At 39.9% G+C, this 126,198-nt stretch overlaps 2 protein-coding genes across 2 annotated transcripts in view; both read left to right on the forward strand.

Annotated features, from left to right (window-relative positions):
• The first annotated feature begins 24,349 nt into the window (after positions 1-24,349).
• Positions 24,350-116,754, forward strand: CATSPERE (catsper channel auxiliary subunit epsilon). The gene is made up of 16 exons (XM_077779906.1): positions 24,350-24,363; positions 47,116-47,222; positions 53,394-53,886; positions 64,038-64,512; positions 69,541-69,983; positions 77,090-77,148; positions 79,312-79,387; positions 82,360-82,412; positions 84,515-84,565; positions 85,202-85,235; positions 85,304-85,383; positions 93,016-93,115; positions 99,614-99,700; positions 100,623-100,780; positions 105,271-105,324; positions 116,146-116,754. The coding sequence occupies exons 1-16, from the start codon at positions 24,361-24,363 to the stop codon at positions 116,222-116,224; spliced, it is 2,352 nt and encodes a 783-aa protein (XP_077636032.1). The 5' UTR covers positions 24,350-24,360; the 3' UTR covers positions 116,225-116,754.
• An 8,851-nt stretch (positions 116,755-125,605) lies between these two features.
• The window catches only part of DESI2 (desumoylating isopeptidase 2), a gene marked incomplete at its 3' end in the record, with an annotated part of 40,848 nt that continues 40,255 nt past the window's right edge, over positions 125,606-126,198 (forward strand). Inside the window, exon 1 of the mRNA XM_077779907.1 lies at positions 125,606-125,713. Coding sequence (XP_077636033.1) covers positions 125,627-125,713 — 87 coding nt within the window. The remainder of the gene's footprint in view (positions 125,714-126,198) is intronic.

Below are 126,198 nucleotides of genomic sequence, written 5' to 3' on the forward strand. Positions count from 1 at the left end.
AAACTGCGAGATCATGACCTGAGCCAAAGTTGGACACTTAACAGAGTGAGCCACCTCATCCTCATTTATTTCTTTTTTTAAAGTTTATTTATTTATTTTGAGAGAGAGCAGGAGAGGGCCAGAGAGAGGGGGAGAGAGAGAATCCAAAGCAGGCTCTGCACTGCCAGTGCAGAGTCCAGTGCAGAGCTCAAGTCCATGAACCGTGAGAGCATGGCCTGAGCCAAAACCAAGAGTCAGACACTCAACTGATTGAGCCATCCAAGCACCCCTCTTCTCCTTTATTTGATTTTATGTCAATGCTTTCTCTCTTTGTCTTTTATTTTAGGTTTATCAATTTGATTGATCTTTTCAAAGAACCAGCTCCTGATTTTATTGATCTAGTCTATTATTTTTTAGTCTTAATTTATTTCTCCTCTAATTTTTATTATTATTTTCTTCTACTGGTTTTGGGCTTTCTTCTTCTTTTTCTAACTTTAAGGTTAGGTGTAAAGTTAGCTTGTTTATTTGAGATCTCTCTTATTTTTTGAGTTAGGCATGTATTGCTATAAAGTTCCCTCTTAGAGCACATTTTGCTGCTTCCCAAAGATTTTGGACTATTATAATTTCATTTTTATTTGTCTCTTTGTATTTTTTGATTTCCTCTGATTTCTCAGTTGACCCATTTGTTGTTTAGTAACATGTTAGTTAGACTCCATGTATTTATGTTGTGTCCTTTCCAGATCTTTTTTCTCATGATTCATTTCTAGCTTAATACATGGGAAAAATGCATGATATCATTTCAATCCTTTTTAATTTATTGAGACTTGTTTTGCTATATAACAAATGATCTATTTTGGAGAATGTTCTTTGTGCTCTTGAAAAGAATATGTATTCCACTGTTTGAGGATGGAAATGTTCTGAATATCTGTTAGATCCAACTGGTTTAATTTTTTTTAATGTTTTATTTATTTCTGAGACAGAGAGATAGCGTGNAGAAGTAAAAATTCCACAGGCAGGGCTCTGCCTCAGGGAGTTCCCCTTCTTCTTCTTCTTTTTTTTTTTTTTTTTTTTTATTTTTTTTTTTNTTATTTATTTCTGAGACAGAGAGATAGCGTGAGCAGGGAAGGGTCAGAGAGAGAGGGAGACACAGAATCTGAAGCAGGCTCCAGGCCCTGAGCTGGCTGTCAGCACTATTATTGTCTTATTGTCCATTTCTTCCTGTATGTCTATTCATGGTTGCTTTATGTATGTAGGTGCCTCCATATTGGGTGCATAAATATTTATGAGTGTTACGTCCTCTTATCACATTGTTCCTTCTATCATTATGTCATCCTTTTTCTCTTGCTAGTCTTTGTTTTAACATCTGTTTTGCTTGGGGTGCCTGGATGGTTCAGTTGGTTAAGCATCTGACTTTGGCTCAGGTCATGATCTTGTAGTTAGTGAGTTCAGACTCTGCGTCAGGCTTTGGATACTCTGTGCCTCTCTCCCTGCTCCTACCCCGCTTGTGTGCACACACGCTCTCCCTCTCTCTCTCTCTCTGCTTCACACAAAACATACAAATAAACATTTTTAACAATAAATAAAGTCCATTTTGTTTGCTATAAGTATTGTCACCCCAGCTTTCTTCTCACGGCCATTTGCATGATAAATGATCTTCCGTCCCTTCACTTTCAATCTGCATGTGTCTAGAAGTCTGAAGTGAGCCTACTGTAGGCAGCATATAGATGCATCTTTTTGATAATCTATCCAGTCATCCTAGTTTTTGGACACAAATGATTGGATCAGGTTTTTTTACATTGAAAGCAGTTATTGATAGGTGTGTACTTACCACCATCTTGTTACTTGTTTTATGGTTGTTTGTAGTTCCTCTTGGTTCCGTTCTTCTTCTCTTGCTCAGTGCCCCTGTGGCGTGATGGGGGTTTTTAGTGATATGCTTGGATTCCTTTCTCTTTATTTATTGTGTATCTATTCAAGGTTTTTGATCCGTGGTTACCATTAGGTTCACTAGAACCAGGCGCTTCAGGGATGTCTTCCATGTGGGTCACATATGCCCTGCTGTTGTGGCTGAGCCACATTTGCCTTCAGTCCAGTCAGCCACATTGGTCCAATTTTGCCTTTTTTGCCCCACACTGGGTGGAGTTTGGTCCCTGTGTTATTAAGGGACTGGTCCGGGGGCACCTATGGGCTTGGAATTGGGCAGTGTCAGAAGCCAGAGCAGATGCCCGCCCTCAGCTGCAGTCTCTCCAACCTACAGGGCCCTCTCCCTGCCTTGTCCCAAAAGGCCTTCATGGGTGTGTGCATCTGCCAGTTAGACCAGATGCCTTGCCCCTTTCCGTCTGCTGGGGCTGCGCCTGCACCAGCCTACAGCGTGCTCGCCTGTCCCTGGGGAGGCTTTTGCTGGTAGGTGGAGTTGGCAGGGAGACTCCAATGTTGCCCCCTGTCGGTCTGCAGGGGCTGCAGTCACGCTGAACTGTGGGGCTTTCTTCCAGTGCTGCCCCTGGGAGCTTTTTGTTGGTGAGTGGGGCCACCGTCAGACCCCACGCCTGCTTCCCACACACGTGCTGGAGCTGCAGCCACCCCGGCCAGCAGGGCACTCTGCACCTCCAGCTATGAGCTTCAGCCCCTGGGGCTAGGGGGACACTGGTGCGCGTGTGTGGCTGGTTGTCCTTCCCTCTCCCCAGGGCGGGAGTCATTTCGGAGTTCCACCGGTCCCTGCCCAGGCTGCTTGCAAGATGTGTGGGGGCAGGAGCCACTTTAAAGAGACACCCGCCACCGCGTGGGGCGGGTTGGATGGGGGGATGCACAGGAGAACGTGGGGGCGGGTCATGCAGTGTTAGCAAGATACGTGGATCGTGTTCATGCTGGTTCCCACAAGCATCAGCTGTCTAGGCTGGTGGGGGGCAGGGAGACAGTGCCTGCCAGCTCTTCCTTTCTGGAGAAGCCTCCTAGAGGCCCCTGTCCCTCCAGGGCACGTTCTGAGATGCATAAATAAATCTATACCTCGGTAAATAAATCTGCCATATGCCTTGGGCGCTTTCCAGACTGCTGCTTCTATGCGTATCTTGGCCGGGTTGTTTATTGTGCTGGCCCTTTATTGTGCGGGCGGGGCCTCGGGCTCCCGGTGCACTCTGGCTCTCCTGGAGCTCAGCCCACTGATTTTTAAAGTATTCAGGAGTAAGTCCTGCTGATTGTAAAAGCTCATGAAATTGAGCCTCACTGGTTTTCAGATCCAAATACTTCGGGTACTCATCTTCCCAGTTTGGGTTCCCCGTGCCTGGGGTGCCTGGTATAGAGTCTGATGCTCTCGCTTCTCCATGCTTGTGCTGTCCCTTCCGTTTGTGGGTGACTCACCAGCGTGCTGGGGTCCCAGCCATGTTCCTGCCCTTCCTATCCTTTTCGGCGTGGCCTCCTCTGTATGAGTAACTGTGGGAAGTCTGTTCTGCCGGTCTTCAGGTCATTTTCTGTGTGAGCTGCACTCCCGTGGCTGTTATCTCCGTGTGTCTGTGGGATGCGGTGAGCTTCGAATCCTCCAACTCTGCCATCTTCCGAGAATTCTACATCTCTTTATGTTGTCTTTCCATTACAGTTTTTAACACTTTGGTCCTTTAACCTGTATACTAAAGATAAGTGGCTAACACACCACCTTGTTACAATATTAACATGTTCAGAATCGCATTATATACTTACCTTTACTAGTGTGTTATATATTTTCATGTTTTCTTTTTACACTAATTAGAGAACTTTTATTTCAGCTTGAAGAACTCCTTGTAGCATTTCTTGTAAGGCAAGTCTAGTGGTGATAAACCCCCTCAACTTTTAATTGGTTGGGAAAGTCTGTCTTGCCTTCATTTCTAAAAGACAGATTTACTGATAAAGTGTTCCTGGTTGGCAGTTTTTTCTTACAGCACCTTGAATATCTCACTCCCTCCTGACCTCTGAGGTTTCTGCTGAGAAATCCACTGTCCACCTAAGGGTGATCCTTTGTATGAGAGGTTTGTTTTCTCTCCTCCTGCTTTTAAAATTATCTTCTTTGTCTTCGATTTTAGATAGTTTTATTATAATGGCTGCCGAGAAGATCATTTTAGATTGAAAGTTTGGGGTGACTTAGCTTTGTGAACTCAAATATCCAAATCTTTCCCTAGGTTTGAGGAGTTCTCAGCCATGTAGTCTTTTTTAAGATTTTCCTTCTCTTCTCTTCCCGGGACTCCAGCAATGCATCAGTTGTTTCTCCTAATGGTGCCCCAGGCTGTGGCCATTCCTTTTTATTCTTTTTTTTCTTCTTGCTTTTTTGACCTGGGTAATTTCAAATGACTTGCCTTTGAGTTCATTGACTCTTTCTTCTGTTTTGTCCAGTCTACTGTTAGAGCTCTTTTGTAAATTCTTCAGTGTAGTCATTGTATTCCTCAGCTCCAAATTTTCTCTCTCTGTGTGTGGGAGCGCACACACATGGGGCGGGGGGGTAGTGTGAGTGTGGGTATGTTTTAATGGTTTCTATCTATCGAACTTCTTGCTTTACTCTTCTTTTGTTTTTCTGATTTCATTCAGTTGTTGACCTTTGTTCTCTTACAGCTCTCTGGTCCTCTTTAGAAACATTATTTTGAATTCCTTTTTACGGTATTTATGTGTCTCCATTTTGGGGGGACCCATTACTGGAATTTGCTGTGTTCTTTTGGTGGTGTCATGATTCCTTGGTGTCCATGGAACATTTCATGTTCCCTTTGGCCTCACATAAGTGTCTGCGTATTTGAAGAAGCAGTCACCTCTTCCAAACTTGGGAAGACTGACTTTGCTCAGGAAAACCTTCACCCGTGGGTGGAGCTTGCAGTGTCCCCCAGGTCTAGTGACGTAGGGCACCTCAGGGACATGTGGCATCTTTGGGTTCGGGGGGCATGACGTCTCATTAGGTCAGGCCCCTGGGGTCCAGAACATCAACAACTGTGTGATACTTGGCAGGTGCTATGTAGTGTTCACAGCGGCCACAAGGGCTGTTAGCATTCCCTGCAGCTTCTCCAGGTCTAATGGCTAGGGACCAGAGCAGGAAGGGGTAGTGGCCCGAGCCAGGTGTGTGCACATATTTAGCTGTGGGGGCTGCTATAGATTTCCGTGTGCTGGTAGGGGACAGTTTTAGGCACACACAGAGTGTTGAGGGCCAGGGCCAGTAGCAAGGGCCAGGCTAAATGTGGGCGTGCAAGCAATTGTAGGAGTCCTGGCCATCTGTCTGTATCCCTGTGGCTGTGGTGCTTCACCACAGATAGGGGCACAGCAGCAGAGGCAGTAACAGTAGACAGGGCCAGATTGGCACTTACAAACAGCTTTGACCTTTGGGATGACTTCCCAAAGCTGCAGGTTCTTGCCACAGACATGCCCAAGGTAATGGAGCAGGTAATTGGAGTGCATAGGTGCCTCGAGGTGCACCTACGGAGGAGCCAGCCCTAAGCACGTGCAAAGGGGTGGAGTAAGCTGTGGGGCTCTAGGCTGCATCTTGCACTTTCACAGCCGCAGAGGCCGAAGCCAGCTGCTGGTACGGATGCCATTCCCTGCCAGCGGTGAGGACGGGGGTGGGAGGGGCCTCAGGCATCTGGGACCTGCAGATGCAGACACCTGTGGGGTAAAACCTCGGGAAATCTGCAGGGTCCTTGATGGCCACGCTGACCATTGGTTTCTTCTGCGGTGAAAGCTTCTAGGTCCCTGTAGAACCAGGTCACTGAGGAGCTTGATTGCTCCCACTGTGTGGTCGATACTGGTGGTGCTTGCCTTTCTTCCGTGTTTCTGGCCATCTCTATGCATCTCAGCTTTGACAGCGTCGGGGTGGGGTGAAACCTAAACAGGCCTTTTGTGCAGTACCCCAAAAAGTTGCGGAAGCTGGTCAGTTGCCCTGCTCTCCCTTTTCCAGGGAGGGGAACTCTACAGCTGGTGAGTTCTCTCTGGGCATGGAGCAGTGCCAGCCTGGCAGATGGGATGATTAGGATGAAATGAAGGATTCTTCCTTCCCTTTTTGTACAGTTGCTCTCAAGTTTTTGTTCTACTTCCTCGAAGTTTCTTAAGTGGACTCTCGAGCTCTCCCAGAACTGTTTCTGTTTGTAGATAGCTGTCTGTTGATCTTCGTTGGGAGATGGAGGCTGGCTGCTTCTCCTGTACCATCTTGGTGACATCAGCCTCTTCTGTTCCTATAATGATCCCCTCCCAGTCTTTTTGTTTGGCTTTTATGATCTTTCCTTACCTTAAATGGCAGCTCCATTCAGCTTTCTTTCCTTGGCTCTCTTCTCATTCTTCAGTCTGTGCACCAACTTAAGAGAGGCAAGCACTGATGAAGATCCAACAGAATGCTGCTAATATCATCTTCCATGGAAATCAAGGTTGTTACTTTAACACAACTGACACTGTTTCTCTGCACGTTTACTTTTAATAAGCTTTTTAGTATTAATACTTAAGCCTTTCTCATATTATCAGTACATTTCTCCTTTTGCCTTTAAATTTTCCTTTCCAGACAGACAGGTAACTGACTCAGCGACCCACTTCTGTTCTTATTTCCTGTACCTCTGACAAATAGCATAACACAGGGCAGGCATACCAGCCCTGGAGCTAGGTATCTTTTTTATCAACCTATTTCTTTGTGAACACTTAGCACATTTGCCTATCAGGATTTATAGTACTTATTTTCATTTGCTTTCTAAAATCAGATTGATCGTATGGGGGTATCTGGGTGGCTCAGTCAGTTGAGCATCCAACTCTTGATTTCAACTCAGGTCATGATCCCCGGGTTGTGGGATCGAGACCTATACTGGGCTCCATACTGAGCATGGAGTCTGCTTAAGATTCTTTCTCTCTCTCTCTGCCCCTCCTCCCAGCTTCTACTCCCTCTGTCTCTAAAAGCACATTTTATTTATTTTTATTTCATTTTATTTATTTTTATTTTTTATTTTTTTCTTTCATAGTTTATTGTCAAGTTGATTTTCATAGAACACCCAGTGCTCATCCCAACAAGTGCCCTCCTCCATGCCCATCACCCTCTTTCCCCTCTCCCCTACCTCCATCAGCCATCAGTTTGTTCTCAGTATTCAAGAGTCTCTCATGGTAAAAACACATTTTGAAAAACTAGAATTAAATCAGGTTGAACATATGAAATATTGTTTTCATTGTATGGTCTCAGAAACTCACTGCATACATATTTATTGATTCCCAAAATATCTTCTTTTTGTTTCATACATAATAATGTACTACGCACTGTGCAGCAATCAGCAAATAAAAGAACTTAGTCTTGAGGCATTGACATTGAGAGATTATCTGATAAAGAAAATACAGAACTCGTTAAATGAAAACATCACTTTCTAAAAAACATGCAACTTAACATACAAATAAATGTCCCTTTTGGAAATTTTACATTGAAAGGCAGCTAATAAAGAATTTGCACTGCTAGTTGATGAATTTGTTTTTGACATAAATTACAGCATGTAAGTACTCTAGCCTTTCTTAGGCAGAATGATCGTATCACATTTTTAAAGATTGCTCATGCAATTTTGGCTATGTGAACTTGTAATATTATTAAGGCAGCATGCAGATTCAAGCTTCTCAGCCTTTTGACATGTGAGAATCAGTCATTATATTTAATTATAGACTTAAGTAGCTTCTTAAACATTTAGCATTTAATTGTTTATGTATTTATAATGGAAGATAAGAATATTGAAAAACTTAGAAACATGTACATTGAAAGTGAAATATTCAAACTAATATTTAGCATGCTGTTTACTAACGTATGATTCCACTTTCTCCCAACAGAAGTTTGTTTCACAATTACACCCAGGTAAAACATGTTTTAAAATGTTATATATCCTTCATATATCACTAACTGTATTATTTTCCTCTAATCCTTCATGTTACCCAGAAGGAGAATTTTCCAAGGTAATTTTTCAACAAAACCTGCTTAGAGCAGGGGTACTCTCCAGGATGTCCATGAGCTGTGCCCTTTCCCAACCACATATCTGTGTGAGGATAGATTTCCCCCACATACTTGCACCAAACAACATATGCCAACAGCTTGAATGTAGGAGCACAGATGATAATTCAGCTGTCTTCTATTAAGACAGGTAGTACAGACCTTTTGTAATGTAAAATGTCTGCTTTTCTTTGTTTTGGAAAATAGTTCTTTTTTATTATAATATATGTCCTGGGGACACCTGGAGTGGCTCAGTGGTTGGGCATCCGACTTCAGCTCAGGTCATGATCTCACGGTTCATGGGTTCGAGCCCCACATTGGGCCCTGTGCTGACAGCTCGGAGCCTGGAGCCTGTTTCAGATTCTGTATCTCCGTCTCTCTCTGATCCTCCCCTGCTCATGCTGTCTCTCTCTCTCTCTCAGAAATAATAAAACATTTAAAAAATTAAAAAAAAAATATATATATATATGTATATATAATTTTCCTGTTAACCTTTTATGGGTTTATCGTAGTTTTAAAAATAAATTGATAAATGTCTTTAAATCTTTTTCAGTTTTGTTACATGGTAAATATTGATAGATCTGACCCACATAAAACAAAAGCTCTGTGATATTCTCAATAATTTTTAAGGCTATGAAGGGGTCTTGCGATCAAAGGGTTTTAACATCTGACCTGAGGATGGAAGGTGACAGTAGACTAGAAGGGCCCTAGGCTCACCTTCTGCCATGAATGTAAGTAGATAGCTATCAAATCATCCTAAATACACCAGAAATTGATCTGAATACTGACAGAATAAACTCCACACCAAACAGTAGAGAAGAAGCCACATCAAAGAGGGTAGGAAGTGTGAAGATGTACTTTGGGAGAGAGACAGATTGTGGCCACTGTGGTAAGGAGGGAGCCATGGTCATAGTCAAGGACAAGAGATAGACTGGCACACAGGGGAGCACATGGGGAAAATGAATCCCTATAGCAGTTGGCTTGGAAAGTAAGAGGGGCCGCATTTCACAAGTTCTTGCAACCAGGGGGGCTTAAATGTCAGTGGGCTTGGCTGGGGTAGAGCCTGGACGGTACCGCACTGCTCTTGCAGAGAAGGGAGGCAAACACCCCACAGAAATACCGTGTGGAAATAGCAATCGAAAGAATACCCGTGCACACAGTGGGGAGTTTATTCAGTCATCTCAGAGTGAGTCCTAGAGAGGTAGCATTCACAGAGAGAAACCTCAGGGAACAAAGGAATTGGCCAGTGTTGTTTCCTTCCCCTGACCCTCAGCATAAGCACAGGACCACTGTGGGAAGCAGAGCAGTACTGCCACTCACTACCTACCTTGTTTACGCCAAGCCTGTCCCCCCACACTCCAGTAGAACTGCCCATCTGAACCATGCTTGTCTCGGCACGGCCGACCCCTTCCCCCAAAAGACCAGCCTAAACCCCTGCTCACACTGTGTTACTCATCATGGGAATTTTGCAGCGCCTCAGTTCTGCCAAATAGTGTCAACAGATCTCATTTCTCAAACACACCAAAGCACACCTAGTTAAAACATGCCATGTTCAGGCCAGGGACCAAACAGCACCTACAACAGGCAGAGACTCTGCAGATGACTGGCCTGAACGATAAAGCAAGCAGGACAAAGCGGCAGAGCACATGTAGCGCACATTGGAGATATTTCCAGAAACCCACAGGCCCTGGGGAACAGTTGATATTACATGGCAGGGCACTGCAGGACCTCTTCTTCATAAGACCTTTACCCTCAAGAACAGGAGACATAGCTGACTTTCCTGACACAGAAATAGGCACAGAGACGTAGACAAAATGAGAAGACAGATTTATCCCAAATGAAAGAACAGGACAAGACCATGCCAGAGATCTAAGTGAAACAGATATAAGTAACATGCCTGAAAGAGAATTTAAAGCATTGGATCGTAAGGATACTCACTGGACTCAAAAAGAGTAGAAGACATGAGTGAAACCCTTACACAGAGATGGGGAACAACACAGCAGACATAAAGGGCAAAATAAACAAAATGAGAAATATGCCTCGTGAAATGAACAACAGACTGGAAGGAGAGGAACAAATTGAAAGCCCAAAAGACTGAGTAATAGGAAGTAATCACGCTGAACATAATAGGAAAAAAAGAATCATGCAAAACAAGAATAGAGTTAGGGAACTTAACGATTCCATTAAATGTAATAAAATTTGTTTTACAGAAGTCCCACATCAAGTAGAGAGACAAAGCGGTCAGAAAATTTATTTGAAGAAATAATAGCTGAAAACTTCCCTAATTTGGGGAAGAAAACAGATATCTATATCCAGGAGACATGGAGAACCCCCATCAAAATCAACAAAAGCAGACCCACACCAACACACACTATAATTAAGTTAGCAAAATATGGTGATAAAGAAAAAAATGTTAAAGCAGCAAGACAAAAGAAGACTAACTTACCAGGGAAAACCCATAAGGCTGACAGAAGATTTTTCATCAGAAACATTTCAAGCCAGAAGGGAGAGGTATGATATATTCAAAGTGCTGAATGGGAAAAATCTGCAACTGAGAATATTCTATCCAGCAAGGCTATCATTTAGAATAGAAGGAGAAATAAAAGAATTTCCCAGACAAAAACTAAAGGAGTTCCTGACCACTAAACCAGCCCTGCAAGAAATATTAAAGGGGACACTTTGAGTGGAAAAACCAAAAGTGACAGTATAAAGGTAGGAAACACAAATCAATAACAATATTTCTGTAAAAAAAAAAAAAGTCAAGGAACTCACAAAATAAAAAAAATGTGAAATATAACAATATAGTCCTAAAACGTGGGGAGGAGAAGAGTAAAGAATGTGTTCAAACTTTAACAACCATAGACTTAATATAGACTGCTGTATGCAGAAGAGGTTATATACACACCTAATGGTTACCACAAATCAAAAACCACTAATAAATATGTAAAGAATAAAGAGAAATCCAAACACATCACTAAGGAAAATCAGCAAACCATGAAAAAGAGAGACAGGAAAAGATCAGAGAAAATCTTCAGAAACAATCACAAAACAGATGATAAAATGACAATAAATAAATATCTATCAATAATTACTTTGAATGCAAATGGACTAAATGCTCCAATCAAAGATGAAGGGTGACAATGTTTTAAAAAACCAACACTCATCTACATGTTGCCTACAAAAGAATCATTTCAGACCTAAATATAAGGATCAATACTTATATCGGACAAAAGATTTTTTTTTAATATTTTACATATTTTTGAGAGAGAGAGATAGAGACAGCATGAGCAGGGGAGGGTCAGAGAGAGAGGGAGACACAGAATTGAAGCAGGCTCCAGGCTCTGAGCTAGCTGTCAGCACAGAGCCCGATGCGGGACTTGAACCCACAAACCGTGAGATCATGACCTGAGCTGAAGTCGGACGTTTAATCGACTGAGCCACCCAGGCGTCCCCAGACAAAAGATTTTTTAAAATGACTGAGCCAGGGACCAAGAAGGACACTCTGTAATCATAAAGAGGACAATCCAACAAGAAAATACAATAATTGTAAGTATATGTACACCCAACACAGAACACTGAAATACATAAAACAGTTAATAACAAACACAAAGGAACTAATTGATAATAATATATTAATAGTAAGGGACTTTAACACCTCACTTACATCAGCGGGCAAATCATGTAAACAGAGAATCAACTAGGAAACAATGGCTTTAAATGGCATATTGGGTCAGATAGACTTAACAGATATATTGGGAATGTTCCACCCTAAAACAGCACAATACATATTCTTTTCAAGTGCAAGCAGAACATTCTCCAAAATAGTTCACAAAACCTCAACAAATTCAAGAAGATCAAAGTCAGAACATGCATCTTTTCTGATGACAACTCTTATGAAACTAGAAGTCAACCACAAGGAAAAATCTGGAAAAAGCACATATACATGGAGGTTAAATAACATGCTACTAAACAATGAGTGGGTCGACCAGGAAACTAAAGAAGAAATTTAAAAATACATGGAAATGGAAATGAAAAATAATCTGTAAAACCTCTGGGAGTCAGCAAAAGTGGTTCTAAGAGGGAAGAGTACAGTAATACAGGCCTACCTCAATAAGCAAGAAAAATCTCAAATAAACAATATAACTTTACACCTAAAGGAGCTAGCAAAAGCACAACAAACAAAACCTAAAGCCAGCAGAAAGAAGGAAAAAATAAAACTTAGAGCAGAAATAAATGTTATAGAAACTAAAAAAAAAAAAAGAATAGAAGAATGAGGAGAAATAACCACTAACACCACAGAAATACAAAAATTATGAGAGAATATTCTGAAACACTGCATGCCAACAAAATGTAAAACCTAGAAGAAATGTATAAATTCCTAGAAACATATAAATACCAAAACTGAAGCAGGAAGAAATAGAACATTTGAGCACACTGATAACCAGCAAAGAAATTAACTCAGTAATCAAAAACTCCCCCAAAACAAAAGTCCAGGACCAGATAGCTTCACAAGTGAATTCCACCAAACATTTAAATGGCCACTCTTCTCAAACTATTCATAAAAATAAAAAAGAAGGAGAACTTCCAAATTCATTCTATGAAGTCAGCGTTACCCTGATACCAAAACCAGAAAAAGATACCATAAATAAAAGAAAACTACATGCAAAAACGTTTCACAAAATATTAGCAAACCAAATCTGACAATACATTTTTTAAAAATTTATTCACTAAGGGGCACCTGGGTGGCTCAGTCAATGAAGCATCTGACTTTGGCTCAGGTCATAATCTCACATTTGTGAGTTTCAGACCCACATCAGGCTCTGTGCTGACAGCTCAGAGCCTGGAGCCTGCTTCTGATTCTGTGTGTGTGTCTCTCTGCCTCTCACCTGCTTGTGCTCTGTCTCTCTGTCTCTCTGTCTCTCTCAAAACATAGATAAACATAAACATTTTTTAAAATAAAAATAAAAAAAATTAGTCCCTATAATCAAGTGTGGTTTGTTCCTGGGTTACAAGTATGGTTAAATATTTGCAAATGAATCAGTGTGCTACATCACATCAATAAGAGAAATAATAAGAAACATCATTTCAATAGATGCAGAAGAAGCATTTGACAAAGTACAACATCAGTTCTTAGTAAACATCCTCAACAAGGGGCACCTGGGTGGCTCAGGTGGTTGAGCATCCAACACTTGATTTTGGTTCAGGTCATGATCCTAGAGTTGTGAGATGCAGCCCCACATCAGGCTCTGTGCTAAGCATGGAGCCTACTTGAGATTCTCTCTCTTCCCCCCACCCCCCTGTCCTTCTTTCCCTCTCTCCCNCCATTTATGAAAACCCCACTGCTGACCTCATCCTTAATGGGGAAATAATGAGAGCTTTTCCCTTAAGATCAGAAGCAAGACAAGAATGTCCACTCTCACCACTTGTATACAACATCATACTCCGAAATCCTAGCCTCAGCAATCAAACAACAAAAAGAAATAAAAAGCATCCAAATCAGCAAGGAAGAAGTAAAATTTTTCACTATTTGCAGATGATATGACATTATATATTTAAAAAAACCCTGAAAGACTCCACCAAAAAAGCTAGAACTGATAAAAGAATTCAGTAAAGTCATAGGATACAAAATCAATGTATAGGAATCTGTTGCATTTTTATGGCAGCATAAAAAGAAATTAAGAAAACAATCCCATTTACAACTGCACCAGAAATAATAAGATATATAGGAATAAACTTAACCAAAGAGGTGAAATATCTGTACTCTGAAAAGTATAAAACACTGATGAAAAGAATTGAAGATGGCATAAAGAAATGGAAAAAAAAATTCCATGCTCATGGATTGGAAGAACAAATACTGTTAAAACAATCTACAGATTTAATGTAATCTGTATCAAAATACCAACACCCAGATCCACCTGATATTAATAAAAAAATATTGACTTCTCAACAAACAATATTATTATAAATATGAAATACTTCTGATTCAACTAAAATCAGGAACTGGACAAATGTGCTCATCTGTCAATAAATACCATCATTATTATTTAACATTGTCTTGAATATAGTAGTGTAAGTAATAAGACAAGAAAAAATGTACAATATTACAAGTTTATAATAGCAATAAAGACTGTAAAATACTGATGAGTAAATTTAACAGAAAAGGCACAGAAATTGTAGCAAGAATCACTCTCAAATGTTGTTGATCTTTTAATATATTTTTAAATGTGTTTTTATTTAGAGAGAGAGAGCAAGTGCATGCATGAGTGGGGAAGGGGGGTGGGGGACACTGAATCTGAAGCAGGCCTGACCTGAGGCTCAAACTCACACACTGTGAGATCATGACCTGAGCTGAAGTCAGAAGCTCAACCGACTGAGCCACCCAGGTGCCCCTAAACGATCTAGTTTTTAAAGTATTGAACTGGATCTAATGTCAGTTTTTTTGACTGAAAAAATATCTGTTTTCCAATTCATTATTCTTTTTTAAATTTTTATTTTTTTAATTCCAGTATAATTAACATAAAGTGTTATATTTCAGGTGTACAATATAGTGACCCAACCATTCTATTCATTACTCAGTGCTCATCATGATAAGTGTGCTCTAAATCCCCTTCACCTATTTCACCCATCCCCCACCCAACTAACCCCTGGCAACCACCAGTTTGTTCCCTGTATTTAAAAGTCTGGGTAGTTGGTTGTTGTTGTTGTTGTTGTTGTTTTTTGTCTCTAGCTAAAAAAATATTTCACCAATTATGTGTAGTAATACGGTAAAATATGTTATACTCCTGGAAGAAAATGAAAGTGTAAACCTCTCTTACACCATATAAAAAATAAATTCCAGTTGGCATACAAGGAAGAGTTTAATGTAAAACCAGATCTGGGGAGAACTTGAAGCTGTACCATATAAACTGAAGGGAAATCTTATCCAAGACTGGAAACCAGAATCTATAAATTAAAGACAGTCATAATTGAAAATGTGAAAATAAAAACTTTAATATCACAAAAGTACCATAAGCATAGTTCAGACAACAAATAATTATGAAAACATTTTACAACATAGATGACACTAACCACCTAATATCCCTAAGTATTCAAAGAGATGGTCGAGGTGTAAACTGGTGTGACCATTTTGTGAAATCATTCTGCATTATCTTACACATATTCTGCAACACAGCATGTCCACTCCTAAGTATATACCCAGGAGTTTTTTCAACCATCAAGAGACGTTTTCAAAAATGCTCATAGCAGAAAATGCTCATAAAATCCATCCCTCCCAAACAGAAAGAACCCAAATGGCCATCAGCAAGAGAATGGAAGAGTTGTGGTACATTCACACAATGGAATTTTAAATAGCAGTAAAAATGAATGAGCTCAGGGCAATAACACAAATCCTAGTTACACAACATTGAAAGAAAAAAAAAGCAGGTCCTAGGGAACTATGTGTGGGATGACTAAGTTCAAAATAGCCAAAAACTAAATGTTATATTAATGTTTAAAATTTAAAAAAATAAACAGTTCAGGAAGTGAGTACCTCTGGGCAGAAACCGAGAACCAGAAAAGGAACAATATGTAGATAAATGAAAGATATTTGTAAGTTTCTTGTTCTTGAGTTTGGTGGTGGGTTCTTGGTTTTTATTTTACTATTTTAAAATTCAAATAATTACATAAAAGGTGGTCATACCAGTAATAATAATGTGTTATGAGCCAAGGACTGATTATTCTGATTCTGTATATGTGCATCTGAAGTCCAAACAAAACTCTTACAAAGATTAAGAAAATGATTAAGTGGCAATAAAACATGTAAAAGGGCAACGTACACAAGAGCAAATCTAGCAAACTTGTGTGAATGATGAAATTGTGGATTTTCTCAGGAAAATCCAAGTTAAATTAACATGAAATGTCATGGTTGTCNATAATAATGTGTTATGAGCCAAGGACTGATTATTCTGATTCTGTATATGTGCATCTGAAGTCCAAACAAAACTCTTACAAAGATTAAGAAAATGGTTAAGTGGCAATAAAACATGTAAAAGGGCAACGTACACAAGAGCAAATCTAGCAAACTTGTGTGAATGCTGAAACTCACATAATCTCAGGAAAATCCAAGTTAAATTAACATGAAATGTCATGGTTGTCAAACAAACAAGAGAAAAAACTGTGAGAGGGAAACTGGGCCATAGGGCACAACCCAAACTTTGTTGGTGTAAAATGTGTAGAGAGAGTAATTGGGAAGCACCTAGTAAGAGTATGTATACCCTTTGGATCAGCAGCTTACTTCTGGGAATCTACTCCACAGAAGTAAGACCTCCAGTACGGAAAGCTATATGAAAAAGGTTCTACATTTTGCAGCATTGTATTAGTGGTAAAACAAAACAAAATAAAACTGGAGCCACAGTAAAGCTCCGTTAGAAAAATTGATCTATAAATTATAGTCTAACCACATTGTAGAACATTATTCAGGCCTCATGAGAATTGACACTGGGGAATTTCAATGGGGTACACTTGCGTGAGAAAAAGAATATGGGGGTGTGTATAATGTGATCCCATTTTGTTTTTAAAACTCTTAAAATGCCTCTTTTTAAAAATACATGTAAATATGTATTTATGTACATGTCTGTAGACCCTTACATCGTGTGGAGAAAAATAGGGGAGAGTGCATACTAGATGTTTAAATCAAGTTTTATAGGTTGAGAGAGGCTTAATAGGTGAAGGGAATATAAAGGATAAATAAAGCCCTGCTATAAAAAGCAAGGAAGGAAGGAAAGAAAGAAGGGCAGCCATATAGAAGGACAATATAGAATTAAGGCAAACAGATGAAAGAGGATAAATAGGAATATCATACAGTTATATAGGCAATAAAATTTCCATGTATGTGTATATAGGTGTGTGTGTGTGTGTGTGTGTGTGTGTGTGTATCCATATAACCAAAACACAGAGCAGGATATAGAACATATAGATGTCAAAGTTATTAACATAAAGAACTTCTACAAATGAATAAATAAAAGACTAACAACCCAGTAGAAAATGGAAAATAGGCAAAGGAAATGAACAGATAGTTCACAGGACAGGAGGTACAAGTGGACCTTGAACATATGGAAAGATGCTCAAACTTTCTATAATAAAAGAGAGGTTAAAATTGTATCACAGTACCTTTTTTCACCCACCAGACTGGCAAATTCCAAATGTGTGACAACACATAATGAGGAAAGAAGAAATCCCATACATTGTAGTATCTGTGAAAATTACAAATGCATATACTGTATGACTCAACAATTGCACTTTTAGTTATACTCCAAAGTACAAAATAATATATGCACAAAATTGCTCATTATAGCAATGATTATAATGGCAAAGGATTGAGAACAAATGTTTATTAGTAGGTTACTAGTTAGGTAAATTATGATTCCTCCATAATTTGGAATAATATTAGTGGAAAAGTTAATGAAAATATGTAAAGATCTCTAAGATATAGCTTTAAATGAATATGTTTGAAAAAGTGTGTTTAGGATACTTGCATTTATATAAAAAGAAAAAATAACATCTTAGTTATACACAGAAATTTTACAGAAATATAAACAAATAATAGTAGATACTTGGGGGTACAGTGGGCTTATGAGAACTGAGTGATGGAGTACAGGGCTGGGAGAGACAATTTTCACTTTATTTTGAATTTAATTTGTTTTTAAGTATGTGAATAAATTGTTCAAGGAAAAAATCAACAAGACAGAAAAAATGAGATTTACATCTATTGAAATGATAATGATGTAGATCAAGTGATGTATCAAATGACAAAAGCAAGTGTTGAACTGTGATTATAGAGAAAGAGATAGAAACATACGTGCAAAGCTTTAACATTGGTTGCCCCAGGAGTGTAGAGGGAAATTAACTCTTCCTTCGGAGGTCTTTGGTTTGTTTCACTTGTTAAAAGCAACACATACCACCTTTGAATTTTTTAATGAAAATTCAATCAAAATTGGTTAAATAAATAAAAACATTTTTATTGTCATAAAGATGATATTTGTCCAAAATGTAAAGAAATGCAAACACTTTTTATTTTGTAGATTATTGTTGTGTGGATATATGATCCAGAAAATGCAGATCCTGATGAGCTGCTATTGAATGCAAATGAACCTTCACTGGTAGGTGGAAACATTAGTGTTTTCACAGAGAAAATAATATGCTATGGGTCCTTTTTAAGGGCTTTGAATAATTTTAAGCATTCCAGAACTAACTAAACATGCCTTAATTATCCATTACCTTTAGCCACTGTAGTGGTTTGGAGCCAGTGCTCAATCTCCCCAATTATAAATCTTTCTCCTCAATTTATATTGAGCATTTTCCCTACTTTCTGTGAACCACATTGTTCATAAAGACGCTAACCTTTAAAGTGCTTTAAAGATATTCCTGAGCATGCCTTGAGATCATCCTTCAGAAATCTGCCCAGTCCCTTACTGAATCCTTTACCACTTGGAGATTAGTGAATTTCCTGAAGGGGCAGTACTGTGGATAAATACAGATGGTCTTTAACTTATGTAGTTTGACTTACGGTTTTTCTACTTCACTATAGTGCGAAAGTGATACACATTCAATAGAAATTGTACTTTGATCTTGGATCTTTTCCCAGACTAGTGGACTACTGAGGTGGTATGAGACCTTCGCGCAATGCTGGGTGCCGGCAGTGATCACAAGAGTAAACAACTAGTGCTCTTAAACTATTCTGAACCCGTACAACCATTGTTTTTTCATTTTCAGTCCAGTATTCAGTGATTTACATGAGGTATTTAACACCTTATTATAAAACAGCCCCGGTGTTAGATGATTTTGCCCAACTGTAGGCTAATGTAAGTGTTTGGAGCACATTTAAGGTAAGCTCGGCTAAGCTATGATGTTTGGTAGGTTAAACGCATTAAATGCATTTTCCACTTATATTTTCAATTTATAGTCCATCGTAATTCAAGGAAGATCTATACGTCCTTAATTTCATTTGTTACAAATTTATCTCTTTCAAGATGTAGGTTCTGTCTTCCGTTACAATTAAAACCTGTTGAAGAGAAACATAAAATGAGAAGTTTTAGTTTCATATGAGACTGTGTCCTAATGAGTCAAGATCTGTTTTTTGAACAGTATGTTACATGCCTCTTGGTAGTCAAATTCACAAGAGATGGACTGATAAATCAGAATGGCAACCTATCAATTAATCATTTTATTTGGCAAGTGACTTCAGAGGGAATAAAATGAACCAATCGTAATTAAACACTTTTAGCATGACTGTTACCTAATTTCTCATCTTTTAAAGGTAAAATAGGTACACTTTAACATTACTTAGCCCATGCATACATAATACTTCACCTTTTTAAAATTTCGCGTTTATTCATGACCATGTCGTTTCCGTAAAACCGTTCTGTGGCTCTCCATCACCAACAGCAGACTCTTAAGACTCTTGACAATGACACACAAAGCCCGGATACTCTGTCCCTGTCTGTCTTTGGCCCGAGCACTCCACACACCCTGCCTCAGCGCCAGAGGCCCGCTGTCCCCTGCACACACCTGCTGCTCCAGGACTCATTCCCTTCATCTTCTTATGCTGTCTCAAGTCAGGTATCGCTGCCTCTAAGATGTCCACCTTGACCAAATCAGGATTTTTTCACCTGAGTCGTTCGAGGGCACTCTCATAATGCTCCAGTTTTGATACGTCATCGGCAAAACAGCTCTGACAAAATGTAAATTGTTTGGATTTTTATCAGCCAATATGTAATGTGACTGACAGATGCTCAAATCATAACTCCACCCTTTACTCTTCATGCTCTCCCTGGACCATCTCTGACTTTGAATGCTTTCCTGTATTTTATTACATATCTGAACTTCAAGCCATCCCCATCTCTCATTAACTTCCTCTACGAGGCTTACTTTGTGCCCGACACTCACACTTAAGAAACAGAGGACCAGCAGTGGGGGTGCCCCTCAGGGGTGGGGTACAGGATAACTTATTCGTACAGTTTGGTTAAAAAAAAAAACCTTGAAATTTCAGGGGTTTATTCTGAGGGGGTTTTCTTACCATTTTAACTGTGAATTCTATCAGAAAGAAAAAAACCATAAAAGTGTATTATACAGTTTAATAATAATAATTAGCCCTCTAACCACTATCAAGAGGTAAAACACTAATAGTACAGAAGGTCCCCATATGTGCCCCATGCATGAATATAATTTCTCCCTCCACCTTAGAAGTACTTGTATGGATATAATTATTTTGTTCCCTCTAAAAGTATTATTCTGAATTTTGTGGTAATAACTGCTCCACTTTTTTTTTTTTTTTTTTTTTTAGCTTGCTACATGATTCCTAAGCAATGCAGTGTAGTGGGTTTTGGTTTTGTGTTTATTTTTCTACTTTATATAAATTGAATCATGTTTTCTATACATTGTACATATTGCTTTTGGGAGGAGTCAACTTTATATGATTTATTCATGTACTGTATGTATAGTTTATTCATTTTTTATCTTGTACGATATTTCTCCGTTCTACTGTTGATAAACTTTGGACTGGTTTGTTTTCTTTGTTTGTAATGAGTGCTACTTTCTTTCTTTTTGTTCAGCTTTACTGAGATTTAAGTGATATATAACATTGTGTGAGCTTAGGTGCACACTATTTATACTATACACTTATATGTTGTGACGTGATTACAATAGTAGCATTTTTAACACCTTTATCACCTCACATAATTACCACTTCTTTTTTGTAAGATTATTCAAGATCTACTCTCTTATCAACTTTCAAGTATTTAATACTGTGTTGTTAACTCTACTCATCATGCTATACCTTCGATTCCCAGAATTTATTCATCTTATTACTGGAAGTTTGTACCCTTTGACCACCAGGTCCCCATTTTGCCCACCCCCTGCAATCACCATTCTACTCTGTTTCTATGAGCTCAGCATTTTTTAGGTTCCATATAAAAGTATATCATACAGTTTTTGTCTTTCTCTGTCTTATTTCACTTAGCATAATGCCCTTGAGGTCCATCCATGTCATTGCAAATGGAGACATTTCCTTCTTTTTTGTGGTTGAGTAATATTCCAGTGTATATACACCATATCTTCTTTATCCATTAATCTATCTATGGACACTTGGGCTGCTTCCATATCTTGGCTATTGTAAATAATGCTGCAATAAACATAGGGGTGAATATATCTTTTTGGATTAGTGTTTTCCTGGGAGTGGGTGAATACTCAGCAGTGGAATTACTGCATCATATGGTATTTCTATTTTTAATTTTTTGAGTAACCTTCATACTGTTTTCCACAGTGGCTATACCAATTTATATTCCCACCAGCAGTGCACAAGACTTTCTTCTTCACCACATCCTTGCCAACACTTGTTATTTCTTATCTTTTTGATTTTAGCCATTCTGACTGGTGTAAGGTGAGCATCTTTTCATGTGCCTGTTGGCCATCTGTATGTCTTTTTTCTTTGGAAAAAAGTCTATTCAGATTTTCTGCTCACATTCTAATTGGATTGTTCATTTTGGTTTTTTTGGGGTTTTTTTGCTATTGAGTTGTATGAGTTTTGATATATTTTGAGTATCAGCTCCTTAATAAACATATGATTTGTAAATATTTTCTCTCACTCAGTAGGTTGTCCTCTCGGTTGTTGATTTCCTTTGCTGTGCACATATGATTTTTACCCTTTGCCCTGTTGTAGTGGATTACACTGGCTGATTTTTGGAATGTTGAACGAGCCTCACATGCCTAAAATAAATCCCATTTGGCCACCATATATAATTCTTTTTATATATTGTTGGATTCTATTGGCCACTATTTCCATATAGTTCAAATATTTTTAATTTTTGCATGTCTCTTGAGACTTCTTCTCTGACCCATGTGTTATTTAAAAGTGTGTCAATTTCCAAGTATTTGGGGATTTTTCAGTTACCTTTCTGTACTAACTTCTAATCTAATTCTGTTATACTCTGACAACATACTTTCTATATTTCTATTTTTAAAAAATACTTATTGATTTGTTTTCTTAATTCTACTATAATTGATGTACAATGTCATATTAATTTCCGGTATACAATCTAGTGATTCAATAATTCTATACATCACTTAGTGCTCATCATGACAAGTGTGCTCCTTAATCCCCATCACCTGTTTTACCCATTCCCCCCACGCCTTCCCTCAGGTGACCGCTAATTTGTTCTCTGTGGTTAAGAATCTGATTTTTTGTGTGTCCTTTTTTATTCTTAGATCATTTGTTTTCTTAAATTTCACATAGGAGTGAAATCATATGGTATTTGTCTTTCTCTGAATGACTTATTTTACTTAGCATTATATTCTCTAGGTCCATTTATGTTGTTACAAAAGGCAATATCTCACTCCATTTTACAATGGAATGATATTCCATCATGTGTGTGTGTGTGTGTGTGTGTGTGTGTGTGTGTGTTCCACATCTTCTTTATGCATACATCCATCCATCAATGGACACTGGGCTGCTTCCATATCTTGGCTATTGTAAATAATGTTGCAATAAATATAGAGGTGGATACATCTTTTCACATTAGTATTTTTGTTGTCTTTGAGCAAATACACGGTAGTGGAATTACTGGGTCATACAGTACTTCTATTTTTAACTTTTTGAGGAACCTCCATACTGTTTTCCACAGTGGCTACACTACTTTGCATTCCCACCAACCATGGACAAGTGTTTCTTTTTCTTCACATCCACATCAACGTTTGTTGTTTCTTTGATTTTAGCCATTTGGACTGATGTGAGATGATATTTCATTGTGGTTTTGATTTTCATTTCTATGGTGACTACTGATGTTGAGGATCTTCCCTTATGTCTGTTGGCCATCCTCTTTGCAGAAATATCCATTCCTATTTTCTTCCTATTCTTTAACTTGATTATTTGGGGTTTTTTGGCATTGACTTGTATAGGTTCTTTATATATTTTGGATACTAAACCTTTATCAGATATATCATTTGCAAATACTTTCTCCCATTCAGAAGGTTGGATTTTTGTTTTGTTTTGTTTTGTTTTGTTCATTGTTTCCTGTATTCTGGAGAAGGTTTTAGTTTTGATGTAGTCCCAATAGTTTATTTTTGTTTTTCTTTCCCTTGTCTCAGGAGACATGTCTAGAAAAAAAAATTGCTATTGTTGATGACAAAGATATTACTGCCTGTATTCTCTTCTAGGATTTTTATAGTGTCAAGGTCTCACATTTGGGTCCTTAATTCATTTTGAGTTTATTTTTGTGTGTGGTGTGAGAAAGTGGTCCGGTTTCATTGTTTTTGCAGGTAGCTGTCCAGTTTTCCAACACAATTTGTTGAAGAGACTATCTTTTTCCTGTTGTATATTCCTGCCTCCTTTGTCATAGATTAATTGACCATATAATTGTGGATTTGTTTCTGGGCTCTCTATTCTATCGAACTATATGTCAATTTTTTTTTTTTTTTTTGCCTATCATCNTTGTAATGTAACTTGAAATCTGGAATTGTGATATGTCCAGCTTTGTTCTTCTTTCTCCAGATTGCTTTAGTTCTGTGGGGTTCTTTTGTGGCTGCATACAAATTTCAGAATTATTTGTTTTAGTTCTGTGAAAAATGCTGTTGGTATTTTGATAGAGGTTGCATTAAATCTGTATATTGCTTTGGGTAGTATGAACAGTTTAACAATATTTTTCTCCCAATCCATCAGCATGGAATATCTTTCCAATTATTTGTGTCATTTTCAATTTCTTTCATCAGTGTATTATAGTTTCCAGAGTACAGGTCATTCACCTCCTTGGTTAAGTTTATTCCTAGGTTATTTTATTCTTTTTGGTGCAATCATAAATGGGATTGTCTTCTTAGTTTCTCTTTCTGCTACTTTATTATTAGTGTACAGAAATGCAACAGATTTCTGTATATTAATTTTGTATCCTGAAAAGTGTACAGAAATGCAGCAGGTTTCTGTATATTAATTTTGTATCCTGAAACTTTGAATTAACTTATCAGGTTTAGTAGATTTTGATAGAAGTCTTTAGGATTTTCATGTCATCTACAAATAGTGAAAGTTGTACTTCTTATCAGTTTGGATACATTTTATTTCTTTTTCTTGTCTGATCACTGTGGCAAGACCACCAGTACTATGTTCAATAAAAGCGGTGGGAAAGGACATCCTTGCCTTGTTCCTGGTCTTAGGGGAAAAGCTTTCAGTTTTTCACCATTGAGTATAATGTTACCTGTTGATTTTTTCCTGTATCGCCTTTGTTATATTGAGATATGTTCCCTCTAAATCTATTTTGTTGAAAGTTTTTACCATGAATTGCTGTTGTTCTTTGTGAAATGCTTTTTTTGCATTTATTGAGATGATCATATAGTTTTTATCTTTTTTTTCTATTGATGTGATGTTTCGCATCAGTTGATTTATGAATATGGAAGCACTCTTGTATCCCAGGAATGAATCCCACTTGATAATGGTGAGTGATTTTTTTAATGCATAATTGGATTCTGTTTGCTAATATTTCAAGGATTTTTGCATCTGTGTTCATCAGAGATATTGGCCTGTAATTCACTTCTCTAATAGTGTCTTTATCTGGTTTTGGTATCATGGTAATTCTGTCTTCGTAGAATGAATTTGGAAGCTTTCCTTACTTTATATTTTTTGAATAGTTTCAGAAGAAAGCATATTAACTCTTCTATAAATGTTCTCTAGAATTCAGCTGTGAAGCCATCTGTTCCTGGACCTGTTTGTTGGGAGTTTTTTGATTATTGATTCAATTTCATTGCTGGTAATTAGTCTGTTCAAATTTTCTATTTCTTCCTGATTCCATTTTGGGAGGTTACATGTTCTAGGAATTTATGCTTTCCTTCTAGGTTGTCAAATTTGTTGGCATATAATTTTTCATAATATTCTTTTATGATCCTTCATATTTTTGAGGCATTGGTTGTTATTATTCTCTTTCATTTCTGATTTTGTTTCTTTGTGTCCTCTTTTTTTATGAGTTCTGCTAATAGTTTATCTATTTTGTCTATCTTTTCAAAGAACATTGATCTATTGTTTAAGTTTCTATTTCATTTATTTCTGCTGTAATCTTTACTATTTCCTTCCTTGTACTGGTTTGGGTTTTGTTTTGTTCTTTCTTTTTATTCTAGTTTGTTTAGATGTAAGGTTAGCTTGTTTATTTGAGATGTTTTCTTGTCACTTGAGGTAGGCCTCTGTTGCTATAAACTTCCCTCTCAGAATTACTTTTCCTGCATCCCAAAGGTGTTAGACTGTTGTATTTTTATTTTATTTGTCTCTATGTATTTTTCTGATTTCTTCTTTGATTTCTTGGCTGACGTATTTATTATTGAGTCGCACGTTGTTTAACCTCCATTTATTTGTGTTCTTTCCAGACATTTTCTTGCTATTGATTTCTAGCTTTATAGGGCTGTGGATGGAAAAGATGAATGGTATGACTTCAGTCTTTTTAAATTTGTTGAGACTTCTTTTGTGGCCTGACATGTGATCTGTCCTGGAGAATGTTCCATGTGTTCTTGAAAATAATGTGTTTTCTACTGTTTTAGGATAGAATGTTCTGAATATATCTGTTAGGTCCATCTGGTTTAACGTGTCACTCAAAGCCACCATTTCCTTGTTGATTTTCTCTCCCAATGATATATCCACTGATATAAGCAGGGTGGTAAAGTCCCTACTCTTATTGTGTTAAGGTCAATTTCTTCCTTTATGTCCATTAATAGTTGCTTTATGTAACTAGGTGCTCCCCTGTCACTGCATAAATTATTTCAATGATTATATCCTCCTGTTGGATTATTTCTTTCATCATTATGTCATGTCCGTCTTTGTCTCTTGTTTTAAAGCCTTTGTTTTAAAGCCTATTTTGTCCAATATAAATATTGCTACCCAAGCTTTCTTTTCACTTCCATTTGCATGATAAATGTTCTTTCATCCCTTCACTTTCAATCTGCATGTGTCTTTAAGTCTGGTGTGAGTCTCTTGTAGTCAGCAATGAATACCATGCAGCTTCAGTCTCTACAACCTAGAACTTCCGTATATGGTTGTACAGCTTGAACAAAATAGCCATTGTAGTGACTCTGCTTTTAATCCACTGAATTGTGTGATCAAAGTTCAACCCCCATGTCACGAAATCTAATGGACACATCTCAAGATTTGGCAGCATTTAACATGTTTAACCATTTCTTTTTTCCTGAAACACTCTCCTCTTATGGCTTCGTGAGCACCAAAACATCTTAGTTTCCCCTCCTACTTTACTTGCTACCCTTTGCCATCTCCTTTACTTACTCCTCTTCCTTCACTAATCTTTAAATGATTCTTTGCATCTACTCCCCAGGTGATCTCACTTAGACCCAATGGTTTTAGATATCAATTATATGAAAACGGCTTACAAATTTATATCTCCAGCAAGAACTTTCCTCTTTCCTTTTCAAATAATAAATTCAACTGACTACTGCCATCCCTGTTTAGATATCTTATAAACAAGTTATATGAAGTGTGGATAAAATGGTCTCTCCAGTTTCCCTGTAAATCTGTTCTTCCCACAGGCTCCACCATCACAGTACATGACACCACCATCTTCATACTTTCTCAAGGAAGAGCTCCCTAACTAATCTCAGTGCTCCCACTCTGCCCCCACCCTACCATCCATTTTCCATTTGATAATGACAATTTTAAAATATATTATGTCAAGATTTCCGGTTCCAGACTAGATGGAGTAAATGCTTTCATTTTATTTCTGCCACTACTTGTAACGGAAAGAAATCCTAGACAAAACACATTTCACTCACAAAAAGATTGAAAGAGACTGAAAGGAAAGTAGAGGTGACTAGGGACCTTGAGATTCTAACAGCACCCCACCAGTGAGTTCCCTGAAGTTTTTCCTTGCTTCCTCTGTACTCTGGCCTGGGCATTAGAGATGCCTGAACTTCATTAATTCCAGCAAGCACAGAAGAAAACAGTCCCCAAGAAAGGCCTGCATTCTTTGTCCAAAAGACCAGAAAGGCCATTGGTGGCCCAGAAGGGCAGAAATCTTTTAACATACCTGCCTGTTCTTAAACCAACCACTGGAAAAAAGAGCTATTCCCATTTCCTACCACAATGGGTGCTGCAATAGGTGTTCCACTAGCCAGAACCCTGTTTTTCTTCCCACCTCCTGCAGTAATGAGGAACTTCCCCTCCCTTGTGGAGCCTACAGGTAGAAATCTGACTCTCACCCCTCTACGATAATGAGGCCGGGTCCTTCTCTCGTGGTGCTTCTAGACAGAACTCTTGACTTCCATCCCCACACTGCAACAACAAGGCAAAGCTAATTACCACTTCTGTTCATGTCACACACACACACACACACACACACACACACACACACAAACACACACACACAAATGAGGCCGGGCCTCATCCTGGAGCACCTGTACGTGGAACTCTGACTTCTACCTCTACCTTCTAGTAAGGTGGGACCCCTCTTCTGCAGACCCTGTGGACGGAATCCCAAAGTCAACCCCATCCCATAGTAAGGAAGTAATGAAGCAGCAAGGCAGTACCCCTTCCCTGCGGTGCTTGTGGGCAGGATTCTGACTAACCTCTGCCCTGCAATAACAAGCAAACACAGCTTCCCCTCCCGAACTAGTGCTGGGGGACTAGTTGGTGGAGTCCTCTATTCCTGTTAACACAAAAGTGTAAAAGAACAAAATGGCACTGCGGTAGCTTTATAAACTAACATTTGAACCACAGTCCACAAAAGTGATCTAGGACATGCATTCTGATTCTAAACAGATTGACTACCTGATAACATGAAAGATTTAAATAGGAATTAGAGTCTTATTGTATAATACTAAAATGTTCAGGGGATACGGTCCAAAAGTTACTCATCAGGCCAGGACAAATGAAACTCTTAACTTTAAAAAGAAAAGACAATCAACAGAGGTGCTTGGGTGGCTCAGCTAGTTATGTACCTGACTCTTCACTTCAGCTCAGGACATAACCTCATGGTTTGTGAGATTGAACCTTTCTGTGCTGTCAGCACAGAGCCTTCTTGGGATTCTCTTTCTCCAGCTCTCTCTCTGTCTCTGCCCCTCTTCTGCTTGCTTGTGTGCTCTCTCTCTCAAAATAAATAAATAAACATTTTTTTAAAAAGAAAAGGCAATAGATACCATATGATAAAGATGTTGGAATTAGTAAACAAAGGGATGAATCGAGAAACTTAAGATAGAACAATAGAAATCACCCAATTTGAACAACATACAGATAGCAAATAGAAATAAAATGAAAAGAGACTCAGGGACCTGTGGAACTATGACAAAAGATCTGGCATGTGTGTCATTGAAGTTCTAGGAAAGAAAAAGAGGGTGGGACTGAAAAAGGAGAGAAAGAAAATATGGCTGAAGGTTTCAAAAGTTGACAAAAGAAACAAATCTTAAAACAAATTAAAGAAGCACAACATGGGCGCCTGGGTGGCTCAGTTGGTTAAGTGTCCAACTTCAGCTCAGGCCATGATTTCATGATTCATGAGAGACCTCATGGTTCAAGCCCTGTGTAGGGGTTTGTGCTGACAGCTCAGAGCCTGGAGCCTGCTTCAGATTCTGTCTCCCTCTGTCTTTGCCCTCCCCCACTAACACTCTGTCTCTCTCTGTCTCTCAAAAATGAATAAATGTTAAAAAAAAAAAAGAAATTTAAAGAATCACAACAAATCCCAAGTAAGATAAGCACCCAAAAGCTCACATTAAGACATCACAATCAAACTTCTGAAAACTAAATATAAAAGGAAAGCCTTTAAAATAACCAGAAAGAGGGGTGCCTGGGTGGCTTAGTCGGTTAAGTGTCCGACTTTCGCTTAGGTCATGATCTCGCGGTTTGTGGGTTCGAGCCCGACGTCGGGCTCTGTGCTGACTGCCGGCTCAGAGCCTGGAGCCTGTTTCAATCTGTGACTCCCTCTCTCTCTGACCCTCCCCTGCTCATGCTGTCTCTCTCTCTCTCCTAGAAATAAATAAAACATTAAAAAAAATTTTTTAAATAATAAATAAATAAAATAAAATAAAATAACCAGAAAGGAACAATGCATTGCCTATAGAGCATGACACTTTGAACAATGGATTTCTTCCCCATCAAAAACCATGGAAGCCAATAGGAATTTGTACAACTCTTTTCAAAACTCAAAAGGAAAGAACCATCAGCCCAGGATTCTATATCCTTCAATCAAGAATGAAGATAAAACAATGACACTTATAAATGAAGGAAAACTATGAAAAATTGCAGTCAGAAGACATACATTAAAAGGATGGATACAGAAAATGCTTAAAACATAAGAGAGATAGAAAATGAAATCTTTGAACATCAGATATAAGAAAGCACAAGAGAAAGAGTAAAAGCATGGGAGGATACAATTGTCTGTCCTTACTCTTGAACCTTCTAACACATGTTTGATGATTGAAGCAAAATATTATAACATTGTCACGTGTGGTTCTCAATGTATGTAGAGGAAATATTTGAGACAGCTGTATTATAAATGGGGGGGTAAAGGGATATCAATATGCTTTGGATATTGTACCCAACCATTACATAAGAACATAACCTCTAGGAGAAAACTTGGTGAGGGGTCATTGACATCTTTGCAACATGCTGTGAATCTATAACTCTTTCAAAATAAGAAGTTACAGAAATTTTTTGAAAAGCTAAAAGAATTGAAAAAATAGACAAATCTGCAATTATAGTTGGATGCTTCAATACTTCCAATAATTGAAGGAATTACTAGACATAGTAAGGATACAGAAGAACTGAATAGTGCCATAAAAAAATGAGATCTGACAATCATGGAATACTCTACCAAACAACAGTAATATACATGTTATTATTTTTCATGTTTGTTTATTTTTAAGAGAGAGAAAGCTCGAGTGGGGGAGGGGCAGAGAGAGAGAGTGATAGAGGATCCAAGGCTGGCTCTGCAACGATAGCAACAAGCCCAATACAAGGCTTGAACTCACTAATGCAAGAACCATGACCTGAGCTGAGGTTAGATGCTCAACTGACTAAGCCACCCAGGTGCCCCTACATGTTATTCTTAAGCATGCACAGTACAGTAACCAAGAAAGACTATATCTTTGGTCATAAAATGAGCCTTAAAATTTTTAAGAGAATTTAAATCACAAAAAAATGTGTTTCTGACTATAAAGGAATCAAACCAGAAATCAGTAACACAAGTAACAGCCAGAAATCTCCAAACACTTGGGAATTAAACACATTGCAAAATAATTTATTTGTCAAAGAAGTCTCAAGAGAAATAAAAAATACTGAGCTGATGGAAAATGAATATATAACATGACATAATATGTGAGACACAGCTGAAACAATGCTGAAAGGGAAATTTACATGGATGATGGAAAAGCAGGAAATAGAGAACTTCCAAAACTACTCTATCCAGGAAGGGAGATGAAAACTTTATCCACTGAATTGTATTAACTTTACTTTAGACCACTGATTTTTAGCAAAGATTACAAAAGCAGTTTGATGGAGGAAGGGTTGTCTTTCACCAAATTGTGTTAGAATAATTGAACATTTGTAGGCACACACACAAAGAAATTCTTTATACAAAAATTAATTTAAAATGTTAAATAGATCTAACCATAAAACATAAAACTATAAACTTTTTAGAGTAGAAAATTTTCATGACTTAGGGCTAAGCAAAGCATTAGAAATGATACTAAAAGCATAATCTATAAAAGAATGAATTATTCAATTGGTCTTCATCAAACTTTAACTTTTGCTCTACAGAGACCTTTTAAGAAGATGAAAATACAACAAGCCACAGACTAGGAGTACATCATTTGCCAATCACATATTCAACAAAGAACTTGTAGTCAGAATATATAAAGAATGCTCTAAACAAATTATGCAGTTAGGAAATGGTCAAACGACTTGAACAGAAGCTTTGTGATAAAGGATATATGGATGGCAAATAAGCTCATGAGAAGGTGTTCAACATTATTAACTATTAGGTAAATACAAATTAACGCTACAAGATAATGTTACATGCCTATCAGAGTATCTAAAATTTAAAAATACTGGTAATTCCAGATGCTAACAAGGATACAGAGAAATTGTATCTCACACATTGCTCGAGAGGATGTAAAATCTACAGCCACTCTGGAACACTGAGTGGCAGTTTCTTATAACTTAAAACATGTATTTTGCCATATATCCCAGGAATCTGACTTCTCATTATTTATTCTAGACCTAGACATGGGGAAATGAAAGCTTATCAAACAAAAAGCTGTGCAAAAACTTTCATAGCAGCGCTTTATTTTGTTTGTTTGTAATAGCCCCAAACTAGAAACAATTTGTATCCTTCATTGTGAATGGGTAAAATGAGAAATGTGATACAGCAAGAAAAAGAAATGAGCTTTTTTTTATCCCAAAAAAAAAAAAAAGGTTGCAAAGATTTTGAGTAGCTCACAGAATTGCCAGGAAGGCTTGGAAAATGGGTCGGAACTGAGAAAGACCAGCTGTAATGCCACAGCCAAGATCATACCACAGGAGCCAACTAGTATGCATCTCCACTGCCTTTGCTTGGAATTGCAGCTGGCGTCCTGACCTCTAGCACAGGCCATGGGATGCCACATGCTGGCGCTGCTGCCCCCAGAATCTGGAAGTTGTTGTCACCACCATTGTCCTCTGAGGAGGCAGGGAATTCTCCAAACATCCAGGAGGCTTAAGTGCTCATCAGATAAACAAAAGGCAATGCCCACTAAATGACTTGTCTGTCTGGCAAAACCAAGTTCCACCATGTGTTCCAGCAAAATAAAAAATGAACCCAACAAAGAGGAAGTCATAGGCTTTAAGGGATGGTAAAATGAACTTAGGTGTTTGATAAGAAATCCTGACTTTGGTAGGGGGCAGTCAGGCCTAGAAGGCATATCTTTATTGAGGAAGTTAAATTGTCCTTGAAGAATGTCAACAAGATGAAGTAGTTGCCATGAAACAAACTGTATGAATATGGAAGTGCAAATGCATAAAGATATAAATGAAACAAAGATATGCATTTCTTTTTTAGTTAATAAGAAAAAAGCCCACAGAAATTATTGGAAAAACAAAAATGTATGATCTATGTGTGAGTCAAATAATAAGCAAATTAAAACATCACGTGATTAGAACAGTGAAATAAAAGAAACATTTTATTTTGTGTTCTTAATGTTTATTGTGTATTTTTGAGAGAGAGAGAAAGGGAGAGAGAGAGAGTACAAGCAGCAGAGAGACAGCAAGAGAGGGAGACACAGAATCTGAAGCAGGCTCCAGGCCCTGAGCTGTCAGCACAGAGCCTGATGCGGGGCTCGAACCCACGGACCGCGCGATCATGACCTGGGCTAAAGTTGAATGCTTAACAAGCTGAGCCACCTAGGTGCCCCAAGAAACATTTTAAACTGTCACCAAACCTTACAAGATATAAGCTATTTTAGTAGCTTGTAGATATCATGTACATTTGTGTTTAATCTCTTTAGGTTTTTAATAGTTTCCAGTTTTAATTACTGTCTCAAAAATTTTTTCTAATAGTGACTTGTTGCTGTAAATATTTGCTTATAGATCCATTTTCTTTCTATTGATTTCTTGTGGCAAATCACTCTAAAAGTAAACATAAGTTTTAAATATTTTTAATAAAAAATTTTATTGTGAGAACTCTTGGAAGGAGCAGCCAAGATAGCAGAGCAGCATGGAAGTTCTCTGCTTCTCTTGTCCCTGAAATGCAGCTAGATCAGCATTGGACCATTTTGCACACCTAGAAAATTGACCTGGGGATTAACACAACAATATTCATAACTTGAGCCACAGAACTCACTGCGGAGAGGTGAACAGGAGAGAGAGAAGCCACAGAGGGTAGGGAGTGGTATTTTTGGAGAGAAAACAGAGAAAGGGGGGGAAGAGGAAAAGCACTCCCCCCGAAAGTAGCTGGAGATTTAGAGAAAGAGTGGAAGCACCCACAGTTGCCTGAACAAGAGAGGGAGAAAGGAGAAAGGAGAGGACTTCAGTATCATTAGGACTCTATAAACAGGGCAGAACAACATCGGAAATTCCACAGCCCAATACCTTGCAGTGCTCTGATGGGAAGGACGAATCCCCAGGAGATGATAGTGAGGTCCAAGGGGTCCATGGGCCACACGGAGAGAAGCAGTTCCCCTGCTACCGTGCTAGGAGGGAATTTGGTGGAGGCTGTACAGCTTCTCCACAGGCAAAGGTCCCAGCAGACCCCAGAGAATGTGATTGCTGGTATTGGAACAAAAATGCCAGGGTGTGGTAAACCTGACTCGGATTGTGTGTTGTGATTTACCATAATCCCGGAAATGCTGATGCCGTGAGAGCACACGAACTTATTCTGGGACAAGCCAGCATCCCAGTCACAACCTCTGAGCCTCTGCAGCAGTGTGATCACAGGAACGTTCCTAGGGCAAGCCAGAATCTGGCCATTGCTCTGGGAGACCCTCCCCCAGAGGATCGGAGCAGGTCCAAGCCGCAGGGCCCTCAGAAGTGAGGGGTTTGGAAACACAGCACCATCTGAGATAAAATTCGGGAGGAAGGTACCCACTGGAAGGCTGATGGCTTGGACTCTGACGGTGTAGAGGTGGTAAGTGAAAGGAAGCCAGAGACAAAGGAGGGGTACTTGATTGCTGGTGAGGTAGACCACAGAGCTCTGATGCTAGAGACTGAAAAGCTGGTTGATGCCATTTTCACCCCTCCTGCACGTGTGCACACACCCATACATGCTCTACAACAGTCCACCCCAGCAAGCTAAGCAGTGCCGCCTAGCAGAGAATGAGCCATTACACCCAGCTCCATCCAACTGCACCAACCAAGCCCTAGAGGATGACCACAAGTCTCAGCCTGTGTGGTGTATGGAATATAAAGTGTCTCAAAGTTTGACTTCTAGAGGAAACTAGATGTAATTTAATTTGGATTTCATTCTAATCACTGGTCCATCTATTCGGGGTTTTTTGTTGGTTTTGTGTTTTCTTTTTTTCTTTTTTTAATTTTTTAGTGTGTATTTATTTTTGAGAGAGAGAACAGGGAAGGGACAGAGATAGAGGGAGCACAGAATCTGAAGCAGGCTCCAGGCTCTGAGCTGTCAGCACAAACCCCGATGTGAGGCTCAAATTTATGGACCACAAGATCATGACCTAAGCCCAAGTCAGGTGTTCAACTGACTAAGCCACCCAGGTGCCCCCTTTTTTTTCTTCCCTGGATACAGAAAGGGTATCTGTTTTTATATAAAAAATTTTAATTTTTTACTATGTTAAATTTTATATAAATTTTTATATTTTTAATATAATTAAAAATGTTTTACTATATAAATTATTTTTGAAACTTATTTTATTCTACTTTACCTTCTCTAATTCATTTGATTCTATTTCACTGTATACATTTTCTTAGTTTTTAAACATTTTCTTAACTTTTTTCTTTTTCTTTTCGTTTCCCTTTTTTTCCTCTATTCAATCAAGCTTCTTTCAACAACAGGACCAAAACATACTTAAGATCTAGCTTCCTTTATTTGATTTTTTGTGTTGTTTTTAATCTTTTTCATTTTCTTTTTCTTCCTCCAAAATGGCAAAATGAAGGAATTCATCCCAAAAGAAAGAAAAGGAAGAAATGACAGCCAGGGACTTACTCAACACAGATATAACCAAGATGTCTGAACTATAACTTAGAATCATGATTATAAGAACACTAGCTGGGGTTGGAAAAAAATTTAGAATCCCTTTCTGTGGGGATAAAGATGTAAAATCAAGTCAGGACTAAATTAAAAATGCGATAATTGGGATGCAATCTTGAATTGATACCATGTGGCAAGGATGGATGAAGCAGAGCAGTGAATCAGCAATATAAAGGACAAACTTAGGGAGAATAATGGAGCAGAAAAAAGAGGAAAACTAAGTCAAAAGCACATAATATAAGAATTAGAGAACTCAGTGACTCACTAAAAAGGAGTAATATCAGAATCACAGGAGTCCCAGAAGATGAAGAGAGAAAAAGGGGTAGAAGATTTATGTGAGCAAATCATAGCAGACAATTTTCCTAACCTAGGGAAAGACACAGACATCAAAATACAAGAAGTACAGAGAACTCCCAGGAGATTTAACAAAAACTGATCATCAACAAGGCAGAAGTCAAATTCACAAAACACACAGACAAGGAAAAAATTATGAAAGCAGCAAGGGAAAAGAAGTCCCTCACTTATAAGGGAAGACAGATGAGGTTTGCAGCAGACCTATCCACAGAAACTTGGCAGGCCAGAAAGGAATGACAAGGTATATTCAACATGCTGAATCAGAAAGATATGCAGCCAAGAATTCTTTATTCAGCAAGGCTGTCATTCAAAATAGAAGAAATAAAGAGTTTACCAGACAAAAAAAACTAAAGGAATTCATGACCACTAAACCAGCCCTGCAAGAATGTCTAAGGGGGACTCTCTGAGGGGAGAAAGACCAAAAAAAAAAAAAAAAAAAAAAAAAAAAACAAGACCAGAAAGGACCAGAGAACACTACCAGAAACTCCCAACTCTACAGGTGACATAATGACAATAAATTCATACCTTTCAGTACTCACTCTAAATGTCAGTGTGTCTAAACACTCCAATCAAAAGATATGGGGTAACAACATGGATAAGAAAACAATATACATCTATATGCTGTTTTCAAGAGACCCATTTTAGACCTAAAGTCACCTTCAGATTGAAAATAAGGGGATGGAGAACCATCTATCATGCCAAAGATTGGCAAAAGAAAGCCAGAGTAGCCATACTTAAAACAGACAATCTAGATTTTAAAAGAAGCACTGTAACAAGAGATGAAGAAGGTCATTATAATTAAGGGGTCTATACACCAAGATTTAACAATCATAAACATTTATGGTCCAAATGTGATAGCACCCAAATATATAAATCAGTTAATCACAAACGTAAAGAAACTCATTGATAATACTACCATAAGAGTAGGGTGCCGCAACACCTCACTTACAGCAATGGATAGATCATGTAAGCAGAAAATCAACAAGGAAACCATGGCTTTGAATGACACACTGGACCAGATGGACTAAACAGATACATTCAAAACATTTCATCCTAAAGCATTCTTCTCAAGTGCACATTGAACATTCTCCAGAATAGATCACATATTGGGTCACAAATCAGCCCTCAACAAGTTAAAAAAAAAAAAATTGAGATCATACCATGCATATTTTCAGACCATAATGCTATGAAACTCAAAATCAACCACAAGAAAAAATTTAGAAAGACCACAAATACTTTGAGAATAAAGAACAGCCTACTAAAGAATGAATGGGTTAATCAAGAAATTAAAGATAAATAAATAAGTAGTACATGGAAGCCATTGGAAATGAGAATACGGCAGCCCAAAACCTCTGGGATGCAGCAAAGGTGGTCATAAGAAGGAAGTGTATAGCAAATATAGGCCTTCCTTAAAAGGAAGAGACATCTCAGATACACAATCTAACCTTACACCTTAAAGATCTGGGAAAAGAACACCAAATAAAAGCCAAAAACAACAGAAGACAGGAAATAATAAAGATTAGAGCAGAAATCAATGCTTTCGGGAGAAAAAAGCAGATCAATAAAGCCAGGAGCTGGTTCTTTGAAAGAATTAACAAAATTGATAAATCCCTAGCCAGTTTGATCAAAAAGAAAAAGGAAAGGACCCAAATAAGTAAAGCAAAAAATGAAAGAGGAGAGATAACAACCAACACTGCAGAATACAAACAATAATAAGAGAATATGAGCAATTATATGCCAATAAATTTGGCAATCTGGAAGAAATGGAGAAATTCCTAGAAACATATAAACTACCAAAACTTAAACAGGAAGAAATAGAGAATTCGAACAGACTAATAACTAGTAAAGAAATTGAATTGGTTATCAAAAACCTCCCAGAAAACCAGAGACCAGGGCTGGATGGCTTTCCAGAGGAATTCTACCAAACATTTAAAGAAGAGTTAACTCCTATTCTTTTGAAGTTATTCCAAAAAATAGAAATGGAAGGAAAACTTCCAAACTCCTTCTATGAGGCCAACATTACCTTGATCCCAAAACCAGACAAAGACCCCATTAAAAAGAACTATAGACCAGTTTCCCTGATGAACATGGATGCAAAAATTCTCAACAAGATAGTAGCCAACTGAATCCAAAAATGTATTAAAAGAATTATTCACCATGATCAAGTGGGATTTATACCTGGGATGCAGGGCTGGTTCATTATCCACAAATCAATCAATGTGATACATCACATTAATAAAAGGAAGGAAAAGAACCACATGATCCTTTCAATAGACACAGAGAAAGCATTTGACAAAACACAGTATCCTTTCTTCGTAAAAACCCTCAAAAAGGAGAGAAGGATCATACCTCAAGATCATGAAAGCCATTTATGAAAGACCCACTGCAATATCATCCTATATGGAGAAAAACTGAGAACTTTCCCCTTAAGGTCAGAAACACAATAGAGATTATCCACTCCCACCACTGTTTTTCACCATAGTATTTGAAGTCCTAACCTCAGCAATCAACACAAGGAAATAAAAGGCATCCAAATCGGCAAGGAGGAAGTCAAATTTTCACTCCTCACAGACAACACGATATTCTATATGGAAAACCCAAAAGATTCCACCAAAAATTTGCTAGAACTAATTCATGAATTCAGCAAAGTTGTAGGATATAAAATTAATGCACAGAAATCAGTGGCATTTCTATACACCAATAATGAAGCAGCAGAAAGGGAAATCAAGGAATCAATACCATTTACAATTGCACTAAAATTCATAAAATACCTAGGAATAAACCTACCAAAGAACTGAAAAACCTATACACTGAAAACTATAGAAAGTTTATGAAATATATTGAAGAAGTCACACCAAAAAATGGAAAAATATTCTATGCTCATGGACTGGAGGAACAAATATTGTTAAAATGTCTATATTGCCCAAAGCAATCTACATATTCAATGCGATCCCTATCAAAATAACACCAGCATTCTTTTTTTTTTTTTCCCCCTTTTTTTTTGGACTTTACTTTTTATTTATTTTTTTTTTTTTATAGTTTATTGTCAAGGTGGTTTCCATATAACACCCAGTGCTATCAGGATTCTTCACAGTACTAGAACAAACAATCCTAAAATTTGTATGGAGCCACAAAAGACCTCAAATTACCAACGCAATTCTGAAAAAAACCAAAGCTGGAGGCATTACAATTCAAGACTTCAAGATGTACTACAAAGCTGTCATCATCAAGACAATATGGTAGTGGCATAAGAACAGACACATAGATCAATGGAACAGAATAGAAAACCCAGAGGTGGACCCACAAACATATGCCAACTAATCTTTGACAAAGCATAAAAGACTATCCAATGGAATAAAGATGGTCTCTTCAGTAAATGGTGTTGGGAAAACTGGACACCAACATGCAGAGGAATGAACCTGGACCACATTCTTATACCATACACAAAAATAAACTCAAAATGGATGAAAGACCTAAATGTAAGACAGAAAGCCATCAAAATCCTAAAGGAGAAAACAAGCAAAAACCTCTTTGATCTTTCCCACAGCATTCTTACTCAATATATCTCCAGATGTTTCCAGAGGCAAGGGAAACCAAAGGAAAAATGAACTATTGGGGGGCCCCTGGGTGGCTTAGTCGGTTAAGCGTCCGACTTTTGCTTAGGTCATGATCTCGTGGTTCATGGGTTCAGGCCCCGCATCAGGCTCTGTGCTGACTGCCAGCTCAGAGCCTGGAGCCTGTTTCAGTCTGTGACTCCCTCTCTCTCTCTGACCCTCCCCTGCTCATACTGTCTGTCTCTCTCTCTCTCCTAGAAATAAATAAAACATTTTTTAAAAAAAAGAACTATTGGGACCTCATCAAGATAAAAAGCTTCTGCACAGGGGAGGAAATAATCAGCAAAACTAAAAGGCAACCAAAGGAATGGGAGAAGACATTTGCAAATGACATATCAGGTAAAAGGATGGTAGCCAAAATCTGTAAAAAACTTATCAAACTCAATACCCAAAAAAACCCACAAATAATCCAGTGAAGAAATGGGCAAAAGAAATGAACAGACACTTTTCTAAAGACACCAGATGGCTAACACAAACGTGAAAAAAATGCTCAACACCACTCATCATCAGAGAAACACAAATCAAAACCACAATGAGATACCACTTCACATCAGTCAAAATGGCTAAAATTAACAACTCAGGCAACAAGAGATATTGGAGAGAATGCAGAGAAAGAGGAACCATTTTGCATTGCTGATGGGAATGCAAACTAGTGCAGCCACTCTGGAAAACAGTGTGGAGGTTCCTCAGAAAATTAGAAGTAGAACTAACCTATGACCCAGCAATTGCGCTACTAGGTATTTATCCAAAGGATACAGGTGTGCTGTTTCAAAGGGGCACATTCACCCCAATGTTTACAGCACCGCTATCGACAACGATCAAAATATGGAAAGAGCTCAAATGTCCACTGATAGATGAATAGATAAAGAAGATGTGGTATATTTATATAATGGAGTATTACTCAGCAATCAAAAAGAATGAAATCTTACCATTTTCAACAACATGGATGGAAGTAAAGTGTATTATGCTAAGCAAAATTAGTCAGAGAAAAACAAATATCATATGATTTCACTCATGTGGAATTTAATATACAAAACAAATGAACATAAGGGAAAGGAAGCAAAAATAATATAAAAACAGGGAGGGGGACAGGGGCGCCTGGGTGGCTCAGTTAAGTGTCCAACTTTAGCTCAGGTCATAATCTCACAGCCCATGAGTTTGAGCCCTGCATCAGGCTCTGTGCTGACAACTTGGAGCCTGGAGCCTGTTTCCGATTCTGTGTCTCCCTCAAAAATTAGTCTCAAAAAATTTAGTCTCTCTCAAAAATTAATGAACATTAAAAAAATTTCTAAAGCAGGGAGAGGGACAAAACATAAGAGACTCTTAAATATGGAGAACAAGCTGAGGGTTGCTGGAGGGATTGCAGGTGGAGGGATGGGCTAAATGGGCAAGGGGCATTAAGGAGAACACTTGTTCTTATGAGCACTGGATGTTCTATGTAGGCAATGAATCACTGGATTCTACTCCTGAAATCATTATTGCACAATGCTAACTAACTTAGATGAAAATTTTTTAAAAACTTCTAAAAAAATATTTTGTTTTTGTTTAGAATTCAGTGCTGTCTTCTGAATTTTGAGTTAGTTGATCAACATTTTCTAGTTATATATAACTAAATACATATCTAATGCTTTATAACTTAGATATGTATTTAGTTATATACATTTGATTATAAAAATAAATTAATATGAATTTATAAATATAAATATAAAATCAAAGAAATCTAATTAAATACATATTTAAATGCTTTTATAAACACATATGTAGAATTTATATTAATTGCAGTCTTTGGTGTTTTCCCTAGTGTCTTTGACATTAAGGTAAAATCTCTTAGGAACTTATTTTAGGATTTTCTGTATACAACATACTCTCATCAGCAAACAGACAATTTTACTTTTCCCTTTCCAATTTGGATGCCTTTTTTTTCTTGCCTAATTTCTCTGGTTAGGACTTCCAATACTGTGTTGGATAAGAGGGATGAGGATAGAAATCCTTGTCTTGTTCCTGATATTAGAGGAAAAGCTTTCACCACTGAGTATGATGTTAGCTATCTTTTCATATATTGCATTTGTTATGTTTCTTCTATACATAATTTGTAAAAGAGTTTTTATCATAAATGGATGTTAAATTTTGTCAAATGTTTTTTTCTGTGTCTACTGAGATAATCATATGATTTTTGTCTTTCATTCTATTAATGTGATGTAACTCATTTATTGATTAGCATATATTGAACCATCCTTGCTTCTGAGGGATAAATCCCACTTGATCATTATGTGTGATCTTCTGAATATGCTGTTGAATTTGCTGGCATGTTATTGAGAATTTTTGCACCTATATTCATCAGGGATATCGAGCTGTAATTTTTTCTGGCTTTGTAAAATGAATTTGGGACCGTTCCCTTCTCTTTGATTTTTTGGAAGAGTTTAAGAAGTATAGGCATTACTTCTTCTGTAAATGTTGGCACGTTTATCAGTAAAGCCTTTATTTTTAATAATAGTCATCTGCTGGATTTGACCAACAAAGCCTGGGGCAGCGGATGACAGATTACTCCAGACGCCTGAATCAGAGGAGAGGACACGGGGCCAAGCGCTCTCTCTAGTGGCGATGGCCCTGAGCAAAGCTCTTCTCCAGTTTTTATTGAGAATCTTATCAGTACATTTCAAGAGGTGCAGGGGAAGGGGATGGGTAGTTTCAAAAATAGGAACAAAGCATACTAAAAAATTATTGGAGGAACAGTACAATCAGGGTGACATGCAAGCAGGCAATGGGAACATGACGGGCAGTATATGTGTCGTAGGAAGGAGGTTGTTTTACTACTTTAGATTAAGCATTTACAGAGTGGGGAAACATGTTGATCCACAGGCAAGGTCAGGCTGTCTTCAGCCTTGATGTTTCAAAGGGGACCCCATTTTCCTGGTCTGCTTTGCTGCTTCTCAACCAGCCATTTCCCAAGCTGCAAACACTCCTTACTTACATTTTAGCCAGCCAGGCACTGTGGGCTTCCACAGCCATCCTAATGGATATGAAGTTGTATCCCACCACGGTTTTGACTTACATTTCCCTAATGATTAATGATGTTGAGTATCTTTTCACATGCTTATTGGCTATTTGTGTAATCTTCTCTGGATAAATGCTATCCAAGTCCTTTGCCTATTTTTAAATTGTTTTTGTTCTGTTGTTGTTGAGTTTTAGACAATCACTATATATGCTGTATATTAATCCCTTGTGTTATATGTGATATGCAAATATTTTCTTCCATTCTATGTGTTGCCATTTTACTCTATTGATAGTGTCTTTTGATGCAAATAGTTTTAAATTTCGATGACATCAAATTTGTCTATTTTTCCTTTAGTTGCCTATGCCTTTGGAGCCATACCCAAAAAATCAATGTCAAATCTAATGCCTTGAAAGTTTCTGTCTGCTTTCTTCTAAGAATTTTATAGTTTCAGCTTTTATGTTTAAAGAATGCACTATTGATATACCTAACAACTTGGATGGATGCTGAGTTAAAAAGCCAATTTCAAGTGTTGCATATTGTATGATTCCACTTATAGAATATTTTTTAATGTTTATTTATTTTTTGAGAGAGAAAGAGCATGATCAGGGAGAAGGGGCAGAGAGAGCTAGGGAGAGAATCCCAATCAGGTTCCATGCTGTCAGCACAGAACCCAATGTGGGGCTCGATTCCACAAACCATGATTTCGTGACCAGAGCTGAAATCAAGAGTTAGATGCTTAACCAACTGAGCCACCCCAGTGCCCCCATTAATAGAAGATTTTAGAGGTGACAAAATTATAGTAATTGAAAACAGTGGTTGCTGGAAGTTTAAGTCAGCAGGCAGTTGTGACTTTTTTTTTTTTAGTTTATTGTCAAGTTGGTTTCCATATAACACCCAGTGCTCATCCCCACAAATGCCCTCCTCTATGCCCATCATCCCCCTTTCCCTATCCCAACCCCCATCAGCCCTCAGTTTGTTCTTGGCATTCAAGAGTCTCTCATGGTTTGCCTCCCTCCCTCTCCNTAGAGGTTTCATGGTTTCCTGTCTCACTTTCAGGTCCTTTATCCATTTTGAGTTTATTTTTGTGTATGGTGTGATAAAATGATCTAGTTTCATTCTTCTGCATGTTGCTGTCCAGTTCTCCCAGCACAATCTGTTAAAGAGGCTGTCTTTTATCACTGGATACTCTTTCCTGCTTTGTCAAAGATTAGTTGGCATATGTTTGTGGGACCACTTCTGGGTTTTCTATTCTGTTCCATTGGTCTATGTGTCTGTTTTTGTGCCAATACCATACTGTCTTGATGATGACAGCTTTGTAGTAGAGGCTAAAGTCTGGGATGGTGATGCCTCCCGTTTTGNTCAGTTTATTTCTGTTGCTTCATTTTTGGTGTATAAAAATGCAACCGATTTCTGTACACTGACTTTGTACCCTGCGACTTTGCTGAATTCATGGATCAGTTCTAGTAGGCTTCTGGTGGAGTCTGTTGTTTTCCACATAGAATATCATGTCATCTGCGAAAAGTGAAAGTTTGACTTTTTCTTCGCCAATTCTGATGCCTTTGATTTCCTTTTGTTGTCTGATGGCTGATGCTAGGACTTCCAGCACTATGTTAAACAGCAGTGGTGAGAGTGGACATCCCTGTCGTGTTCCTGATCTCAGGGGGAAAGCTCTCAGTNTATTGTTTTGAGCAGTTCTTTAGCTATCAATTCTTCCTGGAATTTCTTTGGAGGAGAGTTCTTCCGTTTCATCATTTTGGTTAGCTTTCTATCTCTTGTTAGTAAAAGCTTGTTATGTACTCTCCTGTGAGTGCTGCTGTACCAAAGAAGGCTCTGACTGTCCAGGGCCTGTCTGTTCAGAAAGTGTTCTTTGAATGGTGTCTCTTGGTCTCTCTTGTTGAGACCTTGGTTATTTTATTTTCCTACTCATAATGGTATTTGGGACTCTCTACCATGTGTTCTTTGGCTTGTTTCTTGAGGTAGCTGCTATAAAGTTTTCTCAGCGGACTCTGTCTCCTTTTCCTCCCAAACTCCTGGGTTCTGTAAGGGTTCCTACGACTACAGGCCTTCTCTGTTTGAGAGATGGGGGTGAGTGAAATGTACAGAACTCCCTACTTCTCCGCCATCTTGCCTCCTCCCCAGTTGTGACTCTTAAGAGTTAACCTTATGGACTTTCTTCTTTCTGATGGAACATTTCTTTCTTTTTTTTTTTTTAGAAATTTAAAAAAAAATTTTATGTTTTATTTATTTCTGAGAGAGGGAGAGAGGCAGCATGAACAGGGGAAGGTCAGAGAGAGAGGGAGACACAGAATCTGAAACAGGCTCCAGGCTCTGAGCTGCCAACACAGAGCTCGACACGGGGCTCAAACCCACGAACCGTGAGATCATGACCCGAGCCGAAGTTGGACGCCCAACTGACTGAGCCACCCAGTTGCCCCTGATGGAACATTTCTACAATCTATATTCTATAACATTTCTATATTGTGGTGATGTTTACATAAATCTAGACATGTGATACAATTTCACAGAACTATATAAGAAAAGGAGAAATCTGTAAAACAGAATTGAAAAATCCTAATAATCTTAATACCCCAGTGAATAGTGCTGCCTCATCAATTTCCTGGGTTTGACAATTGATGCACTAAGATTACATAAAACTGTTGTTATTGGGGAAAGCTAAACTCACTTCTTGTGAGTCAAACTATTTCAAAAAATTCTTTTTAAGATATAATTATAACTATTTTTTTGAAATAGCACTGCATATTATTTGGAAACCAACTTGACAATAAACTGTTTATAAAAAGAAAAAATTCTTTAACATTTTCCCATTGTACTAAGAGTAAAATCCAAAATATTTTCCATACCTACAATGCTTAGCACGATGTAGCCTCTATCTTTTATCTAACTTTTTCCTGTACTATTTTCTCTCTTACTACTTTCTAGCCCTTGTATCTCTTTCAATTCTTCAAACATAGTAATCCCTCCCCTACCTCAGAGCCTTTGTAACTCGTGTTCATTCTATCTGGAATGCTCCTCTCACAGTCGCATTGTGAAAGAACTATACTCTCTTCTGAGTTGTGAGATTTTTTTCTTCCTTATTTGTTCAACAAATACTTACAAATACAGGTTTAGGAGGCAGAGCCTCAAGGCAGCACTGCAGTTTTAGACATATTGGCTTGAAATGTTTGTAAGACAAACAAAATCATTGTTAAGAATCAAGTTAGATACATTGATATTGAACTAGATATAAAATTTGGGATCGGGACCATACAATTTGAGCAGTTTTATGGGAACAGAATGATACTTGAAGTCATGTGATTGAATGAGATTACCTAGGAAGAGAATGTAGTATGAGAAGTGTGCTGAAAGGAAGAGACCAAGCTCTGGGGATCTACAACGGAGCAAGGAGCAAATGGTATCATGGAAGCCAAGTAAGAGGGTGTTTCAAATAGTCCAATGTATCAAATGCTGCTGAAAACTCAGATGAAATGAACAAAACCTATTTTAAGTTTCAAAATGTGTAAAGCCATATACTGATGTTATAACTAGAAAAGTACTTTAAAAAACAATAATACTAAGCTTGAGATCACCATAGGGAAATTTGTCATAGATTCCTCATAGTAAAATAAACTGGCATGGTCCTTTTAGAAATAGTTTCAATAATATGTATCAAGAATGTTTAAAGTATTCATAGCTTGTGACCCAGTAATCTCGTTTCCCAGAATCTCATCAAAAGAAATAGTCCTAACTGTGGAAAAGACTGTACATCTGATGATATCCGTGGTAATAATATTTATAATAGTGAAAGAATAAAGTTACCAAATGTCCAAAGGGGAGTGTTAAATCAATGTGGACAATTCACTCAGTGGAATATCGTGCTATCATTAAAAAAGATGATTATAGGGGCGCCTGGGTAGCTTAGTCGGTTAAGCGTCTGACCGCAGCTCAGGTCATGATCTCACGGTTGGTGGGTTCCAGCCCGGTGTCGGGCTCTGTGCTGATAGCCAGCTCAGAGCCTGGAGCCTGTTTCAGATTCTGTGTCACCCTCTCTCTCTGTCCCTCCCCTGCTCACACTGCCTCTCTCTCTCTCTCTCAGAAATAAATAAAAACATAAAAAAAATTTTTTAATGTTTATATAGACTTCCAGTTAAACAACATGGATACATAATAGTAGACCTCATTTGGTAAATTCTAGGAAATATAATAAAAATTTTTAATATTTTTATAATTGCTGTGTGTTAATTTTTGCCATATTTATAAAATAATCCTTAATGACCATGAATTATATATTCTTAATGAAAAAAATGTTTTAAGCTTGTTTGCGTGATTGTCTTAACTTTTTCTTCACCTATCCTTTTTTATATTATTTTTTATTTTTAATCCTATCTTATTCTATGCTACGTTTATTTATTCCCTTTGCAGTTATATGAAAGACAGTTGTATTTAAAAGTCTGAAGAGTGAATATAATTTTCAGGAATAAAATTTAAAATATCCATTATTTATTATTTACCAAGCAACCTATATTTCTCCATCAAAAATCAATAAATGTGTATGCTTCAGAGGTTCTTACCTAACCACATTCACTCTGAAAATTAGATTAAATCCTATTATATAATCCCATAGTCCCAATGAATACACCCTGACACTCATCATAGCAATCTCAAAGGCTCCTTTGCTGGTGGTTGACATTTCTAGGAAGTTAACTGAAGCATTATTGAAGGATTAGGGCAGAAGGAAGCCATGGAATATTTGGACTGGCTCTCATCTGACATTTTATTTTAGGGATTCCCCATAATGAAAACATCACCTCTATTCCAAAAATACCTATTAGGAAAAATTCCAGGCTGTTCAGCTTCTCCTTAAATCTCATTAGAAAAAGAGGAAGCATATCAGATCTATTGTTATACTAAGAGAAGTTTGGTTAAAGCCTCCAGATATCATTTGAAACCTACCTTGAAAGAAGATGTTGTTTTGAAGTCAGATTCATATAGAAATAATTCTGACAGATCAGTTTTAGAAACTCCATTATGGATTTCATTAAGATTAAGACATAATTTGGGGAGCTTGGGTGGCTCAGTCAGTTAAGCATTTGTCTTCACTCAGGTCATGATCTCACAGTTCATGGGTTCGAGCCCTCCATCGGGCTCTGTGCTGACAGCTCAGAGCCTGGAGCCTGCTTCCTATTCTGTGTCTCCCTCTCTCTCTGCCCCTCCCCTTCTTGTGCTCTGTCTCTCTCTCTCTCAAAAATGAATAGACATTTTTAAAAAATTAAGATGTAATTTATTTAAAGGTCCCCATAATGTCAATTCATTCAAGAATCTGATTATGTATATTATTTTCAACATGTTGGAAAAGGTATTATAACTTCTTTTTAATTCATAAAGTTCAATGGGGGAGGAAGTCCTACGGTAGAAAAAACCTGATCTTGAAAATGTGGTAAATCTATAAATACAAATAATGTCTTAGCTAAGACAACAAATTCAATACATCATGATATAATTTCAGAATAATTTTGTCTATGGAAAGTAAAAAGAGGATTTTTTGTTTTTGTTTTTTTACAGAATTCCAAAATACTTAGCAAGGAGCTGGCCACTTTAGGACAGAAGCCTGTCATATTTACAAGTCTGAAGAAAAGATTTTATTATCCAGATAGTAAAATGAAGAATGGGTATTTAATTTTAAACTTCATATATAAATTTCATTTTTTTAATTTTGTAAAATAACTATCAGAAATTCAAAGCAAAAGAAATTATAAAAACCTAGTGAAATTCCATGGAATATCTTATATGTAGTTGCCAAGTGGCTTCTTTCATGATACACACAAAAAATTGCAATAATCAGAGCTGGGTACCAACTTAGAAAATGCTAGTCACACTTCTTGATTATAGTTTTATCATTTCATATTAATAGCTAAACTTCAGTCCAAATGCCTTATTCAGGATGTTGGCAAATCCATGCAATATCTCAAAACATTTCCTGGCAGTTCAGAAAAGTGAACCACAGTGTTTTAACTGATGCTGAAATTATTACCAGCATCAGTACCCATATCCACAACAATTGTTCCTTGGTTCAGGAGACAAGGAAGGAAATAGACATTATGATAGAGGTGAACCCAGGTGAAATAGAAAAGAGGGTGCACAAAACAAGGCTTGGATAAAAGGGAATCAAGGAGGACTTCCCTAAAGAGATAAAACCCACATTATTGAAAAGAAATAAAAGTTAGTCAATTGGGAGAACATTCCAGAGAGGCGACGTACACAAGGGCCTCTGAGCAGAGACCTGAGAAAGCAGAAAGCAATGCATTTCAGGAGATGCAAAGAAGTTGAACTCATGAGTAAAGTCAAGGGTGACATTCAGAGAAGATACTTTTTTAAACATCTTAATAGCTTGGGGCTAAAATTCCTGCTGATTTTATAAAACTCTGGGAGTTGGGAGAACTCTGGGAGTCATTATAAAACCAATTAAAGGGTTGTCTGATTTAGCAGGTAGGTAGGAAATTATAGGTACGGTTTGTTTCTGTTAAGAGGAGACATAGTTGCCTTCTTCTTAGGAGGAATGGATCTAGTTCTCACCATTAAGTGTTTTGCATGGTTTTTTGTAGATGCTCCTTTATCAAGATGAGGAAGTTCCCCTCCATTGCTTGCTTAGCTGAGCATGTTCATCATCAGTGGGTGTGAGATTTTTGTCAAATGCTTTTTCTGCATCTACTGATGTGATTATATACTTTTTCATTTTTAACCTATTGATGTGATGGATTACATTAATTGATTTTTAATGTTGAACCAGACTTGCATAAGCGGAATAAATCCCATTTGGTCGTGGTATATAATTCTTTTTACACATTGTTGAATTCAAAGGATCTGTAACTTTTCCTGTAATGTCTTTATCTGATATTGGTATTAGGGTATCTGGCTTTCTCTATTGTTCTTCTGTTTTCAATTTACTGATTTCCATTGCAATGTTTTTCTTCTGGTTCCTCTAGGTTTATATTGCTTTTTTCCCCTCTAGTTTTCTAAGGTGGAAGCTTAGAGTATTGAGTTTAGGTCTTTCTTCTTTTCTAAATATGCATTTAATACCATACATTTCCCTCTAAGCCTTTCTTTCCCTGAAGCCCCCAAAGTTTGGTAAGTTGTATTTTTTCATTTGTTCAAAACATTTTTTCATTTTCATTTTGTTCAAAATATTTTTAAATTTCCATTCAGATTTCTTCCTTGACTTATGTGTTATTTAGAAGTGTTTAATCTCCAAACATCAGGGATTTTTTTCCAGCTATCTTTCTGTTATTTAATTCTAGCTTAATTATGTAGTATTTTGAGAGCATACTTTGTATAATTTCTATTTTTTTAAATTTCTTAAGGTGTGTTTTGTGACCCAAGATATGGTGTGTTATGGTGAATGTTCTATGAGAGCTTGAGAAGAATGTATATTCTTCTGTTGTTGGATGAGACATTCTTTATACGTCAATTAGATCCACTTGATTGATGATGCTGTTCGGTTTAATTATGTCCTTACTAATTTCCTGCCTGCTGCATCTATCAATTACTGAAAGAGGAGGATTTTTTAAAGTATTTATTTATTTTTGAGAAGAAGAGACAGAGTGTGAGTGGAGGAGGGGCAGAGAAAGATGGAGACACAAAATCGGAAGCAGGCTCTGAGCTGTTAGCACAGAGCTCAAGGTGGGGGCTCAAAACTAATTTTTAAAAAGCACGGGAATGTAAACACAAACGCAAACACAAAATCAGGCAAGTGATTACGTGTAAGCAGGTAAGGGTGGAGGAAGGAGAGACATAGGGCATTTCTAAAATATGGGTAATGTTCTGATTCTTGATCTAGGTGATTAATATACAGATGTTCACCTTAGTATTATTCTTTAAATGTATGTGTATCATATATTCTTTTGTATATATGATACATTCATAATAAAATTATCAAATAAGTGGTGTTTTTTAAAAACTTTCTTAACGTTTATTCATTTTTGAGAGACAGAGACACAGCATGAATGGGGGAGGGGCAGAAAGAGAGGGAGACACAGAATCTGAAGCCAGCTTCTAGGCTCTGAGCTAGCTGTCAGCACAGAGCCCGAGTAGGGCTCCAACTCAGGAACCCTGAGATCATGACCTCAGCTGAAGTCGAATGCTTAACTGACTGAGCCACCCAGGAGCTCCCTAAGTAAGTGGTGTTTTTAAAGAAACATAAAGAAAATACGTATAAAGAGAGAATATCAGAGGTTCATTTAAAAAAAATTGCCTTGGATGCCATAAAATACCATCCACATGATTGACTAATCAGGGTTTAGAAAAGTTAACCTTATAAAATATACATCTTGTAGTAAAACAAGAAAGCAAAATGGAAGAGATAGTTTTGTGCAGTAAAAGACAGTAGGACATAAAGACAGGAAGATGGAAGAAGCACTCCCAATGGAGATTAAGAGCATAAACAGTTCTGATAGGCAAACAGGAAGAACATACCCGAAATTTAATATGGCAAGTGAAATCGAATAGGAAAAAATATGGAGATTCTCTGAAAATCATTTGGAGTAGCTTGAATTTTTTCCTGGATATAATTAAGGGGCCACTGATGTTTCTAAGCAGAACATCACTTAATGAAATTCAGTTTAAAGGAGATAAATTACAACATAGCAGATTAAATGCATTTGTTTATCTCCACTCTCTCCCATAATCTCGCTAAAAAAGTTGGCAAGCCTCTCAGGAGAAGCAATAGGAAGGGAAGCAAGAAGGTAGAAAGCAGAGAGAGAAATGGTAACTGACTTAGTAGAGCATGAATTGTAGTCGTTAAGAGCTCGCAGAGGGAATTCTAAAGTGATGGGGACCCCCCCCCCCGCCAGCCCAGCATTCCTTCAGTTCTTTCCTCCTGCTCTGCTCCCTAAATATGGAAACCTAGCAAATATCCTGGCAAAACAGAAGAGCATTTTTCTTTGAACTGACCAGACCTACTTAAAATAAGTTAAATTGGAGTCAGAAGGGAAAAAGCACAATAGAGCACATGGTGAGCAAGAAGTATCCCTCAGAGCTGACCCACACACAACTTGTTATGACTTCTCTTTAAATATTAGACAACCAAAGACTACCAGAGAATAACAGATTCCAACATGAATGTCAGACACCTGAATCAATAAAAAGAACAGTAGAACTCAGAGGAAACAACACATAGAGGGAGCCAAAGAAAAGCTCACAAAAAAGTATAAAATCTTCAGAGAAATAGAAAATATTATATACATAAAAGAAAATTAAGGTGTTATAAAATGGGAAAGAAGTAACAAAAGAATTTTGAAAAGTGTATAATCACCATTCAGAATTCAAACATTGGAAAACAAAATGGTAGACACGGAAAGTTGAAGCTGTGGTTTATATATACAATGGAATACTACTTGGCAATGAGAAAGAATGAAATGCTGCCATTTGCAGCAATGTGGATGGAACTGGAGGGTATTATGCTGAGTGAAATAAGTCAGTCAGAGAAAGACAGGTATCATATGTTTTCATTCATATGTGGAACTTGAGAAATTTAATGGAGAACCATGAGGGAAGGAAAGGAGAAAAAGTAGTTTCAAACAGAGAGGGAGGCAAACTATAAGAGATTCTTGAGGAGAACAAACTGAGGGTTGATGAAGGGGATGGGGGAGGGTGGGTAACGGGCATTGAGGAGGGCACTTGTTGGGATAAGCACTGGGTGTTATATGGAAGACATACATAATATATATAAGGGAATCTACCCCCAAAACACCGTGAGCACACTGTATACACTGTATGTTAGCAAACTTGACAATAAATTATATATAAAGGAAAGAAAGAAAGAAAATAGTTAGGAAAAAAAATTGAAATGCTCAGTATGCTTTAGCCAGGCCTTGAGTGCTGGCTCCTTTCCAGGCCTTGTAGATAAGAAGTTATCCATTCAAACAAAATAGTCATTGATACCTAGTTATAAGGGGGCTATACCCATATGAGATTATTATATAGCCAGTGGACAATGTAACAAAATGGTACTGATGGCTTTTTTTATATTTGTTTATTTATTTTGAGAGACAGAAAAAGCGGGGAAGGGGCAAAGAGAGAGGGAGAGAGAATCCCAAGCAGGCTCTGCACTGTTAGCGCAGAGCCCGAGGTAGGACTTGAACTCACAAACCATGAGATCACAACCTGAACTGAAATCAAGAGTCAGATACTTAACTAACTGAGCCACCCATGCACCCCATGATGATTTTAGAGATTGTACTTACGGGGCACCTGGGTGGCTCAGTCGGTTTAAGCAGCAACTTGGGCTCAGGTCATGATCTCACAGTTCGTGGGTTCAAGCCCCACGTCAGGCTCCGTGCTGACAGCTCCTGTGTCTTCCGATCCTGTGTCTCCTCTCTCTGCCCCTCCCCCACTCGCGCTCTGTCTCTATCAAAAATAAAATAAACATTAAAAATTTAAAAAAAGAAATTGTACTTGACACTGATGTTACGGTGTCAGTAGTGTGGCTTGCAAAAAACAATAATTGCATCGAATGTCATGGCAGCATAGTGATTTGCTGATGACCCTACAAGTGCCCCAACATGGGCTGCCTTGACCTGCCAGGATCACATTCCTAGTGGGCAGAATGCCATCACCCAGGTATATAGTCACTGAGGAAATAGAAAACTTAAGAGGTGCTCACTGAACATCTATAACCTGATGTATCCTGGATTGCCCTGCTAAGAAACTCTCCTTGGAATTTTTCATAACTTCCAAGATACATGGTAGAATGTTTGTTTCCCCAAATTCCTCTGTATGTCCACTCAAAAGATAGCCCTGTCAAATCTTAGAATACTAAGAAAAAAAAAAAGGGAAGTACCTAAAAACATAAAGGCAACCCATTTAAATAATTGTGGGAATCAATGTTTCATCTGGCTTTTTCATTAGTAAACTTTCGTACAAAAAGATTGGAGAAGATGCCCTCAGAGTTCTGAAGTCTCCACCTAGCTAATTTATCCAGCAGGTGTGTAAACTTTAATTTTCAGATACTCGGGGTCTCAAAAATTTATGTTCATGTATACTTTCACAGAGAGGTACTGAAGAATGTGCTTTAGCCAAACCAGAAAGATTGAAGCTCTGGACTGAGTACATGGTGGCTTCAGCCCAGAGAGTAATGACTACTACTTAGTAGATGACCTCTGTCTTTACCACATAGAAAATATTATGAAGCAGCATTTCACCTACTGGCACACTTAGGAAACAACAAATTTTTAAAAACCAAATTATTAACTCTAGGAGAAGGATTATGAATATATATGTATGTAGGTGAAAATGTAATTTTGGTACAATAACTGGGTCAGTAGTAAACAATATTTGCATAGTAAAACAACGTAAACCCTATAGATTTAGCTAAACACTGTGATGTTGGGGAAGAAGAGATGTATGGGTAGTTATATTTTATGAGCAATGCATCTTCATCTGTCATATAAGAAGCCAATAGATAATGTGTAAAAAGTACATATTAAGAGAGAAGCATAAGAACATTTGAGAATTTGGAGACACAATGCAAATGAAAGAGCTGTAAGAGTCCAGATTGTTTTCCTTTGGGAACAAGAGTGAAGAATGTGGAAAAATGGGGTGGAGGTAGCATTTTAGTGCGATTTGATTTGTTTAACTCCGATTTATTTTGATAAAAATAAAATTTTTTTCAAGATGATATATGTCAGTAATGTACAAACTGGATGAGAAGAGAGAGGCCATTAAATGTTTATATTTTCTACATTTATAATTTCTATATTTAAGTTTTATATTATATGTGTATAGTATCTTTTCTAATTCATTTTTATATTATCATATTATTAATTTTCATATTTTTTTCTTCTTAGGACCTGGCATATTGCATTACCAATGTCAGTAGACGATGTGCTAAAGGAAGTTAAAGGAAATCAAGTGGCTTTTCAAGACTGCTTTATTGCAGATGTTATTTTCCTGCTGTCCTTCCCTTTGTTGACCATGCCCGATATTCCTGGCTTTTTGCCAATCACTACACCACAAGGTAGTCCGTTAATAGCATCCCAGATGTCTTGTGTTCCTTCATCGGTTGTGGTGGTAGCTGATATGGAGACCTTTCAAACAAATGATTCATTCCGCACTTGGACCAGAATCAGAGTGCCTCCAAACATTTTGACTGACGATGAGAGACACAACGTTTCTGATGTGTACCTATCATGGGATGGAATATTTTTTCTCATAAACAGTGTTCTTTACATCAGAACTTTTATTGCATTCAGAAGACTGGGAAGAGATGAAAATCTTCCCGATAATGGAATTAGTGGCGCTACAATAAGAAAATGGTGTTGGGTCAAATATCTAATAAAGGTTAGTAAAAGATTTATATACGTATATTAGACTTACACATTTAGACAAATTTACTCTATCATTTAATTCCATGATAGAAAAGAGACTATACTATACAGATTTTGCAAAGCTGTTTTATTTTGGGTGGTAAATAAATCCATCTTTGTAACCTTAGAGATGCATTTCCAACAACAAAGAATTAAATAAATCTTGGTTGTTATTATTATGCAGTCATTTAGTCATATTATAAGAGTTTTGTTTTGCCCTGAAATGGGCAAAAGATCCCAAAAATTATTTTACCCAAAGATACTATGTGCTCTCAAAAATGGATTAACTTTTCCTTTTGACAATATAGTGAATAAAATATTTCAGCCATTCTGACACGTGTGAGGTGATATCTCATTGTAGTTTTGATTTGCATTCCCCCAATGATGAGTGACATTGAGCATCTTTTCATGTGTCTGTTGGCCATCTGGATGCTTTTCATGTGTCTGTTGGCCATCTGGATGTCTTCTTTGGAGAAGTGTTCATTTCTTCTGCCCATCTCTTAAGTGGGTTATTTGATTTTTGGGTGTTGAGTTGCATAAGTTCTTTATAGATTTTGGATACTAACAATTTATGAGATGTGTCGTTTCCAAGTATCCTCTCCCATTCCATAGGTTGTCTTCTACTTTTCTTGATGGTTTCCTTTGCTGTGTAGAGGTTTTTATTTTAATGAAGTCTCAGTAGGTTATTTTTGCTTTTGTTTCTTTTGCCTTAAGAGACCAATCTAGTAAGAAGTTGCTACGGCGATATAAAAGAGGTTACTGCCTGTGTTCTCCTCTAAGATTTTAGTGGTTTCCTGTTTCACATTTGGGTCCTTAATCCATTTTGAATTTATTTTTGTGTATGGTGTAAGAAAGTGGTCCAGGTTCATTCTTCTGCATATCACTCTCCAGTTTTCTCAACACCATTTGATGAAGAGACTGTGTTTTTTCCATTGGATATTCTTTCCTGCTTTGTCAAAGTTTAATAGTCCGTATCATTTTGGATTAATTTCTGAATTTTCTATTCTGTTCCACTGATGTATGTCTGTTTTTGTGCTTGTACCATACTGTCTTGATTACTATAGTTTTGTAATATATTTTGAAGAAAGGACAAATTTTAAAAACTAATAAGAAAGTGTTTTGAACTATGGGCATCTGGGTTACTCAGTTAGTTAAGCATCAGTCTCTTGATTTCAGCACAGGTCATGATCTCAGGGTTCGTGAGACAGAGCCCCATGTTGGGCTCTGTGCTGATAGCATGGAGCCTGCTTGGGATTCTCTCTGTCCCCGCCCCCCCTTCTCTGCTCCTCCCCTGCTCACCCTTTCTCTCTCTCAAAATAAATAAACATTTTTAAAAAAGTGTTTTGAACTGAAAGAAAATAGAAACAGAACATGTCAAAATTTATGGGATGCTACTAAAGAGATACTTAAAGAGAAATTTATAATATTAATCCTCTATATTACAAAAGAGGAAATATCTCAAATCCATAGTCTCCACTTCCACTTTAACAAACTGGAAACGATTTAAACCAAAATATACAGAAGAAAGGAATTTTTTTAAAAACCCACCAGGTACATTGCATTACAAAAGCAAAAACAAAACAAAAAAAACAGAAAACTTGTAGAGAAAATCAACAGAACCAAAAAGCTGGTTCATTGAGAAGATGCATAAAATTGGCAACTCTTTAGCCAGACTGACTGAGGATAAAACAAAAAAGAAAAGACACAAATTACGAATATTGAGACTGAAAGAAGTGGAATCGCGCAAATTCGACTGCTACTAAAAAAATAAAAATAAAACAATGTTACAAACAACTGTAAATACAAAGTTAAAAAGAACCTAAAACACATTCAAAAACCATAAAATGGACAAATGGTTGAAAGACACAAACTAGCTAAGCCTCCTTAAGAAGAAACAGATGACAGGGCACCTGGGTGGCTCAGTCGGTTAAGCATCCGATTTCGGCTCAGGTCATGATCTCATGGTTCGTGGGTTTGAGCCCCGCGTCAGGTTCTGTGCTGGCAGCCAGCTCAGAGCCTGTAGCCTGCTTCAGATTCTGTGTCTCCCTCTCTCTCTGCCCCTCCCCCACTCATGCTCTGTTTCTCTCTCTCTCTTAAAAATAAATGTTTTTTTTTTAATTTTAAAAAGAACAGATGACATGAATACTTTTACATCAGTCAAAGAAATTGAATTTGTTATTTAAAAATTTTCCCACAAAGAAAACTCCAAGTCAAGAGAATTTCATCAGTGTCCTGCTGTATATTTTAAAAATAAATCATGCCAATTCTAAACTTCAGGAAGTTGAAGCAGGAGTAATGCTTTTCAATTGAGTCCATGGGGCAGCTGTCTGATACTACAACCAAGAATAATATATTAGAAAAATATAAGACTACAGAGCAATATCTCTCATAAACAAAATCTTAAACTTCTAAGCAAAATTTTAGCAAATCAGATCCAACAATATATAGAAAAGAAAATATATCATGGCCAGGTAGGGTTTTAGCTCAGGAATGAGAGAGTGGTTTACATTAGAAAATCGATCAACATTGGGGCGCCTGGGTGGCTTAATCGGTTAAGCGTCCGACTTTCGCTTAGGTCATGATCTCACGGTTCGTGGGTTCGAGCCCCGCGTGGGGCTCTGTGCTGACTGCCAGCTCAGAGCCTGGAGCCTGTTTCAGTCTGTGACTCCCTCTCTCTCTGACCCTCCCCTGCTCATGCTGTCTCTCTCCTAGAAATAAATAAAACATTAAAAAAAAAAGAAAAGAAAATCGATCAACACGATTTACCATATTAGAAAACAACAAAAGAAAAAAACCATATGATCATTTCAACAGACACAGAAAAGCACTTGACAATAGCCAATATACATAATTGATTTTAACAATCAGCAAAATAGAAATAAGAGGGAACTTTTTCAACTTAACACAGGACATTCATAAAATCAGTGGCTAACATTGTGCATGATGATAAAAGACTAGTCCACTTAGATTTAATGTAATTATTGCTGTGGTTGGGTTTAAGTCTACCATTTTGGTGTCCATTTTCTATTAACAGTATACTTTGTTTCTTGTCTTTTCTTGCCTTCTTTGCTTAAAATAAAAAACAAGGCAAGAATGTGTGCTCAGACCACTTCTATTCAACATTGTACCGGCCAGTCTAGTAGATGCAATGAGTCAAGAAACATAGGTATCTATATTGGAAAGGAAGAGTGAAACTGTCTTTATTAACAAACAGCATCATTAGATGTAGAAAAGAATCTACAAAAAACTATCAGGGCTAATAAATATGTTTATTAAGATTGTAGTTTACAAGATCAGTGTAAAAAAGCAATTTTATTTCCATATGAACTATGCAAACAATTCAATTTTGTATATGAAATATACAAACATAAAAATGAACCATCGTAATTTGAAATTTTAAAAACTACTATTTATCATACATTATAAAATATTAAGTGCTTAGTGATTATTCTGACAAAAGATGTACAAGTGTATACACACTTAAAGACTACAGAACACAAATAACCATGTGATCTCACTCAGATGAGATGCAAACCAAGACACAGAGTCTTAACTACAGAGAACACACAATGGTCACCAGAAAGGAGATGCGAGGGGTGGGGGGGCGGATGGAGGAGAGGGAATGGGGGAAATAGGTGATGGGGATTAAGGAGTGCACTTGTGGTGAGCACTGGGTGATGTACAGAAATGTTGAATCACTATATTGTACACCTGAAACTAATATTACACTGTATGTTAACTCACTGGAATTTAACTAAAAGCTTAAAAAAATGATACTACACATAACACACACACACACACACACACACACACTACAAAATATTACTGATGAAATAAAAGAAATGAAGAAATCTGTTCATGGGTAAGAAGACTCTATTGTTAAGACATCAATGCTTGAGAAGTTCAGCACACATCAATTAAAATACCAGTAGGCTTCTAATAGAAATTGAGAAGCTGATTCTAAAAGTCATATGGAAATTCAAGGGAGAACAAAAAATATTACAGATATCCCAAAATTAATGCCACTAAAAATGTACAAGATCTTGGCTGAGACAAAAATAAAATATTATCAAAAATATTAATAAAGATATGAAGAAATAGCTATATCATGTTCATGGAGTAGAATACAGAATATTGTAAGCTTTTCACTTCTATCCAGATTTATCTATAGATCCGATACAGTTCCAGTCACAATACCAATGTTACTTTGTGGAGCTCAATACACTGATTCTAAAATATACATCAAAGAGTAAAGAGCTGAAGGCTGGAATGGGTTGGGGTAGCAAAGTATTTCTTCTCTCATATATCAAAAGTTATTATAAAGCTACAGTAATTAAGACATAAAATATTTATAGCAGCTTTTTTTCATTTCGTTCCACATCTCACCACCTTTGGGTGCGTCCAATCTTTTATTATTATCTAAACTCTTCTGGAGGATATGCACTAACTTCCTTATGTTTTGTGCTTATATGGTGCACTATTTTTATTCTTTTACTATCAATCTGGCTGTGACTTCATACTTCTTATAACCTGTATCTTGTTTCTTCTCCAGTGTGACAACATGTGCTTTAGAGTTATAGTATTCAGGGATGTCTGGGTGGCTCAGTCGGTTAAGCGTCCGACATCGGCTCAGGTAATGATCTCGTGAATTCACCAGTTTGAGCCCAACATCAGGCTCTGTGCTGACAGCTCAGAGCCTGGAGCTGCTTCAGATCTGCATCTCCCTCTCTCTCTGCCCCTCCTCTGCTTGCGCTCTGTCTTTCTCTGTCTCTCAAAAGTAAATAAACATTAAAAAAAGTTTACAAAATTATAGTATTCAGTCCACTTAGATTTAACATAACTACTGCTATGGTTGGAGTTAAGTCTAACATCTTGGTATTCGTTGTCTAGTAACCCTGCATGCTCTTTGTTCCTTTGTCTCTCTTCTTCTAAATGAATCATGTATTTTTCAGTATCTCTGTTTTCAACTGTGTTGGGGTTTTTTTTCCAAGACCTTCCTTTTAGTGACTGCATTGGCTGTACAATAATCTTTTTGTTAAGTCTATTTATTTATTTTTAGAGTGCATGCATGCACACATGCATGCGTCAGGGAGGGGCAGAGAGGGAGGGAGAGAGAGAGAACCCCAAGCAGGCTCCCTGCTGTCAGCACAGAGCCCAATGCAGAGTTCAGTCTCACAGACCGAGGGATCATGACCTGAGCCAAAACCAAGAGTCTGACGCATAACTGACTGAGCCCCCCCAGACACCCCTACAATAATCATCTTTAATTTATCAGAGTCTAATTTCAAGTAATATATACTTCACAACAGTGTAAGAAATTTATGACTGTATGATTCCATTTATAGCCTACCCACCTTTTATACTCTTAGGTCGTATTTTACTTCTAAATATGCTATAAATCTCAAAATATATTGTTAATATTTTTCCTTTAAAAAGGTCGATTGTCAGGTTGCCTGCATGGCTCAGTCGATTAAGTGACTGACTCTGCTTTTGGCTCAGGTCATGATCTCATGGTTTTGTGAGTTTGAGCCCCACATCAGGCTCTGTGCTGACAGCACGGGGATTCTTCTCTCAGAAAGAGAGAGAGAGAGGAAGAGAAAGAAAGAAAGAAAGTCAATTGTCATAAAGGTATATAGACATAAACTGATGACAAAATAAGTCTTTATGTATATATTCTCCCAGGGATGCTTTATTTCTGTTTGCATATCCAGAGTTGCTCCTGAATTCATTACCCTTCTGTCTTTGCATTTTCCTGCACAACAAGTTCTCTCAGCACTCATCTGTATAAAGGTGTCTTTACTTTTGGCCTTCATTTTTGAAGGGCATTTTTCACTGACTACAGAATTATAGGATGACAGCTGGGTTTTGTTGTTTTTAAAGCAATTTATGATGACATCGTTCCATCATCTTATGGCCTATGTCTGAGGAAGCAGTCAGCCATCATTCATGCCATTGTTTTCATATATACAATGTGTCTTTTGGGGGCACCTGGGTGGCTCAGTCAGTTAAGTGTCCGACTTCAGCTCAGGTCATGATCTCACAGTTTGTGGGTTCGAGCCCCACATCAGGCTCTGTGCTGACAGCTCAGAGCCTGGAGGCTGCTTCGGATTCTGTGTCTCCCTCTCTCTCTGCCCCTCCCCTGCTCACGCTGTCTCTCTCTCTCTCAGAAATAAATAAAACATTAAAAAAATTTTTTTAGAAACCAGTGTGTCTTTTTATCTGTAGCTTTTAGAATTTGCTCTTTATCTTTGTTCTTCAGCTCTTTTATTATGTATTATTTATTCATGATTAGGTGTGATTTTCTTTGTGTGCTGTTTGTGGTTCCACTGAGCTTCGTGGGTTTCTGGGATTATGTCGTTCGTTAATTCGGGGTTGTTCTTGGACATTATCTCCTCAAATATTTCTTCTGCACTATTCTGTTTTTCCTCTCCTTCTAGGAGTTTAAAAATGCACAGATGACGCCATTTAATATTGCCCCACAGATCTGGATCTGTTCATTTTGTGTTTATTCTACTTCTTTCTTTGTATTTCAGGTTGTCTGTTAACCTGTCTTCAAGTTCACTGCCCCTCAGCTTTTCCCACTTTACTCTCGAATGCATCTAATAATTTTTTTATTCCTGATGTCATATTTTTTATTTCTAACATTTTTCACTTTGTTCTTTTTTTTATACATATGTCATTTACATGTCTCAGCTGAAATTCCCCGTCTCTGTCCTCACGTTGCCCATCTTTTCCAGTAGGTCCTTCCCATTTTTATCAGTTATTACCTCTTTAGCCATATTTGGGCTCTTAGCACTGGCAAGATTCCAGAGATCTCTTCATACTGTACAACGGGCCCACCACCTTTCCAAACCCGAGGACAGCTGTCTTGCTTTATAGCCTAGCTGCCAGCTTTTTGATCACTCAGGAATTCTCTTTCCTTTCTCATCTGCCCTTGGATTCTTCATGCATTGAGCTCTCTCTCTCTCTCTATCTCTCTATCTATCTGTCTCATGCTTCCATCCCCAGTTGTGGCAGAGAGGCTGCCTTACACTTTGTCAAGGCCAAGCATGTCTCAGAGGGAGAGCTTCTCTCAGCTCCCTTCTCCCACTCCTGGCTCATGGTAGCCAAGAATCTCGAGTACAAATGATGTCTCTCAACCTTGCTCACTTGCTGCCTGCCCCCTCTGTCTTCAGAGGATTACTGCTTCCTATTTGGGAGAGGCTCTGAATAGCTCAGAGAGATCTCTCAGCTCCCTGGCTTTGTCCCACAGCCTTTGGCTTACTGTACCTATGCACTCGGTGACAATCTATGGGAAAGTTTGTGGGTGGATAAAAACTCATTCCACGGCTGGGGCTCCTTGGGGTTCTTATCTGTCATATTTATGATGGATTCCTCTTCCCATCCCTCTGCCAAGAATGAGCACAACTATGGGTCTTTTCTGTGAGGGGCCCATCACTTTGTTTCTGATATATTTACTCTTGGAGGATTGTCTCGCACTCATTTAAACAGCACAAGCTCTAGACTTTTTTTTTTTTAAGTTTTTATTTTTTTCCTATTTAAAAAAATTTTTAATTTAAATCCAAGTTAATTAACACAGGAATAGAATTCAGCGATTCATCACTTACGTATAACAACCCAGTGCTCATCCCAACAGGTGCCCTCCTTAATGCCCCTCACCCCTTTAGCCCCTTCCCCCCACCCAAACTCTGCTGGCAACCCTCTGTTCTTTGTATTTAGGAGTCTCTTATGATTTGTCTCCTTCTCTGTTTTTATATTGTTTTTGCTTCCCTTCCCTTATGTTCATCTGTTTTGATCTTAAATTCCACATATGAGTGAAATCATATATTTGTCTTTGACTGACTTATTTTGCTTATCATAGTACAGTCTAGTTCTATCCATGTTGTTGCAAATGGCAAGACTTCATTCTTTTTGAGTAACTTTACACTGTATATATATATACCACATCTTCTTTATCTATTCATCAGTCCTTGGACATTTGGGCTTTTTCCATACTTTAGCTATTGTCGATGGTGCTTCTATAAACACTGGGGTGCATGTCCCCCTTCAAATTAGCACACCTGTATCCTTTGGATAGGATTGGATAGTGCAGTTGCTGGGTCATAGGGTAGTTCTATTTTTAACTTTCTTGAGGAACCACCATACTGTTTCCCAGAGTGGCTGCACCAGTTTGCATTCCCAGCAGTACTGCAAGTGTTCCTCTTTCTCCGCATCCTCACCAACATCTATTGTTTCCTGAGCTGTTAATTTTAGCCATTCTGACAGGTGTGAGGTGGTATCTCATTGTGGTTTTGATTTGTATTTCCCCGACAATGAGTGATGTTGAATTTTTTTTTTCATGTATCTGTTAGCCATCTGGATGTCTTCCTTGGAAAAATGTCTGTTCATGTCTTTTGCCCATTTCTTCGCTGTATTATTCGCTTTTTGGGTGTTGAGTTTGATAAGTTCTTTATAGATTTCAGATGCTAATCCTTTATCTGATATGTCATTTGCAAATTTCTTCTCCCATTCCTTTGGCTTCCATTTAGTTTTGCTGATTGTTTCCTTCACTGTGCAGAAGCTTTTTTATCTTGATGAGGTCCCAATAGTTCATTTTTGCTTTTGATTACACCCTTGCCTTTGGAGAAATGTCAGCTAAGAAGTTGCTGCAGCTGAGGTCAAAGGGGTTGTTGCCTGTTTTCTCCTCTAGGATTTTGATGGCTTTCTGTCTTACATTTAGATCTTTCACCCATTTTGAGTTTATTTTTGTATATGGTGTAAGAGAGTGGTGCAGGTTCATTGTTCGGCATGTCGCTGTCCAATTTTCCCAACACCATTTGCTGAAGAGACTGGTTTTTTCCCATTGGGTATTCTTTCCTGCTTTGTCAAAGATTAGTTGGCATATGTTTGTGGGCCCATTTCTGGGTACTATGTTCTGTTCCATTGATCTATGTGTCTGTTCTTGTACCAGTCAGTACCAGACTGTCTTGATGATGACAGCTTTGTAACACAGCTTGAAGTCTTGAGTTGTGATGCCTCCAGCTTTGGTTTTCTTTTTCAGGATTGCTTTGGCTATTCGGGGTCTTTTCTGGTTCCATACAAATTTTAGGATTGTTTGCTGTAGCTCTATGAAGAATGCTGGTGTTTTTTATATAGGGCTTGCATTGAATATGTAGATTGCTTGGGTAGTATTGACATTTTAGCAATATGTGCCCAAGACACTCCTTTTGATTGTCATGAAAATAAAAGTTACATAGTAAGTAAAAATCTCTAAGAATTAGAAACAATTGGGAAGAAGAGATAGGGAAGAAGAGGGATCTTGGCTTTCTAAATGAAATTAGGCCCAATGAGTTGCAGACACAGTAGTCTCTCTAACAGCCTGTGTTCATGAAAGCGTAATATTGATCTAAGGTTTTCAAGTTCTCTCTTCTCTTGATAGCATATCCAAGGAAGCTATAATTCCAAAAATAACTTAATGTTTGAAGGGTCTTTATATCTTGACCATAGTAAACATCAAAGGGGCACTCCTAGCCAGAGTGGGTAAATTCATAAGAAAAGAGAAGGCTGATACTCTCTGGGGATTTAAAAGGTAATGAAAATTAGTAATTTCTAGAGATAAAGAATAAAATTACTGAAATAACTTATATTCATGAATATACATAAAATGATATATTTCCATGTAACATATTTCAATGCCTGGAGTATTATTCAGAAATACACTAGAAGTCCAACCTTAGTGGTTACTACATTTTGCTTTTAAATATAGCAAATTAGAGGCAAAGAAGGACAAATATCATATGTTTGCACGTATAGGAGGATTAGGAGGAACTTAACTGAGGACCATGGGGGAGAAGAAGGGGGGAAATGGTGGGGGAAAGGGAGAGAGGCAAACCATGAGAGACTCTTGAATGCTGAGAAACAAACTGAGGTCTGATGGATGTGGGGGGGATGGGGGAGATGGGCATGGAGGAGGGCACTTGTGGGGATGAGCACTGGGTGTTATATGGAAACCAATTTGACAATAAACTATTTGTAAAAAATAAAATAAAATAATAAAATAAATAAATATAGCAAATTAGAAGACCAGAATTGTTAGGACCAATCCTAAAACCAAAGATTTTTAAACTATTTTCCATTTTGTTACAGAATAAAGAAAGAAGTGCGATGGCAGTCTGGACCAAAAATGAAGTTTACTTAGGATATCTTTCTCTTATCTTTGTGAAACTAACAACCACTGAAAAACTGAAAAGCCTTCTAAATATATCACCAGCTGATACACTGACTATACAAAATGTTGCATTTCTAGCACACCCTTTGGAACTTGCCATAATATTAAATTACTGCACCACATGTTCAATCAACAAAAAGATTTATCTGGTAATATATAATGAAGATACAGAGCAGTGGATGAAACAAGACTTTGCGTTAGATGTCACTAGCGACACTGTTTTAAGTGCATATTTTATATATTCAGCAATGCCAGACTTATTACTATGGGACAAACATAGGCTCTACTATTGCTATCACAATTTCACCGACACGGGAATTATCCAAACACCTACAGAATTTGGAAATTTATCAAGGTTATCACAGAACAGCACTATTCATAATGTTTTCATAGGTGAGTCATTCTCATTCTGCAAAAAATTATTCTATATGTTAGAGTAGATATCTTCCTTATGAAGATGTAACAATTATAAACGGACTAAAATATGGATATATGGGTACAGAAAGATGTACTTTTTACCACCTACAAAGGGATATATTTGAAGCTCCACGAAAGTCAGCTATGATCTCACGTAGCGAAATGGCAAACTCAAGTTCTGGGTTTTTCCTTGTAGATTCATTTTGGTTAATCAGCAGATACCTACGCATTTTCGTGTAGGAAGTGATACGGTGTTGTATTCATTTCCTAGGGCTCCTTAGGGCTACCACTAGCTGGGTGGCTTAAAACCAGAGGAATTTATTGTCTCAATTTTGGAGGCTAGAAGTCCACATTCAGGGTGTCAGCAATGCTATGTTCCCTCTGAAACCCAAAGGGGGATCTTTCATGGCTTCTTCCCAGCCTCTGGGGGCTTGCTGGTAAGCCTTGCCATTCCTTGGCTTGCAGTGGCATCATTCCAACCTCCGCCTTCATCACAACGTAGCTTTCGCCCCGTGTCTTCGCCAGGTTCTTGTAAGGACACCAGGGCCCATCATGCTCCAGTAGGACCTCATCTTAACTGATTACCTCTGTCATGACCCTGTTTCCAAATAAGGTCACATTCTGGAGGAGTACTGGGAATTAGAATGTCAACATATCTTTTCTGAGGGGACACAACCAAGCTATGGCAGGTGTTGCAAAGTTAAGAGGACCCATATTCACATCCATGAGCAAGTTTTTGAACCTTTCCAATCCTCAGTATTCTAATCTAGAAGGTAGGGTGGCTGTGTCAACCGGATAAGGGGTTGCATGTAAAATGCTTAAGATAAAACTGGACGCTTGGTAAACCTTCAGCTGATAGTAGTTATTCTTGATCTTATTATTCCTGAGGTAGCATACCAAACATTATAGGCCATGCCAAGAAATAGGAAGTTCAATCTTCAAAAAGCCTAGTTGGGAGATAACCCTAACCATGGGATTTAAAGGAAAGGTCACTGTCATTCCTAATCAGTCTTTCCTGGTCTCTATCACCTTTCAACTCCCAGCCATTTGATTTTTATGTACCCCTTTACAACAAAACCCTAAAAAAGATTGCCTAGTTTCATTTTTTCCTCTTTCCTCCCTTTCTCTTGAAGGCACTCTAATCAAATATTCCACGGAAACTGCTCTTGTTAAGCTTCTCGATGACCGCCACTGTGCTAACCCAGTGGCCAATTCCCAACCATCTTCCAGGATCTGGCAGCAGCATGGGAAACCACTCAGCAGGGCCTTATTCTCAAAACACCTTTTCTTTTTGAAGTTTATTTTTTAAAGCTTTTATTGAAATTTTAGTTAACATACAGTGCAACCCTGGTTTCAGGAATAGAATTCAGTGATTCATCACTTACATACAACACCCAATGCTCATCACAAGTGCCCTCCTTAGTGCCCATCCCCCATCTAGCCCCTCCCCCACCCGCCTCCCTCCATCAACCCCATTTGTTCTCTGTCGTTAAGAATCACTTGTGATTTATTTCCCTCTCCTCTTTTTTTTTTAGCTATTTTTTTATGTTTTTTATTTATTTCTAGGAGAGAGAGAGAGAGACAGACAGCGTGAGCAGGGGAGGGTCAGAGAGAGAGGGAGACACAGACTGAAACAGGCTCCAGGCTCTGAGCTGGCAGTCAGCACAGAGCCCGACGCGGGGCTCGAACCCACGAACCGCGAGATCATGACCTAAGCGAAAGTCGGACGCTCAACCGACTGAGCCACTCGGGCGCCCCTCCCTCTCCTCTTTTTACCCCTTTCAACAAGTTCATGTTTTGTTTCTTAGCTTCCACATATGAGTGAAATCATATGGTGCTCGTCTTTATCTGGCTGACTTACTTCGCTTAGTGTAATACACCCTAGCCCATCCATGTCATTGCAAATGACAAGATTTGCCATTTGCCTTTATCCTTTTTAATGGCTAAGTATTATTTCTTTGAATATATATACCACATCTTCTTTATCCATTCATTAGTTGATGGACATTTGAGCTCCCTCCTTAGTTTGGCTATTGTTGATAATAGAAATGCTAGATGCTAGAAACACTGGGGTGCACGTATCCCTTGAATCTGTATTTTTGATCCTTTGGATAAACACCTAGTCGTGTAATTGCTGGATCGTAGGGCAGTTCTAGTATTAGTTTTTTGAGGAACCAGAGTGGCTGCGCCAGTTTGCATGTCCACCAACAGCACCAAGAGTGTTCCCCTTCAAAACACTTTTTTTCACGTAACTTCTGGGGTATCACTTTTTCACTTTTTCTGCTACCTCATTCAGCTACTCCTCCCCAGCCTCTTTTCCATTTTCATCTTCCTGATTCCCAAATGGAGAAGCACCTCAAGGTTTGGTTTTCAGGCATCTTCTGAGTTCTGTTTACATTTGCTCTGCCCTCTGGCCAATGACCCCTCACCCGAGTAACAAGCCCTATTCGCAGCTGCCTTCTGTATACCTTCACTTGGATGATGAGTAGGCGTCTTAGATTTGACATCCAGGAATGAATCCCTATCTCACTCAGCCTGCTCTAAATTGGAGATAGATTTTACTTTTTACTTTTTTTTAATAGAAAATAGTTTTTTAATGTTACCTTCATCTCAACACAACATTCCACTAACATATCTGCATGGGTATATGCATTTTACACAAATGTATAAAAAAGCATATGTACACTTTTTAATTTAAATTTTAGTTAGGGGGCACCTGGGTGGCTCAGTTGGATAAGCATCCAGCTTTGGCTCAGGTCATAATCTCACCCTTCGTGAGTTCAAGCCCCACATTGGGTTCTGTGCTGACTGCTCAGAGCCTGGATCCTGCTTCAGATTCTGTGACTCCCTCTCTCTCTGTCCTCCCCTGCTCATGCTCTGTCTCTCTCACTCTCAAAAATAAATAAACATCAAAAATATTTTTTTCATTTAAATTTTAGTTAGTTAACATACAGTGCGATATTAGTTTCAGGAGTAGAATTCAGTGATTCATCACCTGTATACAACATCCAGTGCTCATCCCAATACTTGGGGATAGATTTTAGAGGGACTTTACAGTCTGAATGTTGTACTGAGGGCCATTTGGAAACACGGAAATAAAAAGTTGAAACAATTCCTAAGTGTATGAAATATGAAGTCGAAAGCCTTCCGCCTTCGCCATTTTCATTTCTCAAATAACCCACTATTCAAAAGTTCCTGTGAATTTATTCAGACTTTGGAAAGAGAAAATTCAAAATATAATAAGCTATATTTTCAAAACATCTAATACATATAAAAATCACTGCCATAGAGTATTCCATGGTTTACTTGTACTATTATTTAAACCAATAGGAGTATAAATGGATATTTAGAGAGATATCACGCTTCATTTCTTTTGCTACTACAAATAATGCTGCAGAAAATGTGCTTCTGGATAGATTTTTTTGTACACTTGTACAGGTATTCTTTGATATAAGTTATTAGCTGTAGAATTAATGATCAAAGCCCTAAATATTTTTAAAAAAGCAATAAATCTTTCCAGTTTGCCCTCCAGCAAAAGTTGCCACAGTCTGTTTCCCCAAATGTATTAGAAAATGTGTGTTTTCATAGAATGTATTTCGTATATACTCACAGTACAGAAAAAGATGGGTAATTCTCATTTTATGACTCATTTCATAATTAGAAGTTATCTCTAGTTTCATGTGTTTATTGGCCATATTGTTCTATGGTTTGCCCATTCTTACTCATGAGATATTTTTGCATGGGGTTATCTCTTTTCTTATTGATACGTTCTTTACTCAGAGTGTATATCAGCCATTTATCTTTGACATGTATTGCAAATATGGTCTCTTATGTGTGATTTCTTATACTTTTTTGGAGGGATTTGGTATTTAGAATTTGTGTTTTTGTGTAGCTAAATTTGTTAATATTTTTACCTGTGACTTTGGGTGTAATGTCATAATTTGAAAGGCCTTTCCAATTACAAGAATATTACCAAATATTTTATCGTTTTTATTTTTCTAGTTTGCATATTTCAATCTTTAATTCATCTAGAATTGCATTTGCTATAAGTTAAGAATTTGGTTTTGTTTTTTATTTGTATGTCTTCCACTGAAAGCTGATATTGCCTTCAAATGACTGTTTTAAAAACCAGCCCTTACCCCACTTATTTGAAATACCACTTTCATTATCTATTTATTACTCGTGTCAAGCAGGTTCATTTTCTAGCCTATTTTGCTCTGCTCCTACCTGCATGAGCTCTCTGTCGTTTTGATTACCAGAGCCCTAATCTCCTGACACACCACATAACTCACTTATTTTCATGTCCTGTTGACTGCCTTCCGTGCAGGAATGTTAAGTTACACAAGAAGGAGGACTTGCTGGCTTTTTTAAGGTATCCCTCTCAAGTTTCTAGAACAGTGTGTAGCTATAACAGGCATTCAATAAATATTTATTGAAGACATGATGATATGTGTGCAATAATAGGTCTTCCCAAGCAGGAATGTTGTATGCTTCATTATTTGTATTTTCTCTAACTGGTCTGTTCAAATCTTCCATCTCTTCTTTAGTCAATTTGAGAAGTTTGTATTTCCTTAGGAAATCGTTCACTTTATCTGGATTTTCTACTTTATTGGCAAAGGTTTCCCATTTTAATTTTTAGATTGCTTATTATCTGTAATAGTATTCTCTCTCTCATTTATTATTTTTTAATTTTTTGTGTGTTTATTATTAAGAGACAGAGACAGACAGAGCATGAGCATGGAAGGGGCAGAAAGAGATGGAAACACAGAATCTAAAGGAGGCTCTTGGCTCTGAGCTGTCAGCACAGAGCCAGATGTGGAGCTCAAACTCACAGACCATGAGATCATGATCTTCTGCATCATGTAAATTTGTTTTCTGTCTGCACACTCAAACTTTCTCAGAACAGATAAATCCTTCCTTACTACAAAAGAAAATTACTTTGCTTAGAAGTGCATGGATTCACGGTTACTTAGAATAACACAAACTTTTCTCTTCCTTTTCCAGATTATTACGGAAATGTGGTGGTGAAAATGAAAAATAATATAATGTTCTATTTCAAGGCCAATATTAGAGACGCAGTGAAACTACACGTATGGATTAACAGTACAATGAAGTCATTGACTGCAATGAGTTCCTTTGGTGTAGTGTTTCTCATACATGTTTTTGAAAATGGCACAGTGTATCCGCAGGAATATCCTTTAAGACTAGAAGCAGAAAGTGTAGCTTTCACTATCAAAGAGAAATGCCCCTACGTGGCATTTCTTAATAATATTTTTACTGTTTTCTACTTTTTGGACAAGGGACAGAACATATCCATCTGGACTCAGATAGTCTATCCAGAAAATGTTGGTCTGTATATTATGGTGGAATCATATGGCCCAAAAATATTACAAGAGAAACATCACATTCACTATGAAATTGCCCTAGGATACTGCACCAAAACCATGGTAAGTTAATAATTTTAAAATGCATTCATGTGATTGTAATAAAGGTAAAATTACAATATTGACTTTTTGTAATCCGATCAAAAAAATAGTATCTAGCATTGTTGGCCACATTAAATGAGGTTTTCCCATAACAACCTTCATCCTTTATTTTAGGTCATCTTGACCAATGTTGCAGTGATTTCTATTAACTGATTGTGGTAAACAATGCTTGATGTGAAAGGAAATTAGGACTCTCTTCATCTGGTGTGTGTGTGTGTGTGTGTGTGTGTGTGTGTGTGTGTGTTTAAAAAAAGGTTTTTCTTCTAAGGTTAGCTTGGAAAATGTTGAGAAATATGTAAGTTTTTAATAAATAATAAATGATAAGCCGTTAGCTCCTGAGCTATCCATTTCACTTTTATTATCCAAGGCCTCTTTGCTGCCTAAAAGCACATTCCTGCAGAACTCTTTGACTATCCATTGTATTATCTGCTTGCTTTTTTTTTTTTTTAATGTGTGGCTTTGTGTAGACTTCTATCTGCCATCTCTTATGCTATTAACAGCATCCCAAAACCCAACGGCTTCAAACAGTACCCAATTCTATTTGTCAACATTTGGGTTGTGAGAGGCTGGACCATTCTGCTGGTTTCATCTGGGTTGCTTCATGAGGTGGTCATCTGGTGGCTTGTCTGGGACAAGGTGATCCAAGATGGCCTCAAGCACACCTCAGGTGGCTGGTGCTCACATTGGCTTCTTTGTAGAAAGGACATCAGCTGAGCACTCGTGTCTGATCCATGTGGCCTCTACTGTCCAGGCCAGACCTGGCTTTTCTCCAAGGTGGTCTCAGGGCAGTATTCCAAGACCGTGTCAGCAGAAGCCATAAGGCCTCTTGAGGCCTACGCTTGGCCACATTCCATTTGTCAAAGCAATTCATGAGGCCAGCCTAGGTTAACAGGATGGAGAATTAGAGCCCAGTTCTTAATGGGAGAGCAACGGCAAACTTACGCTGTAAAGGGAGGTGCCTACAGGAAGAAGAAGAATTATTGCAGCAGGTAGCTGTTTACTGTTTACAAATGAACTGTATATATTAGTTTGCATACTACTTTCCAATGAACATTATAGCATAAGCATTTTACGTGTTACTACAATTTTTTCCCAAACACTGTATATTCTATTTCCCACCTTCTCTTTCTAGGCTAAGCTTTCTTTAGCATATATAAGAGTGGGCCTCTTAACCGATGCAATGGAATGGAGTGTTCAGTTAATTCCAAAGTCAGTTAAAGCAGAGAATCCTAAAACATGAACCTGATACATGTGAAACATTGTACTTTAAAAATAAATGAACGTGCATTCGTTAGTCAATCTTTTAATATAGGACCACAGGCTTTTCTTTGAAATAAGTCAACTTATTGGAGCACCTCGTGTCCTTTCTTGAATAACCTAATTTGTAATGCATTATTTATGAGTTCCTATTTCCATTTCTTTAAAGTAGAGGAGGGGGAAAATTAATGACCCTGGGAAAACAGCACAAAAGTTTTAGATTTTTTATTTTTTACCAGCTTTTTACTGTAAGCTTGCTCATCCCTAATTCTGCAATTTCTTTATTAAAACTTTCCAAAGCAATCAATTTAGTTCTCAGAGAAGCAGTAAATCTCATTTCACCAGTTCATAATATTTCATTCCACAACTACAATAGTAATGCAGTCNAAAAAAAAAATGAATCTTTGAAAAAAAAAAAAAAAAAAAAAAAAAAAAAAAAAAAAAAAAAAACAGGTTTAGAAACAAAGAAAGCTGATTCAGGTTTGCATACAGTTATAGGGATAGATCTTCAAACAGTGTTGAGCAGAAGACAGTGTTAAGTGAGAAACTGAGATCGATCATATGGTAACATTTATGAAAATTGGAAACAAATCACACATACAGATCACAAGCAACAAAACGAAAAGCATTATTCATTTTACGTGGGTACAAAGCTACCCAAGGATATGTGACACCACCATGATGATGTCATGCTTGTTTGATACACATTATGGTGGTCTACCGTGGGGAAGAAAATGAGGGAAGAAGGTACAGGGGAAAAGTAAAACATAATAAATAAAATGAGACTCGATTGATCATGTTTCAAGAAGCAAGGAGTATCTTTAACTAGCTTTTCTGAAACTGAATTACCCCCCTCTTCCAGGAAAAAAAACAAAAACAAAAAAACAAAAGATTTACACTTTCTTTCAGCCCAGGAAAATTTTCTTTCATGATTTCACCCCAATATCTGCAGATGCTCTCATAAATTTTCGTTCTAAGAATGGGCTGTCTAGTGTGCATTTGCCCATTTGCAGTTCAGAACTTCAGAATAATAGTTACCAATCAAAATATACAGATGGCCAAGGATGTAAAATTTACCTATTTTAATAAAATATTATTTATTAGCTGATGACATTAAGCAAGGTTTTTAAAAATTTAATTCCATAAAATTCCTCTTAAGACTGCTTTTACATCTAATTTTTTATTAAATTGTTTTAATTCCAGTATAGTTAACATATAGTGTTATATTAGTTTTAGGTACACCGTATAGTGGTGCTTCAACACTTCCCTACATCAACCAGTGCTCATCACAAGTGCACTCCTTAATCTCCATCACCTATTTCCCCCGCCCTTCCCCTCCCCTCTGGTGACCAAGAGTCTATTTCTTGGTTTGTCTCTCTTTTTTTTCTCCCTTTGCTCATTTATTTGGTTTCTTAAGTTCCACATCTGAGTGAAATCATATTTGTCTGTCTCTGACTTATTCTTAGCATTATACTCTCTAGTTCCAAAAATGTCATTGCAAATGGCGAGGTTCATTCTTTTTTATGGCTGAGTAATATCCCATTGCATATATACCAACTCTTCTTTATCCAGTCATCAATCAGTAGACACTTGGGCTGCTCCCATAATTGGCTCTTGTAGATAATGCTGCTATAAACATAGGGGTGCATGGATCATACCTGTCACAATGGCTAAAATAAAAAACATAAGCAAAAACACAAGGTGTTGGCAATGATGTGGAGAAAGGGGAACCTTTTTGCTCTGTCAGTGGGAACGCACACTGGTGCAGCCACTCTGGAAAACAGTACAGAGCCTCCTCTAAAAGTTAAAAATGGAACTACCCTTTGATCCAGCAATCACCCTACTGGGTGTTTACCCAAAAAACACAAAAACACCAATTCAAAGGGAGAAGCAAATTTTTTAACCTTTCTATGCCTTCGTACCTTCATCTAAGTAATGATGATGATAATAATATATGTAATAAAATATATGAATACATAATTATGTTAACATGCTAATATAATTTCGTTATATTATTATATAAAATACAAGGATATAATTATTATCATGCTATTTACTTCGTAAGGTTATTAGGATGAGATGAGGTTTTTTATTTTTTTAAGTGTTTTATTTATTTTTGAGAGAGATATAGAGACAGCGTGAGCAGGGGAAGGTCAGAGAGAGAGGGAGTCACAGAATCTGAAAACAGGCTCCAGGCTCTGAGCTGGCTGTCAGCACAGAGCCCGACACGGGGCTCGAACCCACAAGCTGTGAGATCATGACCTGAGCTGAAGTCGGATGCTTAACTGACTGAGCCCTCCAGGTGCCCTAGGATGAGATGAATTTATGTATGTAAAGCACTTGGAGCTGCATCTGGCACCTGGCAAGAACTCTATTTATTTATGAGTTACTACCGCTACAATCACCACCATACCTACTGCTGCTACTACCACCACCCATTTCATCAGTTCTAAGGCATAGTTGTTTTTTTTAACCATCTATGACATCAGGATGAGTCTTACACCTGTGGCATCCTAGATTTGATGAATTATGATTTTATTCTTTGCATTCTATACTTTCACTATGACACATCTAGATGTTTACGTTTATCCTTCTTGGGATTTCTTGGGCCTCTTGAATCTGTGGATCACTGTCTTTATCAGGTATCGTGTCAAATATCATCTTTGCCTCTGTCCCTGTCTTTCCTCCTGAAACACTGATGAAACAAAAGCTAAACTTCTATCTATTCCCCATGAGTCTTTCACTTTCTTCTTTATTGCCCATCCTTTATCTTTTATACATTGTTATAATTTCTTCCAATCTGTCTTCCACTTCACTCCCTTTTACCATGACTAATCTGATGCCAAAATCATACACTGTGTGTTTATTTTGACTCTTGTAGTTTTCATCTCTAGAAGTTTTTTTTTCCCCTTAAAAACACACGGACATGTTTATAGTTTCTTTTCTATTTTAAAAAATACTCATTTTTGAGGGAGACAGAGAGGGAGAGATGTAGCACAAGCAGGGAAGGGGCAGAGAAAGAGGGAGACGTAGAGTCTTTTTTTTTTTTTTTTTTTTTTTTAAAAGAACCCGTTNCTGAGTTAGGGCTTTTAATTCTGTTAGAAAAAGACGTTAGCTGCAGTTTAAGAACTTACTCTTTGCAAGACACAGTAATAAGCATTTTATATCTATGGCATTATGGAGAGAAAGGAAATGGTATCAGAGCCAGTAAGTGGCAAAATTGGGACAAGATCCACACACATCATTTGTTGGCTCAGATATAACTGGCTTTGCTCACTCAGCCCAATACTTCCTGAGTAGAATCCCAGTGGGGCAAGAGTGAGATTTTTGGAACAAACTGCTTCCCAGATAAGTTGGCCCTCGTAGCGGGCTCTGACATTTTTAGAATAGTTGGGATGGAGGGAAAGGAGTATACATTGGGAGATGGAATCAATTTATACTCCTAGGCTAATCATTTTAGTGCTCAAGTAAGTGGGGAGACACAGAATCTGAAGCAGGCTCCAGGCTCTGAGCTGTCAGCACGGAGCCCGATGTGGGGCTCGAACTCACAAACCGTGAAATCATGACCTGAGCCAAAGTCTGATGCTTAACTGGTTGAGCCACCCAGGGATCCCTATAGTTTCTTTTACACAACAGATATTTTCAAATTGTCATTTATCTCCACACCACTAGTAAACATATCTGTTTTATAATCTGCACCTATTACCTCCATATCTGCAGTCTGTTTTCCCTCATCATTGTTTATTCTGCTTATTCCTCATGCATGCCTTATTTCCTTGTGTGCTTGCTTATTCTCAACTATGTGCAACTACCTTTGTAAAACTGTAAGAATCCCCTGAAGCTGAGTAAGAATATGCCTTGATCTTAAGAGGTTCTGTGTTTGCTAGTATGTAGGGGCACCACTCCCTTGAAACTTCTTTAAATCCCGAGTCTTCTGGGCAAACAATTCTCCGATATAAAGCCATACAAGAACCTACCCATAGGTAGGCTAGCAATTGTTAGGAGAAACTTTTTTTCCTTTTCTTGCTTTTTCTGATCACATAGTTACTAAAATCACTGGAAGGCTAAGGAGGGCAGAAATTTAATCCTGACTTACTGTTACCCTGGGAATACAGTGTTCTGATAACACAGGTTAATGTAGAGAGAATATCCAATTTTATTCTCTGTCCTGAATTCTCCCTCTCCTGACAAATTTGAAAAATGCCTTTAGAGGAAGAATAGATTATGGCCTCTAGTGTTCTGCTCTCTTCTCTAGATTCCTAATTGCCCTCAGTCTTTGGGCTAAGAGTTCTCTACTTTGTCGTCAGTTATTTGATGCTTCTAAAGGTGACTTCTCAAAGGTTGATATTCACAGGTTTTGTGATGTTTGTTTTTAAGAGCAAAAATATGTCCATATGACCTTATCCACCACTCCTGGAAATCAAAGTCTCCAAATCATTTCTAATTATTTATGATGAAATGGTTTTTAAACAGATTATCACATTCACAAAATATATATATTTTAAATAGTTTCACTGGGCGAATATTTTCAGTGATTATGATCCAAAATAATATACATATATGCTGGTTGAGCTACAGACCCAAGTTCAAGCACCACTTAAGTGTAAATTTGACAACTAGTTCCTTTCCTTGAACATGAACTAGATTTATTTTTAATGTGATGACGTCCACAGCCTCCAACTTTATCACAAGAGATTGTGTATTTCATTTAATGCCATTTGGCATCCAAGATATTAATAAATAAGCTTTGTCTCAGAAGTAAGATTTTTTGCAGAGGTTATTTTAGAGGTACAACGTCTGTGTTCTAGTCACACCAGATTAGCCAGAGCCAAGTTGATATCTCTGAAGATAGGTATAAATATATATAACACAAAGACATACCACCAAAAAAACAATCTTGAGATATACTGATTATAGTTATCATGCTTTAAAGCTACACAGCTTATGGGACACCTGGGTGGCTCAGTCGGTTGAGCGTCCAACTTCTGATCAAGTCATGAGCTTACAGTTCGTGAATTCGAGCCCCGCAACGGGCTCTGTGCTGACAGCTCAGAGCCTGGAGCCTGTTTCAGATTCTGTATCTCCCTCTCTCTCTCTCTCTCTCTGCCCCTACTCTGCTCGCCCTCTCTCTCGCAAAAATAAATAAATGTTTAAAAAAAGTTAAAATAAAAATATAGAGCTTATAATTTTTTTGCCTCTAAATTCATACATACTCTATAACTGGATTTATTCTGAAAAGATAGAAACCTTCTGGAAGACCGAACACTGAGATGAATCGTGCCCCAGGTGGAAGAAAATAGCAAGGACATATATACAAGGCAAACAGATTTTTTTTAATTACTCATAAACAAGAGGAAGAAGGTTCAGGCAAATAACTCCTCATAGTCTCAAAAATTATGGACAACATTACATTCGTAATTATTTTAAAAACCTCAAAGAAGAAATAAAAAGGTGCAGAGACAAGGTTATTAGGAACAGGAGAAGGCTGGTCGCACATCAGGAATGAAATGAAAAATTAAAAAATTAAAATGGGAATATTACAATGACGAAAATAAATGAAGAGGGAAAGAGAAGCATTAGAAAGAAAAGGACTGTGTTAAAAAGCAATTAGAAGAGAAAATAAGAAAAATGTAACAAAGGAAATCTAATATATACATAATTGGAGTTTCTAAGTTAGAAAAGAAAATAAATTGGAAAAATGCTAAATATATTTTTCTCACCTAAAGAAAGTTTCAAATCTGTCTTGAAAGTGTTCATTGTCCCCATTCCCAGTTTTCCTGTTTTAAATAAACTCTCATTTTCTTTCCCAGACAATAACATTTTTTCAAACTAAGAATTATGAAGCAGTAGATGATTACTTCAAGTTGCAGTAAGTATGACTTTTAAAAGAACCTATTTGGTACGAAATATGCTATCGAGGTTATTGATTTCTAGGTATTCTTTTACTTCAGTGGCCTCATATCACTTTAAATATCCAGATTTCAAATTCCTTTAAATGTCTGGATACATGTGAAATTACTATTCTGTATAAAAATGTAAAATACTCCTTGTAATGAAATGAAACCTATCAAAGTTTTCATTCATCCAACTGAAGATGAAAAAAAACGAGCCATTTCTTAATTCAGTAATTTTTGAGCGTGTTTTATCGTTCATTCCCATCCCAAAGTCTTTACATACTATCCTTGGGTAGACTGGAACTAATATCGGAAAGTCTTTGAGTAGAATCAGAGAAAACACCATCATTGACTCTTCTTGGAATTGGTAGGACCTGAGCACATAATTTCTGGAGGAAGCAACTAATCTGGAATTGTGTCTTAAGGCATTTCTAGGGTCATCATTATGTCCTGACTCGATACATTCTCTGGAAAAACAGCACTGCTACTCTAAGTGAGTTTGAGTACCTACTCTACACCAAGCACTTTCTAGGTTTGAGTACCTACTCTACACCAAGCACTTTCTAGGTGTTCAAAATACACGGTGAACAAGAAAGGAGGTACTCCTGCCATGGGACATATCTCTTGTGGGAAAAGACAAATGAGTCATCAAATAAATGAGCAAGATGATTTCAAATAGTTTTAACTGTTATTAAGGAAAGAAAACAGAATGAAGAGGGAGCGGGAGACCAGGAAGGGGAGGGAGAAAAGGCTACTTTAGAAACAGTACTCAGGGAGGCTCAATTCATCCCTCGCCCCCTCACCCGCCAACTTTTCTCTTGATTCTTCTACTGTTGTGTGTTCCTTGGGGTATTTTTGGTTTTCTGGATATTTACTCAGAATTCTGTTGCTATAGAATGCAAATCAGACTGTCCAGAACACTTGAGGTCAGTCCAAGACTTGAGAAAAAAATACCAAAAGCTTTGAAATCAGCTGTGGCAAGAAAATAAAATCTATAAGAAAAATTATATAGAAAATTATAAATGCAGGGGTGTCTGGGTGCCTCAGTTGGTTAAGTGTCTGACTCTGGATTCTGGTTCCGGTCATGATCTCATGGGTCATGGGATCGAGCCCCGTATCAGGCTCTGCACTGACAGCATGGAGCCTGCTTGGGATTCTCTCTGCCCCTCCCCCACTCACATTTTTTCTCTCACAAAAAAAAAAAAACTTAGAAAATTATAGATGCAGCATTTATTATAGCGTCCTTCACAGATTTATGGTATATTACTGTATTTATCAAATCAAATATATTAGGAAACAAATCATAAATGACATAGTTAAGATTATAAGATGCTTCCTGATTTCAAAGGTGTTAAATGAGGAAAAAAAGTACATATATTAAATTGATGAAATATGGTACAGTGATTTAAAAATATAAAAATGTGCCGTTTATATCCAAACTTATTTATTTACCTAATTATGATTTTAAAAATAAATATTAAAATGTGATGGATATTGGAAGAAAAAGGACCTTTGTGTATGGCTAGTTTGTTTTACTCTAGTTGTTTTGAAACAAACTGGAGTTTGTTCCCATTCTCTCCAAACACAAAATAATTCTCGTGCACTTCATCACCTAGAAGTTTGATCTCACTTTTGCTGCCAATCAGATCATATTATGTGGCCTAATGTGGTTCAGGAAACTAATTTCATACCTCACTCTTTATTGTTCCCAAAGTGTTGGGAGGAACAGATCTGTCGAGGCTAGAGAAAGAACAAACAGAGCGGCTGTGACCTTCCGATCCCATCAGAGAGCAGGACAAAATGTCGCCAGCACAGCCTCCTTCTCTAGGGCCTGGGGATGTTTATAAAACAGGGGTTGAAATGTTGATAGCTGCTCATTTCTGTTTCCCATCGGGCCGACCCAACACCAGCCCACCGTGAGGCGCCAAGAGCTTTACGGAGTGACCACGGTGCAGAGCTGCCTTAGCAGAAGCAGCGAGTGGCCACCACCACCACCACCCCCTTCTAGGCCTCTAGAATTCCTCGTGGGGCTCAGTCACCTCGTGTACATGGGATGTTTCATGGGCTCTACAGAAAGGCAGGATCGTGCCTGCCTCCCCTGTGATTCTATAATCACCTGCATGTGCTGTTTCTCCTAGAAACGAGAACATGGGTCTTCAGCTTATTCATGTCAGGCCTAGCGCCTCAGCAAGAACATGTCCGATAGCCCAGAAGGTGAGTGACATGGGTAGATCAAAACCTCTACCTCCGTGATGGTGATAACGGTAGTGAGCTGAATAACCCATAGAGTATACTACTCCCCTCCTACGTTTGCGCTGTTTCTCTGTAGGGAAGAGATCAGGGAACAGGACTCTGGGAATGGACCACAGCTCTGCCTTCCATGGGTTTAGCATCAAAAAAAAGTAAGATACATAAACACATACAAAACTGTAAAATTATTAATTTAGGAAGACAAATAAAACTGTATAAAGGAAAACTGACGTTAATGAGAACAACAGAAGTTGGGTGCTTTGTCAGAGACTGCCAATCAAGTCTACATTGATCCTGCATTTATTTCTTTATTCAAAAAAGTCGATCATTTCTTCATTCGAAAAATAATGTATCAGGTACTTTGTTTCTTTGTCTCAGTCTGGGCGCTAGGTCCAAAGACGACCCTTCCCTAGGGGTAAACAAGAGCAAGCGTGAGGGGATGCGAAATACATAGTTATCAAATAGCCAGAAGAGCTGGACTGTTGAAGAATCAGTAGAGGCTGAGCAGGCTGGTGCAAAGGGGATCCGACGCATACACCACAGCACAGCGCCCTGAAATCCCATCAGGGTGTTCAGGTGACCGGAAGCACAAAGAAATTGAACACGAATTCTTCACCACCACCACCTCTTCTGAGTCCGTTCTAACTCCAAGGGATGCCTCCTCTCTTTATCCCCTCCCAGCCTAATTAACAATCAAGAGACATATATTGAGTAACTACTATATACCAGGCATAACACAGTGAGGAATCCCTACAAGAAGAATTCAAAGGTACATGAGATAACAGTCCCTGCACGTCAAGATCCTGGCACAAGGAACCTGTTCCTAGCAGGCGAGCTTCCTGAATGAATTTGGAGGAATGTGATCCAAGCTTGAGTGTGGCTGGCTGACACATACATCGCTTCCCTGGGCAGGTGCACGCCGGCCACTCCCCGGCCTGCCTCCTCTGCCGCCTTCCTGGCTTCATCGTCACAGGAGGCAGGAAACCGCAACCTAGGCAGTCCTTCCCCAGCCTACGTCTGTGTTTTCCACCTCCGGGTGCTTGTCCCATACAAGCTGCCTTCCCGAAGCATCTTGTGTGCCTCCGTCCCTTTTCCTGCCTCATCACTAGATTTGTTAGGGATCCCAACCACCGGATGCTGCCTAGCACAGCCATTCCAAAAGCAGGTTAATCTAACCCGAGTTCAGATCCAAGCCCTGCCGCCTACCGGCTGGGACAAGCTGCTCAACGGGAATTCACCACTGCCTTGTTTGCAAAAGGGAAATGGGTCTTCCGGTATTTATCCACTCTAGAGAGTATTAAGTGTGACCCATTTGTGTAAAGTGCCCAGAACAGTGCCCATCACAGAGCAGCCATCCAAGATTACCAGTTTGTTTCTTGTCTCTCCTCCTCCACACACCCCAAGACACCGACAGTTCAAATCTAGCTGCCCTCGGAGCCCCACTAGGGGTACTTTGTATTGACTGCAGTGAAGCCACCCTGGTGAGCCAGTCCCCAGAAAGCCTTGGCGATTCCTCCCAGGATCAGTTTTCCCAGGGAGAGGTGGTGACACTACTGAATGCATTATCCAACATTTCTGTGTTGACAGCCTTCGATATTCCTGTCTCCGTTCAGTTGTTCTGTCCAGTTACAGGGCATGTGCTCTGTCCGATTCTGAGCTAAGTGAAGAGCAGTCCTACCCCGTCTCTGCACTTTAGGGAGTGATGTTGAGTGTTTGCTTAGACAGAACAGACACTAAAATTGGAGAGTAATATTAAAGAAAGAAAACCATTCAGCTCATGGTTTTCATTTGGGCTATATGCCAGAATCCCTCTAATTAGGTATCCAGTCCTGAGAACACTGTCAGCCCCGTAGCAGTGGGCGCGTGGGGGCCCCAGAAAACAGCCTTATTTGTGTGACCCAAACTCTGTACAGACGCCCCCGTTGGAATTCCACCTGTAGGTCAAGTTAGATTTTTAACCCCAGGCATAGTTTTTGATTTTTGTGAACTGGTCCCCAGGGGAGAGGGATGTTAAGACTAAGACATCAAGTGATGGAGGGTCCTGGCTGAAAGATTTGAGGACCTCGGTCAGTCACGTGTGTCAAATGGATACTTTAGTCAAGATAAAGGGCAGGCCCATGCTTCTGTGATTGGAAAACAAAGCTGTGATGATGACGGACGGCAAGGACTGTAGGTAGAGTTGCTGAGAGAACAAATCAGGACCTGTGACCGAGATCAGGTGGTACAGGCAATAAAATCCAAGAACCCCTGCTGCGATGCCTGCCTTTCAAACGAAGGCAGAAGGGCCTTGGTTTCGCAGGTGTAACTCTTTTAAATCCATCAGGCTCAGCTGGACATTGGTCTCTATCCCCATCCTCTGATCCCCAAGTCCTGCTCTGGGGTAGGGAGTATTAGAGCTTTTTCCAGATTTGCCTTGTGGAAATATACAACATACGGAACATGTGTAAGACAGAAAGCGAGTGTCTAGATCACACCTAGGAAGCCTGGGGTTGGGGGGACAAGGTAGACAGCAATGAGGAAGGTATCTGGGAGCCAGGTTGAAATTGGAATAGGCATCCTGGTCAGGGAAGAACCAGGTCGTTAAAAGAAGTAAAATGAATAACTAGATATGTTATAGAAACCTACCAGCTGAGCCAGGTACAAGCTGGAAGAACAGAGTTGATGATCATGGTCATAGAGGTGCTGGTAAAGGTGAGATTGGGTCAGTTTTCTGAGATACTGAAGTCAAAAAGCAGAGCACTAACCTTTGGGCCACAGTATGGGCAACAGGAAACAAAGACAGAAGAAAGAAATGTGATCAGAAAGGAGTAAACAGCACAGAACAGTATAATAAGCCCTACATTTAAAAGGTTATTATTTCAAATCTTAGATATAATTGGTTTTAGCTCATGAGAATTAGAACCGCTGATCTCACCACTTAAATTGCTTCATTTTAGGCGTTCCAAATATACGCTGGCTGTGATCCTACTAAACGCATTGCTGTGAAAGGGCAAGTATATTTGCATTTGACCCGTCTTACTCTTTACATTTTAAAACAAATGGTGAACTACACGGTAATTACTGGTGGTGCTATTAGCCTAATGACTGATACGTTCTTGATAAAATCCAAAGTTGAATTGACACTGGTGTCCAAAAGTTGGATTGACAGTTTGTTCGAACTAAATTTGTTTGAACTGTTTGCCGAGTCAAATCTCACATCTGAATCATCCAAACAGATAAAAAGAATGAACCTCTTTCCCTCTCACCAGCATTTTCCTCTGCCTTCCCTTTGAATAATCCAGTTCCCAGCTTCCTCCATTAGCTCTCTCAGCTCTTCAACCTCCACCTCATCCCCAGAAAGTGAGAGGCAGCGACACTTACGTCTACTTCCCGTCCTACTCAAATCAGTCATAATCTCATCTCTGTCAGAGAATCGCTTGCATCCGCATCAGAGAAGCCTCACTTTCCTGCACCATTTCCCGTGGGAAATTTTTTTTCAGAGCAAACCTCTGAGAACCATCAGTGCTCCCTCCAGAGAACCCCAAGGTGGTGTGACTTCAACTGATCTTACTGTGATTCACGATGAAACACGCTGGATTTTGTCATCTACTTGCCAAAACTCTCTTCTGTAGTGTGACTCGGGGTCAGCATGCACAGTCCGTTCAGCTGAGAGAAACGGTGTACTTGACACAAGATGGTACTGCAACTCTTCTCCTGTGGTTGGGAGTAGGGTGAGCCGGGCTGCAGTGGCTCTTACCTGAGTCTATTTATGAAACGACTTGCTGTCATCCAAACAATTGTCTCTTCACCTGCTGTTCCAGTAATCTTTGGAGGATGGAATTGTAGTAATTGGTTGCTGGATTGGTGATAAGTTTTCTTATTTCATTCAGCAAGGAATTTGCAATTCCCATAATTCCTGTTCCAGGAAACACGAAGGCTAACTGATTTATACAGCATAGAGCACCCTGCTTCTGGGATGGTCCATGTCCTTGCTCCTTAGAGAATGGTCAGGGGGCCAGCTCGGGCATCACTGGGAATTTATCAGAAATGCAGAATCTCTGGGCTTGTCCCACACCTGCTGAGACAGAACCTTTATTTTAAGTAAATTTCCAGGAGGTTAGCAAGAGCATTAAAATTTGAGAATAACTGCTCTAAGTAATGTTACCAAAATCAATTCCCAGTACTAATGCACACAGAACCACCCCCGCCCCCCCATGCAGATTTCCTTCATCAGTGAAATGCAGCTTGAATCAGTCTGTTTCTGGGAGCGTCTACATAGCAATTGTCAGATAGCTGGTTGTTCTCCAGACCTACCTGAAAAGCATGGTTGAAAAACATAGATTTCAGAGCCTTATTCCAGGCCTCTTAGTCAATGACCCACTGCTTTGGAACCCAAAAAATGACCCTCAGATCTTGAGTTCAGGTTGTGAGGGGCCTAAGGTTTTCACAGTTGTGAAAGGAGACCTATGGAGTTCAAGGTGCCCACGACAGGAGAGATGTCCGTGACAGAGGGCATCTCATGGGGTCTATTTGGAGTTTCAGGGCGGGAGATGGTGTAGACTTCCAATACCTCTCTAAACACATTGATGGCCAAGGTTCCTTCTGAGTTTCTCCCTTGCTGGAAGGACCCAGCAAAAATGGTCAAATGAATAATTTGACTTACTGAAAATTTTATCATTTTATAGACCATGATAGCCTTGTGTCTGTATGAATCCGAACTGGAAATTATGTGAGCCCTTAAACTAGCTCCTTACCTGTACAACTGAGTCTCCAGTAACAATTAGGAATCTGTGTTTTTAAAAATATATGAGGAATAAAATAGTCGAAAGAAATGTACCTTATTTTGATAGATTTCCAATGAATTATTCCCACGTATCAAATATAGATAAAGCAATATATTTCAAATTCTGATGTCCTCAGAAACAGTTCTGAAGCTGAGTTTTTAAAATAGAAATGCGAGGGCCACACACCAATCCCAGGATTCTAATTCAGTAAGTGATAATTTTGTGATACTTTCAAGTATGAGAATCACTGAGTTAAATGATTAAATGTTTGTTCAAGTATATAAAGAATGATGATATTACAACTTCATTATGTTTTACTTTTTTGTAGATTTAATAAAAAAGAATGTCTTCAGCATGATTTCTTTTACAATATTGAAAAGTAAGAAATAGTTTTAACATAAGCACTGAGTTTTATATTAATATAAAACCAATAATTTAGAATCAAGTAGTATTTATTCCTATTAACATCAGTCTTTTCTAAAATATGCAGGGGCGCCTGGGTGGCTCAATTGGTTAAGCATCCGACTTTGGCTCAGGTCAGGATCTCACTGTTCGTGGGTTTGAGCCCTGCATTGGGCTCTGTGCTGATAGCTAGCTCAGAGCCTGGAACCTGTTTCTGATTCTGTGTCTCCCTCTCTCTCTGATCCTCCCCTGCTCACGGTGTCAATCTGTCTCAGAAATAAATAAAACATTAAAAAAAATTAAAATATGCATTAATTACTATGAATTTACCTCTAGGCACTGCTTTTGCTGCAACTCACAAATTTTTGATAAGTTGTGTTTTCATTTTCATTTAGTTCAAAATGTTTTACAATTTCTCTTAAGATTTCCTTTTTGACCCATGATCTATTTAGAAGTGTGTTGTTTAATCGCCACACATTTGGGGAGTATTTTGTAATTATGTTTCTTTATTTAACTTTTGTAATAGCTCCTTACCTAAACAAAGTAATGGTTTTAATTTTTAAGTTTGAAAAGAGGAAAGAAAGATAAGTAATGAAAAATTATTTTTTTACAGGTCATATTTGAGGAATAAGCCATCTAAAAACTTGGTAAGAAAACTATAATTTTATCAATCAGACAAATCTAGAAAGTAACTAAATCATTTTTCCTTTTCTAGCGAGTAAAATATGATTGGAATGAATATGGCTGCCCATTAAGACTTGATTTTGGAGAAAAGTTTCACCCTGTGCTTCAACTGTAAGTACATTCTTACTAAAATTTTTAACTTACTTTGAACATTTCACAATGAAAGTATGAAAACAAAGCTAGTTAATCGTGCAGGTAATAATAAATATCTTTGAGCATCCAATATATGCAACTCTAGGTTTTCAATACCAGCTGTACAAAGTTGGACTACCCATGGTGCCCGCCTGTTGAGGGAGCTTATAATTTCACCGCTGAGACATAGTGGATAACTGAGGCTTTTCTCAGGCATGCAGGTGATCTTTTCACCCTTGCTGTACTCTCTCTCTCCCCAAGCTCTTACCAGCACCCCTGACTGTTTGATAGGGACCACCTTCCCGAGGTGACATATGACTTCTCTTTCCATGGACCAACAATAACTGAAAGCTTGCAAGGAAACAAGCTACATTACCGATAAGGGATGGTATCTTGGGGAGATTTGAAAAATATTATCTCTCACTTAATTCTTAACAATGTTATTTTATAATAAGAATAAAATGCTTAAGCTTTTGCACATAGTTTTATATTACTTTGCTTGTGTCTTTGATTTTATTCTTGATTTATGATTATAAGTAGGCTCCACACACAACATGGCGCTCAAATTCATGACACTCAGATCAAGACCTGAGCTAAATCAAGAGTCTGACTCTTGGGGCGCCTGGGTGGCTTAGTCAGTTAAGCGTCCAACTTTCGCTTAGGTCATGATCTCGCGTTTCGTGGGTTCGAACCCCGCGTCGGGCTCTGTGCTGACTGCCAGCTCAGAGCCTGGAGCCTGTTTCAGAGTCTGTGTCTCCCTCTCTCTCTGACCCTCCCCTGCTCATGCTGTCTCTCTCTCTCTCCTAGAAATAAATAAAAATATTAAAAAAAAAAAAAAAGAGTCTGACTCTTAACTGACTGAGCCACCCAGGGACCCCAGGATTATAAAAGCTATGGAGCTTGTTGCAAAACTTAAAATATAGAAAAATATAAGAGCTAAGTGACCCATTTTCTAAATTTTTCTTTTGCTATTATAAACAAAATGGTGGTGAATATCTGCTTACATACATGTTTGGACACCAGTCCGGATATGCCATTAGGAAAAATTACTGGAAATGAAACTCCTATGTGTAAAATATCAAAATTTTAGTTAAGGCTTCCGGCTTTAGGGTTTGGGGGACCCCTTAGGCTAGAGACAACTTCTGAGGTCTCTGAGGGTGGGTAGGTGTGGCGTAGTGAATCAGGTGCTCCAATGTAGTTTTGCTATGGGAATTTCCTTATTGGGACCCAGAAGTGCTGTGTCGTCATGTCCTGCCCACCACTCCTCACCCATGGCAGCTGTAAGATTCTGTGCTGTGCTCTCCTCATCATTGTCCTACATTCCCTCTGTCCTGGGTCCTCCGAGCTATCAGGCCATTTTGCTATCTTCTTGAGGTCTGTTCTTCTTCTAGACATCTAACGATGCCACTGCTTCTCCTGAGAACGCTTGAAACTCCTTCCACCACTGAGGCCTCATTTTTCTCTTTATTTATGTGGCTTTGTTTTTTAAGTTTTTATTTTAATTCCTGTCAGTTAACATACGGTGTTACATTAGTTTCAGATGTACAATGTGGTGATCCAATAGTTCCACACATCACCCTGTGCTCATTATGACACATGCACCCCTTAATCCCCATCACCTATCTTTCCCATTCTCCCCACCTCCATACCGTCTGGTGGCCATCAGATTGTACTCTATAATTAAGAATCTGTTTATTGATTTGTCTTTCTTTTTTTCCCTTTCTTGTTTGTTTTGTTTTTTTTTTAACTCCACATATGAGTGAAATCAGATGGTATCCATATTTCTCTGACTGACCGACTTCACTTAGTGTTATATCTCTTGTTCCATCCATGTCATTGCAAATGGCGAGACTTCATTCTTTTTTATGGCTGAATAATATTCAATCATATACACACACACACATAGATGATAGATAGATAGATAGATAGATAGATAGATAGATAGATAGATAGATAGATAGATAGATAGTCTTTATTCGTTCTTGATTCATTCACCAATCAATGGACACTTGGGCTGTTTCCATATTTTGGCTATTGTAAATAACGCTGATATAAACATAGGCTTGCATGTATCTCTTTGAATTAATGTTCTTGTATTCTCTGAGTCTATACCCAGTGGTGAAATTGCTGGATCGTAAGGTTCTTCTATTTTTAATTTTTTGCATTTCAGTTTTTCCAGATGCCCCAAAAATGGGTCTTGTTTCTTTATCCATTCTATCACCCTATGTCTTTTGATTGGGGTGTTTAATCCACTTACATTCAAAGTAATTATTGGTGGGTATAAACTTACTGCAATGTTATCACTTTGTTTATTACTTGGTTATTTCTGAAGATTTTTCTCTGATCCTTTCTTGTCTTTCCCTCACGTTTTGTTGATTTTCTTTAGTGATATATTTGGATTTCTTTCTCTTTATTCTTTACGTACTTATTAGCAGTTCTTGATATATGGTTAGCATCAGGTTTGTATATAACCTTTTCTGTGTAGCAGTCTATATTAAGTTCATGGCCATTTAAGTTTGAAACCATTCTCTTCGCCTCCCCTACCCATGTTTTAAGTATATGTTTTATATCCTTTTTTGTGCAAGCTCCTTGACTGATTTTTTTTTTTTACAGAACTATTCATTTCTTTTGTGTTCCTTACCTCTCTTCTTTTCTATATGTAGTAGTGGAGTCTGTTCTACCAGTCCTCAGATGACTCTCTGGTTTATTGATTTGGATGTGGGTGATATCTAGTTGAAGATGTGGGATGGGGTAAGCTCAGGGTCCTCCTATTCTTCCATCTTCCTAGGCCCCTTGTTTGTTTCGTTTTTGTTTAATGCAGTGCCTAATCCCCCAGGGGTACATAATCTTAATGTTCTCTCCCAGAGAAGTGTACTCTTCAATTCATTATTATTAAACACCTTTGAACCTTTTGCTCTGCTAGGCCCTGGGAATTCAAAGAGAAATAAGATAGGATTTCTGTTCCCAGAGCTCAAGAGCTTGATGAGTTAGATAAACATATGAACTGATATGGAATAATTTAAAAAAAAAAAGGAAACTCAAAAGAAAAGAATCCAACCCAGCTGTGGAAGCGAGATGAGTTTTGAGCAATATTTCCAGAATAACTTGCATTTGAGCTGAGTCACTGAGTCTTAAAGGATAATGAATCTTTAGCTGAAGGCGGGGAGGGAAGAAAAGTGGGAAAAGTGATAGCGAACTCCACTGGGTGAGCCTTTCAAGCAAAAATGATGGTGAGGAATAAACTCACTCATCATGAGTAAAATAAATATTTTACTGTTGCACAGTTCAACAGTAAAATGCTGTTGGGGCATTAAGTGAGGCATGAGGTGTCAGGCCACGAGGCTGGGAAACTAGACAGGTGGAGTCCAGCTCATGGGAGATTTTCTGTCCATTCTGTGGTAGAGTGGCATGATCAGATATTTGCCTTAACTAGTTCTCTCTGGGAAAAATGTAGAAGATGAATTTCAGGAAAACAGGTCCAAGTAGGGAGACCAGGTAGTAAACTATGTTGGTAGTCCATGGAGGTTAAAAAAAAAAAAAAAAGAAGCAAGGACAAAGAAGAGGAATTATTTATGAGAAAAATGAGTGATTATAATAGGCCGGGCTTGACAACTGATTGATAACGATAACTGACAGAAGACAAGAGAGAATGAGGAAGACGAGTGAGTCTCAGTGACATCAATCAGAAGAGAGCTCCACAAACTTCCACCACTTATCTACTCATCTGCAAACACCTGTACCCTTGAACTCTGTCTATCTTCCTATCATCATAGGTGAACTACATGTACATGTAAGGCCCCCATCTCCATCTGGACCCCCACCTGCTTTCCGAATTAAGAGCATTGCTCCTGAAACTGGCCCCTCCTCCTCCCACATCATCGTTTGCCTCCTGACTGTATCATCACAGAAATCTGCAGTTCTTCCCTCATTAAAAACAAAACACACACACAAAACCCCTCTCTTGACCCCACTACCTCTTTAGCTACCATACTCACTGGGACTCACTCTTCTCCCCTCCCCCAGCCCCTCTCAGTGGCCTCCATATTGCTACGCCCAGTGGTCAGTCCAAGGACTCACCCTATGTGACCTCGTTAACAAGAATTGCATAGCTGGTCACTCTCTCCTACTTGAAATGTCTTCTTCACCTGGCCTCCTGGACATCACATTTCTCCTACTTTTCCCGCTACTTCGTGGTACCGTACCATAAACCAAGTGCAAAAGACAGGGTGGCTGAAAGGTTTGCTTACGGTGTCTTTAACTACAGATTTTTTTAAATTGTGGTAAAATATGCACAACAATACATAGTGAGCATTTGGATGTATATATTGTATAGTTAGCCAATGCAATACTGCACAGCAGGTTAAAATGGATGAACTAAGATGGTTATAAGAGGGAATCAGATGGTCAGTCACAAAGTTCAGGTTGGATATGGAAGGAAGAGTTGCCGCGAGAGATCAAAAGACTGGAAACTTCTATGGATCCATCTTGAAACCTAATACTGAGTGTGGGGGGATTACCAAAATATACATACAGTGTAATATCATGTATGTCTATTTACAAACCCACAAAGAAATACTGTGTATGATTTCTGGATATATTTATGTATGAGTAAAGTTTAAAACCTAGATGGGAATGATGTATAACAACTTTCACATATTTGAAATGTGAAATTTCTGCATATTTGAAATATTTCCTAACTAAAATGAAATAAGCTACAGGAGCCAGGTCCATGAAGAAAACTGGAGAAGTAGCAAAGTCCCAGATGGCAATGTTTTTTGTTTTTTTTTTTAAATATTTTTATTTATTTCTAGGAGAGAGAGAGAGACAGCGTGAGCAGGGGAGGGTCAGAGAGAGAGGGAGTCACAGACTGAAACAGGCTCCAGGCTCTGAGCTAGCTGTCAGCACAGAGCCCGACGTGGGGCTCGAACCCACAAACCGCCCCACAAACCGCGAGATCATGACCTAAGCGAGAGTAGAACGCTTAACCGACTAAGCCACCCAGGCGCCCCCTAGGTGGCAATGTTGAAAGAAGAACCAATTCATCCTCTGAGACTTCGGGGGAAGGAGTCAAATTAAATGTAGAAAAGACTGCTTTGGAAAGAGGAGTGTGGGAGTGGAGAGAGGTCATGTCTGACAGCCTCAACCTACTTACATGAAACAGAAGGGACCTCTTGTAAACTGGGAGCCCCCAGGGGTTGGGGAGGGGCTTTCGGAGGGTGTCAGGGGTCACCGAGGGTAATGTGAGAAGGTCTGGCTAAAGGGACCAGTAGAAAGGTGATCAGACAACACCGAAGGCACAACTGAGTTCAGACACCACGAGTGCGTTCAGTCCCACATCTTTGAATTCTCAGGTAGCATGGGCATGAAGGCAGAAGGCACAGCGTGGCAGCCAAGGCGGGGGTGAGATGTTGTTGGCAGGGCCAGAGCAAGTGAATGAAGCCAGGATGCTGGGCCGGGAGGAAATTGCCTATAGGAGGAAAGCCGAGAGGGGTCGGGACTGGACGTCTGGGGAGGTCAAGGGGCAGATGAGAGGCTGTGAGGGCTGAAGAAGGCGGGGCCAGAGAGCAGACAGCAGCAGCAGCCCTACTTTGGACCACGTGGGGTTACTTACTTACATCTCTGGTACCAGGACTCACTTGATAAAGCATGTTGCTTCCGATTCATTCTCCTGGGATACTTAACCCAGCTGTTAAAGCATCACAAACAAAGAGGAAAAGACTTGGTTAATGCCGTGGGCTACCTGAGTGGCCATGCAGGACTGAAAACATATGCATCCAGGGGATCGACAGAGAGGTCTCGCCTTCTGAATTCCAAAAGGGAAACTCACAGGGGAGAAGTTACAAGTTGAGGGAAGTTACTTGCCAAGTAGTGACATTTCAGAATTTCTCAGGTTTCACTGGTATCATATCATTTTAATGAACAGTAATGAAAATAAGCCATGCTTACATGGGCAAGTACTTTTGTCCTATATGCTCGGTGAAATAAATAAAACATCATCAAAGAGCACTCATTCTAAACCCAGGAAATATGGGATCATGTAATTTATCCTTATTGCCACTAGATGGCACTATAGCTCATTGCTTTTGTGAGTGTCAAACGCTGTCTGCTCCCAGTTGAACCAAGATCTTTTTTTGAATTTAAATAAAAGGTATGGCTTTACAACTAGTTCTTAATAATTCAGGAATGGGACGGCTTTCAGAAGATGCAGTCGAGCATGCTGCACCTTCCAAATCTGGAATGAGAGCTTCGCTAAAGCCCGCCCCAAATCTCGGAAACTGCCTACAACGTTGTGTGTCACACACGTGTGTGCATTTTCCTGTGGGAGGAACTTTAGAGTTCCTCCAGTGCTGGGAAGAAGGAAGCTAACCCCTAGCTCGTCACACCTGAGTTCACGCCTTTATGATTCCTAAAAACGAATTAAGATGAACATAAAATAGCTTCCTCAGATACCACTTCCTGATGTGGAAAAATTCCCTGGCCAGCTGGTTTTTACAAGCAAGAGGGGATGGCGTCGGGCTGTAGGAGACGTGGAGCGGGTGGAGCGACCCGAGACGCAGGCGGTGGGTAAAGAAACGGTGTCAAGGACCCATGACCTTTTACGGAGGAACACAAACGTGGGAAGCAGAACGTATCAGACCTGTGGCAGTATTCCTAGAGTCAGAGCCCAGAAGCAAGTACCTGAGACCAAAGTCCTAAGTGAAATTTCCATCGGGGGGGACATTCTCTTTCAGAAAAATAGGCAGAGTGACCATGTTTAAAAACAAGGCAGCAAGGTCTGGTATGCACAGCTGTAACTTCACCAGTAACTGAACCTGAACTTTGGCCTCAGGCCCGTTTCCATCTGGTCGCAAGAAAACAATAATGACCTTAACGATGTGAAGGAACATCCCTTTGGAAACTCACTGAATTGGGGGTGAATACTCTAAGCTCAATGGGGCCGATGTCTCCAGTAGCTGGCATCTGGGGAGTGGGTTCCCTGTCTGCTGGGGTCTGCGGGGGGTGGAAGCCATCACGAGTTCTCTGGGCACGAGCTGCACACGGCTCTGGCTCCCGGGGGCTGGCGAGCACTCCGGCTTCTCGGCCCCTTGTCAGGTCTCACTGCTGCTGCCTGTCCCCTGACACTCAGCCCTGAACCCCAGCCGGGTCCTCCCGGGAGATCCAGAGCATTAGCTCTCATAGTGACTTTGTGCTTTAATTCACTGGCACAGAATAATCACCCAAAGAATGTGTGTGGGTTCAATGACACCAGGGGCCCTTGCTGTGCCCTTCCTCTGTCATCCCTTCGGTCTTTCTCCCTGTACGTAGTTCCTGTCAAACTGAAGAGCTCTTCTGGCTCCAGCTGTTACAACGGTGACATTGGTCTGGTTTGTTACTATGAGGTGGATTTTGAGAGCTGAAGGAAACCTGTGCCGAAGGCACAGTTGTTATTTTACAGATAAGTGAGGATATCGAGGCTTCCAGAACATAAGTCACCTCCCCGGGGCCGCATGGCTGGCTGTTCAGGGATAAAGACAGGACTGAAAAGGAAGCCCACCAGGCGGGAAAGCCGCCGCTCCTAACCCCTGTCCTTTACCCCTCAACTACTATTGTTGTGCTTGCTGTCTCGCGCAGATTCAATGAAAATGGCTATATTGAAGACGTGGAAGTCAATTTCATCGTGTGGGAAATCCACGGCAGGAATGACTACAGCTTTAATAACACTATGAAGAAGGTATGTGTCGTCCCATGTTTAAATCTATATATAAATTATCTAAGGAAAATAGAAACGGCTACACATGGGTAGAAAACAAATACGACCTATGTATTAAATTTTGTGACTACTGAAATTCATTTGCCCTGAAAGAAGCTCTGGTCATATACACAGACGTGGGGGCACCCAGGTGGCTCAGTTGGCTGAGTGTCCAACTTGTAATTTCGGTTCCAGGGCACAATCCGAAGGTTGTGAGATCAACCCCACATCGGGCTCCACGCTGGGTGTGGAGCCTTCTTGAGATTCTCAGTCTCCCTCCTGTCCCTCTCACCCACCCACCCAAGCCCTCATTCTCTCTCTCAAAAGTAAAATAATAAAATAAAATAATTTACAAACAGACTTAAAGAGGTCAGAAAATAAAAGATGTTTATCTCAGGAGGATGCAATTATAGGTGAATATTTTCCCCTCGCTCCACACTATATTTAGTGTTTGATAAATTGTGGGTCTGCCTCTGCCCCTCATGCATTCACCACGCTGGTGCTAAATGAAAGGCACACTCTCTAGGTTTCATGTCACTTGACTTCTTTGATCATTTGACTCGCTGACTTTGGCTTTACTGTCCCCACACTCTCCCGGTTTCCCTCCACCCTCGGACTGGTCGATCTCAGCCTCCCTGGTGACAACTTTGCAGGTCTTGTCAGGAAGGCCTCACCCCTCCTGGCCACCACACTTCACTCCCCTGTGCGGTCTTCTGCCTTGAGGACCTCCCATCGCGATGGAGCCTCTCCAGAAGTCACCAGCATCGAGTCCTGCTTTTCCCCAGAGATCTCAAGCTCAAACAAAGGCAGGCATGACTCCTCCCAAAGGAACTTCCTCATCTGTCAGAGACCTTAATTCTCCAAGGAGAACCGACCCAGATAGCAGCCAAGAGACAATGAGTTGCACCTGCTACCCCTCCAGAATGTTGCAAGAACTAAGCGTCTTTTAATTACGTGGCCCAACAAATCCATCCCACCATGTTCCTCCTGCACTTGTCCAGTACCCAACATGTGAGTCCTTCCCAACTACCCTCTCCCCACAGTCTCATCCCCAAACTCTTGTGTTCTTCTTACACCTGGGCCCATATTCCCTGGCCCCCATTCCTCTCCACCTTCTCAAACCTTTCTAATATACCCTGGGGTTCAATGCCCTTGACCCTTCTTCAGTAGACCTTCCTCAGACAATACAGTTCCCCCTGTTTTCCTCTCAAACCAACGGTTCTCTTTCTCTCCCCACCCCCCCCCACCCCAGTGTATTTCAAGATGAGCTGCAGAACGAAAGTGCTCCCTAATCCACAGTTCTCATTGCCAGATCAATAATCCCATCACCCTAACTCAAGTGTGATTTGTTTGAGGCCCCTGTCACCCACGTGTCATGTACCCACCCCTGGGCTGTTGCTGTCACTCACGCAGAACTTGCTGAGTGCTCCTCATGGCCTGAAAGCAGTCACAGTTGACCCCTGACTTCAGCCAGCCATCACATACGGCTGTTGCTAGGAAGAGGCTTTCTCAACAGGGATGACGCTTCCCAGCCCTGTTTGCATCTGGGTGGGGCCAGGTGACTGGTTCTCACCACCCTGGAATGAGCAGAAGGGATATGTGTCACGTGCAGGGTGAAGGGCTAAAGAAGAGATCACATGAACTTCCGTGCTTCCTGCCTTCCTCCACATGTCAGTCTATTACAGCAACAATTAAAGACGGAGTAGATGCAGGCTGGGTAAGAAGGATCCCATGAGGGCTCTTCACGGGGCCACTAGACAGAAAAGCCACTCCACTGCTTGAGGAGAGCCATCCATAGGAACCATCTCACCAGGACCATGTGTGATCAGGAATTGAACTTGAATTCATAAAAACCGTGAGGGTGGGGGTTTATAGCAGCACAGCAAAGCCTGCCTTGACCGAGGCCAGTGCCCCTGTTATAATTACATTTAAATTCAAACGCTCCGGGGGCACCTGGGTGGCTCAGTCGGTTAAGCCTCCAACTCATGATTTCAGCTCAGGTCATGATCTCATAGTTTCATGAGATCAAGCCCCACGTCGGGCTCTGGGCTGACAGTGTGGAGCCTGCTTGGGATTCTCCTTCCCTCTCTGCCCCTTACCTCCTTGCACTCTCCCTATTTTTCTCAAAAATAAATAATATGTAAAAAAATTTTTTAAAAATTGTAAATGCTAACACTCCAGTCTCTGACCTCAACCCCCAATTCTCTAGCCCTGTGGTTTTTATTCCCACTACTCCTCTGCCTCTTTTCCGTGCACACATCTGGACATCCACCATAGTGAGCCCCCTACTCTCTCCATCTCTGCCACCCCCACACTTCCTCTTTTCCTGCCTAACTTGAGCTCCATGGTTTAGTCCTTCAGCCACCATCTTGCCAATATCTGCAAGTCACCTTCCCCACTGCTGTTCCCGTGCACCATACGGCAACTTTCAACATCAATCTTTCTGCCTTCTCCATGCCTCTGAGCTGCTGATCGCTTCTAGANAAAAAAAAAAAATCAAAACTGCAATAACTGAAGAATTCGACTATTAGGAGTGATGGCTGAAAACAGAATTAACCAACTGGAAGAGAGGTCAGAAGGAAATGCCCAGAACTATGGACAGGGAGATAAGCTGATTGAAACTATAGACAAGAACATGGTGGAGATTCACTGTCTACATCTAAGGACTGGAGTCCTAAAAAGAGAGGAGAGAGAGTGTTGGGCAGAAGCAATATTTTCCCAAACTGGTGAAAGACATCAACGCACAGAAAAAGTAATCTGCATCCAGAAACACTATGGTAAAATTTCTGAAATCCAAAAGAAAGAGAACCTTAAAAGTAGTCAAAGCAAAAAAGATAAGGTGCCCTCAAAAGAGTAGCTATAAGTCTTAAAGCTCATTTCTTTATAGAAATAATGCGAACCAGAAAACTTCGAACAAAAATATCTTTAAACTGCTGAACGAAAATAAATTCCAAATCTAAAATTCTACATGCAATGAAAATCACCATTAAAAATGAAAGTGAACAACAGATAACGCTTTAAGACATGGGATATTAACGGGGAAATCTTTAAAGTCAAAAGAAATGAACAATGGGATAAAAAGGGTTTCAGAGCAAGTGACAAATACCGAAGTTAGGCAAAGGAGATCGAAAAGATGGGTCAATGGAATCCCTAAAAAAGAAACCAGAACAAAGGAACAAAACCAATGCTAATCATTCAGGAAAACATCTCTCCCACCCACCCCTCCCCCCCAACCCTGGCCAAGAAAAAAAGACTTGAAGCTTCATATGGAAAGAGCAAAGAATATCAGAACAGGAGCGCCTGGGTGGCTCAGTCATTTGGGCATCTGACTTCAGGCTCAGGTCATGATCTTGCAGTTCATGGGTTCGAACCCCACATCGGGCTCTGTGCTGACAGCTCAGAGCCTGGAGCCCACTTTGGATTCTCTGTGTGTGTGTCTCTCTCTGCCCCTCCCCCACTCACGCTCGCTCTCTGTCTCTCTCTCTGTCAAAAACAAACATTAAGAAACAAAAAGAATCTCAAAACAGCCAACCCAAGTGAGCATGTAGGCAAAAAAGCAAGCAATTCACATGTAAGGAAAATAAAGTTATCATTTTTGTAGCAATGCTTTATGCCAGCAAAAAATGGAGTAAAATATTTAAGATACTAAAGGAAAATAAACACTGAGCCAAAGATTTTATATTCAGCAAAACTGAGGACTCTAGAAAAGGCACAAACTGCTATTAACATGTAAAAAGCTCCAATGATATTGTTCCCATGAGCCCTTCCTGAGTAACTTACTAAACAATAACCTTCAAACAATGACAATTGCTACTAAAGAGACAGCAACATAAGAACTAGAGGAAGGCATAAGATAGAGTTACTTACAAAGCTGAAGCAAAGCAAAGGTTGAAAGGGAAAGAGAATAGTGTATAATGGATATATTCTGACAACATAGGTATAATACAATTATAAAATATACTATGAGAATGTTAAGATCATATCCCGGGGGAAAATATAACTGTTTTCAATAATCACGATAGCATTGGTAATATTAGTTATTCTGATGCTGTGAGATATGTAATGTGAGATATTCTAATACTGTCATTCTCCATCAAGTTTTTTGGCATAAAAGCAAGGAGACACATATGTAAAGTAGAAGTTACACCAAAAAAATCCTGAATTTGAATAGGACTCAATATAAACTCATGAGGTACTAGAAACTCATATGATTTGGATATAATATATTGCTCATAGAGAGAGAAATTTTTCCTATGGTGTCCATTAAAATCCCTAGAAACATAACTAATCAGTACAATTATTCTCAGTACTCAGATGGTTACCTTGAAATATTATTTCTCACTAAAAATAACTGGGAATTCTTAAATAGCTAATTCCAAGCCTGGAGGAGGAAATGTACTTGATGGGTTTGGAAGAGTTTGGCACACCCTATAGCAGGGAAGTGCCAAAGGCTGCTAGGGTCATGTCGAAAGTCATCAGAAGTGAACGTGAAGAGGTTCCTACTGGCTGGAGACGGGACAATCCAAGCTTCATCAAGGACAATTACTGCAATATTGCCAAACATGTTAAACCTATGAGTTAGTAAAGATTTTTTTTCAAAAAGATGCCTTTGGAGGATGATATAAAACCAACTCCTTATTTTATTAATTGGCAAATAAAGACAAAGACACAAATATTTCTACTACTTGCTTCAAATGAACTATACCAGTGGGTAACCAAATAGTAGATAAGGGGAAACATCTCTATAAAATTCTTCCAGTGGATAAATGGAAAAAGAGAGAGAGGGAGAAAGACAGAATTAGAATATCACCACTTTAACCCCAAATAATAGAGGTTACTATAAACAAATTTACATTAACAAACTTGACAGTGAAGAATTGGATAAAACAGACAAATGCTGTGAAAAATATAATTTACCAAAGTTTCTTATATTCAAAGCAAAAAACAGACATCTCTAATCCCAGATGGCTTTCCTGATGAAATCTACCAAATGTTTAAGGACTTTTCTCCTTCAGCTTTTTAAAAACTCCTCCACAGTATTCAAAAGTATTCCCAACTCATTTTGTGAGTACAGAGCGACCTGCTGACGACCTTAAAAGAAAAGGGAATTATGAGCCAATCTCACCCATGACCACAGATACAAAGCACTGAACCAAAACACTGGCAAATCAAACTCGGCAATCTATTTAAAAATCACACATTTTTGTTCCGACAAGTTTTGTTTATTTTATAAATGAAGAGTTGGAATGTCATTTAAAAATCAAAGAGATCCAGGGGCGCCTGGGTGGCTTAGTCGGTTAAGCGTCCGACTTTCACTTAGGTCATGATCTTGCGGTTCGTGGGTTCGAGCCCTGCGTCGGGCTCTGTGCTGACTGCCAGCTCAGAGCCTGGAGCCTGTTTCAGTCTGTGACTCCCTCTCTCTCTGACCCTCCCCTGCTCACGCTGTCTCTCTCTCTCTCTCCTAGAAATAAATAAAAACATTTAAAAAAAAAATCAAAGAGATCCACTATATTAACAGAATAAAGGAGAAGAAGCATGGATTATTATAATAGCTGGAAAGCTATTAATTTTATGAGATTAATGAGATTAAAAAATTATTCATACTAACATTATTTTAAAAATATATCTTGGAATTATCAGGGTCATGAGTTTAAGCTCCACATCGGGAGTGCAGCCTACCTTAAAAAAAAAAAAAAAAAAGAATAACACCAAAATAAATCTTAGAAAGTTTTAAGTATATGGTAACTTCCTTAACCTGATAAAATATAAGTACCAAAAAAACACACCAAAAACAAAAATAAAACTATAGAAACTTCTTTCTCAGCGGTGAAAATGTGAAAGCTTTCTCTCTGGAGTCAGGAGTGAAATGAGGGGGCCAGTTTTCCCCACTTCTATGCAACACTGTTTCTCATCTCTGTAATAAGGCAAATGATACAATACAAATTAATTAAAAGCACGAGAACTGGAAAGGAGGAAATAAGACTGTCCTAGTCACTGGTAACATTACTTTTCATGTGAAACCCTTAAAATAAGGTCAATATACAAACATCAGTGGTTCCCCTTTACATCAGCAAACATTTAAATAATGAAAACAATTAAATATACATTTTTCAATGACATTAAATATATTAAATATTAGCAATAAATTTGTATACAAAATGTGTGTGTATGTACAACACATATGTGTGTGCACAAGTTCTTATTAAGTTTTTTATTTTAGTTCCAGTATAGTTGACCTACGGTGTTATATTCGCTTCAGGTGCACAATATAGTGACTCAAAATTCCATACATCACCTACTGCTCATCCCAAATACGGTCCTTCATTCCATGACCTGTTTCGTCCATCTCCCCCACCCTCCTCCATTCTGGTGACCATCATTGTGTTCTCTACAGTTAAGAGTAGATTTCTTGGTTTGTCTCTCTTTCTTTCCTTTGCTTGTTTTGTCTCTTAACTTCCTATCTGTACACTTTTTTGGCAGAGTGGTTGTTTAAATGAAGCCCAGACTTGGAAGTCAATGATTGCGCGTAACAAGCACCTCCCACTAGGAGAGGTCTGGGGGCCTGAGGTAAGGAAATTATCACCCAGCAAACTTTATATATAATAACTAAATTGGCATTTCGGCATTAACAAAAGATTCATGGAAACATTTTGGATTTAAATTGGTTTTTGCAACTCAAATCCAATTTTTCTATCGGATTAATATTATGATTTCAAAAATGCTCCATCTTATTTCTGTTTGGTCTTCCATTGCTCCTGTGATACTAACAATTTTAACTTTTTTCTGCTGAAATCTGTGTTTGCAGATTTATTAACTGTCTGACAAACAGGTTGAAGCATTGAGAGCAAGTCTTTCTAAAGAACACCTGAAGTTTCAATTCTTATACAACGAAAAGACCACTTCTGAATGCCAACTATCGGTCCTATACTATAATATTTTCAATTTTCTTCCATCAAACTTTCTTCAGTTGAAATTAATTTATGTTATATGAAGAATCAAATCATGTCTCATGAATAAAAGGGAGCTATACAGTACCTGAGCCTGTAAAATGTAAATCCTACAATAAGAATGTTACTTTACTTCTACATCAGAATCTATGCATGTCAAGACAGAGATCTGTACCAAAAAATGTGTATTATCCTCTATATTCCCAGCCCTAAACATCCCACTTCCCATCCACCACTCTTTACCCTTCAAGCAACATAACCCTAGAACCTTTACTATAACGATCCTTTGGACCTCAAATCCAAAGGATCCTTTGGCATCTGACTGGTGGTTGGAGGAAAACATACCCCTGCTGACTGGTTTCACTTTAATTTCATGATTAAAACAGTCCCTTAATACTGCCCAACAAACATAGGTGTATTTCTCCAGATCATTCCCTTCTCCCCCCTAGCTATCACACACACTTTCTCCTTTCTCCTACAATCTGCAACACCTCTTCCCCTAGAAAAGGATTCTAAGGTTTTTGTCTTTGTTTCCTGTTCAGAACTATAAGCACTGTTTTTCTTATGCTATCGGAAAACCGGGAGACCTGAATCAACCATATGAGATCATCAACAAGTCTAACTATAACCATTTAGTTTGGCCCGTAGACCATTCTGGAATGTATGTGTTTCGTGTGAAGATCCTGGATCCAAACTATAGGTGAATATAGATATTTTATGATAATAGTTTTAGCATTTAAAGGGATAATCATGAGGTTGAATAAAATTTCCACTATGCTCTACAAAGTCGAATAAATGAGTCACACTAAACACGACAACATCACATAAGGCAAGAGGGAAGAAAATGCCTAGAAGGAAAAATAAAAATGCTATAGGATCTGGGGTCACCATTACTAGAAGAGATTCATGAAACACTGACCCAAAAAGATATATGCACCCCCATGTTCATGACAGCATTATTTATAATAGCCAAGACATGGAAGCAACCTGAGTGCCCATTAATGAGGGAATGATAAAGAAGATGTGGAATATATATGTACGTATACAAGGGAGTATTATTCAGGCAGAAAAAAAGGAAATCCTCTACCTCAAGAAGGAAGAAAAATCTGAAATAAACAACTCAGCTTTATACTTCATAGAACTAGAAAAAGAAGAAGGCCCGGAGTTTGTAAATGAAAGGAAATAACAAAGATCAGAGAGGAAATAAATAGAGACTAAAAAGACAATAGAAACTAAGAGTTGGTTTTTGAAAAGGTAAACAAAATGGACAAATTTTTTGCTAGCCTCAACAAGGAAAACAGAGAACTCTAATAAATAAAATTAGAAATGAAAGAGAAGTTACAACTGATACCAAAGGAATATATGGGATCATAATAGACTACTATGAACAATTATATGCCAACAAGTTAGACAACCTGGAAGAAATGGGTAAATTCTTAGAAACCTACAACCTACCAAGACTGAATCATGAAGAAAATGGAAAATCAGGGGCACTTGGGTGGCTCAGTTGGTTGAGCATCTGATTCAGTTTCAGCTCAGGTCATGATCCCAGGGTGGTGTTATCAGGCCCTGCATCTTGCTCTATACTGAGCATGGGAGAGGGGCATTTCTCTCTCTCTCTCTCTCTCGTTCGCTCACTCTCAAATTAAAAAAAAAAAGAAGAAGGAAAATCTGATTAGACTGATTTCTAGTAAGGAGAGCAAATCAGTAAGAAAGAAAGCTCTCAACAAACAAAAGTCCAAGACCAGATGGCTTCACTGGTAAATTCTACCAAACGTTTAAAGAATATCTAACCTTCTCAACTCTTCTAAGAAATACAAGAGGAAGGAATAGTTCTAAACCCATTTTATGAGGCCAACATTAACAAGTACCAAAGCCAGACAAAGATACCACAAGAAAAGAAAATTACTGGTCATTACCCTTGATGAACATAAATACAAAAATCCTCAATGAAATATTACCAAACCATATTCAACAATACATTTAAAAAGGGCCATATACCATGATCGAGTGGCATTTATTCCAAGGATACAAGGATGAGTTGACAGCTGCAAAGTAACCAGTGTGATGCGCCACATTCACACAATAAAGGGTAAAATCATAATGATCATCTCAATAGGTGCAGAAAAGCATTTGACAAAATCCAACATTCATTTATTATTTAAAAAAAAAAAAAACTCCAGCAAAGTGGAGAAGGAACATACCTCAACATACCAAAGGGCATATATGACAAGTCCATGGTTAACAACATAATGAATGCCGAAAAGCTGAAAGCCTTTCCTCTAAGATCAAGAGCAAAGATGAGAGACAAAGACACCCACTTTTACTTTTTTTCCACATAGAACTGGAAGTCCTATCCAGAGCAATTAGGCAAGAAAAAGAAATAAAAGTCATACAAATCAGATGACATATTATATTGAAAATGCTAAAGAGTCCACCAGAAAAAAAAAAAACCTGTTAGAACTAATAAACAGGTTCAGTAATGTTTCAGGAGACAAAAAGGAATATATAAAAATCTGTTGTGTTTCTATATACTAATAGTGAACTATCAGGCAGAGAAATTAAGAAACAATCTCATTTACAATTGCATCAAAAAGAATAAAACACCTAGGAATAAATTTAACCAAAAAGTTGAAAGACCTAGACACTGAAAATTATAAGACAATGATGAAAGAAATTGTAGAAGACACCAATAAATGGAAACATATTCCATGCTCATAGGTTGGAATCATTAATATTGTTAAAATAGCCAAAGCAAACTACAGATTCAATGCAATCCCTTTCAAAATTCCAATAGCATTTTTCACAGAACGAGGACAATCCTAAAATTTATATGGAATGGAATGATGACAAACCCAAATAACCTAAGTCATCTTGAGAAAAAAGAACAAAGTGAGAGGGATCCCCCTCCCAGATTTCAAACTATCTTACAAAGCTATAGGAATCAAAATAGTATGGTACTAAAATCAAAGCAGACACATACATTAATGGACAGAATAGAGAGAACAGAAATAAACCCACGCATATATAGTCAATTTATTATAAAGGAGCCAAGTAAGAATATGCCAGGGGGAGGGAGGAGACAGTCTCTTCAATAAATGGTGTTAGGAAAACTGGACAGCCACATGCAAAGGAATGAAACTAGACCCCTATCTCACGCCATACACAAAAATTGACTCAAAATGGATTAAAGACTTGAATGTAAGCCCTTATATCATAAAACATAGGTAGGAAGCTCCCTGACTTCAGTCCTGGCCATGATTTTTTGAATCTGACACCAAAAACAAAAGCAACAAATGCAAGAATAAAAAAGTGGAACTATGTCAAACTAAAAACCTTCTGCACAGCAAAGGAAGTCATCAACAAAATGAAAAGGCAACGTCTGGAAATCACACATCCAATATGGGGTTCATCTGCAAAATATACAAAGAACTCCTATAACACAATACAAAAACAAACAATCCAATTAAAAAATAGGCTGAAGATCTGAATAGACATTTTCCCAAGACATACAGATGGCCAACAAGCATATGAAAAGGTGCTCAACATCACTCATCATCAAGGAAATGCAAATCGAATGCACAATGAGATGTTACATCACACCTGTTCGAATGGCTATTCTCAAAAAGACAAGAGATAACAAGTGTTGGCAATGATGTAGAAAAAGGGGAATCCTATGCACTATTGGTGGGCATGTAAACTGGTGCAGCCACTATGGAAAACACTATGGAGTTTCTTCAAAAAGCTAAAAATAGAACTACCATGTGAGCCAGCAGTTCCTCCCTTGGGTATTTACCCAAAGAAAATGAAAACACTAACTTGAAAAGATGCACCATCATGATCATTCCAGCATTACTTACAGTAGCCAAGACATGGAAACAATGTGTGTGTCCATCAGTGGATGAATGGATAAAGAGGATGTGGCATATAAATACAATGGAATATTGTTCAGCCATAAAAAAGAAGGAAATCTTGCCATTTGCTACAACATGGATGGACCTTGAAGGCTAGAGTCTACTTTGGCTTGAACCCTAATTTTGGAACTGGTAGATATGCCTTCTTAAGCAAATTGCTTAGTCTCTGAGCTTATTTCTTTATTTGTAGAATGAGCCTATAATACCTCTCTTAAAGTATTCTGAAGATCAAATAAAAAGCCTGGGTAATAAGCCCTAATTCTGCTCAATCAGAATTAAGTTCCTTTCTTCTGTCATCTCTCACGTGAGGATAGGTGAAATCATATCATTTTTTTAAAAATATTTTTTATTTATTTCTAGGAGACAGAGACAGCGCGAGCAGGGGAGGGTCAGAGAGAGAGGGAGTCACAGACTGAAACAGGCTCCAGGCTCTGAGCTGGCAGTCAGCACAGAGCCCGACGCGGGGCTCGAACCCACGAACCGCGAGATCATGACCTACGCGAAAGTCGGACGCTTAACCGACTAAGCCACCCAGGCGCCCCGAAATCATATCATTAATGTTGATTTAGCTCTACCCTATCTCATTCCAAGAAATATGCTACATTATGAGAGATACTCAGTAACTTTAAAGATAGTAACACAGCATTATATCAAGTTATTATTATATCAAGTTCCCAGCATTCTTAGCTTCCTGAGTCAACCTACATCAGGTGAATGTCACACCTTTGATGTCACGCGCTCTTTGATCAGAAAAACCTGCATTCAGCTCTGCTGCTTACAACTGTGTAAACTTTTGCAAGTAGCTTGACCTATCTAAGCCTCAGTTGCCTCATCTAAAAGAAAGGGTTGCTATGAGGATTCATCAGGTAACTCACAGAAAGTGTTTGGTACACTGCCTGGTACAAAGGAAGCACTCGGATAGTATTCATTTTCAATAAGTACTAATGCTCAGTAAAACATTATTATTATTATTATTATTATATTATTCTTATTGCTGTTGCCTCAGGACCCCCTATCAAAACAATGTAAAGCTGTTAGGAGGACAGTGAAATTGCACTAAGCGCTGAAAAATTATATAGCAAGCAGGCTAAGTCACACGTCTGGAAAAATCATCACAGTTATTACGCAAATTCATCTATTCTCTCCATTCCCGAGAAAATGACACCTTAATTAGGATTATCCATGGTTTGTTTGATCATTACCGTAAAGATTTGGAGGGAGTCTTTTAATATATTGCACTTAATTTCATCTTTAATATTATTTTTCTAATTTGCAGTTTCTGTAACCTGACAACTATATTTGCAATAGAGACCTTTGGAATGATTCCCAGGTAATGTCTGGCACCTAATCAGGCTTTAATGAGGGAAGTTGTAAAAGACAAGAGTGGCAGCTAAAAAAAAGGAAAAGTGTCTCCCCCATTTCTCTGGGACCCTAGTAGTCGTGCCCTATATGTGACATCCTAAAATTGTACGTATCAGTCATCCCAGGGATGCAGCAGGAAGGAATTTCTGAGGATTGTTACCGCGGCTTGGGTCCCATTTTGTTCCATCCCCAAGTGACCACTGGCTTCCCCTCAAACGTGTCTGTCAACCCCGACTAAGGGCCAGTGGAGACTGGGAGCAGACAGCGGCTGTGCCCCACTGACCCCAAGCCAGCCCTTGACCACTGGCCATCCTTCTCACACATCCCGGAAACAGCTAGTGAAGGCGCTTTCCTGGACCCGACCTGAGTTTTCTAGGAGGGGAGAGAAAGAAGTCTTCATGCTCACACTGGGGTCGCAGATGACTTTCCTCCTCTATCCTGGGCCTCATTTTTTGTAAAATGCTAAACAAAAACAGAAGACAAATGATTAAGTCACTTAATGGCCCTACTTCAGATATTACTGACTCCTTGATGTTTTGTTCCGATGGAAGATCAATAGTGTGAATAACCTCCACATGAGATAAGCCATGTATTGTTTCGAAGCGGCTTTGGGAAACATGTGTAGCGTTTGGCAGTGACTTCCTAATGAGGGTTAGATTGGTATGTTTGATTTAGATGAATATTAATAATGTATGTCCACCCAAGGATCCACCCTCAGAAGGTGGCATTGGTGAGTTGGAGAGGAGAGAAGACAGGGAAGGAGGTCTTCACCTATTTGGCCCAGCTCACCTCCTGGTAGCTGGATTCTAGCAGCCAGAGGATGTGATGGAGCCCAAGGAACAGTCCATACGTTTTTGACCGCAGCTTAGCCTCTGTTAAACCTGAACCTTGAAGGGGGGGCAGAGGAGAGTAGGGGTTAGCTGGTGGTGGACATTTCCTAGTGAGAAAGCACTTTTCATGAGCAAACAGTGGCTGAAGACCAGTCTGGAGGAGGCAGACCTTTAGTACTCCCTTGCCTTTTGGCCCCGTGCTTAACCACTTCCCCAAATTTTCCACTGGGCCCTTTGGAGTTGCTACCATTTAACCAGCAAACTCACCTAAACCCTCAAGCGTCCTCTGAGCTCCCCCTCTTAGCTCCCTCTATTCCCCGAGGACACTCCTTCACCCTCAGCCCTCTAGAGAGCTGGCTGTTTATTTTCCAATGACCCCCAGGCGCCTCAGGGTGCCATTACCACTGCCAGATCATTATTCATCCCGGTTCTTCTAAAACAAAACCAAGAAATATGTTTTAGACACCCACCCTTTGAGGCTCATGGCATCTGCTGTACCTCCGTCATTTCTGTGTTGCCACCTCATCCCCGGCCTCCTCCCCGCTCACCGACGACCTGGGCCCTGCCTCGCGGTTTCCATCTCCACACCAGTCCCCACCAGCTGTGCCCACACAGCCAACCCTGCCAACATCATGGCCTTTCCTCATCCTGAGTGTCCCCTTCCTCTGTCATGTTTCCACCGTCCACTCCCGTGGTCACACCACGGACACTGGCATTGCTATCAGAAGAGTGTCTCTGCTTCCTGAAGCATCAGTCGGCTCAGACATCCTATTCTCGGACCTTCCGGCTTGTTAATTCAGCTATCTTATCACTACAGCTCTTCTTCGTTCTCATTGGGACCCTCCACTTTGGCTTTCAATGTCTCCTTTTTTATGTAGCGTTTTCTTACACTTCAATAACACTAGTATCCCCTTACCTTTCTGGAATTTGCCGCCCCCCCCAACCTGGAAAGCCCCCAACTACCTGCTTCCTCTGTGATTACATGTGAGCAGCCAAGTATTGGTAAAGAAAGTGGCACAACAGGGTAGATTTATCACCAACTTCCTATAGGTCACCAACACTACCTGAGAACCTTCCTATCTTTCTTTGGTCAACCGATATCTCTGCTCTCCATAACAACCTTATGTAATTAGCTTCCTCCTTGGACCATCATCTGCCCTTAACAACCATCAGATGAGCTTGTTTCCACCATTACAGACAATTTAGAAGTCAACAGATGGGAACACTCCTCATTCCTGATTCCAAACATATAAACCGACAAGCACCTATATCCGTTCTCTCTCCATCCTGTTACAATTAAAGAAATGTTATTCGTCATCTTTAAATGTAATTCTTCAACCTGTGCTTTGAACCCTCTTATGTCCTGCTTTCTGAGGAAACTTCCAAATCAATTATTTCTTCTCTTTTTTATATATGAAACTTTCCCTCTCAACTAGATCTTCCTCATAGGCTTTTAATCACCCTCAATGTTTTTTTAAATTTAAATAAATAAATAAATTAATTAATTAAATAAAACTTGGGGGCACCTGCATGGCTCAGTGGGTTGGGCATCCAACTCTTGATTTCAGCTCAGGTCATGATCTCACAGTTTGTGAGTTCCAGCCCGCATCAGGCTCTGTGTGGACTGTGTGGAGCCTGCTTGAGATGCTTTCTCTCCCTCTCTCTCTGCCCTTTTCCTTTACACAATCTCTCTCTCTCAAATAAATGAATGAATCAGTGAATGAACGAATGAATGAATGAATAACGCCTCAACCTCCTCTCCCCTCCAGCTACCATATTCTCTCCCCTCCTTTGTAAGACAAACTTCTCTAAAGTCTTGTCTACACTCAAGTCTTCATTTCCCTATATTTTATTCCTATTTCCCTATTCTACCCAATCTGCCTTCTTACTATTTCACCAATTACCTCTCCTTTGAATAGCTTTAGCCTACATTAAATCTGCCTGACATTTTCTTATATTTTCTACTTCTGTTGAAATTCTCACTTTGTTCATGCATTGTTTGCTCTCCTGACCTCAGCGAGCATCTTCATGACCACTATTTTGAACTCTTTATCAGGTAAATCACTTATCTTAATATTTCCTTAAGGTCTGTTTCTGGAGTTTTCGCTTGTTCTTTTGTTTGGGACGTATTTCTCTGTTTCTTCATTTCCATTGACTGTCTGTTGGTTTCTGACTTAGATAAAACAGCCACATTTCCCAGTCTTGAAGATTTGGTCTCGGGGAGGAAATGAACCTTATTATTCAGCCCGGCCCTAGCTGTTTGTCGTCTCTCAAACCTTTGACTGTCCAAGATGCCATTTAGTTCTGCGTGTTTCCTAGTAGTTGAGGGTGGGACCTGTCAGCGTCCCAAAGAAGAGAACCTCAGTCAGCACCTAGGTGCAAGCTGACTGGAAGCTGGACCCTCAGGCAGCAGCTTTTAAAGTATGCAGATAAACCTCTTTCAGGGTTTTGAGACTGGGAGATGGGTGTTCCTGCCCCTTCCCTCTGCGACTAGTCCGGGGTTAATCCCAGCTCAGTGGGGTTTGTTTGTTACAGCCCCATAGGACCAGCGAATGTAAGTTCTGCTGACCACCAGAGCCAGGCGAGAAAGGCTGTGTCCCCTGGACAGCAGCCATAGAAGCTGGAGCCACCAGTCATGTGCGGACGCTCCTTTCACAGAGATATGAGCATCCCAGGCCTAGCAGAGTGAGAACGTTAAGATGGCACCTGCCACGCTCCCCAGTCTCTGAAAAGGATTTCAGTCTGTCCCTTGATTTGTGCTCAGTCAGGAGCCTGAGCCTCAGACCATAGCTTTTAAGATGAGCAAATAGGCCTCCTTCATGGAAAGACTAGGAGATGGGCATTTCTATCTGCCGTCCCTGTGCTGGGGGTTGAGCGGGGGCTTAGCTCCTGCGGTGCTCAGGGTCCCTTCTGTTGGCTGTAACCGTTGCGGGTCTCACAGACGCAAGCCCGGGTGGCCCTCAGAGCTAAGAGTTTGGGGGAACTTGTCACTCAAGTTGGGACTCTAGATGTTGGGTCCAAATCCTTCATTCCTCAGGGAGAAGCTCCCGGTTGTGCATTGCTGCCCTGGGTGTGGGGTTTGTGGTAAGACTGTGTCCCAGTCTCTTCTACCCATTTCGATGCGGGTGGATTTTTTTCTCATTCACCCAATGTGTCGGTGTTGCTTGTGAGACCTAAATCTAACTGATTCCATTTCAGAATAAACCTCCGTCTTGAGAGTGAACTAGGCCCGAACCCAGTCCCAGGTTCTGCCCTTAGTTACTTCCCTAGCAACGGCAACAGCCAATCAGTTTAAAAGAGGCGCCTATGTCCCAAGACATTCCGGTTGGCAGTTTGCGGTCAGGCCAGATGGGCCGAGCCAATCGGGTACTGACAAGACAGCCTGTATCTATCAGGAGGCTGCCAAGCTGGAAGGCCCCAAATCCCACGGTGATCACAATAAAAAGCTCTGCGATCTAGAGTTCGGGGCTCCATACCATCACCGCTGTGTCGGGGTGCGTTGGAGCCCCTACTCAAGCTTGTAATAAAGACCCTTTTGTACTTGCATAGATGTCGGCTCCTCGGTGATCTCTGGGGACTTAATCGGGCATAACATTGCTCAGCTAGTTTCTGGATTTCTTTTGGAGGGAACTTCCTTAGATAGCTGTGGCATGGGTGTGACGGCGGAAGGAGGTGAGTTCAAGAGCCTCTTATGTCACCATTTTGAACCCGAACCAGTCTGCACCGAACCTGGCATTTGTCATCCCTCATCTTACTTCCTGTTTCCATCAGTGTTGACTCTTTGACTCCTGTATTGCTTTATGGGTTTTTCCTAAATTCCTATCCCAGTCTCTCTCAAGTAAAGAGAGTCTCAACCTCCTTCACCAGCCGGTAAATGTTGACTTTCCCTAGGGCTCAGCCCTGGTCTCCTGAGCTTCTCACTCTGGCAAGCTCGGCCACACTCATGGAGTCAGTAGGTATCTATATACACATGACTCCCAAATCATATCTCTGCTCTGTCCAGGGCCACATTCCCTTTACCTCTTCTCTTAGATGTCTCAAAGACTGGTGAAACTGGACATGTCCAAATATGATCTCATGATCTTATCACCCATTCCCTTACCCTATTCTTTGTCCCACTCTAAAACAGACCCATCGGGGTAATTGCATACAGCCCTGTGAGCTGTCATTGCACAGCTCCAAGAGAACCCACTCACATGGGCTATAATATGAATGGTGCCTTCTGGAGATGAACAGTATAGCAACCTGTTGTCCTGTGTTCCTTCTCTCAGGAAATAGCACATTGAACTGTACAAGCCAAACGTCTACAAGTCAAAAATGAAAATAAATAAATAAAAAACAAACAAAAAAAAACCCCTAGGGTTCATGTTCATTTTTCTATTTCCCCCAGCTCATCCAGTCACTGGCTCTCATTCATTTAATCTCCTGAACTGCCCTTTAATGAGTCCACTTCTTGCCAAGCCTATCACCATCACTCCAATCCAAGCTACCATTATCTCAGATGGGAACAGCTTCAATAGACACCTAACACACCTAACACATCTACCCTCATTCAGTTCTATTTTCTTCTAGTTCATTTCCTTTGCTTGGGGCCAAAGTGATCTTTTCAAATGCTAATTTTACAGCCTGAAACCCTTCAGTTTCTTTCCTTGAAATGATAACTCCTCAACAGGGTCTACAAGACCTTCCATGATCTGGCCCCACCTACTTCTCCAATCTCATCTTGCATTATGTTCCTGCCGTCTTCTCCGGTCAAGACCCCGCCACCTTCTTTCAGTCCCCAACTCTCTCCACACTCTGTCCTACATCAGGAACTTTGCACATGCTGTTTCTTCCATCTGGCAACTCTTTCTTCCCCCTCTTTCCTACTTAACTTTACCAACTACACTTCCATGTAATTCTTCAGAGTTTAGGATAATTATCTTTTCCCCATTGGAGGCATTTCCTGACCCTATCACCAGGTGAAATCCTGCTATAGTAAGGTTTCATTGCATTGTATCTCTCTCCTACTTAGTTCTTATCACGTGTAAAATGTTCTATTTGTTTTTTCATCATTGATTAGTGATTATGTCCCCACTAAAATGTAAGCTCTCTAAGGATGGGGACCATGTCTATTATTACTATTTTCCAGGTAATACCATAGTACCTGGCTCATATCAGGTAATTTGTTGAGTTAGCTAATTAACTAACTTCCTCCAAGAAGGAAATCAACCACTGGAGCCAGACTAAGCTCATATCTATATAGAAGGAAGGACTGAGTAAGGAGACTAGGACCTGGGGAAACTGACACTGCAAGTAAATAACTATGGCTTAAAAAGGAACCAAAAACTAAAGTCAGATACCAGGACACCAAATAGAAAAGAGCACAGTGTTTGGCTCAAGCAATAAATCCACTCTGTTGGGAGGCACCCATGCAGAGTCCCAGGTGAAGAGGCAGATGCCGAATACCCAGCTGAAAGTAACATCTAATAATTGGTGTCCGCGCGTGCGTGCGCGCGCACACACACACACACACACACACACACCTGGGGGACCTTCAAGTACCTCCAATTCAATATGCCCAAAAGTAAACCAACCACATTTATACACCCTCAATAAAGTGTTCTTCCCTCTGAATTTCCTAGAGCAGTGAATGGCGATAGCATCCTCAGAGCCACCTCATTCTGAACCTTGGAAGGCATCCTTTATTCTCAAGCCCCACATCCTAACAATCACTGAGATCGATCCTGTCTAATTTCTAAAGATGTCTTAGATCTATTACTTCTCTCGGGTTCCTCAGCCACGAGTTTAATTTAAGACGCTTGCCGCACCTGCATGATTACAAAAACCTCATAACTGGTTTTTTTTCCCCTCCACACTTCTACTTCCCATTCATCTGTTCTTCACACTACAGTCAGAATCATCCTTCCAGAATCCATGCTCTGTAGCTTAATAAAAGGCGTCTCTCTCACTTCTAACCACCTGTCATTCCTCATTTCCAACCACTTCACCTACTCACCCGAATTCTAGTCACACTTGAGCTAGTTTTTAGTTCCCAAATGTAGGGAGTGACCTTAAGGTTCTCTTACACTTCCATGACTTTGCGTATGCATCTCCCTTAGCCAAAAACTCTACGCCCGCCTGTTTCTTCCTCCACTTCCGAGCTTCTTATTTTTATTTTTATTTTTTGAGAGACAGCGTGAGCAGGGGAGGGGCAGAGGGAGAGAGAGAGAGAATCCCAAGCAGGCTCCAGGCTCCATCCCACAACCCTGAGATGGTGACCCAAGCCAAAGTCAAGAGTCAGACACCCAGGTGTTCCCCCTGCCCCCACTGCCAGGCATTTTTATCCAGCGAGCCCATTCTAATGCCCCGAAACCTATTCCTACCAGTACTCTGTTCAAAGGTCACCACCACTGGAAGGCCTTCCCTGACGTCTGCCCGCCCCTCCCCCCCAATGAATTATATTTATTTCTCTCATTCTGTTGATCACACGGTCTGTTTTCCTCCCTGGTCAGCCTCAGTCAGTAAGAGGCAAACATCCTGAGGGTAGACAGGCCGTCTTATAATTCTCTGTTTGCCGTCAGTGGCATAGGAGCTAGTCATTCAAACATTGACTGAATGAACTCACAAGCAAAGTGGATGATGACTTCTCATTGGTGTTTTTTCTTCTTATTTCAGTCCCAGTGGCTACCTGGTTGGTGCGTTTCTGTTTCTCCTCATGCTACTGTTCTTCACTATTCTAGTTTTGAGCTATTTCCATTACATGAGGTTCTATAAACAACGTATTTATGAAACACTTATCAAATACGAAAAAAAACAAAAGAATAATTAAGAGAAATGAAAGTTTGTATAGTAGGGATATATATATGTAGAGAGAGTATGTATATATACTTATATTGCAAGTGTGTGTGTGACTAAGTACATAGTACATATCATCAAATTCAAACCCTGAGAAATGTTCTTAAATTACCCCAAGACAAACATTCTCATATCCACTGTATATTATAAAATTAATTTTAAGGTGTTTGCACTTACCTTAAGGTACTCTGTATACTATTCTGTGGCTTTTTAAAAAATTAAAAGGAAACTAAATTTGGCGATTAAAATCCTTCCTAAGAATGAAAGTAATTTTTTGAGAGTGTATAAGTGTGTCAAATAGCATTATTTTGCGTGAAACTTTTCATATGAAACCTTAGATGGCCATAGTTTATGCACAAGAGGCTTAATGTGTCCTAAATAATCTGTCTTCAGTATATTCCAGAAGTTTTTCTAGCAGTAGATTCACATGTGAAATGTACAACTTATTATATTGAAAAATAAGAAGCTGTGGCTCTAAGTTTTCATTTTAAGTTTCAAGGTATGATTTTCATGTTCAACATAAGCTGCTTAATTTGCCCCAGGGTCACCACAGCTTTCAAACAATCAGTATTTCTAACGGTCAGAGTTCAACTACAGAAGCGGAACTTGTAGGAAGCGTGCGCTTGTGTATAAAGTGATTTGTTTAAAAGAATTGGCTTATGTGATTGCGGAGGCTAATTGGGCCTGAATTCTACAGCACGGACGTTAAGAATAGAGGGTCACAAAGAGTAGAAGAGCGTTGGGGCGCCTGGGTGGCTTAGTCGGTTATGCGTCCGACTTTCGCTTAGGTCATGATCTCGCGGTTCGTGGGTTCGAGCCCCGCGTCGCGCTCTGTGCTGACTGCCAGCCCAGAGCGTGGAGCCAATTTCAGAGTCTGTGCCTCCCTCTCTCTCTGGCCCTCCCCTACTCGCGCTGTCTCTCTCTCTCTCTGTCCTAGAAATAAATAAAAAAAAAAAGAGTGGAAGAGCGAGGTGGGACTCCAGGGGCACAGATCAAAGCTGCTGTCCACAACGGGAATTTCTTATTTTACTTAAATCAAAAACGAGACAGGGGCGCCTGGGTGGCTTAGTCGGTTAAGCGTCCGACTTTCGCTTAGGTCATGATCTCGCGGTTCGTGGGTTCGAGCCCCGCATCGGGCTCTGTGCTGACTGCCAGCTCGGAGCCTGGAGCCTGTTTCAGTCTGTGACTCCCTCTCTCTCTGACCCTCCCCTGCTCACGCTGTCTCTCTCTCTCTCCTAGAAATTAAAAAAAAAAAAAATTTAAAAAGAATGAGACAGGGATACTTGCTTTTCATCACTGTGTTTGAAAGTTCTGACGTTACAAGAGGAAAAAAAATAACCATTATAAATGCTGGGGGGAAAGGAGACAAAAATCCTCTCTTTCAATAATAAGATTATATGCCTAGGAAACCCAAAATTAGTAAGAAGAACTACTCTAGACTAAGATAATTTGATGGCTCAATATGAGATAAATATTAAAAATTAGTGCTTTTTCTCTAAAATGCTGTGTAACAACAATAGAAATCACAAAAAGTAATCTATTTATTGTAGTGACAAATTACAGAAGTTAAACTTTATTTGATTACATAAGCGTATAGGAAACAAATCTTTAAAATCTTTATTGAAGGAGGTGAGACAAAATCTGATAAAAATATTTGATAGAAAAGAAAAACACCCAGTAGAAATGATGGCAAAGAATATAGTCATTTTACAGAGAAGCATAGCCAATTAGCCAGTAAACATATTTGAAACATTTTTTTTTAGTGTTTACTATGTGCTAGGGATTGTTCTAATGATTTACCTAATCCTCTTCAACTTCACCGTGAGGTAGGAATATTAGCGTCCCATTGCAGAGATGAGGAAACAATCACAAAATCAGTAAATAATTTTTGTGAGGTCACCCAAATGATAAGAGATGGAGATGAAATTCACACGCAGGCACACTGACTCCAAAATCAGGTGCATATCCAACGGGATGTTCAACCTCACCAACAGTCAGGAAGATACAAAGTTACAACGAAGCTGCACACCTTACCTGAGGGCACAAAGTCAGAAGGATAATACTCCTGGGAAGCAATGAGGGTCAGGGATGGGAAAGAAATTCTCTGGCATTCTGAAGGAAAAATGAATTATTTCAGTCTTTTTGGAATGCGATCTGGTAAGATCTATTAAAAATATTGATGCTCTTGGGGCGCCTGGGTGGCTCAGTTGGTTAAGCATCCGATTTCGGCTCAGGTCATGATCTAACCATTCAAGAGTTGGAGTTCGAGCCCCACATTGGGCTCTGTGCTGACAGCTGGGAGCCTGGAGCTGCTTCGGATTCTGTGTCTCCCTCTCTCTCTACCCCTCCCCCACTCATTCTCTGTGTCTCAAAAATAAAAGTTAAAAAGTTTTTAAATAAAGTAGAAAATGTATATATACATGCTCTTAGACCCAGAAATTTCCTATTAGGAATCTATTCATTGGATGAGATAGGATAGAGAGGAGATATCTATATATATGGATATATATATATATGGATATATGTGGAGATATATACGCTGTATCATTGGTTGTCATGAGCAAACCCTACAAAAAGAATTAATGCCTTCTCAATAGGTGAAGAATTGAATCAATTGATTGTATGTTGACCATATAGATCAATCTGTCCTAGTCGATTTAAAAGATTTTCCACGAGGTTTTGTTGACTGAGAAACACAGAGAAGTAGTTAGGGTAAGATCTTCTAAAGGAAAGAAAACCTCTGTGTGTGAGAGCATGAAGACAGGTCTGGAAGGAAACATTTCATTCTGTTAACACTGCGTGCCTGCAGCGTCTGTGTGTCACAGTTGGGGGACGGGTGGGGATATATCAGGAGACACGGCAGGAAGTTCTAAATCAAACCCTTAAAAGGGCGGAAGAGAAGCAGGTGTAAAACTCTGTCCTTATTGTAAAACAGTGTTTCTGTGAAGTAATTCCAAGTGACATTGGCTTTCTTGCCCTGGTGTCCAGCCACACTGAACCTACACCATTTTTATTCATAAAAAAAATAAAACTCTTTTGAGAACAAAAACATGGGAAATGAGGAAATGGAAGACTGTCAGGGGAGGTAACTCTTCCAGGGAGCTCCTCTGTTTCTACCACAGGGAACAAAGAAACGGAGGCCAACCCGAGGCAGAGGTGAGGCCGGGAAGATGTTACGAGGTATTGAGGGAGAATCGATGATCCGGGAGAGAAAGCGGGGAACTCCTGGACCAGAATCTTGAGCAGGCAAGATGGCTGAGACCCAGCGCTGACACTCAGAATGGAACAGTTCACCCACTTTGACGAGAGGGAAGCCAGAGTGCCGGGGTACCCATACCCATGTAGGGCGGTGGCAGGAAAGTGAGCAGCGTGTGGCGGCCTTGAGAATGCTCCCCGCCGGCCTCCTGCTGAAAATGTGCAATTGACCCAGGGCACCGGCAGCTACCTGCAGACACCCACCACCACATCTGCACCAAGGCCACACAGGCACACCCAGGCTGCTCCCCTCTGGTGACCGGGTGCAGAGGGGATACTTAGGCTGGATTCTAGGTAGACCAGGACTCCTGCCTCAGGGACTCCCGAAGGCTTCCGGAACTTGCCTGATATTGCATGGCCCTTGCAAGGCGGTGTGGACACCCCCGTCCAATCTCTGTCTCTCATTCTCTTTTCTCTGATGATTCTCCCAACCTTCCACTACTTCCTATTGCCTTTCACGAAGTACTTCCTCTAATAAAATCACTGCATACCTAATCCCGCGTTGGTGACTTCTTCTCAGCGGGCCTGGACTAACGCAGCGGTGACCCAAGTGGTCTGAGCAAACAGGCAGGCAGAGGGGATTTGAGACTGACCCAGCACCCAGCGGCTAGAGACAGCACCAGCCTGGAGGGTATGAGGGGCCCCCAAAGTTTCTGGCTCAAGCTGGTGGTTCAGTCGCCAAAGTTTTCATTGGTTGTGACCTTGTACATGTCTTGGTGGGATTGCTAGCAGATGTGACGGAGCAAGCATTTGAAAAGCATGGGCTCACAAAGACACCAGAGTCCGCTGGCTGTTGCTAAATTATTGTTTTAACTGAACTATAATTGACATATAACATTGTGTAAGTTCAATGTGTGTTGATTTGATACATTTATATGTCGCAAGAGGTCTACCGTTGTGGCATTAACTAACACCCCTATTGTGTCACATAATTATTTCACTATTTGTGGTGGGGACAACTCAAGATCTAATCTCTCAGCAACTGTGAAGTTCGTGATGCTGGTCCGTTGACCATAGTCACTGTGCTATGCAATAGCTCTCCAGCGCTCAAGTGTCTACTCGTTCCAAGTTTGTGCCCTTGAACAGCATATGCCGAATTCCCACATCCCTCTGCCTCTGGTAACCCCCATTCTCTGCTCTGTTTTTATGAGTTTGGCTTTTTAGGATTCCACAAATCAGTGATACAGCGCAGTATTTGTCTTTCTCTGTCTGGCTTATTTCACTTAGCATAACGCCCTCAGGATCCATCCGTGTGGTTGCAAATGGCAGGACCTCCTTTCTCATGGCTGAGTAATATTCCATTGTGTATACATGTACACCACATCTTTATCCATTCATCCCTTCACACTTGAGTTCTTTCCATATCTTGGCTATTGCAAATCATGTTTCAATAAACATGGGAATGCATATATTTCGACAAAATCCTGTTTTCAGAATGGAACTGCTGGATCATAGGGCAGTTTTATTTTTATTTTATTGCTTGACACCCTGCAGGAGGTTAGTGAGAGGCTGAGCTCCAGCCAATCTAGGCTAAGTTTGAGAACCGGAGTGCCTCAGTGGTCACTTATACCAAGAGATTATCACCACCAGTGACAGAAGGACAGACACCACTGAAGCTGTGGAATCACGGGGCTCTAGAGATGTGTGGACGCTCAGTCAAGGCGGGTCTGTTATGCAAGGTTGAGGTGCCGGTAGGGAAAACCTGGGATCCTGAGAACTGGACCAAGGTCATCTGGATGGATGCTTCTGAATGCGTTCTCTCTCCACACCCACCCCTTCCCACACCCACCCTCTGGACAGGAAGACTCTGCCCATCCATCTCCAGTAAGAGCTACCACTTCCGCTGGGCTGGGAGATGTTGCAGAAGCCTCTCCCTCACAAGGGAACATGCACCCCCCACATCCTCTCGTGGATTGGTACAAAAACTAACCTTTACGTGCATGCTGAACTATGGGAGGACACCTGAGATTGGATTCCAAGGGTTCTTTAAAGCCGGATAGGCAAGGTCTTGTTGACTTGGAGGCATTTTCCCAGGATATGGGATTTAACAAACACCTTAGCGAGGACCGTAAGGGATGGACAAATTTACTGCTGAGGTGGCTCTTAAAAACCGGGAAAAAATGACAGCCAACTCTCAGCACGTAGAAAAGCCCAAGTCCTCGCAGTTGGTAAAGGAAGGAGGGAGGTGACAGGCTGGAATGGTGCATTACCTGAAGCCCAGAGGGCACACTATTCATCAAAGACAGACTATCTGACAAGGGGACCACCAGCATCACTGAAATGCCCAGGGGTGGCTGGCACTGCAGCCAAGGACGAGGGCAGGTGAGGCAGTCACAGACTGGGTTTATTAACACTCACAGGGAGGATAAGCCCCAAAGTAAGAGAGGCTTGGTGATGGCGCTCTACTTCCAGAAGTCAGGGGGCCACAATTACCATAATGACGGGCCAGGTGTGGCCATGGGGATTTGACCTGCAGGGAATAATGGAGATGCTCAATAGAATATTCTGGCAAAATTGTTGGACAGCCAACAAGGCTGTTGATTACATCTATTAAAGACAAAATGGAGGAGGTGGTTAAGGGCAATTGTCCTGACAAAAAAGTCATAGTCTCTTGCTCCAGTCCCCACACCTGAGTAGATTATTAGATCCAGAATCCATCAGTTCCCTAGGAAGAAGGACCCTGCATCACCAGGGTAAGTCTACACCATGGCAATCCCCTAAGAGACCTGTGGCCATCTACTCAGTTGGCTGTATTGGTCAAAGGGGTGAAATCACTTTCACTGGTGAAAAGTTGAATAACCAGACATTTTGTGGACTATCAGATGCAGGTATGAGTTGACATTGATACTCAGAGACCCAAAGTGCCATCAGACCCCCTTTAGCATGGGGACCTTGAAGGACCACAGTGGCTCCAGATGCCCAGGGATCCTTTCCCTAGTCCTCAAGTGCATGCCTGAAATTTACATATGTGGCTGTTGGAGTAAAACCCACATGGGCTCCTGGTCTGTGAAACAGGATTGATCATAGTGGGGATGGCCAAATGGAAACCTCTAAAACCGCCCCCTTGACACACATGTGACCAAGTTAGAAAATCATTATCATTTTCCAGGTGGGTAGCTGAGATTAGTGCCACCACTAAGCCTTAAGGATACACGATGGGTAGTCTCTGTCACGTCTTTATTTAATAAACCTGCCTGGCCCATGCTGAAAATGAAAGGATCCTGGAGAATGACCGTAGACTCCTGCAGATTTAGCCAACTCGTGGCGACAAGTACAGCTGGTGTGCCAGATGTGGTGTCCACGCTAGGGCAGGTTAATTGGACCTCAGGTATCTGGTTTGCAACTATCGACCTGGCAAATGTGTTCTTTACTGTCCCATAAGAAAAGAAGGTCAGAAACAGTTCACATTCACCTGGAAAACAATATTCAATTATCTGCCCACCTTAGAGAACTCCCAAGTATTCATCCTCACACACATAACCAAACCAGCAAACCAAGTCCCTGTCTGGGCTGGTCACGGAGTCTGGGACGCCATGCTGTGGTGGGACCCCAGTCCTTTCATACCAATTAAGAATGAAGCAGCCACTTAGGGCAGCTGATTGCCCAAATTTCAATTATCTCAGTCGTAGCACCGAAATGGAATAATTCTGGAGACATGGAAGCACAATATCAACAGGTGAGCCGTGTTGAACTCTTACCACCAAGCCGGGAAAAATGGAAAGTCTTGCATGAAGGGGTCATCCACTTGAGGTCTAGAGGGCTGGTGCCTGCCTGAACAGCCTCCTCAGTGGCCACCGTCCAAGCCACTTTCTCTACCATATCCACAAGCTGGTACAACTATCAATGGCTGAAAAAGCCACTTCATCAGTAAGGACTTCTGAGACAAAAACCACAATTATCCTCTGAATTTTTCAATAGGTCTTTCTTCTCAGTTGGCAGCTCTGAACTGGAAAAGGGACGGTTTCAAGATGTACTGTAGAACGCACACTCACGCCTTTTAACCCTGGACTGCTTATCTGGCCTCAGCAGTCGAGATGGCCCCCCAGCCAGGCTTGCCTCCTAGGAGTCACACCTGTGTGGTCTCCTCCCACATGACGCCAGAGTTGGTCTGTGTGATAGTAGGTCCTTTCCAAGATTAGGTTATAAGACACTGCAGTTTCCTTCTCTGTCACTTTCCCACTCTGGGTCACTCTAAGAGAAGCAGCCACCAGGTGGCGATGGACCCTGGAAAGGCCCATGTGGTGGCTGACATGTAGCCTTCTGCTACAGCTACATGAGTGAGCTTGGAAGATTCTCCAGCCCTGGTCGAGCCTTCAGATGGTTGAAACTCCATAAGAGACCTATTCACCTAACCATAAATCAGATGGTCTCAGACTCCTGACCTAGAAACTGTAAAAAAAAAGTTTTAAATATTTATTTTGAAGAGAGAGAGACAGAAAGAGCCCAAGTGGGATAGGGGAAGAGAGAGAGGGAGAGAGAGAATCCCAAGCAGGCTCTGTCCCAACAGCGTGGAGCCTGACGCAGGGCTCCATCTCATAAGCCATGAAATCATGACCTGAGCTCAAATCAAGAGTCAAACACTTAAGGGGCACCTGAGTGGCTCAGTTGGTTAAGCGTCCGACTTCAGCTCAGGTCATGATCTCATGGTTCGTGGGGTCTAGCCCTGCGTCAGGCTCTGTGCTGACAGCCAGCTCAGAGCCTGGGGCCTGTTTCAGATTCTGTGTCTCCTTCTCTCTCTGACCCTCCCCTGCTCATGCTGTCTCTCTCTCTCTCTCTCTCTGTCTCTCTCTCTCTCAGAAACAAATAAAACATTAAATTTTTTTTAAAAAAGAGTCAGACACTTAACTGACTGGGGCACTCAGGTGCCCCCAAAATATTTTAAGCTGCTATGTTTTGAGGTGTTTGCTACACAACCATAAATAAGACACTGTCGGGCTCAGTTCATGTCTCCAACACAGCTCATGTAGCAATAAACTTAAAATTTATATTCCTCTATAATGCTTTGGAAACTTAATGTCTCCCTCTGGGTTGCCTAAGAAATCATTTGTGGGAGGTTGTATCAAGGCTTCTATCTCTCCATTTCAAATCTGCCTTTCTAGTTGTAGAAGCTGGGACTCCGCTGTCCAGTAGGTTTCTCGGTACCAGGTACCAGAGGGACAGAGGCAGGCAGGAGGAGGAGGAAGGACTTCCTGTCCCCACCTTTCCTATCTGTGTGAACTTAGCCATGTTTCTTCACTCCAGCAGGGCTGTGGGCTTCAGTAGCAGTGTTTGATTTCTAGTCTTTTTAATGTTTATTTTTTTCTGAGAGAGACAGTGTGCATAAGCAGTGAAGGGGCAGAGGAGGGGGGGGGAGGGGACAGAGGATCCAAAGCAGGCTCCGCACTAACAGCAGAGAGCCTGATGCAGGGCTCGAACTCACAAACTGTGAGATCATGACCTGAGCGGAGTCGGGCACTTAACTGACTGAGCCACCCAGGTGTCCCATAGTGTTTCTTTTCTTTTTTTTTTTTTTTTAATGTTTATTCAATTTTGAGAGACAGAGACAGAGCTCAAGCAGGAGAGGGTCAGAGAGAGAGGGAGACACAGAGTCTGAAGCAGGCTCCAGGCTCTGAGCTGTCAGCACAAAGCCCGATGCGGGGCTCAAACCCACGAACCATGAGATCATGACTTGAGCCGAAGTCGGATGTTTAACTGACTGAGTCACACGGGTGCCCCATGATAGTGAATTCTCTTCTGTATCTGATGAATTTGAAGTGACCATGGGACATGGGATGTCATCGAATTCTCCAGAACCTGCAAATACATTAGCATACATAGGGAAAAAAAAGACTTTGCAGATGTGGTTAGTTAAGGATCTTGAGATGACATTATCCTGCCTAATGTAACCAGAAAGTTCCTAATAAGTGAAAGGGGGAGACAGGAGAGTCAGAGAAGATATGATGATGGAAAGAGGGGTCGGGGCAGTGTGGCCATGAGCCAAGGAATGAGAGCAGCTTCTAGAAGCTGAGAAACGCAGCAGATTCTCCCCCTGGAGCCTCCAGAAGGAACACAGTCCTTGATTTTAGCCCAGGGAGACCCATTTGGGACTTCTAACCTCTAGAACTGTAAGATAATACATGTATCTTTTATACACATTCATCGTCACGTATGACAGCAGCAATAGGAAACTAATAGCCCTGGTAGAGAAATCCAGTAGACTGCAGGCTATACCGGCCTAGTGCTTGGGACAGATGAGGGGTTTGGGGTTGGGGCTGTCGTACTTTGCAGCATGTGTGTGATAGTGACAGCTGAGAGCAGACGAGATCACAAAGGTCAAGGCAAGTGTGCAGGGTCAGAGGTGAAGTAAACCAGTGGTGTGAGCCCTCAGGAGTGCAGCAAAGACTCGGTGAAGTGTCACTGGATAGTGCCTTTCCCCCATCGCTCTAGTTTGTTCAGCTGGGTTGGGTGGAGAGGAAGGCCACACCGGAGAGGGAAGGGAAGCAAAGCGGCTGGGTATGCCAAAAATCAAGTTCAGAACTTTGTCCGCAACATGTCTGAGGAAGTCAGATAACAGTCATGCATCCAGCACTTACCACACTCGGCACTGCCTGGCCGGTGAATGCTATTTCCCTAGTATATTTGTTTCTCCCAATTCTACACCTCTCTCTCTCTCTCTCTTCAAATCCCCTACACCCCTCACCTTCCCTCTCTGACTCTCTGACGATCCTCTTGCCTCTCAATCGTTGAAAAAAATCAAAGCAAATCAGGAGGGAACCTTCATTCCTCCAGCCCCCAAGTTTCTAACCTGCCTTCCTTTGTCTTCTGTATCTTTGCCACGGAGCACCCGCACCTGCTGTGTATGTTCTCACCGTGGATGCAGCAGCCCTCCCACTAAAGGCCAACCCTGTACCACGTGTGCACTAGATCTCTTCCTCTTCCTACCTTGCCCTCAGAAATCTCCCCCATCTCCTATATCACCAATTTCTCTCTCTTTACTTACAACTATACCTGGGTATCGCTCATCTTTAAAATGTCCTCCGTTGGTTCCTCAAAAAATTAACACTAGAGCTCCCCTAGGACCCAGCAATAGCACTGCTAGGAATTTACCCAAGGGACACAGGAGTGCCAATGCATAGGGGCACATGGACCCCAATGTTCATAGCAGCACTCTCCACAATAGCCAAAACCTGGAAAGAGCCTAAGTGTCCATCAACTGACGAATGGACCAAGAAGATGTGGTTTAGGGGGGCCTGGGTGGCTTAGTCAGTTAAGCGTCCGACTTTAGCTTAGGTCATAATCTCGCGGTTTGTGGGTTCGAGCCCTGCGTCGGGCTCTGTGCTGACAGCCAGCTCAGAGCCTGGGGCCTATTTCAGAGTCTGTGTCTCCCTTTCNAATACGTCAGGCAGAGAAAGACAGATACCATGTTTTCACTCATGAGTAGAACAGGAGAAAGTTAACAGAGGATCATGGGGGAGAAGAAGGGGAAAAAATAGCGGGGGAGAGGGAGGGAGGCAAACCATGAGAGACTCTTGAATACTGAGAACAAACTGAAGGCTGATGGGGGTGGGGGAGAGGGGAAAAGTGGTGATGGGCACGGAGAAGGGCACTTGTTGGCATTAGCACTGGGTGTTATATGGAAACCAACTTGACAATAAACCATAAAAATAAAAATAAAATAAAATGTCCCCCATTGACCACACGGCTCTAACCCACTATTATCCCAAGCTGCCCGTAGTCTCCACTTCCTCACCTTACACTCACTTCTCGAACATTCCAGACGTTCTTTGGATCCCACTCCTCCTAAGACTGCTCATGTCAAGATTACCAGGAACCTCCATTTTGCTGAATCTAATCCTCTTGTGGCTCCTGAGTTGCAGGCTGTGTGCCTCTGTGGTTCTTTTTTCCTTCCCAACTTGACCTCTAAATGAAGGATCCTAGAACTTAGCCCTTGGCCTCTTTCTGCTTTTTTAGCTACAAATTTTCCTAGGTCATCCAGTCAGTCCCAAGGCTTAACAGTCTATTTATAATGGCTGCGACTCCAGTTTATCCCAATGCCTACTTGATATCAATGGATGTCTACAAGGCATTTCTAACTTAACACGACCAAACGTAGTTCTTGATTTCCCTCCTCCCAACGTTCCCCTTAAGTTTCACATCTTACAAATGCCACCACCACCCACACAATCTCTTAAGTGAAATCTAGAAAAATTTCCTTGAATGCTTTCTCCCTAAGAAACGCAACTCATTAGCAAGCCCCAAGAGACTTCACTCTCAAAATATTGCAAATGGAATATTCTCGGTGTTCGGCACTACTCCCAATGTCCAAGCCACCTTTTGGTATGCACTGTGGAACGGCTTCCTAATTGGCTGAATGTTAGCTTTGCTGCTCCCTCTTGATGGGATTTTTGTCCCGATGCGTATTTGTCATTCAGATCTCAGTCTAAACCAAACCTGGTCACCAAGACGTCCAGATGCAGCCAACCTAACATTACTGTCAATCAGTTCATCCCATTTTGATTCTCTGCGAGCACACATCACCCATATTTGTTCTTCCTCCTAATTAACTGTATTCCCCAGGGCTCACAACACCGCCTGGCATACAGCAGGCACACAAAGATTTGTTGAATCAATGCAAAAGCAACTACTGTGTCCTAACGTTATGCTAATCTGTGAGTGCCGTACTCTCTGCCCATGTCAGCAAGGTAGTTTCATAAAACGTAAGGTTTCATAGTGAGCACTAACTGGATGCGTGTTACGCCCCTCCCTCCCACCAGCAACCTGCCTTCCTCTATTTCCGCACCTTCTCCAAGTGCAAAAGAATACATAAATAAGCAAGGAAGGGGGGTTTGGAAAGCAGGGTCATCGCTACGGTCTTTTCCACACTCCGCTGGCTTCAACGTGCTCAACGCGACGGAAATTAACAGCAGCGGCCACAACCCTGAAGGGTTGAAGGTAGAGGACTTCACCTACCGCCAAGGGCGGACCGCAGAGGGCCGGCGCAGATCCCAAGCACTGCACGCTGGGAGCTGTAGTCTCCCGGGGAGGCCTGGTGTGGTAGGAGCGGGACCTCCCGCTGCATGCTGGGAGTTGTAGTCGACGGCGGGAAACCGCACTTGTAAGATTCGGCTGCTGTGCCGGGAGCGGCGAACGGTGGAGTTCTCGCTGCATGCCGGGAANCGGTCCCCGAGCGCGGTCCGCCCCGCTCTGCCGCTCCTCCCAGCCGCACGGCTCCCCCCGCCCGAGTCCCCAGAAACTCCCGAGCCCTGGCGAGTCCACAGAGTCACGGCTGTCGGTGCCTGGGCGAGAATCTCTCCGGGGGCGCCCGGGAGCCGACAGCCCCCTGCCTCCGAGGCAGCCTCCCTCGGGTGAATGGGGCTCCCAAGAAAACAGCCCGGCCGAGTGGTGCTCTCCTCGAACCACTCGATGCTGAAGCCCACTCGGCAGGTGATGCAACAGGTATCCGACGTGACCGCAGGAGAGGGAGGCGAGTTTGTGAGGTCATCTAACTTTGGAGCGCCGCCGGCACCCGGGATCCAGGCCGAGGGTGGGTTTGCCTCGGAATCGCGCCCCGCTCCCCGGCGGAGAAGGATCGGGGCAGTTAGATGCACGCCTGGGTTTGCTGCTTTCGGTTGATGCATCTCCCTTTTGTAAAGGGTCACCTCTGCCTGCGCGTGTAAAATTCCTTGTAAGTGTTTCTGGCAGATGGAAAAACCCTGCTCGTTGTTTTTGCTGGCTGAAAGATGCAGAAGGAGCTGAAACACGGGGTGTCGGGAGCCACGGCTCGCGCCCGCAGATCTAAACTTTGTGTTCCCTTGCACCGGCTCCATTTCTACATTCACAGTGCGGCGTCTTGGGTAGAAAGGAATTCGGGTGCCCTGTTCTGGGAGGTACGTCACGCTGGGGTAGAGACCGCCTGGGGCTGGAGGTGAGGTCTCTGTTGT

Source organism: Crocuta crocuta, unplaced genomic scaffold (genome assembly GCF_008692635.1).
Source record: "Crocuta crocuta isolate KB4526 unplaced genomic scaffold, BGI_CrCroc_1.0 scaffold322, whole genome shotgun sequence".
NCBI classification, from domain to species: domain Eukaryota; kingdom Metazoa; phylum Chordata; class Mammalia; order Carnivora; family Hyaenidae; genus Crocuta; species Crocuta crocuta.

Coding starts and splice junctions, on each gene's coding strand:
- CATSPERE (XM_077779906.1), top strand. Junction 84,566..85,201: donor TTCTTTTACAATATTGAAAA/GTAAGAAATAGT, acceptor ATTTTTTTACAG/GTCATATTTGAGGAATAAGC. Junction 93,116..99,613: donor TTAATAACACTATGAAGAAG/GTATGTGTCGTC, acceptor CTTTTTTGGCAG/AGTGGTTGTTTAAATGAAGC.